The sequence below is a fragment of the Hyla sarda genome, chromosome 8 (assembly GCF_029499605.1).
Source record: "Hyla sarda isolate aHylSar1 chromosome 8, aHylSar1.hap1, whole genome shotgun sequence".
Classification (NCBI taxonomy): domain Eukaryota; kingdom Metazoa; phylum Chordata; class Amphibia; order Anura; family Hylidae; genus Hyla; species Hyla sarda.
In genome coordinates, this window is record NC_079196.1 from 89,359,233 (window position 1) to 89,485,179 (window position 125,947).

The 125,947-nt window shown below is 43.3% G+C and overlaps 2 protein-coding genes across 2 annotated transcripts; one reads left to right on the plus strand and one right to left on the minus strand.

The window, feature by feature from the left end:
- The first annotated feature begins 7,233 nt into the window (after positions 1-7,233).
- KANSL1L (KAT8 regulatory NSL complex subunit 1 like) lies at positions 7,234-111,835 on the plus strand. The gene is made up of 16 exons (XM_056535268.1): positions 7,234-7,580; positions 22,043-23,079; positions 42,560-42,695; positions 44,419-44,610; positions 52,715-52,833; positions 52,959-53,154; positions 54,324-54,489; positions 54,574-54,702; positions 57,099-57,191; positions 59,208-59,281; positions 59,412-59,566; positions 77,283-77,331; positions 81,230-81,339; positions 88,993-89,155; positions 90,913-91,137; positions 107,674-111,835. The coding sequence occupies exons 2-15, from the start codon at positions 22,076-22,078 to the stop codon at positions 91,078-91,080; spliced, it is 2,754 nt and encodes a 917-aa protein (XP_056391243.1). The 5' UTR covers positions 7,234-7,580; positions 22,043-22,075; the 3' UTR covers positions 91,081-91,137; positions 107,674-111,835.
- A 138-nt stretch (positions 111,836-111,973) lies between these two features.
- RPE (ribulose-5-phosphate-3-epimerase) lies at positions 111,974-121,597 on the minus strand. The gene is made up of 6 exons (XM_056535269.1): positions 121,408-121,597; positions 118,858-118,937; positions 116,164-116,303; positions 115,231-115,365; positions 113,410-113,496; positions 111,974-112,439 (listed from the first exon to the last, which is right to left on the minus strand). The coding sequence occupies exons 1-6, from the start codon at positions 121,527-121,529 to the stop codon at positions 112,317-112,319; spliced, it is 687 nt and encodes a 228-aa protein (XP_056391244.1). The 5' UTR covers positions 121,530-121,597; the 3' UTR covers positions 111,974-112,316.
- Between the last annotated feature and the right edge of the window lie 4,350 nt (positions 121,598-125,947).

Here is a 125,947-nt window from a genome sequence, read left to right on the forward strand (position 1 = left end):
TCTCAGACAGTCCTCTGGGAAGCCCACAAGTCTGTGGTACGAGAACACTGGGTGCACGGCTCAAGCGGGATGCTCTGACTTGCTCCTGGGAACTCATTCCTGGGATCTCTCGCCTTGAAGCTCTCTTACTTTCTGTCCCTTCTCTCCCTCTCCTACGGCGCTTGTTGGCTGCTCGGGCATCGTTGGGAGACCTGGCCTTACATAGAGTTGAGTGACAATTGCTGTTTGCTAAGCAAGGTTTTTATGAAAAGGGGAATAAAGCACATACCATGTTGGCCAGGCACTTGTCGCTCAATCCCCGCATGGTCGCTCAATCCCCCTCTGCCGTGAAGGATTCATCTGGTGTTCTTCATTATCACCCTGCTGATATATCACGCCTCTTTGTTGACTATTATACTAACCTGTACTCACTCCCTTCTCAACTCCTGTCTGATCCGGAGGAGCGACCAGTGGCTCTTGACTCTTGTCTCTCCAGATGCGGTCTCCCCACTCTGTCGAGGGCCGATCGGGAGGTCCTCAATGCACCCATTATGGGAAAGGGGCTCCTGTAGGTCCTCAAATCCCTACCTGCTGGTCGCTCCCCTGACCTGGATGGCTTCAGGTAACTATACTATAAGACTTTTTCCTCTGTCCTTGTACCTAAGCTTGTCCCTCTTTTCAACTCTTTCATGGGGGGGGGGGGGGGGGAGAGATCTCGCAGTCCTTTTTGCACTCTTTGATTACCTTGATACCTAAACCTGGCAAGGATCCCCATGATTGCTCTAGTTATCGACCTATTGCCCTTCTTAATTTGGATCTTAAACTGTTTTCAAAGGTGTTGGCGACTAGGCTTTGTGGCCTCTCTTATCCACAAGGATCAGGTGGGGTTTATCCCCTGCCGTCAGGGTGGGGACAACACCAGGAGGGTAATAGATCTTGTGGACTTGGTCAATCGGAGATCTGAACAGGCGTTACTCCTTAGCCTAGATGCCAAAAAGGCGTTTGATAGGCTGGGGTGGCCGTTTCTTTTTGCTACCCTTCAGAAATTTGGTATTACAGACAATTTCTTAAATGCACTTCGGGGACTTTACTTCTCTCCCACTGCCTCTCTCAACCTTCCTCATGCTCCCTCTCCAACTTTCGCCTTGTCCAATGGCACCCGTCAAGGCTGCCCGCTATCCCCTCTTGTGTTTGCTCTCTGTATAGAGCCTCTGGCTGCCATGATTAGGGGGAACCTAATTACTTTGCATGATAGGGAGTTCAATATATGCTTATTTGCTGATGATGTTCTTCTTACGCTTTCCCGCCCCTTGCTTTCTCTCCCTAATCTGTATAGAGCTTTGCATAACTATGGAGTGGTCTCCGGCTACAAGGTTAATCTATCTAAATCCGAGGCCCTTCCTCTTAATCTCCCTGTTTCTACCTCTACTCTCTTGCACTCCAACTATTCTTTTAAATGGTCCTCATTAGCTATCAAATACCTGGGGGTGCGTATTACTTCTTGTTATTCCTCCCTGTTCTCGGCTAACTACCTTCCGCTCTATCGGGAACTCTGTGCGCTTCTAGAGAAATGGAGAACTCAATACATCTACTTGTTTGTGCGTATTGCGGCGGTAAAAATGACGATCCTCAGGAAACTTCTCTATTTTTTCGAGACGTTACCGTTTCATGTACTGTTATCTGCCCTCCGTTCTCTCCATTCAGCCATTTTTCGTTTCATCTGGGATGGGAAGAGGCATCGCCTACCTATGTCTGTAATGATGGCTAGGAGGGCGTGGGGGGGCCTAGCGGTCCCGGATATAATCAAATACTATTGGGCTGCCCATCTGCGCCTTCTTGTGGCTTGGTGTACCTACCATGCATACAGCCACTGGGTGGAGTTGGAAAAACTGTTTCTCTCTCCCCACTACTGGGCCCCATGACCTTTACTAAATATGTGTGGGGCTACTGTTCTGTGAAGTTTCGACTGTCCTCCCCCCCCCCCCTCCCCCTGCGTTCCTTCCTTTATCATCCTGATTTTCCTTCTGCTCTATCCTCTGTTATGGTGCGGGAGTGGGGTTCTAGGGGGCTTTTCTGTTGGGCGAATGTGGTGGACCCTCTTTCCTATTCCCTTCTGCCCTTTGACCATCTGGTTTCCTGCTGGGATCTCCCCTCGTCTGAGTGCTTTCACTACCTGCAGTTACGGCACTACATGTCATCCCCTACTGGGTTCAAGAGACTGTGCCGTGGTGGGCCTCAGGCGAGGGGCCTCCTCTCTGATATCTACTCCTTGCATCTCCACCCTCCTGGTGGGTCCCCTCCCGATATATGGATCGTTGGGAGACCGTACTTAACACCACCATCACCCTTCCTCAATGGTGGGTTATCTGGGAGAGGGCCTCTAGGGCTTCGATCTGTACAGCTTATAAGGAAACCAAGTATAAATTAATAATGGGCTGGTATCACACCCCTGAACTGTTGAATAGGCTGAACCCAGATATCCCCCCACAGTGCTGGCATTGTGGGGTAGGACTGGGCACGCTATTCCATATATTCTGGTCTAGAGTCCAGAGGTTAATACGTGACGTTTTGGGTGTTCTGGTCTTCCTAGACCCCCGCATTTACCTTCTTCATCTCTCCTGCCCTTCCTTGTCTAAGAAACCCTTCAAACTCTTTCAGCATATTGTCTTAGCAGCCAAGACCCTCATAGCCAAATATTGGAAGAAAACTCCCCCTCCCCCTGATTCAGCCCTACTTGCCCGTATACGTGAAATCCGTTCTCTGGAATTTCTGACGGCTTCCCTTAATAATTCTGTTCCCTTGTTCCTTTCGGTATGGGAGCCCTGGGATCGCTTTACTTTTCTCATTCTTCACCCTACCTTATGTGGTTGTTGCATGTTGTCTTTGTGTGTCTCCTGTTAGTCCCCCCTCCCCCTTTTTGTTGTGGTTCTTGCAACCTCTGATAAGGATGTTGCTTGGTGACACGCTGGTACAGGCTGTTCTATGGCTATTACGGTGGTCCTAGGTGTTTCATAGTTTGGTACCGCTGGCCTTCCTCGATTTTTTGGACCTCTATGGCTTTACCTCGGCCGTACCTTGTAATATTCATTAATGACCTTGCAGAGGGGTTGAATAGTAAAGTAGCAATCTTTGCAGATGACACGAAACTCTGTAAAGCGGTAAACACTATCGAGGAGAGTGAACTGTTACAAATGGATATGGATAGGTTGGAGGTTTGAAAAATAAGGTGGGGAAGTGCCTAAAACTATTATTTATTGATATGCATTAAAATTCACCAAAAGAAAATAAATGTGTTTCCCAAATGATAATATAATCAATTTGCCACGTCTCACATATGATGACGTGATATGAGGTATCCACAGATTCTGTGGAACTCCCACAGCAAAAATGCTATTGCGCAATATATATCAATTATGTAGTATGTTCTCCATGTGATAATTAGCGTCACATGGTGTCTCTTATTTGGTACAAAAAGTATACCCAGCAGTATGGCGATGTTCACACTGCACTAATATCAATATATCCCAGAGCGTGTTTCTGTCCACCTGTGCGGTACCTGCACCCAGGGGACTTCCTCAGGGAATCCAAGAAGATATGTATAAACAGACTAGATGTCATAAATAGGGTATACCAATAATCATAATCACAATGATATATAACCCCTTAAGGACTCAGCCCATTTTGGCCTTAAGGACTTAATTTTTACGTTTATTATATCATAAAATGTATGGTGCAACCAAAAAACACTATTTTTGTGGGGAAATTAAAAAGAAAAACACAATTTTGCTAATTTTGGAAGGTTTCGTTTTCACGCCGTACAATTTACGGTAAAAATGACGTGTGTTCTTTATTCTGAGCGTCAATACGATTAAAATGATACCCATTATTACATACTTTTATATTATTGTTGTGCTTAAAAAAAATCACAAACTTTTTAACCAAATTAGTACATTTATAATCCCTTTATTTTGAAGACCTCTAACTTTTTTATTTTTCCGTATAAGCGGCGGTATGAGGGCTAATTTTTTGCGCCATGATCTGTACTTTTTTTTTGATACCACATTTGCATATAAAAAACTTTTAATAAATTTTTTATAATTTTTTATTTATAAAATGTATTAAAAAAGTAGCAATTTTGGACTTTTTTTTTTTTAACGTTCACGCCGTTCACCATACGGGATCATTAACATTTTATTTTAATAGTACGGACATTTACGCACGCGGCGATACCAAATATATCTATTAAATTTATTTTTTACGCTTCTTGGGGATAAAATAGGAAAAAACGGACGTTTTACTTTTTTATTGGGGGAGGGGATTTTTCACTTTTTTTTTACTTTTACATTTTTTTACATTTTTTTTTACACTTGAATAGTCCCCATAGGGGACTATTCATAGCAATACCATGATTGCTAATACTGATCTGTTCTATGTATAGGACATAGAACAGATCAGTGTTATCGGCTATCTTCTGTTCTGGTCTGCTCGATCTCAGACCAGAGCAGAAGACGCCAGGAGCCGGAAGGAGGAAGGTGAGGGGACCTCCATGCGGCGTTATGAATGATTGGATCCCCGCAGCAGCGCTGCGGGCGATCCGATCGTTCATTGAAATCGCGCACTGCCGCAGATGCCGGATTTGTATTGATCCCGGCACCTGAGGGGTTAATGGCGGACGCCCGCGAGATCGCGGGCGTCTGCCATTGCCGGCGGGTCCCTGGCTGCGATCAGCAGCCGGGATCAGCCGCGCATGACACGGGCATCGCTCCGATGCCCTTGGTTATGCACAGGACGTAAATGTACGTCCTGGTGCGTTAAGTACCACCGCACCAGGACGTACATTTATGTCCTGCGTCCTTAAGGGGATAATGCCACATTATCATGACATAATACATTTCAGCATATGAACAAAATTATTAATAATAAAAACACCCTAATACCACACAGTCCGCAGTCATCGGGTAGGCTCCAATATGCCTGGAGCGCTCACCCCTAAATACTGTATGGATAGGTGTACATGTCACCAGGATGATACACGTTCCTGCTGAGCATGCAATGGCAGGTCTCCGGGTCTGGTTTCCCCGCGTGGCGCCTGGTTGGAGGTTTGGGCTGGGAAGTGGCAGATGAGGTTCAACACTGATAAATGTAAGGTAATGCACATGGGGAAGAAAAATCCGGGCTGGGATTATGTATTAAATGGGAGAACACTTGGGACGACTGACGTGGAAAAGGACTTAGGAGTCTTAGTTAACAGTAAATTTAGCTGTGGTGACCAGTGTCGGGCAGCTGCTGCCAAGGCAAAAAAACATGGGGTCCATCAATAGGGGCATAGATGCCCACGACAAGGAAATAATTCTACCTCTGTACAAATCACTAGTCAGACCACACATAGAATACTGTGTACAGTACTGGGCACCAGTGTACAAGAAAGATATAGTGGAGCTGGAGAGGGTTCAAAGACGGGCAACCAGGGTAATACGGGGAATGGGAGGACTACAGTATCCAGAAAGATTAGCAGAATTAGGGTTATTTAGTTTAGAAAAAAAGAAGGCTTAGGGTCGACCTAATAACTATGCATAAATATATCAGGGGACAGTACAGAGATCTCTCCCATGATCTATTTATACCCAGGACTGTATCTATAACAAGGGGGCATCCTCTAAGTCTAGAGGAAAGAAGGTTTCAACACCAACACAGACGGGGGTTCTTTACTGTAAGAGCAGTGAGACTGTGGAATTCTCTCCCGGAGGAGGGGGTCATGGTGAACTCTGTAATAGAGTTCAAAAAGGGGCTGGATGCATTTTTGGAGACTAATAACATTGCTGGTTATGTATATTAGATTTTTAGGGACAGAAGGGATTTATTCTGATGCCATATTGGAGTCGGGAAGGAATTTTTACCTCTAGTATGAGGTTTTTTTTGCCTTTCTCTGGATCAACTCAACTCAGTAGGGACTCATTAGGGATAAAGGTTGAACTTGATGGACTCTGGTCTTTTTTCAACCTTATGAAATATGTTACTATGTTATTGTATTGTGATAATTACTAATGGGCCTAGGCCCCTGTGCTTTCTTTGTATTTGCCGGTTATGTTAGCCTGTGGTATTTGTGTTGACATTTCTTATTTCATGTCTTTGAATTTATGCATATGAAAAACCTTTAATAAACATTACAGTTTATAAAAAGAAAACATGTGTAAACATGTGTATCGCTTTAATCATATTGACCCACAGAATAAAGAAAAATTTCACAGCGTAAAAAAAAAAAACACTTTTTTTGGTTGGGATTTACATTTTATGGTAAAATAAAAGATGTCATTAAAAAGTACAATTGGTTGTGCAAAAAACAAGCCCTTATATTGGCCGGACTCTGACGATCAGCTATTTATCCCCTATCCTGTGGGGGGGGGGGGGGGGGATAAGCTAGTGTTGGCTGCAGTTCTCCTTGAGCGGAATTCCGCGGTGTGAACTTAACATTAGTGTGAATGGGTCTCGGTGAGACCCGTTCACACTGCGGAATTTCAGCAGTGGACAATTCCGCCGCTGAAACTGTTCCGCGCAAAGAAAGAACATGTTCATTCTTTGCGCGGATTCCACGAGCACTGCATAGCCGTCAATGGTGACGGCTCAGTGCTGCGCGGCCCTTGCGCCAAAGTATTTTCTGCGGCAGCCGCCAGATTCTCCGCTCGCTGAATTCAGATTAGATTAGGCTAGATTAGGCTAAGTTTCCTCTTGGTTTTTTCTCTGGCAGTTTTTGGAAAACTGTCACTGCAGCTTTTGAGCCAAAGTCAGAAGTGTATTCAAAAGGAATGGTAAATATAAAGGAAGGACTTACACTTCTCCTTCCTAATGGATCCACTTCTGACTTTGGCTCAAAAACTGCAGTGGCAGATATCCAAAAACTGGCAGAAAAAAAAGTGGAAACAGCCTTAAGGGGTTAAATATTATTATTATTATTTTATTGGAATTATCACCACATTTTTCATTACTCACTCCACACCACTTGATTATATTTTTCTCTGTGACACATGAATGATATTGTGGGATTGATAATAAGGGATGATTCCTGAAGTGACGTTTTTGTCGCTCTATTCCCACCATGATGATTATTCCCCTCAGCTCGTGTGTACAGACATGCACTGTGTGACAGGTCGGCGGTGCGGTGTTGTGTAAGCGCCACATGTCTCATTCATAATATTTACATCCGCGCCCGCCCGCCCGCACCACCTTCTCCCTCTCAGTCACTCAGCCCGCCCAAGCCGCTCCACAGACTGATTAACCCGTCACGAAAACACGCCCATCTCCGCTCCCATAGGACGAACGGCGATCTTCGCCTCCTTCCATTGGATCTCCGCTGACGTTTCTGCTAACTGATTTGCATAGTATCTCCTCATTGGTCAGAGATCTCGTCGCTCGGCAGTTGATTGGCTGAGTCGCTTGTGTAGCTCGTATTACTTTACTTGCAAGCCCGGGGCGGCAGTTGGGCAAGCTCTTCTGTGAGTAGAAGAAGCTGGTGATACTAGAAGGTGGTGTGGGCACGGACCGAGCCGCCAGCAGGGCACCGGCTGCCAATCCGACGATCACCGCGCACTATAGCCACAGAGGAGGTAAGGGGGCACTCATACTCCCACTCACATACTTTCGCCATCGCTAACCAGTGGGGGGGGAGGGGGTATTTACGCGCCGATCGAGCGAGAGATTCTCTGAACGACGAAGGTGCGGAGTTATCTGGCGGAAAAATTGTTACGCTGGGGCGGGGCTTGGCATAGGATCGTAGCCTTGAACCGCGATGTAGCGAAATACGTGAGCCATATGTTCCGCTGTCACGTGACTTACGTTCCGCATGGGAGAGGAACATCGCACCCCTTATAAAAGCCAGTTAAACCCTCCAAAAGCAAGTTTGGGATTTTAATAAATTATAAAAATAAACAGTGATGTTAAAAACTAGTTATGTAGCAGGGAGATAAGAGTAATTGTCCTTGGACAAGAGACAGCTGTGAGCCCAACCTAGACCCTCTAGAGCTGACTACATGTTTCGCTTAGACCCTCGCCCATCAGTGACCCATCATGGGTACAGAGAGGTGTATGGTACCACACAGAGACCTAGTACAGTGCCTGCAGCTAGTGGTCTGTATACAAATTCACAGCTGACCTGTAACTTATTGAGCTGTTTTTATGCTGGGACTGGCCCCTGAAATCTATGATAATGGGTCATGCGCATACACCTCTTGGTCACCGGGTGCACCGTCCTATATTGCTGAGACAGATGCTAATAAACCTTAGGTTTTGTACTTTTAGTGTCTATTCACACGTACAGTATTCTGCACAGATTTGATGCTCAGGATTTTCTGCTGCAGATTTCAATATGACTGAACACTGCTTGAAAATTTGCGCATCAAATCTGCGCAGAATACTGTACGTGTGAATAGACCCTTAATATATTCAAGCAAGCCCCTATACAACACACTTAAAAATAAAAAGTTATGGGTGTCTAAATAAGGCAAAGCATCAGAAGATGTATAGAGTTAAAAGGTTTGCTCCAAATAAATACTACATTAAATGAATAAAAACCCTGATTGCTTGCCTTTCTTTACAATTATTGTAACATTTTACAAAAAAAAACAATATTTGATATCATAATATTGTAATATAAATATTTATGTTTCATGTCAGACATAAACTGGACTATGAACAGCACTGCCAGCAGAAGCAAAGTAACTGAATCATTGACACCAGAAGAGACCCCAATAAAGAGCTACTCCCACCATTGGCATTTCTACTGCCTCACCTAGCTGGATGGATTAGGGGGTCCCCTTTGTTTGGCTGTCCCTTATGATCTTGTTGTGCAGTGAGTCTGACAGTATTAAAGCGTTACTGTCATTATTAAGAAAATGTAAACAAAATGCTTAAATCAGTGTAGTAATGTGCCATAAGACCTGCATGCATAATTATATGCATGTGTTAAAGGGGTACTCTGCCCCTGGACATCTTATGCCCTATCCTAACAATAGGGAGTAAGATGTCTGATTGCAGGAGTCACACCGCTGGGACCTCCGCAATCTCCCTGCAGCACCCGGCTGCCACACCGGAGGCTCGGGATGTTACTGCCATGCCCTTCGTGATGTCGCAGCCATGCCCCCTCAATGCAAGTCCATGGGAGGGGGCGTGGCCATTACACATTGCTAGTCATCAGGCACGGAGCGAAGTTCGCTTCATGCACCGGATGACTGTGGTGCTGCAGGAGAGATCGCGGGGGATACCAGCGGCGGACCCCCGCATTCTGACATCTTATCCCCTATCCTTTGGATAGGGGATGAGATGTCTAGGGACGGAGTACCCCTTTAATATGTAAAATATCTTTTGATCTACATATTACTATGATCAGTCCTTCTGCATTTCTCTGAGAGGCTGGGGGAGTTTCCCCTGGAGTATAATGAACTCCTCTCCTCCCCCCTCCCCTGTCATGAGGTCTACACAAACAATTTTACGTTTGCATAACTTCCTACCTAAATGCATGCTCTATATAACTCTAATGCAGCCTGGTGAAACTATATGGTTCAAGGACAGAAGAAAAACCTGCATTGTGTGCCAAAAAATTATGGGAGCTATAACATTGCAAAAAAAAAAAAAAAAAAAGTGAATAAAGATCATTTAACCCCTTCCCTAATAAAAGTTTGAATCACCCCCCTTTTCCCATTAAAGAAAACAAACAAAACCAGTGTAAATAAACATATGTGGTATAGCCGTGTGCGGAAATATCCGAATTATAAGAAGTATATAGTTAATTAAACTGCACGCTTAATGGCGTACGCGAAAAAAAAATTCCAGAGTCCAAATAGCGTATTTTTGGTCACTTTTTATATAATGAAAAAATGAATAAAAAGCGATCAAAAAGTCTGATCAATACAAAAATGGTACCGCTAAAAACTTCAGATAACGGCACAAAAAATGAGCCCTCATACTGCCCCGTACGCGGAAAAGTGAAAAAGTTATAGGGGTCAGAATATGTAGTCACAGTCTCACATGATCTGTCACATGATGTCATTATGAATTTAGCTTAGGCTTCTTCTGTCCCATTCTGGTACCATTAATGTTGATTCAAGGAGCAAACATTAAAAGTATAAAGAAACTGAAGTAAACGGATGTAAGTTGTCTGTTATTTTATTTTTGCATCCATTTACAGTTTTTCTGTTTTTTCTGGTTGTGTTCTGACCACAGGCTAGATTCTCTGCTCCGCAAAGTGTGATTTTCACTTAGCTGGTGGTCACAAGACAAACCTTTAACCCCTTAAGGACCAGGCCATTTTACACCTTAGGACCGGGGCGTTTTTTGAACATCTGACCACTGTCATTTTAAACATTAATAACTCTGGAATGCTTTTACCTATTATTCTGATTCCAAGATAGTTTTTTCGTGACATATTCTACTTTATGTTATTGGTAAAATTTTGTCGATACTTGCATCGTTTCTTAGTGAAAAATTCCAAAATTTGCTGAAAAAATTGAAAATTTTGCATTTTTCTAACTTTGAAGCTCTCTGCTTGTAAGGAAAATGGATATTCCAAATAAAAAAAAAATTTATTCACATATACAATATGTCTACTTTATGTTTGCATCATAAAATTGATGTGTTTTTACTTTTGGAAGACACCAGAGGGCTTCAAAGTTAAGCAGCAATTTTCCAATTTTTCACAAAATTTTCAAACTCACTATTTTTCAGGGACCAGTTCAGGTTTGAAGTGGATTTGCAGGGTCTTCATATTAGAAATACCCCACAAATGACCCCATTATAAAAACTGCACCCCCCCCAAAGTATTCAAAATGACATTCAGTCAGCGTTTTAACCCTTTAGGTGTTTCACAGGAATAGCAGCAAAGTGAAGGAGAAAATTCACCATCTTCATTTTTTACACTCGCATGTTCTTGTAGACCCAATTTTTGAATTTTTACAAGGGGTAAAAGGAGAAAATTTATACTTATATTTGTAGCCCAATTTCTCTCGAGTAAGGACATACCTCATATGTCCATGAAAAGTGTTCGGCGGGCGCAGTAGAGGGCTCAGAATCGAAGGAGCGACAAGGCGATTTTGGAGAGTATGTTTTTCTGAATTGGTTTTTGGGGGGCATGTTGCATTTAGGAAGCCCCTATGGTACCAGAACAGCAAAAAATCCCCACATGGCATACCATTTTGGAAACTAGACCCCTTGGGGAACGTCACAAGGGGTAAAGTGAACCTTAATACCCCACAGGTGTTTCACGACTTTTGCATATGTAAAAAAATATATATATTTTTTCACTAAAATGTGTTTCCCCCCAAATTTCACATTTTTGCAAGGGTTAATAGCAGAAAATACCCCCCAAAATTTGTAACCCCATCTCTTCTGAGTATGAAGGTACCCCATAAGTGGACCTGAAGTGCACTACGGGCGAACTACAATGCTCAGAAGAGAAGGAGTCATATTTGGCTTTTGGAGAGCAAATTTTAGTCAGCGGGCATGTCGCATTTAGGAAGCCCCTATGGTGCCACAACAGCAAAAAACCCTCACATGGCATACAATTTTGGAAACTAGACCCCTTGAGGAACGTAACAAGGAATAAAGTGAGCCTTAATACCCCACAGGGGTTTCACGACTTTTGCATATGTAAAAAAAAATATATATTTTTTCACTAAAATGTGTGTTTCCCCCCAAATTTCACATTTTTGCAAGGGTTAATAGCAGAAAATACCCCCCAAAATTTGTAACCCCATCTCTTCTGAGTATGAAGGTATGCCATAAGTGGACCTGAAGTGCACTACGGGCAAACTACAATGCTCAGAAGAGAAGGAGTCATATTTGGCTTTTGGAGAGCAAATTTTGCTCGGGGGGCATGTCGCATTTAGGAAGCCCCTATGGTGCCAGGACAGCAAAATAACCCCAACACTGCATACCATTTTGGAAACTAGACCCCTTGAGGAAGGTAACAAGGGGTACAGTGAGCATTTACCCCCCACTGGTGTCTGTCAGAACTTTGGAACAGTGGGCTGTACAAAATTTTTTTATTTGCACAGCCCACTGTTCCAAAGATCTGTCAGACACCAGTGGAGTGTAAATTCTCACTGCACCCCTCATTACATTCCGTGAGGGGTGTAGTTTCCGAAATGGGGTCACATGTGTTTTTTTTTTTTTTTTTTGCGTTTGTCAAAACCGCTGTAACAATCAGCCACCCCTGTGCAAATCACCTGAAATGTACATGGTGCACTCTCCCTTCTGGGCCTTGTTGTGCGCCCCCAGAGCACTTTGCGCCCACTTATGGGGTATCTCCGTAGTCGGGAGAAATTGCATTACAAATTTTGGGGGGCGTTTTTCCCTTTTACCTCTTGTCAAAATGTATAGGGCAACACCAGCGTGTTAGTGTAAAAAATTAATTTTTTTACACTAACATGATGTTGTAGACCCCAACTTCACCTTTTCATAAGGGGTTAAAGGAGAAAAAGCCCCCCAAAATTTGTAACACAATTTCTCCCGAGTACGGCGATACCCCATATGTGGCCCTAAACTGTTGCCTTGAAATACGACAGGGCTCCAAAGTGAGAGCGCCATGCGCATTTGAGGCCTGAATTAGGGATTTGCATAGGGGTGGACATAGGGGTATTCTACGCCAGTGATTCCCAAACAGGGTGCCTCCAGCTGTTGCAAAACTCCCAGCATGCTTGGACAGTCAACGGCTGTCCGGCAATACTGGGAGTTGTTGTTTTGCAACAGCTGGAGGCTCCATTTTGGAAACAGTGGCATACCGGACGTTTTTCATTTTTATTGGGGAGGGGGCTGTGTAGGGGTATGTGTATATGTAGTGTTTTTTTTACTTTTTATTTTATTTTGTGTTAGTGTAGTGTTTTTAGGGTACAGTCACACGGACGGGGGATTACAGCGAGTTCCTGCTGCGAGTTTGAGCTGCCGCACAAAATTTGCTGCATCGCAAACTTGCAGCCTGATACTCACTGTAAGCCCCCTGCCCATGTGAATGTACCCTGTACATTCACAGGGGGGAGGGGACCTCCAGCTGTTACAAAACTACAACTCCCAGCATGCAGAGTTTATCAGTGCATGCTGGTAGTTATAGTTTTGCAACAGCTGGAGGGACACGGTTGGGAAACACTGAGTTAGGAAACAGACAATGTTTCCCAACCAGTGTGCCTCCTGTTGTTGCAAAACCACAACTCCCAGCATTCTCAGGCATGCTGGGTGTAGTAGTTCGGCAACATCTTTAGAGCCAGATGTTGCCGAACTACAACTCCCAGCATGCTGGGAGTTGTAGTTTTGCAACATCTGGAGGACTAGTTTGCAGACCACTAATACAGTGGTTCCCAATCTGTGCCCTTCCAGATGTTGCAAAACTACAACTCCCAGTATGCCAAAACTGTCCAGGCATGCTGGGAGTTGTAGTTCTGCAACATCTGAAGGGCCAGATGTTACAGAACTACAACTCCCAGCATGCCTGGACAGTAAGGGCATGCTGAGGATATGTAGTTTTGCAACATCTGGAAGGGCACAGTGGTCTCCAAACTGTGGACCTCCAGATGTTGCAAAACTGCAACTCCCAGCATGCCCAGACGCCAAGGGCTGTCTGGGCATGCTGGGAGTTGTAGTATACAGGGTCCCATTACAGCAATGCATGTCGCTTTACGGCGACGTGCATTGCTGTAAAGGGCCCGACCACGGCTGAAGATCTACTCACCTGTCGCCGCCGCCGCTATCTTCCTCGCCGGGATCCGGGTCTTCAGGGACGAGGTAAGTACCGGGGCCGGTCCCCAGCACTCCCCCGTCCCCCGCCGCGTCCTCCGGTCTTCCTCCCGTCCTCTCCGGACTTTCAGGGGCCGGGCAGGACAGGAGGAAGTAACCGTCCCCCCTCCTGTGATTGGTCGGTTAACTAACCGACGGATCGCAGGGGATCGGAGGAGGTGGCCGGCTTGCCACCTCGCTCCTAGGCTCCAGCATGGTCCTGGCTGTCTGTGACAGCCGGGATCATGCGAAATTACCGGGCGGTCGGGTCCCAGAGACCCGATCAGCCCGGTATCGCCGCAGATCGCAAGGGCGATTTCCCTTGCGATTTCCCTTGGCCTACATGGCCCCCCTCGGCGTTTGCCCTGGATGCCTGCTGAAGGATTTCAGCAGGCATCCAGTTCCGATCTCTGCCCGGCGCGCGGCAGACATCGGAAATACAACAGTACGTTCTCTAACGTCCTTGGGCATTAAAGCCCAGGTAGTGGGGACGTTAGAGAACGTCCTATGTCCTTAACAGGTTAAAGGGAAATTGTCATCAGTTTCACCCGTATGAACCGGTTGATACAGGTGTGTAGTGTGGGTGACACTGATGATAACCATACTTACCTGTCCCCGTTCTGTAGTCCTGTTGGCCCGTGATCTTCCTTGTTCAGGCTGCAGGCTTGATGCGTGGGTGGCACTTCAGGAGCACCCTGACATCACTGCCACTGCTACTTCGCTGGGTCCTGCTGCTAAATCTCATCCATCCTTGCACTCACCTTTTTAAAATGATGTTTGGGTCCACTAATGGGCTGATGCACCGCTGCAGATGCCAGAATTTCAGTGCTATTCAAAGATACTGGCTGCACAATGTGTTTGGAAAGACTCCTCCCCTGCATGCAATGTGATTTCCTGGTTCAGATCTTTTTCTGAGCATGCTCAGATGTAGGGCTGGGCGGTATACCGGTTCATACCGAATACCGAAATGTTTGCGCTGCATGATATGAATTTTTCCCATACCGCAATACCGGTTGGGCCCCTCCCCCTTGGGAATGAATTATCAATCCAGCGCAGTGCTGACCCCACATCGGGGAACTAATCATATGTGACCCGCCAGGACTATTCTGCTCCCCCCCCCCGCCACCAAATCATGTTACCCGCCAGTGCTATTCTGCTCCCCCCCCCCCACCAAATCATGTTACCCGCCATCGCTGTTCTGCTCCCCCCCCCACCAAATCATGTTACCCTCCTGCGCTGTTCTGCTCCCCCCAATTAATCATCAGCCCAGCGGGGTACTACTCACATATGTCACCTGCAAGCACTGCCCTCCTCTGTGTTGGGGGCCGCCTGCGCTGGAACTCTATACTGTACGCCAGTGGTCTCCAACCTGCGGACCTCCAGATGTTGCAAAACTACAACTCCCAGCATGCCCGGACAGCCAACGGCTGTCCCGGCATGCTGGGAGTTGTAGTTTTGCAACAGCTGGAGGTCCGCAGGTTGGAGACCACTGCTGTACGCTGTATCCCTATGCCTGGGCTGCAAAAGATAAAGAAAATAAACTTTAACTTACCTACATTGGCCTTACGCTGGGGACGGGAACGTCGGACAGCCGTCAGCCTATCACCGTCCGCTGCGATGTCCCGCCCCGGCCTGTGATAGGCTGAGCCCACTGTCATGTAAGGAGCTCTGGCCGGCTTCTTACGTGACAGTGGGCTCAGCCTATCACTGGCCGGGGCGGGACATCGCTCCAGGCGGTGATAGGCTGACGGCTGCCCGACGTACCAGTTCCAAGGAACAGCGGGAGGCCGACGTAGATAAGTTAAAGTTTATTTTCTTTATCTTTTGTAGCCCGGGCATAGGGATACAGTGTACAGCAGAGGTCTCCAACCTCTCCAACGGCTGTCTGGGCATGCTGGGAGTTGTAGTTTTGCAATATATGGAGGTCCGCAGGTTGGAGACCACTGGCGTACAGTAGAGAGTTCCAGCGTGAGTTGTACCCCACGGGGCTGATAATTAATTGGGGGGGGGGAGCAGAACAGCGCTGGCAGGTAACATGATTTGGTGGGGGGGAGCAGAACAGCGCTGGAGGGTAACATGATTTGAGGGGGGGGTGAAAGAAGTACCGTTATATACTGTGGAACCGCCATAAGTTACAAAAATACCGCCCAGCTCTACCCTGATGTAATAATGGATTACAACGGTCATAGAAAATAACAGATGCAAATGGATGACATAAATGTGCATCAGTCATCCATAGACCTCAATGTTACATTTATTATATCCGTTTCTCTTCTGTTATGATTGACAGGAAAAAAAATAGTACATGCACCGTCTTTCTTTTGGAATAGAAACATAACAGGTGCAAACGGATGCTAAAGATTATAAAACAATCCCATTGACATCAATAGGGTCCTTTTAAATCCATTAGTAAAAAGTCAACATTGGATCTCACTAATGGGGACAACAGAACAGAGCCCAGACAGCAATGTGTTTGAGCCTTAAGCAAGCAGCCCGAAGTGCAAGGAGCTTTCAACCAGGTCAGAGACCGTGTGGTGGGGAAGTATAGCTTAGTGCTGGGGATAAAAATAACTCATACTTTAAACATACAACAGAGAATCAATCAATTCATTATAAGAAAATTGAGAGAATATAGAACAACTGCAAAGAAAATGTCATCTCTGTATGTGCTATGGAACCATAGCGGCATGCCTTCTCCCCATACAGCTTATCCTTATTGGTGTACAAGGCTCCATGCTGGGAGCTGAGCCCTGTACATTGATCGTGTGGGGCAAGGTGGAGAGGAGTAGTGCTGCTGCAGCCCGACACCACCCCATGACTGTTAAGCTGAATAAGAAAATAACTGTGTTATAAATTGACAAACAGCTATCACAGTAAGCAAAAACAAGTCTGGTACATCTACCTATGTTCTAACTGCTGGGGTCTGCAGCTCTGTACCTTGTAAGAAAAACATTTTTAGAGTTAAAGGGGTTATCAAGGAATAGAAAAACGGTGCTATTGTCTTTCAAAAACCACTTCCTGTCTGTCTCCGGGTTTGGTGTGGTTCTGCAGCTCAGTTCTATTGAAGTTAATGGAGCCAAGTTGTAATACCAATAAATTCCTATAGATCATCCAAAGATGAACCAAAAAATACCCATTCTTCCCATATACCCTAAGGACGTGAGTTAAAAGTGCAATCTTTATTGTATTGTACGCACACAATTTATATATTAAAATACTAGGAGCCACTGTAATCCACTTTCCTAATAAATGTCAAATGACCAACTGGTTCAGTATTGGATGTTGATTACACCAGATAAAGGTGCCTGCAGAACACCACTAAACTGGATACTTGGACAGATGGCTGCCTATATTAAAATCTTTCACACTGCCTCCCTCGACATGTTTCGCTGGACCACCAGCTTTATCAAGAGGTAAGCGGGCACCTCTTGATAAAGCTGGTGGTCCAGCGAAACATGTCGAGGGGGGCAGTGTGAAAGATTTTAATATAGGCAGCCATCTGTCCAAGTATCCAGTTTAGTGGTGTTCTGCAGGCACCTTTATCTGGTGTAATCAACATCCAATACTGAACCAGTTGGTCATTTCACATTTATTAGGAAAGTGGATTACAGTGGCTCCTAGTATTTTAATATATAAATTGTGTGCGTACAATACAATAAAGATTGCACTTTTAACTCACGTCCTTAGGGTATATGGGAAGAATGGGTATTTTTTGGTTCATCTTTGGATGATCTATAGGAATTTATTGGATATTTTGACCCTCCATATACCGGTCTCTCTCCTCCTTTTAAGTTGTAATACCACACACAACTTGGAGCTGTTTTTGAAAGAAATTAGCTCTGTTTTTCTATTCCTGGATAACCCCACATAGGACTTCCATAGAAATGGAAGAAACTTCTGTGGTCAGATAAGACTAAAAATGAAATTTTTCGGCTTAATGGAAACAGTATGTTTGGTGCAAACCCAAAAGTTTCCTCAACCCCAAGAACACCATTCCCTCAATAAAGCATAGTGACTGCAACATCATGCTGTGGAGATGATTTTTATTGGCAGGGACAGTAAAACCGGTTAGAATTGAATAAAAGATAAAAGGCCAATTCTTGAGAAAACCTTCTTCAGTTTCTAGCAGGCAATGGCCCAAAACATGCAGCTAAAGCAATACTGCAGTGGTTTTATGGGGAAAAAATGAAATGCCTTGGAATGGTCTAGTTAAAGTGCAGACATCAGCCAGACAAGTGTAAAGGAGGCGGAGCCAAGCTGCTCAAGTGCCATAGCCTGGCATGCCTCCTCGCCCACCCTCACCTTCAAGCTATTACTTTACTGATAAACAGATCTATGAATGTCAATCAAGGAGGGGCTGGGAGGTGAGGACAGGAGAAAAGCATGACAGGCTGTGGCACTTAAGGATCTTGGCCCTGACTCCTTGACACTTGGCTGAAAAATAAAAATGTAGTTTTATAAATTTAACAGCCATCATCAGCTCCAGGAAAGGTAACAGCTAACCAATGGTGTATGCAACTCTTAAAGGGGTACTCTGCCCCAGACATCTTATCCCCTTATAAGATGTCTGATCGCGGGGGTCCTGCTGCTGGGGATCCCCACAATCATTGCAGCGGCACCCCGACATCTTCACTACAGAGCAAACTGGCTCTGTGCGTGATGACAGGGTGATGATGCACGGCTCCGCCCCTGTGACATCACGCCCCGCCCCTTAAAACAATTTTATGGGAGGGGACGCTCATATAGTAACATATGGAGTCCCCATGGGTCTGTATACCCATTGTGATATCATGTTCTGTCATATGGAGTCTTTGCACATTACAGTTCCATTTGCATTTCCATTTAACCTATTTAATACTTTTTTAAATTGAATGTTTTTGGGTTACATTTTGAGAGTGGGGTCCTATATATAACACCTCTGGTATTACCGTATTTTTTGCCCTATAGGATGCACCGGCGTATAAAACGCACCCAATTTATAGGTGCAAAATCTAAAAAAATTAAGATTTTGAACCCAATAGTGGTCTTCAACCTGCGGACCTCCAGATGTTGCAAAATTACAATTCCCAGCATGCCTGGACAGCCGTTGGCTGTCCGGGCATGCTGGGAGTTGTAGTTTTGCAACATCGGGAGGTCCGCAGATTGAAGACCACTGCATAGGAGGTAATACTCACGTGTCCCCGCCGCTCCGGACCCGCTGCCCTGGATGTCGCTCCATCGCTGTCGCCGTGTCCCCGTCGCTCCGGAACGTCTCTGCTGCCGGCCGGGTATCCTTGTTCTCCGTCGCCGTCATCACGTCGTTACGCACGCCGACGCACGTACGCGACGACGTGATGACGAGGAAGGAGAGCGCCGGCCATACAGGGGATCCCTGAACGGAGAAGACACCGAGGAGGCAGGTAATGTCCCTTCCGGTGTCCTGTAAGCACTAACCCGGCTATTCAGTCGGGCTGTTCGGGACCGCTGCGGTGAAATCGCGGCGGTCCCGAACAGCCCGACTGAACAGCCGGGTTAGTGTCACTTTCCCTTCAGACGCGGCGGTCAGCTTTGATCGCCGCGTCTGAAGGGTTAATACAGGGCATCACCGCGATCGGTGATGTCCTGTATTAGCCGCGGGTCCCGGCCATTAGCCGCGGGTCCCAGACCACCGCGAAAGGGGTGTATTCGCCGTATAAGACGCACCGACTTTTTCCCTCCAGTTTTGGGGAAGAAAAAGTGCGTCTTATACGGCGAAAAATACGGTAATAGTGTTAGTTAAGGCATTCTCCATTTTTATATTTGGTGTGGGCTGAAGTTTACATTTAGGGTAGCTATACACATTAAATATCATTTACCCATTCAGAAGATTGCTCTCTCACTCTCTCTCAAGTACTCAATAAATAAGCTAGCTGGGATGTTCTCTTTTGTTTGTCTGGTTTTTGATAGGTGGAGGGTGCATACACTTCTAACACAAGAAACCCAATGTGCCCAATGTCTGTATGCTGTTGAGGGACAATTAGAAGGTCCTTTCATCCACCAAATCAACAGACCGTGTGTGGTATTGAGGCTGAACAACATTCACTTAAAGGGGTACTGCGATGAAAAACTATTTTTTTCAAATCAACTGGTGCCAGAAAGTTAAATAGATTTGTAAATTACTTCTATAAAAAAATCTTAATACTTCTAGTACTTATCAGCTGCTGTATAATACAGAGGAAGTTGAGTTGCTCTTTTCTGTCTGACCACAGTGCTCTCTGCTGGCACCTCTGTCCATGTCAGAAACTTTCCAGAGTAGGAGCAAATCCCCACAGTTCCTGACATGGACAGAGGTGTCAGAGAGCATTGTGGTCAGACAGAAAGGAAATTCAAAAATAAAAGAACTTCCTGTGGAGCATACGGCAGCTGATAAGTACTGGAAGGATTAAGATTTTAAATAGAAGTAATTTACAAATCTGTTTAACTTTCTGGCACCTGTTGATATGAAAAAAAAAATAGTTTTCCATCGGAGTACCCCTTTAAGAGAAGCTCAGTTGCAATACCAGGCACTGTTTCTGGGAGAAAACAGACATATTTTTCAGATTCCTCATGCCTTTTAAGAAGCACTGCAACAAAATGTTTTATCCCATGACAGTAAGTTACCTGATGTAAATAGCATTGCAAGTATTTCTTGTACCATCGTCTTCATTCTATTTCGGTGTTGTGTCATATTAGGCTGCTTTCACACTATAAAATTCATCCGTTTTAAAGATCCGTTTGATGTTCCGTTATGAAAACCCTGAAAATCGCCCATTAAACGTCCATTTGAAAATCCCATTATATTCTATGGGATTTTTACATTATCCGTTTTAATCCGTTATAGCCCGTTATTAATAACGGACGTTATTTTGTGACGGGAGAATGAACGGAAGAAATAGTGCATGAACTATTTCTCCCGTTACAATCTTCCGTCACATAATAACGTTCGTTATTAATAACGGGCTATAACGGGTTAAAACGGATAATGTAAAAATCCCATAGACTATAATGGGATTTTCTAACGGACGATTAATGGCCGATTTTCAGGGTTTTCATAACGGAACATCAAACAGATCTTTAAAACGGATGAATTTTATAGTGTGAAAGCAGCCTTACTTGACCAATCAGAAACCTCAACCACATCACTTCTGGTGATGCAGTCTCTGCTCTTCCTCCAACAAGAGAGTTACTACGCAGGTGCATGCACACCCCCATCTCCTCTCTGTTCTTGAAAAATGACATTACTTGCAGGCAGAAGCAATTGATAGCAAAGCCATTGCCCACCTAGTGCTGAACATACTTAGGGTTTGCAGTATATGGGGTTAGAGTTTAGACATTAGGGTTAGGTATAAGGGTTAGGGTAACCCCTAATCCTATAGACTGCATTTAGCACTAGGTGGGCAAGAGCAGAAGCAAAAAGAACAAATTTACCTACATACCTGTTTATATCATGTGGCATAACAACAAAAGGTAATAAAATATTTTTGGGATTGTAAGGAGTAATTTAGTTCTATGTCCAAAATGCCCATAGTTTGTAGTTGTATGGACTTTAAGGGGTACTCCACCCCTAGACATCTTATCCCCTATCCTAAGGATATTTTTGCTGCATCCGGCGTTCGTTTAGAGTGGCGGGTGCAGTGCCAGAGGCTCGTGACCTCACGACCACACCCGGCTATCACGTCCCCTCCCATAGACTTGCATTGAGGGGGCGTGTCTGTGACGTTATGAGCCTTCGCCACTTATCGCCAGTCATCCGGCACGGAGTGAAGTTCGCTCCGTGCACCAGATGTCTGGGGTGCCGCAGCCGAAATCATGGGGTCCCCAGTGGCAGTACCCCTACGATCAGATATCTTATCCCCTATGCTTTGGATAGGGGATAAGATGTCTAGGGGCAGAGTACCCCTTTAATCTATCAGACTCTGCATGCATGGATTCTGCACTGACCATATAGTTACAGCTGATGAGTTCGTGACCAAGTTAGAATAGGTTAGGGACTTTTAGGGCATCTAGTGCAAATGTTATTTATTAATCCTGGAGAATCCCTTTAACAATGATCTTCTGTTCCATAACTGCGTCTTTCGCCAGTAAATCCATGACCTTACTTTATCAGATCGGTTGTCACACTCTTGTTACCCCAGTGATTTTGAAGGAAACATTTCAGTGATGTTTATCTAACCATCCTGTTAATATTAAACTATGTCTGTATGTGGGATACACTGGTAAACTAATTCGGAGCAAGATAATGATAGGTTCTGAAGATTTGATTTGTCCATAGGGGTATCTTCTCATAAGTTGTTCTTGTTGTTTTATTTCATAGAGTCACTAAAATATACTCTGTCCACAAGGAAAGATGACTCCGGCTCTTACGGATACAATGACTCAAGAACCTGGAGTTCATTTCTCTCCTTCACTTGGAATTAAGTGCTTGAGTACAGATCTCAATGTGTGTGTGGATAATTCCAAGACCAGTTCCAAAGCCAGCAGCTCTAGTGTAGCCTATAGCGATCCTTCACTATGTCTCCAGGAAGACTTCTCTAGCATGAACCAAGATGAATCACTTTCTTCAGCACATTACCAAACAGTGTTTGTATTGACAACCACTTCTGATATGAACGTCGAGGATAATAGTAGCTTTCCATTGAAGACAGAGCAAGATTCCTATCGACAGAGGTTTCATGCACAGCATGAGGCCCATCCATTACTTATGGAAAAAAAAGTGAAGAGAGAACTTTTTCCAGGTACCGTCAGCAAAGTTCTAGCAGATGTAAACAAACTATGGGATATATCTGTGACTGAAGACGAAGGGGTACATAGACTGAATGGACGAATAGATGGGGAAAGTGTTGCTTTTGTATTTCCTAGTAACTGCTCTCTACCTGACTTGAAGTGTATATCACCTATGAAGGATAAACTACAAAAGATAACCAATAAGGAAACTGAGGCAAAGTTGTTGCATCAAAAATGTCGGAATCAGCAACAGGAACTCCTTAGTCATGCGCAAAGAGCCAAGAAGCGTTTGCAGTTGCTCTTGGCAAAATATACTGTGGATCATTGTAGCCAACAGATAAGTGGCTTAGTGAAACACAAGACTGAAGAGCTCAATGTACACAGCTGCTCTGATAGCCAGTCAGGTACAGGGCAACATACACATCCAGGTGTGGTGGAAGGACTGACCAAAAGTGCATACATTGACTTTAAACAGGGGGCCACCCAGGTCCCTCCCGCTTCTATCAGAAAGTTTTCTGTGCCAGCAAAAAGGATTCTTGGTTGTATTCAACAGGAATTGGATTCGGATGTAACTGAAAGCAGCTCTGATGAGGACTGGGATGAAAAGCCTAAGAATACTCAGAACTGGTAAGTGTTTGAAGCTTTAAGGGTAAATTCATACTACGGATGTGTCGCTGAATCTCCGCTTGCGGAATTCAGTGAGCAGAGTTTCAGCCCGGCGGCCGCGGTAGGACCGCGCAGCACTGCGCTGTCACAATTAACGGCTATGCTGTACTCGCGGAGTTCTGCACAAAGAATGAACATCTTCTTTCTTTGCGCGGAACAATTTCAGCGGCGGAGTTGTCCGCCGCTGAATTTCCGCAGTGTGAACTGGTCTTGCGGAAGACCCATTCACACTAATGCTAATGTTCACTGTGCGGAATTCCACTCGGGAATTCCGCAGTGTGAATATACCCTAAAACAACGCAAACATGATGAAAGTTACATTACAGTAAAGCATATGTCATATTCACAATAATTATGAGTCTTTTTTTGTGCTTTTCGTGTCTTTTCATTGTAAGCTCAACCGATTGTGATCCAGACTCCTGAGTTACATCTCAGTCGGCAATTCAGTTTAAGAATCCCTGATATTCAATTTGCAGCTTACTCCTAGATTCAGGTTCTTATGTGTATGTGTCCTCCTAGTAATGCACGCTGAATGTGAGGTTTGTATGTCAGGAGTCTATAGTTTGCCCTGGGAGCTCTGCTCTCTCTCTCTCTACAATTGTGCATACAGTGGGGCAAAAAAGTATTTAGTCAGCCGCCAATTGTGCAAGTCCTCCCACTTAAAAAGATGAGAGAGGCCTGTAATTTTCCTCATAGGTATACCTTAACTATGAGAAACATAATGAGAAAAAAATCCATAAAATCACATTGTCTGATGTTTAAAGAATTTATTGGCAAATTATGGTGGAAAATAAGTATTTGGTCAAAAACAAAAGTTCATCTCAATAATTTGCTATATATATGTTTTCTGTAAGTTTTCACAAGGTTTTCACACACTGTTGCTGGTATTTTGGCCCATTCCTCCATGCAGATCTCCTCTGGAGCAGTGATGTTTTGGGTCTTTCAACACCCTCCAAAGGTTTTCTATGGGGTTGAGATCTGGAGACTGGCTGGGCCACTCCAGGACCTTGAAATGCTTCTTACGAAGCATCTCCTTTGTTGCCCGGGTGGTGTGTTTGGGATCATTGTCATGCCAAAAGACCCAGCCACGTTTCATCTTCAATGCCTTTGCTGATGGAAGGAGGTTTTCACTCAAAATCTCACGATACATGGCCCCTTTTATTCTTTCCTTTACACGATCAGTCGTCCTGGTCCCTTAGCAGAAGAAAAGCCCTAATGCATGATGTTTCCACCCCCATGCTTCACAGTAGATATGATGTTCTTTGGATGCAATTCAGAATTCTTTCTTCTCCAACCACGACGAGTTGAGTTTTTACCAAAAAGTTCTACTTTGGTTTCATTTGACCATATGACATTCTCCCAATCCTCTTCTGGATCATCCAAATGCTCTCTAGCAAACTTCAGATGGGCCCAGACATGTGCTGCCTTAAGCAGGGGGACACATCTGGCACTGCATGATTTGAGTCACTGGCGGCATAGTGTGTTACTGATGGTAGCCTTTGTTACTTTGGTCCCAACTCTCTGCAGCTCATTCACTAGGTCCCCCGTGTGGTTCTGGGATTTTTGCTCACTGTTCTTGTGATAATTTTGACACCACGGGGTGAGATCTTGCATGGAGCCCCAGATCAAGGAAGATAATCAGTGGTCTTGTATGTCTTCCATTTTCTAATAATTGCTCCCACATTTGATTTCTTCACACCAAGCTGCTTGCCTATTGCAGATTCAGTCTTCCCAGCCTGGGGCAGGTCTACATTTTTGTTTCTGCTGTCCTTCGACAGCTCTTTGGTCTTGGCCATAGTGGAGTTTGGAGTGTGACTGTTTGTGGTAGTGGAGAGGTGTCTTTTATACTGATAACAAGTTCAAACAGGGGCCATTAATACAGGTAACGAGTGGAGGACAGAGGAGACTCTTAAAGAAGAAGTTACAGGTCTGTGAGAGCCAGAAATCTTGCTTGTTTGTAGGTAACCAAATACTTACTTTCCACCATAATGTGCAACTAAATTCTTTACAAATCAGACAATGTGATTTTATGGATTTTTTTTTTCTCATTATGTCTCTCATAGTTGAGGTATACATATGATGAAAATTACAGGCCTCTCTCTTTTCTTTTTATATTTTTAAGTGGGAGAACTTGCACAATTGGTGGCTGACTTTTGCCCCACTGTAGATTGTCCTGTGCAAATTGCCTTTTGGGTGCTTCCCTCCTTATCTACAGCCTGTGTTAGCTGCTTTTCATGTGTGCTTTTCCAACCTGTCACACTTTGAACAACCTCTTGCCCCTTCTTGCTGCTATCTCTGCAGAGAGAGCAGTCAGAAACTCACACAGCTCTCTTATGGATTTCCTCTACTTTGAGAGATAGCCAGAGCACTTTCACACTGCAAAATTTTCAAGAAATAGGTTTGCAGTTGACCCATTCACATTGTAGAAATTCTGATCTCCTTAGCTTTTGAATGAATTAACTTGATCTTGTTCTTTCGGACGAATTCCTTGCAGACAGCATGGACTTCAATGGTGATGGCATTGGTCTGTTCAGTCCTACAGCCAATGGATATTGGCAGCTCCCAACACAGACGGAATCTCCGCCTTGAATATCTTGCATTCACATCACAATTATGCTTCCCTTGAATGTATTGTTGAAATAGATGGCCCAAAGGTGTAGGAAATTGTTGTGCTAAAAAATCTAATCAGATGTGTCTGAAAATTAAATCTGTGAGACGTATGGTAGCATGTTTTCACACATTTTTGTCCATTTTATTTATATAACCTACTTATCTACTTCTGGGTGGTTGACAACCTGGGCACTGCTAACGTCACTGCTCTTCTCCTTCTGCTTACTGAAATCTTGTGCTGCCCAGAAGCTGCCCAAATATAGCACTGCCTCTGGCCCTGTACAGGATTCCAGTAAGCATTGGGAGAAAAGCGGTGACATTGCCAGTGCCCTTGGTGTCAATCATACTCGAGCAGGCTTGAATACATCAAGGACCTGCCATGACTACCTAAGGATGCCTCACACCCCGGGACTACTTGGGGCTCATTACCATACAGCGAGTTACATTTTTGGCATTTACAAGTCATTTTCAAGGATGCAATGCAGGAGATGTGGATATGGTGAGAAAATGTTTTTACCCTCTAAAACGTGTTGCCAACAGTTATATAGGGTAAAATCTGTTGACAGTTTCCCTTTAAAAACTATTTCAAAGGTTTTCATAGCCTTTAAAGCATTAGCAACTCTTAACCACTCTGCACCATAATAGTACATTATACTACATAGTACTTTACTATTATGGCACATTGATGTCATGGCACAGTTATTTATCTTTTGCATCGATTGTTGTAAAAAACTTTTTGTTCCCCAAAACTGGGGGGAAAAAGTCGGTGCGTCTTATACGGCGAATACACCCCTCTCGCGGCGGTCCCTGCGGCCATCAACGGTCGGGACCCGCGGCTAATACAGGACATCCCCGATCACGGTGATGCCCTGTATTAACCCTTCAGCCGCGGCGATCAAAGCTGACAGCCGCGTCTGAAGGGAAAGTGACACTAACCCGGCTGTTCAGTCGGGCTGTTTGGGACCGCCGCGGTGAAATCGCGGCGGTCCCAAACAGCCCGACTGAATAGCCGGGTTAGTGCTTACAGGACACCGGGAGGGACCTTACCTGCCTCCTCGGTGTCTTCTCTGTTCAGGGATCCCCTGTATGGCCGGCGCTCACCTTCCTCGTCATCACGTACGTGCGTCGGGGTGCATAATGACGTGATGGCGGCGACGGAGAGCAAGGATACCCGGCCGGCAGCAGAGACGTTCCGGAGCGACGGGGACATGGCGACAGAGATGGAGCGACATCCAGGGCAGCGGTGACGGGTCCGGAGCGGCAGGGACATGTGAGTATTACCTCCTATGCAGTGGTCTTCAATCTGCGGACCTCCAGATGTTGCAAAACTACAACTCCCAGCATGCCCGAACAGCCAACGCCTGTCCGGGCATGCTGGGAGTTGTAGTTTTGCAACATCTGGAGGTCCGCAGGTTGAAGACCACTATTGGGTTCAAAATCTTAATTTTTTTAGATTTTGCACCTATAAATTGGGTGCGTCTTATACGCCGGTGCGTCCTATAGGACGAAAAATACAGTATAAAACCGTGGAATTATTGTTTTTATTCCCAATTGAAGCAAAAATAAAGAAAAACAGTATCCCAAAATAGTATCAATAAAAACTACAACTTGCCCAGCAAACAGTAAGTCATCATACAGCTTGATGGTAAGCAAAAAGCTACAGCTCTGTTATACCATTTTATATTTCGGCTCTGTTAAATGGTGAAGTATTACCTTCACAACCCCAGACAACTGAAGCTGCATCACATTGCGGATCAGTGATTTATTAAAAGGAATGAACGTGCACAGTACATAATTACTTTTATTTATTCAGTGCCAGTTTACTGCTATTACAGGAATTGTGTCACTAGGACAGACCTTTTAAGACTGTAACCTTTAAGAGTCATTCCATACACTTGCTGCTCAGTCCCTATAAAAGCAACCTATACCAGATGCTTAAAATAGGGCGCCATTGCAGGAAGGAGTCACGATACAACCGTGTGGTTTCTTTTAATTGACCTATTGTGAGCAGCCTAAATGACTATTACATACACTTACTTGTTTCTCTAGGGCCATCTCAGTCAGTTATATGGCGGTTTAGTGTGAAGAAATCCCTATTGTTTTCCCCCAGTTGGTATTGTAAGGAGCCATCCTGTTAAAAGGGTTTTCCCCTAAAAAACATTATCTATTCATTAGATTGGTGATAAATATACGATCATTGTGGGCCATACCGCAGGTCACAGTGGAGAAGAGTTTGAATTGACCAGCGGTGTACCTTATCTAGTGAGCAGCGGTAGTACCAGCCACTATACATTGATCGCAAATGGAAAATAAAAAACTCTTCAAATGTTCACATCTGCACATGACACCCAATTACCATCCCATACATCTTAAAGGGAAACTGTCACCATGACAATGCAGACAACATGTTATAGAGCAGGAGGAGCTGAGCAGATTGATATATTGTTTTGTGGGAATAATTTATAATAATTTATTTATAAATACTGTATTCATGTAAGTCTCTGTTCATTCTGGCTAAGTAGTCACCTGGGCGGTCCTACTTAGTGATGGACAGCTATCTGTATAAATGTGCATGTAGAGAGCTGTCAATCACTGTGTAGGACCTCCCACTTGACAACTTAGCCCTGGATGAGCTGAGATTAAAGGGGTTATCCGCCATAAAGTGATTTTAGTAGTACGTACCTGCCAGAACTGGGTATTTCCTGTTGAATTTCGTTCTCTAAACTACACATTCCATAGTTTGTAGTATGAGGTCAATTTCCTCCCTCCCACAAATCAGCCACCCCACCCATTGAAACCTGTGATCCCTTGAATGCAATGCACCAGTGTTTCCTAATCAGGGTGCCTACAGCTGATGCAAAATTAACTCTCTCCCACCCATCGGTCGCTCCACTCATTGAAGCAGGACAGACTTCTTCTGATCACCTGACTAGTGATGTCATGTCTTAATGCACTACAACCTGGGAAATCCAGAGACCTGAGTCATTTTGTATGCTGTTAAAAATAAATATTGGGGCGCTAATCACAGAAGAATTGTGAGAAAACCGTCACACACAGGTACAGACACAATATTATAAACTACACTAACTTTACAGCCCCTGTAGCATAGTTAAATAAAAAGAGATCCTGGAATACCCCTTTAACATGAGTAAATGACAAATTATCCTGGAACTTTTACCCACAAAACTATACACAATCTTCTCTATACTATAACAAGCTGCCTACAGATTTTTAAAGAATATTTTCACTATCTCCAGTTTCTGAAACCTCCGGGTTTCCGGGACTGGGGACGTGACGTCACGCCACGCCCCCTCCATTCATGTCTATGGAAGACGGCCATCACGCCCCCTCCCATAGACATGAATGGAGGGGGCGTGGCGTGATGTCACGTCCCCAGTCCCAGACACCCGGAGGTTTCCGAAACTGGAGATTCAGCACCCGGGGGGGTGTCTCAGCAGCACGCCCCCCGCGGTCAGACATCTTATCCCCTAATCTACAGTGAAATGCCGATAGACTTCAGCTTGGAAGCCAGAACAAAAGTTAAAGGGGTACTCCGGTGAAAACCTTTTTTCTTTTAAATCAACTGGTGCCAGAAAGTTAAACATATTTGTAAATTACTTCTATTAAAAAATCTTAATCCTTCCAGTACTTATTAGCTGCTGAATGCTACAGAGGAAATTCCTTTCTTTTTGGAACACTGATGACATCACGAGCACAGTGCTCTCTGCTGACATCTCTGTCTATTTTAGCAACCGTGCATAGCGGATGTATGCTAAGGGCAGCATGGTGGCTTAGTGGTTAGCACTGCTGCCTTGCAGCGCTGGGGCCTTGGGTTCAAATCCCACTAAGGACAACAATAAATAAATAAAGACTTATTATTATAATAACGTCAGCAGAGAGCACTGTGCTTGTGATGTCATCAGAGAGCATTCTAAAAAGAAAATAATTTCCTCTGTAGTATTCAGCAGCTAATAAGTACAGGAAGGATTAAGATTTTTTAATAGAAGTAATTTATAAATCTGTTTAACTTTCCAGTGCCAGTTGATTTAAAAGAAAAAAGGTTTTCACCGGAGTACCTCTTTAATGTGTTTTGGTTACAGGTCATTTCTGATGTAAACAGTTACTCGGGATAAGCAATTCAATGTACTTGCTAGTGGATTCCATGTATAACTTGTGGGGGAAAAAAGAAAAGAAAAAAAAGCATTCTTGAAGATGAATTCATACAGTTTTCATTGATCTCAATTCAATATGCTGCCTCATGCGGTGGCTATCGGCTGCCAGAACCTTGGCATATAAAAAGACTGTGCAGGTGCACCAGAAAATTACAGTATATTGCTTCTATTCACCAGACCGAAACATCTTTTTGCAATTTATGTACATTTTAATCAGTTAATCGCAACGTTTTCTGTTTTTTACTGAACGGGGAAAACCTCACAACCTGTTTTATTTTTTGATATTCTGTAATGTTTTTTTTGTAATTGATTCTTTTTTTCTTTAATAAACACTCTCCAGGAACAATATATTCACACACATGAAATATATATGTTTTGTTCATTTCACAGCGTTTCCAAATATGTGTACTTTATCCAATGTCTGATGTTGTTGCGCAAACACCTTCTGTCAAACATTGATCTCTCGTGCACTAGTGTCATGTAGGCTATGTTGGATCAATGACTCTTTATGTGTTTCTGAGGCACAGAAAAACTTAGAAAGTGTAACACAAATACAAAGCAAATACAAAACATAAAATGCAATAAAAAATAAAAAAAGATTTGAATGGAGGCACGATTCAAACAAGCCTAAAATACCAGCACCACAATCACATAAGCCCAATAAAGTCCATATCCATAATATATATCCAAATAAATGGAGGTGCACGAAAAAAGTATGATAAACAAGAAATACTGAAATAACGAAAGATGAAATCCTGCACTCACCGTAGCAATATGATATAATATGGAATGTCTTGTGTTGGAGATAGCACGGGGGGCTCAGAGGCTACAACCGGTAGTTTCGTGCAACAGGTGCACTTCTTCCAGCCTCAGGCCGGAAGAAGTGCACCTGTTGCACGAAACTACTGGTTGTAGCCTCTGAGCCTCCCTTGCTATCTCCAGATCTCCAACACAAGACATTTCATATTATATCAACAAAACAGAAAATACAGAAGAGCCCTGCTACAAATGACTGATGGATATGTGTGACATAGGCAGCAGAGTTCTTCGGTGTGGTCTGTTTAGTATTTTCTTTGTATTTTTTGTTAATTTAGTTTTTTGTCAGAAATACATAAATTACCCTCCCCGGATATTTACTTCTCTTTTCCAATGTCATATGCAGACAGTGGCAAGAGGACAGACTTCACATGTTTGGGACATCCACTTTGCTGTGGACTACATCCCAGTACAGTGGTCTTCAAACTGTGGACCTCCAATAGATCAATGGCTGTGCAGTCATGCTGGGAGTTGTAGATTTGCAACACCTGGAGGTCCACAGTTTAGAGATCAAAGTCCTAGTAGAACAGAAAAAGGAAACATTGCCAGTGCAGATGTTTCAAAAATTTCAGATGTTTTGGAAGATTTCTTCTCTGAAGGAAAGTTGTTCTTTTAGAGATATTATGAAGACAGCCTCCTCCGCACTACACTTTAAGAGGTTTCGCAGGCACAATTTTTTTTTTAAATGCCTCCTAATGCAGTAAAAAAAAAAAAAAAAAAACTCATCTGCCATGCCGCCCAGTCATGATGCTCTTTGATTCTTCCTGCTTCCTATGACATTTCAATTTGGAAGGAAATGCCAGCCAATCACTGGCTAAATCTGTAAAGAGGAAAACACAGCGCCCCGTGGTGCAATAAAAGAGAGACCTGTATGGTATCGTAACTGCTATTATAGCTGCTCACCTGAGATAGATGTGTACCCACATACACAACAATGGTAAATGTGTAAAAGAGGGGTGTCCGCAGCAAACCGGCTCAATGCAATAGAGAAAGGAGTAGCTTTGTCAGGGACGCCGGCTTCACGTGGCGCAGGACACAAGATGCCGACAGGTAAGTAAAGGCAATAATGGTTTATTCTCCCAGAATGCAATGCATTTCACTGCTACGGCAGCTTCATCAGGCACTGTGAGCAAAGATTGGCTGAGCAGACACTTGACGTAGGAACAAAACATCACAAGAAGCAGAAAGAATTGGAGAGCAGCAAGGACAGGGCACTGGTAGTGGCGGAGGATTGGGTGGCTTTGAAAGGGGGAAGAAAAGCTCCCTTCATTGGTCTTACAAAAAAGGATGAACTGGTGTGTATGTGAGTTCTTCCAACATTATATTTCTTGTTTTAAAATAAAGTGTTTCTCTGTTTAAAACCCCTTTTAAGTTGAGTTTAAAGTGGGGAAAATGGATTATAAGGCTGTGAAAAACTTTCGCAAGGGCCAAATATTTTTTCAGAAACGTGTAAGCCCAGAGGACCAGGCTCCGTGTTTGTACACACATTTAATGGCTCTAATAAAGAATTTTCAGCAGGCTCAGCTATGGTTCTGGGTTTTAGCTCTGAGTACCTACAAAAGGTGATCCAAGATTTCATACCAACGACAAAGTGTCATGTAAAGAGTATGGGCCTTTGCATCGCAACTAAAGTCTACATGAGAGGGTCATGATGCACATAGGAAATGATGTCTAGCCTACCTGGTCTGATCCCACAGTAGAAGAGTCCCTGTTGTACACATTGCTAAAAAAAAATACTTTGGGATCGTCCAGGGAGCAGGAAATATATATACCTTTTCTGCTCCCTGGCACTTCACTTTGGCCCTACACTTATCTCAGATATATACCTTCCAAGGCAATATCACAATCATTGTCTGCGGGCAAAACTATGCCTGCATGTGATGTCCAATAGCGGCACAATGTTGTAGATGTCGTACTTTTGGGATGAGTGCAGGTAATACCTTTTCTGCTCCCCGGACAACCCCTTTTTTATGCACACTTTGAAAATGATCAGAATACACAGTATACCACATCTTCCTGCATATGGGGTTAGATAGCCAAAGACCATGGCATTCATGGCTACCACCGAATGTGTCTACAACGGTCACATTAGCTTTAGAATTGGATCATGGAGCAATGTTACAGCTGATCAGTTTAATAGCCTATTATAATGATCATATGCAGTTAACAAGTCATGTTACTGCTGTTACAGTGAATACCCAGTGAACTTTCCTTCTTCTAGGCATAGTTTATGCCCTCTGACTTGCCAAGATAAAATGTTATGTTGACTGTATTGCTGGATTTCTAAAGCAATCAGAGTATTGAAAGCCATTGGGAAAAAGAGTGTCCCTTATAATGACTAGATTATAACTAGAATTATAATGTGTGAATACATAGACTGCTGACGATTTGTAATATATACTCTTAAAGCACTGACAGCAGGTATAAGGAGGGATGAAGTGATGGTGAGGCTGTTTAATTTCTGTGCGAGTAGTTTTGTCCATCTGCTGCTCTGTGCTGTTTTCATCAAGCTGCTGTTGTTAAGCCGCTCTGTATGGAAAAGTATATGTTTTCTGTATGCTGCTATTATGTCCCCAGCTGTACAGTATTGGGGAAAACCTCAGTACTACTGAGTCATTCAAACAGGACCTGTTAACATTGGTTTCTCCTTGTGTTTATGGCGATTGAAAAACCAGGTATAGTTTTGTGTGTGAAGAAGATGTGAAAATGGTTGGGGTAAGATGCAATATTTTAGTTACTGCCAAACTGAGCTCAGTCCTCAGCCCTCCCTGTGAATCTGATCCTTTGGCAGTATGCTAATTCTAATGCTGTGTATCTCACCACCTGTTTACTCTCTTCTGGCATCATTTAATCCTACTGTATGGAGCAGCCGAGGACAACCAGCCAACACTGCCTTCTGGATGTAAGTCTAAGACTGGGTTCACATGTAGCATTTTGGATAGTATTCTGTCCTCATTTTGGTCAGTATTTTAAAGGAGTTTTATTCATGCTGCTATGTGTTCTGGAGATCATCAATGAGAATGTAAAAAACTAATTTTCTAAACGTTTGCTAATTTACTAAAAAGGAAAAACTAAAAGTTTGCATGGACATATATATACATATTTAGACCCTTTGCTGTGACACTTAAAATTAGTTCTTGGGTCTCTCACTTCTCTTGAACATCTATGAGATGTTTCTACACCAATAGTTTAGAGAAAGGGTTGTGTGGAGGCACAGATCTGGAGAAACCATTTTTGCTGAACTGAAAGTTCCCAAGAGCACAATGGCCTCCATAATTCTTAAATGAAAGAAGTTTAAAGGGGTTCTCCGGTGCTTACACATCTTATCCCCTATCCAAAGGATAGGGGATAAGATGCCTGATCGCAGGAGTCCCGCTGTTGGGGGCGCCCGTGATCTTGCACGCGGCACCCCATTTGTAATCAGTCCCCGGAGCGTGTTCGCTCCGGGTCTGATTATGGGCGACCTCCGGGCTGGCAGCGTGTGACGTCACGCTTCCGCCCCCGTGTGACGTCACGCTCTGCCCCTCAATGCAAGCCTACGGGAGGGGCGGCGAGACTCCCGCGATCAGGCATCTTATCCCCTATCCTTTGGATAGGGGATAAGATGTGTAAGCACCGGAGAACCCCTTTAAGCTGGCCACTGCACCAACCTAAATAATCAGACGAGAAGGGTTTTGGTAATAATGGTGGCCAAGAACTCAATGGCTGAGCTCCAAAGATCCTGTGTGCAGATGGGGGAAGCCTCCAGAAGGGTTAACCCTTTACTGCAGCACTCCACAATCTGGGCTTTATGGCAGAGCGGCCAGCAAAAGACACATACATGCCTGATAAGAGTTTGCAAAAAGCCCCTAACGGACTTTCAGTTTTAGCATCAATTCTAAGCATCATTTCTAGAGGAAACCAATTGCTGCTCATCACCTGCTCAATGACAGCAGTTGGGGCAGGGAGACTGGTCAAGTTTTAGAGAAAGCTTAATGGAACAAAGTACAGAGATATTCCTTATAAAAATGTGATCGAAAGTGCTCTTGACCTCAGGCTGGGCCGAAGGTTCACCTTCCAACAAGAAAATGTACGTCCATTATTACTGAGGGCTTTGCATTCTTCCACAAGACAATGGGAGAGATTCATCAAGACCTGTGCTGAGGAAATGTCTACCAGTTGCCTATAGCAACCAATCAGATCACTTCTTTTATTTTTCAGAGAACTTTTTAAAATATAAGGAAAGCAATCTGGTTGCTGTGGGCAACTGGTCGACTTTTACACTGCACACATTATGATGAATCTCCCCCAATGACCCTAAGCACACAGCAAAGGCAGCACAGGAGTGGCTTTGAACAACTCTGTGAATATCCTTGAGTGGCCCAGCCTGACTTGAACCCAATCGAACATCTCTGGAGATACCTAAAAATGGCTTCCACTGATGGTCCTCATCCATTCTGACAGAGGTTAAGAGGCTCTGCAGAGAAGAATGGCAGTAAATTCCCAAATCCAGTTGTGCAAACCTTATGACATCATCCCCAACTAGAGACTGTAATCGTTGCCAAAGGTGCTTTAACTAAGTCCTGAGTAAAGGGTCTGAATACTTATGTCAATGCATTATATTCGTTTAGCAAAGATTTTAAACATTCTGTTGTTACTTTTCTTTTTGTAGGGTATTGAGTGGAGACTGATGGGGAAAAAACATATTTTTCTTTATTTTAGCACAAGGCCACAACATAACAAAATGGGAATAAAATGAGAGGATCTGAAAACCTTTCAAATGCATTGCATTGTAGAATTCTGAAGGAGATAATACACTGCTCAAAAAATAAAGGGAACACTTAAACAACACAGTGTAACTTCAAGTCTATCACACTTCTGTGAAATCACACTGTCCACTCAGGAAGCAACACTGATTGACAATCAATTTCACATGCTGTTTTGCAAATGGAACAGACAACAGGTGGAAATTATAGGCAATTAACAAGACACCCCCAATAAAGTAGTGGTACTGCAAGTGGTGACCACAGACCACTTATCAGTTCCTATGCTTCCTGGCTGATGTTTTGGTCACTTTTGAATGCTGGTGCTTTCACTCTAGTAGTAGCATGAGAGAGACGGAGTCTATAACCCACACAAGTGGCTCAGGTAGTGCAGCTCATCCTGGATAGCATATCAATGCGAGCTTTGGCAAGAAGGTGTGCTGTGTCTGTCAGCATAGTGTCCAGAACATGGAGGCGCTACCGGCAGACAGGCTAGTACATCAGGAGACGTGGAGGAGGCCGTAGGAGGACTACAACCCAGCAGCAGGACCACTACCTCTGCCTTTGTGCAAAGAAGAGCACTGCCAGAGCCCTGCAAAATGACCTCCAGCAGGCCACAAATGTGCATGTGTCCACTCAGAAACAGACTCCATGAGGGTGGTATGAGGACCCGGGTTGCTTAGAGCCCAACACCGTGCAGGACGTTTGCCATTTGCACCCTATTCTCTTCACAGATGAAAGCAGGTTCACACTGAGCACATGTGACAGAGTCTGGAGATGCCGTGGAGAACATTCTGCTACCTGCAACATCCTCTAGCATGACTCGTTTGGTGGTGAGTCAGTAATGGTGTGGGGTGGCATTTCTTTGGGGGCCAGAGATAGCCTGACTGCCATTAGGTACCGAGATGAGATCCTCAGACCCCTTGTGAGACCATATGCTGGTGCGGTTGGCCCTGGGTTCCTCCTAATGCAAGACAATGCTAGACCTAACGCGGCTGGAGTGTGTCAGCAGTTCCTGCAAGAGGACGGCATTGATGCTATGGACTGGCCCGCCCTTTCCCCAGACCTGAATCCGATTGAGCACATCTGGGACATCATGTCTTGCTCCATCCACCAATGCCATGTTGCACCACAGACTGTCCAGGAGTTAGCACCACCTCATCAGGAGCATGCCCAGGCATTGTAGGGAGGTAATACGGGCACGTGGAGGCCACACACACTACTGAGCCTCATTTTGACTTGTTTTAAGGACATTACATCAAAGTTGGATCTGCCTGTAGTGTGGATTTCCACTTTGATTTTGAGTGTGACTCCATATCCAGACCTCCATGGGTTGATAAATTTGATTTCCATTGATTATTTTTGTGTGATTTTGTTGTCTGCGCATTCAACTATGTAAAGATGAAAGGATTTCATACGATTACCGGTAGTTCATTCATTCAGATCTAGGATGTGTTATCTTAGTGTTCCCTTTGTTTTTTTGAGCAGTGTAGTGTCTTCTCACAGAAATTCCCCTACCTTGTGGATTTGTCACTACATGTCAACCTATGTCAGTCTTGTCGAAAATCCACAGTATTTCGGCAACATATGAAGGCACCCATAGAGTACGCCCACACATTATTTTGGTCAGGATTTTGCTCAGTATCTTTAACGAAAACCAGGAGTGCAATCGACACAGTGAAGAACAAAATGAAATTATGTGTTTTTTCTGTTTCTGTTCCATTCCTGATTTTGGTTAAAATTACTGAGCAAAATCCTGACCAAAATACTGTGTGTGTGAACATAGTCTTTAAGGGGATTTCCAACTGGTAAAACAGTTTTTCATTAGTTTAAAAACCTGACTCAGTTACTCACTTGTGCCCCTGCAGTAAGCCTGCAACTTTTGAGTGTGTGATATGCTAACACATTGAAATCTCCACCCGCCCTGCTGCTATTCCCTACCTTAGTCTATAAATATTTAGAGAAGGTCTCTGATAGCCCACCTCACGAACCTCTTCCGAGATGAAAGGAAGGTTTGCGATGTTGGCAGCAATTCATCTGTCAAATCATCTATGGATATTTTTATACAGCAGACTTCTAAGCGTTGCCCAATAGTAAAGCAGAATCATGGGCACTATATTCACTTACAGTGCACCATCTGTTTGCAGACAGTTTTTCTGTTTTTTACCTTTTTCTAGCCATTAGGCTGGGTTAACACTGTGGAATCTCTGGGCAGAATTTCTGCCGGAGATCGACTGTGCAGACTGCACTGCTGTCCACATAGATGGCAATGCATTTCTGGGTGGATCTCTTGGAAGATCTGCTCATAAATGCATTGTCATCTATGGGGACGGCAATGCAGTCCGCATGGTCCTATGCCGCCAACTTGATCTCTAGCAGAAATTCTGCCCAGAGATTCCACAGTGTGAACCCAGCCTTACAGTAGTTTTAGGGTCTCCCAGAGTAGCAAATTCTCTATAGAGTGAATTTCTTGTTGAGCATTTAGCAGGATAGGCTGTAAAAGAATAACTTTTCTTCCTTTAGCCTGTTTTTCACCTCCACCACCCTCATGTATGACTGTATCTAGCTGTGATGGGTCTCACCCTCTACTAGGTGGCCTGCACTGTGTATAATTAGCTGATGGCAGGTTGCGGCCTGCATAAAGTCATGGCTTATTAAACAAAGTTCACTTAGCGAAGCAAGATCTACAGAGCAGACAGCCTTCTGCATGTCTGAGCTGCCTTGTGCTCAGATAAAATGTCTCCTATGTAATGATCTACTAGGCCTCTCAGCAGGAGACCTGGAAGACTGTTAATACTGTGTTAACCCTTTCCAGGGAGATTAAGACATTTGACACATATAAAGCAATTGGCTAGTATTTCAGAGAACATCAGACTGAAGAAAAAATATGTAGCGTTCAACTAGGGCAGTCATAGGTTGGCTGGTTGGTGCCCTGCACCGTTTCCTTTGAGGACGCACCCCTATTGTAATGTGCTATATAGTGCTGTACAAAACAGCATTGCTGCCAGATGTTTGCCTAAATAACACAGCTCAAAGTACTGGGGGATGTAGTACATCCTGTACAGTGATCTTTCTGTAGGTTTGGGCACTAAGTGTAAGATCAGGGGTGAGTGCTCCGGTTTCTTATCATAGACAGTAGTGACTGGTAATGTGGACTGTGTGACTGAACAGGTCGCAGAATCCTGAGACTGACCCTGGGCAGAGGACACCCATCTGTTATATTCAGGAGAAGCTTGTGATTTTTTTTTCCTGGATCCTAACAAGTTATGCCCTTTCTGATCCCCCTTCTGCCCCATTTCCCCCTGAATTTAGATTTTTTTTTGGCTTCATTCTCTTCCTTTTAACCTTCTAACGTTTTAGTCATATGAGGATTTATTTTTTGCGGGGCAAGTTGTATTTTTTACTGGTACCTGTGATTTTACCCTTCAATGTATCAAAGAGCCAGCAAGAAATTATTTATAGGGCAAAATTGAAAAAAAAAAATGCAATTGTACAATTATGTGAGGCAATCATTTTTCACTGGCTTCTTTGTACGGTAAAACTGACATTCTACACTTATCTACTGGTCAGTACAATTCCAGCCATACCAAACGTATAATAATTTTTGTTTTATTTTACTAAAAATACATAAAACTTTAGAAAAAAAATCCCTCATGTCACCATGTTCAGACCCCTATACATTTTTTTTTATTAAAAATTTACTTGTTGCCTGAGTCAGGGTTCCGTCTGGACCCAGTGATCAGAAACGTATCTCCCATGCTGTGGATAGGAGATAAGGTTTATTTTTCTGGGTACCCCTTTAATGCCTTTGTAAACATGTCATAGGATGATGTATTTTGCTTGCTATAAGACTCAGGCTGGAACTGTGTTCAACTATAAATTATATATAACAATGGACATTTTCTGTAAATAATATTTGTATAATCGTCACAGTCAGAGGTCAGACCTTAAAGGGTTTATCCAGCATAAGGTGATTTTAGTACGTACCTGGCAGACAGTAATGGACATGCTTACGAAGGATCTGCACTTGTCTTGGGGCTAAATGGCTATGCTGTGAGATTACCATAACACTGTGGCTAGCTGTTTGTGAACTAGTATTTCCTGTTTGACTTTTCTTTTTTTGACTACAAATCCCACAATTCCATCTTCCTCCCTCCCACACATCAGCAACCCCACCCATTGAAACATAAATGAGCTGCATCCATTCAAATCAGGGTGGTTTTCAATCAGGGTGCCTACAGCTGTTGCATTAGTTGCAGATTGATCCCTCCGCCTATTGAAGCAGACAGGCTCCCTGTCATCAGCTGACTAGTGAGTCAGGTCTCGGCCGCATTGCAAGCTGGGAAAAATCTCAGACAACAGTCATTTTGTATGCTGGTAAAAATAAATATTGGAGTGAAAATCCCAGAAGAATTGTGAGAAAACAGTCACACACAGGTACAGACACTATATTATGAACTACACCAACTTTACAGCCCCTGTAGCATAGTCAAATAAAAAAAAATCCTGGAATACCCCTTTAACAATTATACAAAGACAAGTTGTTCATAGATGCTGCTCAGCTTGCAGAGGAGGGATGTATTATTTGCAGAAAGTTCCTTTTCCTGTGGTTACCAGTAACTGACATATAGTTCGTCCTCTCACCTTAAAGGGGCACTCCGCCTCTAGACATCTTATCCCCTATCCTTTGGATAGAGGATAAGATGTCTAGGGGCGGAGCACCCCTTTAAAGAGGTTGATCTGCAGCTGCAGTGTATATTGCACCACTCGCTTGCTGTACACCATTGTAATACGGACTTGAGATGCTGCAGGGCATGTATATCAATCAGTTAATGGTAAAGCTCCCTCCTCACGGCAGCAGCCTCGTGCTTTATACTATCATAGAACACTAAATACTAAAACTACTGTTACATTGATCACTGACCTGCGCAGGTGTAAAAAGAACAACCTTATGTTGCTGACATGTGACTGAGCATAGATGCATGTAGACCGTAGGAGTAACGTAATTGGCCTCAGAGGTCATATTAGATGTGCTTACTAGTGCTTTTATTCCCAGCAGTGGGTTGGCTGTGTCAAGTGCCGTGCCATGGAAACGTGGAGATCTCTTTCAGTGCTCAATTAATGGCTCACCAATGCAGAGGGTTTATTATACTCTCACTGCAGGTTATTTGCTCTTATGACCCAAGATTCTAATGACTACCTGTATGTTTCAGACTATAAGACACATCTTTGGTTTAGACAGCTGAAAACAGGAAAACCAAATATTTCATACAACTCAAACTTCCCTAGGAGTCTACGGCAGTTGAGGGGTCACTGTCACTATGTTTGGTCTAGGGTTATATGTGGTTAATTTTTGGCATATGGCATTACTTTCCAATTGCCCTCACCCCCTTATTGGGCAAGGCATAAAAGTGTACAAGTTATTTGGCACACACAATTTTTTCCATGCGCCCAATGCATTCTTACGGTATACAACTGTCGCTCAGCTATTGCTACCACAAGCCCTATGTACACTTTATTTATATATTTATTTATTTATTCATTCATCTATGTATAGATTTATCTATTTTAATGGATGTTGCTGTTCAGAAAGTGCCCTTGGTTTTTCTCCTGACCTTTGAAAAAGCTTTTCTTGAAAATATCCAGAGGACTTTACAGCAGTTCCCTCTAGGTGTAAGACATGCATAGGGAGGTAAGAGTACGGTATTTATTGTGTAAGAGGTTTAGGTTCCAGTGTGGGGCCACCCTTCTAAGTGTATAACAGGGGTGTCTTTGATTAAATCCTACTTATAGTATCCATTCAATTATTAAATACATACTACAACATATCTGTCAAATTGCAGCTAGTTTTTTTGTTTATTTACTAATAATCTGTGGTGCTTATTATGTTTTATGGGTTTTAAAGGACAACTGCAGCTATAACAACTTATTCCCTATCCACAGGATAGGGGATAAGTGTTTGATCCGGACCCTCCACGAACTCCCAAACGAGCCCCGGCATTGCCTCTCTGTGCGAGCAGCTAATGCATGTAGCGTCGACCTCACTGAGGACGATGGTACGCCCCCTCCCCATACAGTTCTATGGGAGAGGCGGGGAGGTACAAATATGTAATATGTACAAATATTTGAAGTATATTTACTTTGATCTTACTAGTGCTTAGTGGCATTACTGGTTATATTACTCTGTACATAATTTATCAACAGAGCAAGTGCTAGTAAGTCAGATAACTTATGGTTGCTTTCCAGTGTATATTACCTATACTTTATGAATGGAGAGCGGAGAGGACTTATGGCAGTGGTGTTCAACTAACAGCCATTGAGTGTACACTATGTTACCCCAGCTCCTCTCTTCCTTCTGTGAACAATTCACCGCACTCTATCTATATGTCCTACTTCCATACCTTTGGGCATTGTATCTACACAGCAACAGAGAGTGCCTATAGATGTGTACTGCACTACTTCCAGAGTCTCTGATCTCAAGGATTCTTGGGAATAATAATCATATTCTGGTCTCTTTCCCATTTTGCACATTTATGACATATCAATAAAAGCTAATGAGAAGCCCATACAGTGATACAGAGAGCAAGAATCTTTTTTTCCCTTGTTTTCAGAAGGGAAATGGTAACAACACATGCCAAAACTTGGGAAAAAAATTAAGAATGCTTACTCCATGTCTCTATAATGGAGAGTGAGTTTTTATGTGTGTCTAGCTCTCTTCTACAGTTAGATCAGTGTTTCTCAAACGCGGTCCTCAAATCCCCCCGACAGGTCATGTTTTCAAGATTTCCTTAGTCTTTTACAGGTGATATGACTTTGGTGATTCCTGATTCACTGACCATAATTACATAATCTGTGAAAGACTAAGGAAATCCTGAAAACATAACCTGTTGGGGGGTCTTGAGGACCGCTAGAGGCTGGGACAGTGAATGTAATGTACAGTCCTCATATATAGCCAAGCTCCAAATGGAGGCCCCGATATTGTAGTAGGTGAACCATCAGTGCTGGTATACTTGTTTATAGTCTAGTAGGACGGATGGATAGACTTTAACAGCAGACTTAGAAAACTTTTATCTCTTTACAACCAATTGATTTTGTTCACAGTGCTGCTGAATGGAACTGGCTTTCAGAAAGAGCAAATGCTGGGAGTCGCTGGACCTGGCTTCAGGCTCAGATTGCAGAGTTGGAATACAAAATTCATCAGCTGGTGGATCTGCATAGTCAACTGCGCAGCAAAAAGGTATCCACTGTTTATTTCTGAAAATGATTATTCCTTATAGAAGGTTGATAACAGAAATATTCCGGCCTAGATCTGAGGGTGGCTAGTGCCCACTGGATCAGTGGGTACTTGGACTGTGCGGACATTATCGTCCCCATTGACAGCAGTGTATTTTGCGCAGATTCCGCTAAACAATGAAGAAGAAAAAATTTTTGGAGGCAGAATTTCAGTTAGGCTAAGTTTCCACTTGTTTTTTTTTTTTCTGGCAGTTTTGGGATATCTGCCACTGCAGTTTTTGAGCCAAAGCCAGAAGTGTATTCAAAAGGAATAGGACATATAAAGGAAGAACTGCCAGAAAAAAAAACAAGTGGAAACTTAGCCTTACAGAAGCTCTGTTGCTGAAGTGTGCATTGTGCAGCAGAATCCCATTGAGAGCAGTAGGATTCTGCAGGACCAGAATTTCAAAGTGGAATTCTGCTTGGAAATTCCATAGTGTAAGCCCAGCCTTATGGTTGTATTAGAGCATTGTACAAACTAGTAATTCCCTATTTTTTTTTTTTTTATTCCCTATTTTTTTTATTTTTTATAAATTAAAGTTCCTATGCTTGACTTGCAGATACATTGGATTACACAGGTAACATGTTTAGTTTGTTGATGGTTCAATGGACCAAATAAAGCCAAGCGCTGCATTTACAGCATGTTCCCTTTTCCATACCTGTTAGGAAATCCATCCCTTTACTTGGAAGCCATCAGGTTTATAAAAGGGGCAAATGCCGAATTTAAACACTTCATTTATAGCTTGAGGTGCCATGTATATACTGATCTTCATAATATTTTAGTATAGTACAGCCATCAGTTGTCTGGTGGTATGACATATGGCTTTTTAAAGGGGCTATCCAGTCAAAGACATCTGATTGCGGGGGGCCTGCCGCTGGGAACCCAGTTTTGCGATCTCCGTGCAGCACCCGCATTCTATGCAGGGCTGCGTCTCCAGTCTCAGAAACCTCTTTCTTTCCGGGACTGGAAATGTGACCTAATGCCACACCCCCCCGGGACATCACACCATGCCCCCTCCTTTCATATCTATGGGAGGGTGCGTGACGGCCCTCACGTCCCCTCCCATAGACATGAAAGGAGTGGGCGAGGCGTTACGTCATATCTCCAGTCCAAGAAAGAAAGAGCTTTCCGAGACTGGGGGCGCAGCACCGCATGGAATGCTGGTGCTGCACAGAGTCCCAGCGGCGGACCCCCGCGATCAGACATCTTATGCCCTATCCTTTGGATAGGGATAAGATGTATTTATCCGGATAACCCCTTTAAAGCATAGAGGTGCTGAAGGATGGGAGTGCAAAAAGCAATGCAAGTAGAGTGAGAATTGGTCTGAAATGTTGACATTTTTTGCCATTATTTTGGAAAAAAATTAGTTTATATTGTAACATTTTTTCATTTCTAAAACACTTTGCACTTTAAGTCGAAATGTTAGGCATTTCTAAGTTCAGATAGACTTTGTGACATATATTGCTTGTCTCAATAGTCGTCTAACACTTCATATTTCTAGCATTGTCATGGGTTACCTAATCTGCAGCCTGCAGACACGCTAGGCCTGTATATAATTATTTTACACACTAAATTATAGCCTATCACTCCACATCCAAAAATGCCTCTGACCGTGGGTGGCCTCTTTAGGAACAATCAAGCTAAATGTTCCCCTCGCTTATCCGGGCAGGTTTTTTCTGTATCCTAGGGAACACTGGTGTTTAAGGAATGTTCAAATTGCATTCGCGGGGAAGAGACACATCTGCCATATCCAGGCACTTCATTACAGCCTGCAGAGACGCTGGCAACACCCCCAGAGGAAACAAATCTGCCTCCAGCAATGGATTTAGAAATGTCTCCAAGCAGCCCGACCTTGCTCCTCAGAAACATAGAGAAACAGGTAATAAAGTACAGAAGCCATGGTGCTTCGCTGTGCCGCATAATTGTAATGCAGAGGACCGTGAAGGTATTTCTTCTTACTAGCAAGCACGGAAAACAGCATTAACCTCATGAGAAATCTGTATTCTGGATTTATAATTAACTTGAAGTAGCTGCACCCACTCTAGTATTTGGTATTTTTTTTTTTGCCTGACCACAGATTTACAGTATGGGCTATAGTAATATTGCCGTGAAATATAATTTATCCCTGTAAATGGTCTGTACTGAAGACTTTTCACTGGTCAGAAACTAATGGAAACTATTGATTTAAAGACAACCTATCACCTCACTGTTTTTCTGGAAATTCTTTCCGTAGCCTCATTATGTTGTTTATTTTTTTTCTTTAATAAAAATTTATATTTCATAATGTTTCATGCTCAGCAGTACACTGATAGAGCTGGTATGGTAGGGAGGGGTCTGGGAGCTACCAAGAGGGATCTGATCGGTGAATATGTCATCCTGTAGGTAAACCATAAGTGAGATTTATTACCCACAATGCGACGCGTTTCACGGACTGGCTGCTTCCTCAGGCAGGATGATGCCTGAGGAAGCAGCCAGTCCGCAAAATGCGTCACATTGTGGGTAATAAATCTCACTTACCTTTTACCTGGTCCCAGCCCCTGATTTATTCCGCTGTTTGTTTGGAGGAAGGATCATTGTTGTATGCTGTTTATCCTAGCGTGAAGTGGCTGCAGAGACTGATAATGGGGTTGCGAATGTCAAACTATCAGTCTCTGCAGCCACTTCACGCTAGGATAAACAGCATACAACAGCGATCCTTCCTCTAAACAAACAGCGGAATAAATCAGGCGCTGGGACCAGGTAAAAGGTAAGTGAGATTTATTTCCCACAATGCGACGCGTTTTACGGACTGGCCGCTTCCTCAGGCAGGATGATGCCTGAGGAAGCAGCCAGTCCACAAAACGCGTCACATTGTGGGTAATAAATCTCACTTACCTTTTATCTGGTCCCAGTGCCTGATTTATTCCGCTGTTTGTTTGGAGGAAGGATCGTTGTATGCTGTTTATCCTAGCGTGAAGTGGCTGCAGAGACCGATAGTTTGACATTCGCAACCCCATTGTTATACTTGGTCAACAGTACAACCACCTATGGTAAGCGCAGTTCACATATAGCGTTACCACTGTGTTGAGGGTATTACACCCCGGAGCACATGCTGTTCTTTTTATCTTTCTAGTTCTGTAGGTAAACCTTGACAGACCACTTTATGAGTCACAAAAAGCCATGTAATTTTCTAGTGGTTTAAATGGTGGTCACATGACCCAGGTGAAGTAATGAAACAGATGGCACAAAAGAAAACAAACATTCAACATGTTCTATCTTGGATTCTGTATGTATTACATCTGCACTCCTCAGCAATTGCTTTTTCAGCATTGTGTGTTCTGTTTGGTTAATGAAACCTTGTATACTTGAAATGCAGAACAAGATAATGTATTAAGGTATATATATGTAGTAAGGTATATATATATATATATATATATATATATATATATATATATTACACTTAAAAAAGTGTAGATTTAAAAATGTGAGAAATAGTGTCTTATACTGTTTGTTATCTTCACTTGCAAGCTGCACACACCATTCACTTCAATATGGGGCAGAAGATTTGACTTACTACAGCCCTTTACTTACTCCCTGCTGATATCTGCTGCAGGAGCAGATAAAGAAAGAGAATTATACAGTGATCCCTCAACATACGATGGTAATCCGTTCCAAACAGACCATCGTTTGTTGAGACCATCGCATGTTGAGGGATCTGTGCAATGTAAAGTATAGGACAGTGGCCTACAACCTGCGGACCTCCGGATGTTGCAAAACTACAACTCCCAGCATGCCCGGACAGCCAACGGCTGTCCGGGCATGCTGGGAGTTGTAGTTTTGCAACATCCGGAGGTCCGCAGGTTGTAGACCACTGTTAGAGGAAGTTTTACTCACCTGTCCCCGCCGCTCCAGACCATCACTGCTCGTCACCGCTGCCCGGGATGTCGCCGTCCATCGCTGTCGCCGCGTCCCCGGGGTGTCCCGGACACTCCCGCAAGGCCTCTGCTTCCTCGGCATCCTCGCTCTCCGTCGCCGCCATCACGTCGCTACACACGATGCTCCTATTGGATGACGGGACCGCGTGCGCGGTGACGTGATGACGTCGATGGAGAGCGCCGACGATGCAGGGGATCCTGAAGAGGACGCGCCGGAGCCCCGAGGACAGGTAAGTGAACGTCACCGGAGCTCACGGGGCACCGTAGACGGCTATCCGGTGGCAGCTGAAGCAGTCTGCGCTGCCGGATAGCCGTTTATGCGATGGCCCCGACATAAAAAAGCATTGTATGTTGATGCTGCCTTCAACATGCGATGGCCTCTGAGAGGCCATCGCATGTTGAAATTATCGTATGTCGGGGCCATCGTAGGTCGGGGGGTCACTGTATAGCTAAAAAAGTATCTTAGTAACTAAAATGTATCTTACTCAACCAGGGACTTAGATGTTGTCCCTAGACCACAGCACCTAGTCTATTCTGTGCAAATGGAGTAAAGTGGCAAGTGCAATGTAAAAACTAGAAGGCTTGTGGACACAATGGCCCTCATTTACTTAGAAAATCGGGTTGTAAGTCTTTCTTGCTTTCTTACCCGACTGCTTTTTTCCCCTGGTATTTATTATTATGTCGCATCCTGTTTGTCGCACTGGGTTTTGTTGGTTTTGGTTTCCAACTTCTCTGAGTTGTCGGGAAAAAATCCACAACAATTCAACAAATTCGGGTTGGAAACCTTTATAAATACGTGGGAAAGCTCAGAAATGTCGGGTAACGCCCCTTTTTCGGGTTTGGGAGAATCCACATCGGGTCCATCGGGAAAAAATGTTGCATCGTGTCGCAGACTGGCGCACAATGTCTGCGACATGGCGCAGACAAAGATGCGCCAAAAAATCCAGACAAAACAAGTCGGGTTTAGAATAGTAAATGAGGGCCAATGTCCGTGATCGGGCTGCAATTTTGCTGTATCTGTAACATGACAGACAAAGATAACAGATTCCTGTTTAGAACAATAAGAAAAGCCAGACAAAATTTTGCTTTAAAGGGGAACTCTGGAGGAAAAAATAAATTTCAGTTCAACTGGTGCCAGAAAGTTAAACAGATTTGTAAATTATGTCTATTTAAAAATGTTAATCCTTCCAGTACTTATTAGATGTTGTATGCTCCACAGGTGTGGAGTTCAATGTAGTTTTCAGTCTGACCACAGTGCTCTCTGCTGCCACCTCTGTCTGTGTCAGGAACTGTCCAAGCAGGAGCAAATCCCCATAGCAAACCTCTCTTCCTCCAGACAGTTCCTAACACTGACAGAGGTGGCAGCAGAGAGCCCTGTGGTCAGACTGGAAATAACTGCACAACTTCCATAGGAGCAAACAGCAGCTGATAAGTATTGGAAGTCTTAAAGGGATAAACACTTTCGCAATGCCTCTGGTGTTCCACTCTAGTCCCCCAGAGGGTTTGGAGTTCCATAGTTTCCTTTTTATCCCCAGCTAACATATGACACCCCTGAAACAAAAGCAAGTGGAAAATAACCTAAGGCTAAAGGGCTTCTTGTTAAAATGATTTAGGGAAAACGCATGTGACCTGCACTTTTATGTTGGAGAACAGTTGGGTGTAGAGATGAGCGAACTTACAGTAAATTCGATTCGTCACGAACTTCTCGGCTCGGCAGTTGATGACTTATCCTGCATAAATTAGTTCAGCCTTCAGGTGCTCCGGTGGGCTGGAAAAGGTGGATACAGTCCTAGGAAAGAGTCTCCTAGGAATGTATCCACCTTTTCCAGCCCACGGGAGCACCTGAAAGCTGAACTAATTTAGGCATGATAAGTCATCAACTGCCGAGCCGAGAAGTTCGTGACGAATCGAATTTACTGTAAGTTCGCTCATCTCTAGTTGGGTGCATTTCTTTAGCCATAGACAATAAAAAAAAGTTGGACGTGAATCAATTAATTTACTGAATGAATGAATCAATTAATTAATTTACCCATACCCCTTCCCTTCACCTCCTTGGTTGAACTTGATGGACATTTTTTTTTTTTTTAACCGTACCTTGTCATTTTGACTTGAATGTGATTTTAAGTCACCTTGTAGCCCTAGCGAAAGCCACATCAAGAAGCCTGTCTCCTGTGGAAGCTTCTGGTGTTCATTATAATCTGTGACACATATAATGCTCCATTTTACTTAAAGTGGTACTCTGCGTTTGTTCAAAATGCTGAGCAGCGGAGTACCCCTTTAAATGGCTTTTCCCTGGCAGTATGGGTTGTTCAGATGAATGTATCCCAATACCAGCCCTCCCTGCAGCCAGCTTTACCCCAGAGAAAGTGCAAGCTAAAAAGAGGTGTCCAAAATGGATATAACAATTCCATATTTTTAATATCTACAACTGCATCACCAAGAACTCAGCAGATTCCTTTCATTTTTCTCTTATGATGTCAACAGAAAATCAGCACTGACATGTAGATAGCAGCCATTTCTTTTCGTGCTGGTAGATGCAGGTCCTCAGTTTGCCTTTTTTGGCATCATTGCAGTAGAGGAGGCCTTGTGGCTCCCTGTTCACTCCTCCTATAGGAAAAGAGAGGTTGGGATTCAAGGAATCTCTGATCCCAGCCATTTAACTCTTTTACTTCTGCAGTCAGGGACTCCCTCCTTTGATTGGGTTTCCTAGCAACTAGATGAGCAACTGGGGAAACCCACCACTGTCAGCCCTGGGGACCTAGAAAGGACCCCAGAGATTGTATGTTCAGGAAGCCTGCTATACGAGTTAACTAATTGTTTCTGTCACAGCAGCCTATGTCATAGCAACACAGATCAAAATGTATTAGTATACAGTGATCCCTCAACTTACAATGGCCTCAACATACAATAGTTTCAACATACAATGGTCTTTTCTGGACCATTGTAACTTAAAATCAGACTCAACATACAATGCTACAGACAGTCCAGATCTGTGAAACGTGTCAATGGCTGGAAGAACCAACCAATCAGAATGGATATTCACTGATAAAACCCCTGTATTAGTAGTGCACTGTATTACTGAAGTGCATGCACTGACTTCCTGTCTGGTAGCGCCCCCTACAGTACAGGGAGGTATTACATGTTCAGTACTACTCTTAACCTATGTCACAGTTAGCTGCTCCTTTGGACACCAAGTAAAGGCGGCTCCATTTTACTTTTTTAGGAAATTACATGTACTGTACAGGACCCTGAAGAAACGCCTGTCCTCTACATAGACCAGTGTTTCCCAACCAGGGCGCCTTCAGCTGTTGCAAAACTACAACTCCCAGCATGCCCGGACAGCCGAAGGCTGTCCGGGTATGCTGGGAGTTGTAGTTTTGCAACAGCTGGAGGCACCCTGGTTGGGAAACACTGACACAGACAGTGAGTTACAGCTCCCAGCAGCTCTTTCTTACTTTTATATGTAAGGATTTGCTTTATCTGTATTAGTTATCTATTTATTTTTCTTTAATTCTCACTTATTCCTATTTTTGGATGACATTTTGATGGCTTCAGAACCAATTACCAGGTTTCCATAGAGTTATGGACTCAACATACAATGGTTTCAACATACAATGGTCGTCCTGGAACCAATTAATATTGTAACTTGAGGGATCACTGTATAGGAGTTGCTAATACATTGTAAGTTAAAACAAGAAAAGGGTGCAAAACTGTACTTTAAAAAGGGGCACTCTCAATTTTCTTAAATCAACTGGTGCCAGAAAGCTAACAGATTTGTAAACTTTTTAAATTTTCTAGTACTTTTCAGCTGCTGTATGCTCCACAGGAAGTTCTTTTCTTTTTGAATTTCCTTTATGCCTGACCACAGTCCTCTCTGCAGACACCCTGGTCCATTTTAGGAACTGTCCAGAGTAGGAACAAATCCCCATAGCAAACATCTCCTGCTCTGGACAGTTCCTGACTTGGACAGAGGTGTCAGCAGAGAGCACTGTGGTCAGACAGAAAGGAAATTCAAAAAGAAAAGAACTTCCTGTGGAGCATACATAAGCTTATAAGTACTGGAAGGATTAAGATTTTTTAATAGAAGTAATTTACAAATCTGTTTAACTTTCTGTCATCAGTTGATTTAAAAAAATATGTTTTCCAGTGAAGTACTCCTTTAAGTGGGATAACAGAAAGAAAAAGGAATACAAAAGTCTACAAAAATAAAAGTGAGTAGTATTAAAATATTTTACTGTGTATACATACCTCCATACATTGTGATATCCCGAAGAATTAAGTTAAATGGGTACTGTCATTACCAAAAACTTTTATTATGTTGTGGAGACATATCAAAAATTTTGATCGGTCAGGGTCTGAGTGTGCAGATCCTGACTGATCGCCAGAATGATCCAGGAGAAGTGTGCGCTTAGCTAATAAAAACTTTTGACATGTCCCTAGTAAACAGTGTAAATAAAAAAAAGTCTAAAACTTTCTATAATAAAAAAGTTATATAAATTTACACAGTCATTTATCTATATCCCCAAACTGCACTATAAAAAAATGTTTTATAGTATGTTTAATTTTTTTGCAGAATTTGAAGGGGTTATCCACCATAAGGTGATTTTAATATGTGCCAGACATAATGGACATGTCTAAGAAGGATCTGAGCTTGTCTTGGGGCTAAATGGCTATTTTGTGAGATTGCTATAAAGTTGAGGCTATATTTTTGTGAACTGGATATTTCCTGTTGGAGTTTGTTCCATTAAACTACAAATCCCATGATTCCTTGTTTGTAAGTGTGAGGTCACTTTTCTTCCTCCCACACATCAGCCACCCCACCCATTGAAACACATCTGTGATCTTTTCAATGCAACAGACTAGGGCTGGGCGGTATACCGGTTCACACCGAATACCGACATTTTTGTGCTGCACGATATGAATTTTAACCCATACCGCAATACCGACTGGGCCCCTCCCCCTCGGGAATGAATGAATCAGCCAAGCGCTGCGCTGTCCCCACATCGGGGAACTAATCCTATGTGACCTGCGAGCGCTGTTCTGCCCCCCCCCCCCCTCCAATTAATTATTAGCTCAGTCCTGTTTGTTTTGGCCGCCTGCGCTGACACTCTATACCAGTGGTCTCCAACCTGCGGACCTCCAGATGTTGCAAAACTACAACTCCCAGCATGCCCGGACAGCCAACGGCTGTCCGGGCATGCTGGTAGTTGTAGTTTTGCAACATCTGGAGGTCCGCGGGTTGGAGACCACTGCTCTATACTGTGCAGTATCCCTATGCCCGGGCTGCAAAAACTCACCTTAAACTCACCTCCTGTTGGTCAGGTACCAGCCTTACTTGTTTCCTGGGGACGGGAACGTCAGACAGCCGTCAGTCTATCACCGGCCGCAGCGATGTTCCACCTCGACCGGTGATAGGCTGAGCCCACTGTCATGTAAGAAGCCGGCTTCTTACATGACAGTGGGCTCAACCTATCACCAGCCGAGGCAGAACATCGCTGAGGCCGGTGATAGGCTGACAGCTCTCTGACGTTCCCGTCCCCAGCGTAAGGCCGACGTAGATGCGTTAAAGTTTATTTTGTTTACCTTTTGCAGCCCGGGCAAAGGGATACCGCACAGTATAGAGCGCCAGGGCCGCAACAAACAGGACGAGGAGGGCAGCGCTTGCGGGGGACATGTGAGTATTTCCCCCTATGGGGATGTGGGCTGATAATTAATATGGAACCACCAAAAGTTTAAAAAATATCGTGATACACACATTTGGTCATACCGCCTAGCCCTACAACAGACCAGTTTTTCTGACCAGCGTGCCTCCAGCTGTTGCGAAAACAGAATGATCTCCCTCCCACCCAGCGGTCACTCCACCCATTGAAGCAAAGACAGGCTCCCTCTGATCACCTGAACAGTGATGTAATGTCTCAAGCTGCACAGCAACCTGCTGTATTGTGTTGCGGGACCATGTGATGTGAATAGGGGTTGAGAATAGTCTGCTCAGTGATCAAGGAGTGTGACTGTTGTACTTTATTGCAATAACATGAGGAGGTATAACACGTCTATTGTCTTGTTTTTTAGAGCGCTAAACTGACTGAGATGGTTAGCAGTCTTATTACTGCCATTCCTAATAATCTGTCTCCTACTAAACCTGTGAAACATTTGCCAATTGGAAAGATGTCTGCTAGAGCTTCTAAGGGGTAAGGCTTAGTGATTCCAACACCAATATATGGCAAAGATGGCTACTCTCCAAGAGCAGTAACAAGCCTAAACGTTGAAAAAACTCTTGCTTTCAGTCATGGCTCAACAATTTGCTTCCTTTTAGACCATCAAGGCTGCTAAAGCCAGGAGCTCCCACCATGAATGGATTCTGCAAGCAGCAGCCAGTAAAAAAAAGGAAGCGGATCCATGCCAAAGCCTCCATTACACCTGCGGGCAGCTCAGCGCGAACAAGACCTCTGCTGTTATTTCACAAGAGGAACCTCTATAGAATGTTTCCAGGCTACACACCTTTGCAATTGGTAAGGCTCACAAAATTAATCTGAAGACCCCTAATATAAACTGTAAGTTCTTAAATTCATGGTATAAGCGGAAGGTAGTAATCTTTTAACATATTGTTCCTTATGTAATTATAAGACACTTGGCTATTTTCTTGCTGTTAAAATGCTCAACCTTTGTATGTTTTTAGTGTGATTGAAAAAACAGCCACTAGGTGTATTTGTTCTGTTCCCTGAGTTTGGTAGGAAACCAAACTCAGGAAGAGCGTGGGGGGCATGGCGAGGCATAGCTCTCACAGGCTTCAGTGACATTGTGCCTGCTGGGGAACGCCCACTTTCTCCTGCCGATAGCTCACACAAGGGGAAAGGTATGAAAGAGCTTTTTAAAGGATAAGTCTCATGCCCAAAATTACAGAAAACCCCTATCCGCCACGCCCCTCCATATATCCCTATGGGAGAGCAGTTCGTCAATCTTCAGCTCTTCCATATAGATTTATGTAGGGGGCGTGGCGGCCCCCACTTCGGGCGGGGGTTGTGACTCACCGCTCTGTGCAGATAGGGGATAAGTTGTTCTGTAATTTTGGGCGTGAGACTTGTCCTTTAGGGACAGGAGAGGTGTTAGGAGTAGTTAAGGAATATAATCTGAGTTAGTTTGATGACAAGTGCTCTTAAATCCTGTCAAGCATTGGCTTGAAGTGAAGCTACCTCCAAAAAGCTGCCTTCTATATCCTTCTTTCTGGTATAGGTAGAAGACCTTTTAGGCTACAGCACTTATGCTTACAATATTTGCATATTCAATTTACACTGGCTTCTTGCTCTGGTTCATAGAAGGAAGTCCCCAGTGGGTGACCCCCTTCTGTAATTTGCTTATATCTTAAATAAGTATTTTATTATTTAAAAGTGCCGGGAGACTGATTGTTGGTACTCACTTACCATCGATCCCCTTCTAATGCCAGTCGCTGCTGGTGCTGAGTGCTTCCTGCACATAGGAAATGCTCTGCCAGTCACAGGCTGAGGCAGGTCACCACTTTGTGATAGAAAATGGCAGCTTAGCCAAGCAGGAAGCACATGGTTTTATATCCATCTTGCTGTGAAAAGATTAGAACACCTTTTTTACATAAAAGTTTATAGTTTCGTTTATAGGGTCCTATGTTGTTTTACCTTTTACAATGCTTGTATTGTAATTTCTGCAGGCTTTGCACTCTCATCAATCATTATATGAAATAAATGAATCGTGGCAAACCTCAAGCTATGGCTCTACTCGGCTCAACTGTGAAAATCTTCAGAAACCTGTGTTAGTAAAACGAAATGTCTGTGAGATAGACTCCGGCTTCCACCCTGTCTTGTCACTACCTTCCGGTAAGATTCAATGCTGATTTAGATTCCACTGTTACGTAGATGGTTCATTCTTCCCTTGTGTGACATTACTGATTTGTAACCTAGACCTTCCATTACATCTGCACCTTGAGAGTTTGCTGAAGTACAAGATTGACAGTAATAATACGTCGAATAGCAGATTGTTCAACCCTGATGATGACGATGAAGATGGTGCTGATGAAAATATCTCTCATGGTATGTCTGTAGATTTGTGTTTACATTTGAAATGTTTATTTACAGGTTGTCTGTTTACAAAACATTGGATATATCCACACACTGTAATCCTATTATATACCGTAAATACTTGAGTATAAGCCGAGTTTTTCAGCACGATTTTTCGTGCTGAAAACGCCCCCTCGGCTTATACTCGAGTGAACTCTCCGCCTGTCAATCCCTTCTCAGTGGTCTTCAACCTGCGGACCTCCAGGTGTTGCAAAACTACAACTCCCAGCATGCCCGGACAGCCATCGGCTGTCCGGGCATGCTGGGAGTTGTAGTTTTGAAACATTTGGAGGTCCGCAGGTGGAAGACCACTGCGGCCTTCGTCATCATCCAGACCCCCCCCCCCTTTAGTTTTCTACTCACCTCCCCTCGGTGGGAAGGAAGGGTGAGCTGGTCTGGGCCATCTATGCTGCAGGGACGGTCTGGTGGGGAGAGTTAGTCATTCCGGGCTGTCCATTTTCACCGGGAGGCCCTCTTCTCTGCTTCGGGCCCGGCCCCGGACTAGTGACGATCCCTTGACGACAACGCACAGGGACGTCCGTGCGCAGCAGACGTACCTGCGCATAAACGTCCCTGTGCGTCATAGAGCGGAGAAGAGGGCCTATCGTTGAAAATGGACAGCCCGGAACGACTAACCCTCCCCACCGGACGGTCCCTGCAGCATAGATGTCCCTGACCAGCTCACCCTTCCTTCCCACCGAGGGGAGATGAGAAGAAAACTAAAGGGGGGTCTGGATGATGACGAAGGCCGCAGTGGTCTTCAGCCTGCGGACCTCCGGATGTTTAAAAACTACAACTCCGAGCATGCCCGGACAGCCGATGGCTGTCCTGGCATGCTGGGAGTTGTAGTTTTGCAACATCTGGAGGTCTGCAGGTTGAAGACCACTGAATTGAAGGGATTGACAGACGGTGATGATGAAGGGGGGGGGAATGATGACGGGGGTCTGGATGATGACAGGGGGGAATGATGACAGGGTGATGATGAAGGGGTGATGATGACGGGGGTGAAAATGACAGGGTGATAATGACGGGGATGATGATGAGGGGGTGTTAATGACGGGGGTCTGGATGATGACAGGGGGGGATGATGACATGGGGGGATGATGTATTTCCCACCCTAGGCTTATATTCGAGTCAATAACTTTTCCTGGGTTTTTGGGGTGAAATTAGGGGCCTCGGCTTATATTCGGGTCGGCATATACTCGAGTATATACGGTAGTACATTTGGATGTTTCGCCCAATGGTTGTTTTTGGCCATTCTGTGGATTTGTCCATCACTGGCCTCAGTAGTGAGGCTAGTATTTTCTGCAGCTACTTTGTCACCATTATTAAAAAAGACTTTTGACACGAGACAACCCTTTTGAGGGTTGTAGCACTTAGTGCTTTCTTATGATTGAGGTATTTTGATGGTATTAATTGCTTTTTTACATATATAATCCCCTTATAAGGAACATGTTTAAGAAAGTTAAGTAAACAGACTGTGGCATATACAGTACATTCTATAGGGTTATTGAGTTACTGAAAGATTAGGATGTTTCATTGGACTTACATTTTTGGTCACTCTGTACTGTAAGGGTAAAGACACATGAAGTGGTGGCCACATGTGGCTGAAACAGTGTTACATGATGTGTGCATGGACCGCACCAATGAGCTGATGGCTGTGGTGGCTTAAAACTAAAGAGAGTTGCCACGAAGAGACAACCTATTTAAGCAAACCTTACTAGCATAACCAGGATTGCAGGCCAAGGACTTCAACTTTTCTGGATAACTCCACATAACAGTGCAAAAATGCACCTCTTATTGGGGGACATTTATCATTGTATGTACACTGGTTTTCTGTTCTATTATGTTGCGCTTTTTTTCCACATTTGAGCATTTCTATTTGTTTTCGATGTTATTGTGGTTGGTGGATACTTTTTTGCAGTGGATAGTGGAGTTGTGCACTAATTTTGCACACAGCAGCATTATTTTGCGCAACCCTACACCACCAATCAGGACACGCAGAAATGTGTCAGATGATAGACTACTTTGAGGTGCCTTGTGGGGTTTTCTAAGTTTGCGCAAAAATTTTCTTCTGCCATGCGCACGTATGACAAATTTAGCAAAGTGCAAAGCATAAACCAGTAGAAACTGTAAAAAAAAGTCCACCGCACGCCAACCCCATTGGGTCTACTTCTGGAAAAGATTCAGAGATTATATACATTCTGTTCCTTAAGAGAACAGAAAAAAACATAAAAGAATGTTAGCCGAAATGAATGTGAAACCTTTAACTGAATTTTATGCTGGTGCAGATCAGTTCATTAAATGTTATGTCATATTAATTATATTTGCTTGTTTTTTTCTAATTGTATTCCTGGGTCTGCTTCTAGTACCTGGCAAGATTTGTCCATCAAGCACTGGGTCACAAGTGGTATTCAAAACACCTAGCCAGGAAAGAGGACATGGGAATGCAACTGAAGCTGGTAAAGCTAAAAATATGGATTCAATCTTTGGTGCTCAAAAATCTAAATAGTCATTTTATTTTTGTAAAAAATTTGCTTCTAAGGCCTGATGATGCTTCTTTGGATCAAAACATATAGGCAGGCACTTGTCTAATTGTTCTTAATAATGCTCATATGCTTCAGTCATTATAGGTAGTGTGCATTTATATACAGGATGCATGTTAGAATTGATACTAGATACATGTCTCCTGTAGGCCTCGTACCCATTAGAAAAGAGAGTGTTATGCAAAAAAAGGAATGTGCACCCAGACAATAATAAAAAATAAAAAAACATAAAAAAAAACATTGTTATTGCTCACTTAACACACAATCTTATTTGACCCCACAATTTTCATCATTCCAAAACATTACATATAAAATGCATCACTCAACAATGGACCCGGACCCAGTATAGATATCTCCCTTCCCACAAAAGAAGAAGCCAGCAAATGGATAGTGCTCTAACCAAACCTCTCCTTCTTTTCAGATGAAATACACCTTTAATTATGTCGTACCCCTATTTAAACACACATACTACAGAAATCAGTACCCCCTGAGGAAGACACACAGTTTGTGGCGAAACTGCGTGGGATACTTATTTTGTTATCTAGCTTGTCAGTTTCTTCTTCCACTAACTTGATAATGTTATTTTAGTTTCCCTGGTTTAGGATACTTGTCTGTCCACTCAGTTATGTGATTAGAATTTTCACTTTGATATACGTATGTAATTTTACACTTTTCACGTTGTATTCATTGTTTTAATCTAAAATCCCTCTTTTATCATTGGTACTTACAGAATAAGTGATTTTTGATATGTTTGTTTATCAGTTATATGTATTGTGTACGTTTCCATGTTTATGGCTACTGATACATTATAAATTATTAACCTGTTAAGTACGCAGGGCGTATCCATACGCCTCCGTTTTAAAGTCCTTAAGGACGCAGGGCGTATGGATACGCCCGTGGGAATTATGGTCCCCGCCGCTAGCCGGTTGGGGACCGGATCGGGATGCCTGCTGAAATCATTCAGCAGGCACCCCGGCACATCGCCCAGGGGGGTCCTGAGACCCCCGCATGTCGGCGATCGGAGAAAATCGCATGTCAATTCAGACATGCGATTTTCTCCAATTCCGGGCTGATTGGGTCTCTGGTGACCCGATCACCCGGAAAATAGGGATGATCGGAGTTGTCAGTGACAGCTCCGATCATCCTGAGGGATAGGAGTGAGGTCGCAGATTTAGCAATTTTCATGACATTTTAGAAAATTGCTGCTCTACTTTTAAGCCCTCTCATTTTTTCAAAAAGTTAAAATATGTCCATTTTATGATGCCAACATAAAGTGGACATATTGTATTTGTGAATTAAAATACAATTTATTTGGAATATCCATTTTCCTTACAAGTAGAGAGCTTCAAAGTTAGAAAAATGCAAAATTTTCATGAAATTTTGGGATTTTTCACCAAGAAAGGATGCAAGTAACGCCGAAAATTTATCACCAAAATAAAGTAGAATATGTCAGGAAAAAACAATCTCAGAATCAGAATATTCGGTAAAAGCGTTTTAGGGTTCTCAACGCTTAAAGTGACGGTGGACAGAATTGCGAAAAAGGGCTCAGTCCTTAAGGTGAAAAAGGGCTCAGTCCTTAAGGGGTTAAATAAGACCTTATAATGGGTTTTGAAAAAACTGTTTGGATCCTTTGTTGAGTAGTGTTCCTGAGTGGTGTTTACACCCCACTATGACTAGATTACATGTTTTTAAGTGTTCTTGGCCGCTTGTTATGTGAAGAATAAAATAAAATATATATATATATATATATTTGAATTTCTTTTCTTACAATCTTTTCTTTTATATTTTGTTATACATATTATGTTACACCTGCTCTTCCTAATTCATATATATTTAGCAGTGGCTCTCTATGTTTAGATGCATTACTCCTAGAATTCATACCTTATAAAGAGCTACATACATTTAATTGATTGTTTCTCTTTTTGATGTCAGATATTCGCCTGAATTATGCAACCCCATCTGATGATCTCAGCGTGACACCCACTTCTCAGAAAACCCCTGTACAGGTATTTTAGAAGATACTTTTGAGAAAAATATTAGATTTTGCCTTCTCATGTACGAATGTATTTTTATATACTGAAAGGTAAAATGTATTACCTATTTTTAATTATTTATTTATTTTTGTATGTGATTAAGTTACAGTTACGGGACCCCAGTATTTTGCTAAGTGCAGCAAGACGAAGAGTGAGGAGTGAAAGCTCATATGACATCGATAACATAGTTATTCCCATGAACCTGGTTGCACCATCTAAATTAGAGAAATTACAGTACAAAGAAATTCTCACCCCAAGGTAATTTTTGGCAGACTGCTTTGCTCACATTAAAAGCTATTTTTGTTAAGCATCATGTACATTAAATTGGGGATTAGCGTGATAAAGATTCTCATTTCAGTGATAATACATTCCATAAATGCATCTTATGATTTAGTGATAATATGTTCTATAGATGCATCTTATGATTAAATGGGTACTCCAGTGAAAAACTTTTTTTTTTTAAATCAACTGGTGCCAGAAAGTTAAACAGATTTGTAAATTACTTCTATTAAAAAATCTTAATCCTTCCTGTACTTATTAGCTGCTGAATACTACAGCGGGAATTCTTTTCTTTTTGAAACACAGAGCTGTCTGCTGACATCATGAGCACAGTGCTCTCTGCTGACATCTCTGTCCATTTTAGGTACTGTCCAGTACTAGGAGAAAATCCCCATAGCAAACATATGCTGCCCTGGACACTTCCTAAAATGGACAGAGATGTCAGCAGAGAGCACTGTGCTCATGATGTCAGCAGAGAGCTCTGTGTTTCAAAAAGAAAAGAATTCCCGCTGTAGTATTCAGCAGCTAATAAGTACAGGAAGGATTAAGATTTTTTAATAGAAGTAATTTACAAATCTGTTTAACTTTCTGGCACCAGTTGATTTAAAAAAAAAAAAGTTTTCACTGGAGTACCCCTTTAAGTGATTCCCAAGAGGTGTATACTACAATTCAAGGTACACAATACTAAACAGCACAGATGACAAAAACACCACCGTACTGCAGATCCTAATGCATGTGTATACAGTATTCTGATAAGTAAATACACCCCTAACATTTTTGTAAAAATTTTATTATATCTTTTAATGTTACAACACTGAAGAAATGAAGGATTCTGCAAAGTAACAAAATGAGAGGGACATGCGCTCTTCGTATAGTACCTAGCGGACAGGAGGCAAGCAAAAAATAGCGAGCTCCTTACCAAATGGTGTTGCCCTGTGGGTGCAACACCTGGACATGTATATAGCAGGCACGATCAGCCGCCAACAGGTCCATGTGGATCCTTCTTGGAGTCATGTCACAAGCAATGTAGAAAAGCATGAACCAGTGCAGGAAAAAAAGACTGATGTCAGGCGCTTTTCCTGATTTGCCTGACAAAGAATCCTGTACGGATTTGAAACAGGTTGCCAATAAACAGTAATATTAATCTACTATTGAACTTTATTCATTGTGTGGAAGCACCTGACATCAGTCTTTTTTTCTTGCACTGGTTCGGGCTTTTCTACAACACTGAAGAAATGGCTCTCTGCTACAATGTAAATTACACAGCCTATATAACAGTGTTTAATGTTGTGTCCCCTCAAAATAACTCAATACACAGCCATTAATGTCTAAAGTGAGTACACCCCTTAGTTGAAATGTCCACATTAGGCCCAAAGTGTCAATATTTTGTGTGGCCACCATTATTTTCCAACATTGCCTTAAGCCTCCTGGGCATGGAGTCCACCAGAGCTTCACAGGTTGTCACTAGAGTCCTTTTTTGGTACTCCATGATAAAATCAGAGAGCTGGTGAATGTTAGAGACCTTGAGCTCACCCACCTCCAGCTTGAAGATGCCTCACAGATTCTCAACAGGGTTTAGGTCTGGAGACATGCTTGGCCAGTCCATCATCTTTACCTTCAGCTTCTTTAGCAAGGCAATGGTCATCTTGGGGGGTGTTTGGGGTTGTTAGTATGTTGGAATACTGCCTTTCGGCCCAATCTCCGAAGAGAGGGTATCATGCTCTGCTTCAGTATGTCACAGTATATGTTGGCATTCATGATTCTCTCAATAAACTGTAGCTCCCCAGTACCAGCAGCTCTCATGCAGTCCCAGACCACCACCATGCTTGACTGGAGGCACACTTGTCTTTGTACTCCTCACCTGGTTGCCACCTTACATGCTTGACATGATCTGAACCCAATAGGTTCATCTTTTTCTCATTGCATCACAGTACATGGTTCCAGTAATCCATGTCCTTAGTCTGCTTGTCTTCAGTAAACAGTTTGAGGGCTTTCTTGTGCTTCATCTTTAGAAGAGGCTTCCTTCTGGGACAACAGCCATGCAGACAATTTGATGCAGTGTGGAGTGCGTATGGTCTGAGCACTCACAGGCTAGCCCCACCCCCACCCCTTAAACCTCTGCAGCAATGCTGTCAACAGCCAAATGTCCATTTCCCAAAGACAACCTATGGATACAACACTGAGCATGTGCACTCAACTTCTTTGGTCAAACATGGCGAGGCCTGTTCTGAGTGGAACCTGTCCAGGGAAACTGCCTAGTGCCGTTGTCCTCAAATAAGACAGGTGTATGTTGTAACAGGAAAGAGTATTGCTGCTTACCTGGTGGTGTTGAATTAAGAGCCCAACACCTTGTAGCGCTTTATGACTGTTAGCCGGGGCTGCCACGACCCGAGTGCGTAGTTCCAAATGCACACCGATTGCAGATATCCACTAAATCCTCCAAAGAAGATTAACCCTTTCAGGACTGAGCATTTTTCCGTTTTTGCACTTTAGCTTTTTCCTCCTTACCTTTTAAAAATCACAACCCTTTCAATTTTGCACCTACAGATCCATATGATGGCTTGTTTTTTGCGCCACCAAATGTACTTTCTAATGACATCAGTTATTTTACCCAAAAATCTACGGTGAAACAAAAAAAAAAAAAATATTTTTCTGGGACAAAATGGAAAATGAACAAAACTTTTTGAGGCTTCCATTTCTACGCAGTACATTTGGTAAAAATGACAGCTTATTTTTATTCTGCAGGTTAATACAATTAAATTGATACCCAACTTATATAGGTTTGATTTTGTTTTACTACTGGTAAAAATCATAAATACATGCACGAAAATTAATATGTTTAAAAATGTCCTCTTCTGACCCGATAACTTTTATTTTTCCAGCGGTATGAGGGCTCATTGTTTGTGCCATGATCTGAAGTTTTTATCGGTACCATTTTTGACCAAAAATACATTCTTTTGGACTTTTGAATTTTTTTACATGTACTCCTTTGACCGGGCAGTTTAATTAACAGTATATTTTATAGTTCGGACATTTACGCATGCAGCAATACCACAGTTATATTTATTTTTATTTACATAGATGTTTTTTTTATGGGAAAAGGGGGGTGATTAAAACTTCTATTAGAGAAGGGATTAAATCACGTTTATTAACATTTTTAATTTTTTTTTTTTACACTCTTATAGCCTCCCATAGGGCACTATAACATGCAGTACATTGATTGCATACACTGATCAATGCTATGCCATAGCATTGCATTGATCGGTGTTTCCGACGCTTGATTGCTCCAGCCTGGATTTCAGGCACGGAGCAATCAATTGCCGACCGAACGCCAAGGAGGAAGGTAGGGACCCTCCTTGAAAACTGGGCCCATAATTATGAACTTTTGTTGCAAAGTTTTAGACATTAATGGCTTTTTGTTGAGTTATTTTGAGGGGACACAACATTAAACCCTGTGATACAGGCTGTGCACTCACTACTTTACATTGTAGCAGAGGGTCATTTCTTCAGTGAAAAGATATAATATAGTTAGTGTCACATGAAAATATTTACAAAAATGTAAGGGGTGTACTAACTTATGTGACATACTGTAGAGCATATGTCAACTGTATGTTTACGGCATAAGAAAAAAAGGATCTCACATACCTGAAGTTGGTTCTTCCTTTTCCATTTATTCTTAGTAGTAGTAGTGTAGAGGGGATACGGTTCATCAAACCGCCCACTGTAATTAAAAGTGACAGGTACCACACCCCCTTTTCTAGCAGAGCCTCTCTAGGCCACGCCCCTTCCCTGCATAGCTTCGCCCCCCCATTTTCTCTCACATTCACTCACATAGTCTCCTAAACTAAGCGCTGCGGAATCTGTAGGCGCTATATAAATAAATAAAATAAATAAAAGTGTGGGGGGGGGGGCCCGTGTAATATGTGGACATGTCCGGCAGCAGACTAAAATGCTTCTACGGCCGCTGTTCTTAGTCGCAGTTATATAATGATCTTTTTATAGTTTCTTAGAGTATAGTAGAAAAATGTAAGGATATTGGGAGATTTATCAAACACTGTCCAGAGGAAAAGTTGCTGAGTTGTCCATAGCAACCAATCAGATCTCTTCTGTCATTTTTACAGTATACAATGAATACTTGATGCTATACTACGCGCCTTGTGCTATAATTTACAAACATCTGGTCAGCATTTAGCTCTCTGTCATTTCTTACCATACATTTTACAATATGGCCCATTCCTAAAACTAGATAAAAAGTAAAAGGAGGTAAACGTAGTATTTATACTATAGAGCCCTACACTCCTAATTGATAAAGAGATTTGCGGCGCGTTGCATCTCTTGGTTTCTATAATACATTTAGCTGTATAAATTCCCCTGTACTGTGTTTCTTTATCCCTGTAAATAAATTTATGATATTAATGTCATTTTACTCTACATTGTACTCGCGACTTATGAATATTATTCAATGACTGTTTCAATATTTAAAATCCAACCAGGCACTTATCTTTCATAAAACATATTTTGATATATGTTTCAATAACTATATAAAATGTATTTAACCCTATAAATGTAGAAACGCTTTATTCTATGAAATGTGTTTGAATATATGATTTGTTCTATTAATAAAGCTTTATAAAACCATCATCCATAAAATGAATACAACCTCCTAATATTGTGTCCCATCATCCATAACATCAATACCAACCTCTAATATTGTGTCCCAGCAGCCATAACATTAATACAACTCTCTAATATTGTGTCCCATGAGACATAACATTAACCCCATAAGGACCAAGGGGGACATGTATCATTATTTGTGTATGGTAGAAGCATTTTACCCCTTTTCCCAAATTCTAAAGTGCAAAAGCGCTAAATTTATCAATCAAGCGCAATGAGCTTCATTAATTGCGCATAAATATAGTAATCTCCTCAATCCACTCTTTGGAAAATAGAATCGATGATTTAGAGCATCTTGCTACGTTAAGTCCAAGATGGCTTATATTTGCGCAAAAAAAACAGCTCTTGCGGCAAAATTTTTGGTGTAAAGGAAAAGTACGCAGTTAATAAATCCATGTGTGCTATAGATGTCACTCCAAGGTACCCCGATTCAGGCACATCTGGAGGACATGCTCTACCAAAACGTGCGCAAAAAAATGCGCAAAAAAAGGGCTTGCGCAAAATTTTGCGCAAAAAAAATACACACAGAACAGGGGTAAAATCTTTGATACATGTCCCCCCAAGTGTGTATAGGTACGCCTGTTACGCCGAGCGCTCCGGGTCCCCGCTCCTCCCCGGAGCGCTCGCAACATCCTCGCAATCGCAGCGCCCCGGTCAGACCTGCTGACCGGGTGCGCTGCGATACCTCTCCCAGCCGGGATGCGATTCGCGATGCGGGTGGCGCCCGCTCGCGATGCGCACCCCGGCTCCCGTACCTGATTCGCTCTCCGTCGGTCCTGTCCCGGCGCGCGCGGCCCCGCTCATTAGGGCGCGCGCGCGCCGGGTCTCTACGATTTAAAGGGCCACTGCGCCGCTGATTGGCGCAGTTGGCTTAATTAGTTCATTCACCTGTGCACTTCCCTATTTAACCTCACTTCCCCTGCACTCCCTTGCCGGATCTTGTTGCCATTGTGCCAGTGAAAGCGTTTCCCAGTGTGTTCCTAGCCTGTGTTCCAGACCTCCTGCCGTTGCCCCTGACTACGATCCTTGCTGCCTGCCCCGACCTTCTGCTACGTCCGACCTTGCTCTTGTCTACTCCCTTGTACCGCGCCTATCTTCAGCAGTCAGAGAGGTTGAGCCGTTGCTAGTGGATACGACCTGGTTGCTACCGCCGCTGCAAGACCATCCCGCTTTGCGGCGGGCTCTGGTGAAAACCAGTAGCAGCTTAGAACCGGTCCACTAGCACGGTCCACGCCAATCCCTCTCTGGCACAGAGGATCCACCTCCTGCCAGCCGAATCGTGACAACGCCCTTGGACCCTGGTACTTAAGGACCAAGGGCGTACCTCTACGTCCTGGTCCCATTAATGGGGTTTAAACCGTTAGTTAGTTAGTACGGTCGAAAAAAGACATATGTCCATCAAGTTCAACCAGGGAATTGAAGGGTAGGGGTGTGGCGCGATATTGGGGAAGGGATGGGATTTTATATTTCTTCATAAGCATTAATGTTATTTTGTTCCAGGAATGTATCTAACCCTGTTTTAAAGCTGTAAATTTTTCCTGCTGTGACCAGTTCCTGAGGTAGACTGTTCCATAAGTTCACAGTTCTCATGGTAAAGAAGGCGTGTCGCCCCTTGAGACTAAACTTTTTCTTCTCCAGACGGAGGGAGTGCCCCCTCGTCCTTTGGGGGGGGGTTTAACCTGGAACAGTTTTTCTCCATATTTTTTGTATGGGCCATTAATATACTTATATACGTTTATCATATCCCCCCTTAAACGTCTCTTCTCAAGACTAAACAATTGTAACTCCTTTAATCGCTCCTCATAGCTAAGATGTTCCATGCCCCATATTAGTTTAGTCGCGCGTCTCTGCACCCTTTCCAGCTCCACAGTGTCCCTTTTATGGACAGGTGACCAAAACTGAACAGCATATTCCAGGTGAGGTCGTACCAATGCTTTATAAAGGGGGAGTATTTTGTCCCCGTCCCTCGAGTCCATGCCTCTTTTGATATATGACAATATCCTGCCGGCTTTGGAAGCAGCAGCCTGACATTGCATGCTATTCTGTAGTCTGTGATCTACAAGTACACCCAGATCCTTCTCTACCAGTGACTCTGCCAGTTTAATCCCCCCTAAGACATACGACGCATGCAGGTTATTAGTACCCAGATGCATAACTTTACATTTATCCACATTGAACCTCATTTGCCAAGTGGGTGCCCAGACACTTAGTCTATCCAAGTCATCCTGTAACCTATACACCTCCTCTATAGACTGTACAGTGCTACAAAGCTTGGTGTCATCTGCAAAGATAGAAACAGAGCTGTTAATACCATCCTCTATATCATTGATAAATAAATTAAACAACAGCGGGCCCAGTACAGAACCTTGGGGTACACCACTAATTACCGGGGACCAATCAGAGTACGAATCATTGACCACCACTCTCTGGGTACGATCCATGAGCCAGTGTTCAATCCAGTTACAAACTAAAATTTCCAAACCCAAAGACCTTAACTTACCTGTCAGACTTCTATGAGGGACAGTATCAAACGCTTTAGCAAAATCCAGAAACACTATATCCACAGCCATTCCTCTGTCAAGGCTTCTACTCACCTCTTCATAAAAGCAAATTAGATTGGTTTGACAACTTCTATCCTTAGTAAACCCATGCTGGTTATCACTTATAATACAATTATCCCTATGTATTCCTGTATGTAATACCTTATAAGTCCTTCAAACAATTTACCCACAATGCACGTTAAAGTTACCGGTCTATAGTTTCCTGGGGAAGACCTAGAGCCCTTCTTGAAGATTGGCACCACATTCGCCTTGCGCCAGTCCCTTGGCACAATACCAGACACCAGAGAATCTCTAAATATCATGAACAGGGGTACAGATATTACTGAACTTACCTCTCTAAGAACTCTTGGGTGCAATCCATCTGGCCCTGGACATTTATATTACTTAACTTACCTTGTACCATCTCTACATTAAGCCAGTTCAGTACATTACATGATGTGTTACCAGCATTGACCTGGCCAATGTCAGCTCCTCCTTCTTCCTTAGTATATACAGAACTAAAGAACCCATTCAGTAGCTCCGCCTTCTCTTTATCGCCTGTGACAACCTCCCCATTATCATTATTAAGGGGTCCTACATGCTCTGTCCTTGTTTTTTTGCATTTATATATCTAAAAAAATATTTAGGATTAGTTTTGCTTTCTTTGGCCACCTGTCTCTCATTTTGAATTTTTGCAGTTTTTATTACATTTTTACTGATTTTATTAAGCTCTTTGTACTGTTTAAATGTTATAGCTGACCCATCAAATTTGTATTTTTTGAAGGCTATTTTTGTTGTTGTTTATTGCTCTTTTAACATCATTTGTCAGCCATGTAGGATTTAGTTTTAATCATTTATATTTGTTCCCCTTTGGTATATATTTAGCTGTATAGCTATTTAGAGTTGATTTAAAGATGTCCCATTTACCTTCTGTATCAGTATTTCACAAAACTTCCCCCCAGTCTATGTCCTGTAGTGCAGCTCTCAGCCCAGGGAAATTTGCCTTTTTAAAATTATATGTTTTTGCCTTCCCCGCCTGTCTTTGTTTTCTACATTTTAAGTGAAAAATAACTATATTGTGGTCGCTATTACCAAGGTTTTCCCGCACAGTTACATTACCAACCAGCTCTGTGTTGTTGGAAATGATCAGATCCAACAAGGCATCACTTCTTGTTGGGTCCTCCACAAACTGGCCCATAAAATTATCCTGCAATAAATTTAGGAATTGTCACCCCTTTGTAGTTTTAGCCAACCCCTCACCCCAATCTATATCTGGATAGTTAAAATCTAACCAGCGGACAGCGGCAGCCGGGATACACGGCTAATTCTGTGATCAAAGTTGATCGCAGGGTCTAAAAAGAAAGTGAAAGTTTTCCGACAGCTCAGCGGAGCTGATCGGGTCTATCGAGACATAATTGCGATGTCCCGATCAGTGTAACGGACGATGAGAGGGTCCTCACCTGCCTCTTCGTCGTCCGTTCGGCAATCTGCTGCTCCTAGCCTGCGCAGCAGGCTAGAGCAGCAGTTCGCCGGTTACACTGATCAGTGCTTTGCTATAGCAGAGCACTGTGGGGCCTTAAAAAAAAAAGTTTAGAAAAGGGAATTAACCCCTTCCCTAATAAAAGTTCAAATGACCCCCCTTTTACCATTTTTTATATGAAGTAATGTAAAAAAACAAAAAATAATCATATGTGGTACCACCACGTGCGTAAATGTCCGAACAATTAAAATATAAAGCAGCTAAACCGCACGGTCGATGGCGTACATGTAAAAAAATATGAAAGTCCAAAATTGCACATTTTTAGTCACTTCATATACCATTAAAGTATTAATAAAAAGTCCCATCAAAACAAAAATAATACCGATAAAAATTACAGACCACGGTGCAAAAAATGAGCCCTCATATAACCCTGATCAGGTGTCATTTTTACCGGAAATTGCACTGTGTAGAAATGAAAAACCCCAAAAGTTACAAATTGGCGTTTTCACCCCACAAATATATATTTTTTTGGTTTTGCGGTAGATTTTGTTAGTAAATGATTGATGTCATTACAAAGTACAATTGGTGGTGCAAAAAACAAGCCCTTATATGGGTCTGTAGGTGCAAAATTGAAAGCTTTATGATTTTTAGAAAAAAAAAATGGCCTGGTCCTTTAGGGCAAAATGGGCTTAGTCCTAATAACACTGCCTAATATCTTGACTCTAGGTTGAACTCGATGTACCCTCGTCCTTACAAACTGTTACTATGTATCCTTTAAGTTCATAACTTCCAGTTACAGTTATTTTACACCCCCTCTATAACTGCTTTAGGTACTGTATACATGACAAAGATTCCAAAAAATATTTCTCCCAATAATATACATCGCAACCAGGTATTGTTCCATATGTAAGTAAAAGAAATATATCCAAGCTGTATAAACAGTTTTCCAGCAGAAGCACATTTTTCTGTACAGAAGCCACACAGTCCACTTGGGAGAAGTGCTTTTCTTACTATTATGATTTAAGAGCAGTACCCATATGTGTTACGTTTTTCTATTACACCCTTAAAAACTGTGCAAAAGCAGCTTACATAGCCATATCCCAGAACAGCTGTAGAAACAAAGCGTTTTCCAACAGTCAATCCCCCTATATCTCACATTAGACACTCCTACAAGTAACATAGCTGTGTATGTAGGGGCTATATCAATGAATATAGACGCCACTATGTAAGGGGCCTTGAATTATTTTGGAGGGGACTCTAACAGAGATCATTGATAGTATCATACATTGAATACCATTAATACCACTGCCTAATATTGTGTTTCATGAGCCACAACATTAATTACCCCTCCTAACATTGTGCTTCATCAGCCATAACATTAATACCGTCTCCTAATATTGTGTCCCATGAGCCATAATATTAATACCACATTTTAATATTGTGTTCCATGACCCGTAAAATTAATAGCACTGCTTAATATTGTGTCCCATGAGCTATCATATTAATACCACTGCATAATATTGTATCCCATGAGCTATAATATTAATACAACGGCCTAATAAAATGTCCCATCAGCCATAACATTTATACCACTGCCTAATATTTTGTCTCTAGGTTGAACTTGACGGCCTCTTGTCTTTTTTTTTCAACCATACAAACGGTTACTATGTGGCCCTTTGGAGCATTCTGGGATTTTGTTTTCTTTCTTTGTAAACCATGATATTCTCAAGTTCACAACTTACAGTTACAGTTATTTTACACCGCTCTATAAGTGCTTTAGGGACTGTATACATGACAAAGATTCAGGAAAATATTACCCCTAATAATACAGCGCAACCAGGTATTGTTCCAAATGTAAGTAAAAGAAATGTATCCAATCATAATAATATTACTGACATATAAACTAAAAGAAAATACTATATTGATGATGTTATATAATTATAATACATAAGTAATTTCAGTTATTATAATCAGTAACAGTAATAATAACAGGACATGTATGAGCACATAGTAAATAGTAGAAGTATTTTAGGATTCTGGGTCAAAGTATTTACCGTATTTATCGGGGTATACCACGCACCGGCCTATAACACGCACCCTCATTTTACCAAAAGTTTTTTACCCAAATATCCATGATAAAATGAGGGTGCGTGTGTGCGCGTGTATACCCCGATATACCCCCAGGAAAGGCAGGGGGAGAGAGGCCGTCGCTGCCCGCTTCTCTCCCCCTGCCTTTCCTGGGGTCTAGAGCGCTGCTGTCGGCCCTTTTCACCCCCTGGTTATCGGCGCCGCTGCCCGTTCTGTCCCCCTGACTATCGGTGCCGGCGCCAATAGCCAGGGGGAGAGAAGCGGCGCCGACAGCCAGGGGGAGAGAAGGCGCCGCTGCCCCGTTGCCTCCCCCCATCCCCGGTGGCATAATTACCTGAGTCGGGTCCGCGCTGCTCCAGGCCTCCGTCGTGCGTCCCCAGCGTCGTTGCTATGCACGGCGCGGCGCTCTGACGTCATGCGCCGCGCCGTTCAGCGCATAGCAATGACGCCGGGGACGCACTACGGAGGCCTGGAGCAGCGCGGACCCGACTCAGGTAATTATGCCACCGGGGATGGGGGGAGGCAACGGGGCAGCGGCGCCTTCTCTCCCCCTGGCTGTCGGCGCCGCTTCTCTCTCCCTGGCTATCGGCGCCGGCACCGATAGTCAGGGGGACAGAACGGCGCCGATAACCAGGGGGTGAAAAGGGCCGACAGCAGCGCTCTAGACCCCAGGAAAGGCAGGGGGAGAGAAGCGGGCAGCGACGGCCTCTCTCCCCCTGCCTTTCCTGGGGGTGTATCGGCGTATAACACGCACACAGACTTTAGGCTAAAAATTTTAGCCTAAAAAGTGCGTGTTATATGCCGATAAATACGGTACATGAACAGAGTCCCATTCATTTACTGGTAATATAAATCTTAATATTATACAATAAAAGCGTTGCTAGAGAAAACAAGTAAGTAACATAGACAAAAAAAATCTGAGGCCTAGATCTCATCTCTAAGAATTATACAAGCTCATATTCTATAATGAAGTCACTAATTGCTTGGAAGTGCTGAAAAGTATGGTTTATTCTTAGGCTCCCGGTAACATGTAATGTTCTGATGAACTGTAAGGTTCCACTTGTTCAATGTAGCTATCTATGTCAGGCGGGGACAATTCAAACATACAAGGCCTGAGAGCTTATGTTTTAGTGGTAGAACAAGTTAGCTACAGTGCTTGTCATTTTACTGCTGTAGTTTTAAACTCCAATTTAATTTCTAAAATAAACATCACACACATTTGCAGGGATTTACAAATGAGTCTGTTATTTTGAGAACTTTGTGTTTTGTTTGCTTTATTTTTAAATTACAGTCACGATAATTTCACTACTAATTTTGGCAAAAATAATGACCAAAATACCAAGAATATTCCTAGGTGCCATTTGAAATTTGTCCCTAACTAACTGATAGGAGAACAATACGAGAACAAAAAGGAATAAATTAAAACTGAAAAATGCACACAACAATCCATTAGATCTTTGAGGCCTTATGGTATATTCACACATGTAGATATAATCTGATAATCCATCAATACAGCTGAATAGTTTGTTTATACTATACGTGTATGGATTTAGCCATCACAGAGACAAAGTCCTGCAACACATGTCAAATTTGCGATGTTTGGACATACCCAAAGGTAAAAAAGTGTACAATTTATAGTTACATTTATTATGAACCCACTCCATAAGTGTTTCAGGTGCTATATACATAACCAAGATTCATGAAAATATTGTGCTAACCAAGTAATATCCAGGAAAAACTGGCACTGTGCCTATTGTAAGTAAAATAAATGTGTCCAATCGTAGAAGGTTTAGTAACATATAAACTGAGAGGAAAACTGTCACTAAACCCCCCCATCCCCCCCCCCCCCCCAGCACTAACCAGAGGTACTGGCTGGTATTGCGGGGGACGCTGATCAATATGATGCCTACCATGCCCGGATCCGTCCCGACGTTATCTTCTTTTTTCAATATATGCAAATGATCTTCTAACTGCCACGGGCGGGGTTACTGCCTTCATCTGGCACTGTGACATCAGCGCCGCTTGTCCGCAGCACTGCTCAGCTTATGCATATTCATGCCCTCCCTCCACATCTCCCTCTCCTCCTCGCTCTGTATGTGACTCCACTGCACATGTGCCGGCTTCCTGCACCTTTACTTACTACACCCTTACTGCTGCTCCGCTGAAATGAAGCTGCGCTGAAGCCGCTTTCGGGTGTACACAGGAGGCCGGCACATGCGGCACACCCCTATGACATCATCACAAGGTGACCGTGATCCTGTTCCAATACTATAGTCCCTAACAAGTTGTGCCAATCGGATTGCGATATCTCTAACTGCTTCCTAGGTCCTGGTCCCTATTAATCCAATGGTATTATGTTTATATACTTACGTCAGTGCTAATCGTCCATGGTGTGAGCTGATGTAATCAATTTGCGCTCGTTCCAGCACCTCTCACTTATTATCATCCGCTGCACATGTCAAATAAAGCGTACGGAGAACTTAACTTCTCCCATATCTTATGTCGTCTGCGCATGCGTCAGCACTTTAGGTTGGAATACTTTAATAGATAATCCACTATTAGCGTTTCCCCCTAATAGGAACAGTGGAGTTGTGCATTTTTGGGAGTGCATAAAAAGTGGCTATTGTGGGACGAGGATTAATAAAATCATAATGAGATTGACATGGCCTTCAGCTCAGAGATAGGAGGGAAGTTGATAAAGTTCTTGGATTTGACAAGATGCATAGACAGACAAAATCATATTCTGGAGGATATCTATTGTAAACCCCCCCTCTACAAATTCACTTCTGCACTGGGAGAGTTGGCATCCGGGATCTCTTAAAAAGAGTATCCCGGTGGGCCAATACCTCAGGGCAAGGAGGAATTGTTCGGATGAGTCAAACTTTTTACGGAAAAGCATCATAGTTTCAGACAAAGAGGCTACTCTCGGAAACATTTGAAGTGAGCTTAACAACAGGCTTGTGGATCAGAGAGGAACACTCTATTAACTACATCACAAGAAATAGAGACAACTAAGAAGGTCAGATGTATTGGCTTTTACGATGGCGACACAAATCAAGTAATGGCAATACTACGTAGACCTTGGCACCTTCTAACAAGGGATCAAGATTTGGCACCAGTAATTGGCATGTCATCAAGTATAACTTTCAGGAAAGGACCGAGTCTTAAACACCAGCTGGTACACAGCCATTTACTAACAGCACGAGGAGAGAAGAGTTGGTTAAATGGGCACTGTCACATGCAAAAACTTTTGATATGTTGTAAAGCATGCAAAACCAATAGGTTTTGCAATTGCTTTCATTAGAAAATGTTAAGTATTTCATACCAAAAAAGCCAGTCAAACAACTTCCCCCCCTGTCTGCTTGGACACATACTAGTCCTGCTGTGTCCATGCCTCATCACCTACGTCATGGACACACTTCCTTGATTGACAGCTGTCAGCGTAGGGCTCACAGCTGAAGGAACCCATTCTCCATTGGTGAGAACGGTTTAAACCCTGTTAATGGGACCAGGGCGTACAGGTACGCCCTTGGTCCTTAAGTACCTGGGTCCGAGGGTTTACCTGTACGCCTTTGGTCCTTAAGGGGTTAATGTTATGGCTCATGGGACACAATATTAGAGAGTTGTATTAATGTTATGGCTGCTGGGACACAATATTAGAGGTTGGTATTGATGTTATGGATGATGGGACACAATATTAGGAGGTTGTATTCATTTTATGGATGATGGTTTTATAAAGCTTTATTAATAGAACAAATCATATATTCAAACACATTTCATAGAATAAAGCGTTTCTACATTTATAGGGTTAAATACATTTTATATAGTTATTGAAACATATATCAAAATATTTTTTATAAAAGATAAGTGCCTGGTTGGATGCATTTTAGACATTGAAACAGTCATTGAATAATATTCATAAGACGCGAGTACAATGTAGAGTAAAATGACATTAACCCCTTAAGGACTCAGCCCATTTTGGCCTTAAGGACTCAGACAATTTAATTTTTACGTTTTCATTTTTTCCTCCTCGCCTTCTAAAAATCATAACTCTTTTATATTTTCATCCACAGACTAGTATGAGGGCTTGTTTTTTGCGCGACCAGTTGTCCTTTGTAATGACATCACTCATTATATCATAAAATGTATGGCGCAACCAAAAAACACTATTTTTGTGGGGAAATTAAAACGAAAAACGCAATTTTGCTAATTTTGGAAGGTTTTGTTTTCACGCCGTACAATTTATGGTAAAAATGACATGTGTTCTTTATTCTGAGGGTCAATACGATTAAAATGATACCCATTATTATATACTTTTATATTATTGTTGTGCTTAAAAAAAATCACAAACTTTTTAACCAAATTAGTACGTTTATAATCCCTTTATTTTGACTTTTTTATTTTTCCGTATAAGCGGCGGTATGAGGGCTCATTTTTTGCGCCATGATCTGTACTTTTTTTTGATACCACATTTGCATATAAAAACTTTTAATACATTTTTTATAATTTTTTTTTTAATAAAATGTATTAAAAAAGTAGGAATTTTGGACTTTTTTTTATTTTTTTTCGTTCACGCCGTTCACCGTACGGGATCATTAACATTTTATTTTAATAGTTCGGACATTTACGCACGCGGCGATACCAAATATGTCTATAAAAATGTTTTTTACGCTTTTTGGGGGTAAAATAGGAAAAAACGGACGTTTTACTTTTTTATTGGGGGAGGGGATTTTTCACTTTTTTTTTACTTTTACTTTTACATTTTTTTACATTTTTTTTTACACTTGAATAGTCCCCATAGGGGACTATTCATAGCAATACCATGATTGCTAATACTGATCTGTTCTATGTATAGGACATAGAACAGATCAGTATTATCGGTCATCTCCTGCTCTGGTCTGTTCGATCACAGACCAGAGCAGGAGATGCCGGGAGCCGCACGGAGGAAGGAGAGGGGACCTCCGTGCGGCGTTATGAATGATCGGATCCCCGCAGCAGCGCTGCGGGCGATCCGATCGTTCATTTAAATCGCGAACCGCCGCAGATGCCGGGATCTGTATTGATCCCGGCACCTGAGGGGTTAATGGCGGACGCCCGCGAGATCGCGGGCGTCGGCCATTGCCGGCGGGTCCCTGGCTGCGATCAGCAGCCGGGATCAGCCGCGCATGACACGGGCATCGCTCCGATGCCCGCGGTTATGCTTAGGACGTAAATGTACGTCCTGGTGCGTTAAGTACCACCTCACCAGGACGTACATTTACGTCCTGCGTCCTTAAGGGGTTAATATCATAAATTTATTTACAGGGATAAAGAAACGCAGTACAGGGGAATTTATACAGCTAAATGTATTATAGAAACCAAGAGATGCAACGCGCCGCAAATCTCTTTATCAATTAGGAGTGTAGGGCTCTATAGTATAAATACTACGTTTACCTCCTTTTACTTTTCATCTCGTTTTAGGAATGGGGCATATTGTAAAATGTATGGTAAGAAATGACAGAGAGCTAAATGCTGACCAGATGTTTGTAAATTATAGCACAAGGCGCGTAGTATAGCATCAAGTATTCATTGTATACTGTAAAAATGACAGAAGATCTGATTGGTTGCTATGGAAACTCAGCAACTTTTCCTCTGGACGGTGTTTGATAAATCTCCCAATATCCTTACATTTTTCTACTATACTCTCAGAAACTATAAAAAGATCGGGGGAGATTTATCAAAACCTGTCCAGAGGAAAAAATTGCCCAGTTGCCCATAGCAACCAATCAGATCACTTCTTTCATTTTTAACAAGGCCTGTGCAAAATGAAAGAAGCAATCTGATTGGTTGCTATGGGCAACTTTTCCTTTGCACAGGTTTTGATAAATCCCCCACATCATTATTATGGACATTTATCAACGGGTTTAGTCAGGTTTTCTTTACTATAATTGTCGCAAAATTGTCGCAACTGCGACTACGCGATTTTTCGTGCGACATTTTGACTGGAAAGCGAGAAAAGCAAGTTTTCCAAAAATTAACTATCTAGTAATAATTTTAAAATGGACTAAGGGTAGTCAGGTGTTTATTAACTGCGACAGTCGCAACTGCGCAAAAAGGGTTAAAAAATGACTAAATTTACTCCAGCTCAAAATGGAGCAGAAAAAGCTACTACCAAAGTAAAAAAGGAAAAATTCCTTACGTGAAAGAAAATTATCAACAGGCTGAAACCAGTTGATAAATAGGTCACACATAAGCAAAAAAAAAGTAAGGAAAAAATTACTAAAAAAAAGAATACATAAGCAAACATTGATAAATGTCCCTCTATATAACTGCAACTAAGAACAGCGGCCGTAGAAGCATTTTATAGTCCACATATTACACTATAAACATTCACTTCCGTCTAGGAGACTATGTGAGTGAATGTGAGAGAAAAGGCGGGGGGAGCTATGCAGGGAAGGGGGCGTGGCCTAGAGAGGCTCTGCTAGAAAAGGGGCGTGGCACCTGTCAATTTTAATTACAGTGGGCGGTTTGACGAAAGGTATCCCCTCCACACTACTCTTAGTGTCGTCAATACAACGCTGTTTCTCATTGCAGCCTTTTTACACATAGTTGTAGCCTGGAGTTAACTCTTACATGGCCGCTGTTTATGGCTTACGGGTATGCCCGAAATATAGCACCAGACTAAACTATGACCTGTAAGGAAGAACTAACTTCAGGTCTGTAAGTTCCTCTTCAAATCCTGCCTGTCTTTTTTTCTCCGCTAAAATCATGAAAAATAATGGGACCCTGACCGACCTAAGTAAATGGACCTGTGGGGTTTTGTTGATGTCCGCTGTCACAACCTTCGTCCCAGCCCTGTTATCAGTTGTTGTAACAGCTCCACAATGCTGATGTTAACCTAGCCTTACTTTTAAATACTCTGTTTCACTTGCAGTTGGAAAGTAGTTGCACTTGAACCACTGAAGTCTCCTTCATATAAAGAGGTTAGTTTTGTTTTATCTTTTAACACCTACGTTTTTTTTTTTTTTTACACAAAAGGACACCAACACAAAGCATGGTCTTTCCCTGCAATATCAGTGTAATGTGGCATCAGGAGGTCTGCTGTATGCCAACCAGCACTTTAATAGTCTATCTATTCTTGGTTGCTTGCTTGAAATAGTTAATTGTTAATAGTGATATCAGCAGTAAAGATCTGTTTTCTAGTCCGGAAATATTGCTGTAATGTGGCCCCCAGGCCTGAGAAAATGATTTCCTCATTTACCGTATTTTTCGGCATATAAGACGCACCCAATTTTAAATGAGGAAAATCTAGAATACAATGTAAAGTATAGGTCACAGTGATCTTCAACCAGCGGACCTCCAGATGTTGCAAAACTACAACTCCCAGCTTGCCCGGACAGCCAACTGCTGTCCGGGCATGCCAGGAGTTGTAGTTTTGCAACATATGGAGGTCCGCAGGTTGAAGACCACTGGTATAGGAGGTGATACTCATGTGTCCCCGCTGCTCCGGACCCGTCACCGCTGCCCTGGATGTGGCCCTCCACCGCTGTCGCCGTGTCACCGGGGTGTCCCCGTTGCTCCGGAACGTCTCTACTGCCGGGTATCCTCGCTCTCCGTCACGGCCATCACGTCGCTACGCACGCCACTCCTATTGGATGACGGGGCGGCGTGTGCGATGACGTGATGACGAGGAAGGAGAGCGCCGGCCATGCAGGGGATCCCGGCACGGAGCAGACACCGAGGAGGCAGGTAAGGTCCCTCCCGGTGCAACCGGGTTAGTGTCACTTTCGCTTTAGACGCGGCGGTCAGCTTTGATCGCCGCTTCTGAATGGTTAATACAGGGCATCACCGCGATCGGTGATGTCCTGTATTAGCCACGGGTCCTGGCCATTGATGGCCCGCAGGGACCGCCGCGATAGGTGTGTATTCGCCGTATAAAACACACCAACTTTTCCCCCCCAGTGTTGGGGAAGAAAAAGTCCGTCTTACACGGCGAAAAATACGGTAAGTACTCCTTCACTCTTTTAGTATTTTAAAAATGCAAACTGTGGGGAGGGAGGGTTACCTTTAAGTATATGTGAAGCCCATATAACCCTTATACTTAAAAAGAATAAAGATCGTGGGGAGAGTCATATAGACCCTTCCTAGAGTCATATCGTCCTTCTGAGTACTGGCACAAAAATCTTTGCTAAAGTTTTGGCCCTTATATTGAAGTCAACTATGACACTTCTGGTTGGCAAGGAACAAATTGGCTTGATGCCGAAAAAATCTGTGTTTGAAAATATTCACCAGGTGTTTGAGTGTATTCAGACTGGAGAAGAGGGGTGACGTGCCATCCAGTCAGATGCGGCTAAAGCCTTCGACAGGGTTTAGTGGCCTTTCCTCTGGAAAATTTTTAATAGAATGAGAGTTGGGCCAAAATGTATTAATATGGTTAAAACTTTCTATTTTCAACCTGTGGCAGGGGTTCGTATTAATGGAGATTTAGACGAAATTTTCAACTAGACAAAGGAACAAGACAGGGATGCCCCCTGTCCCCCCTTTTTTTTTTGTGGAGGCTCTGGTACGTTTGCTAAAAGATACAGTTCCCTATGAGGGAATCCGCAGTGAGATCTTGTATCAATCATGACAGCGATTAAAGGGGTACTCCTGTGGAAAACTTCTTTTTTTAAATCAACTTGTGCCAGAAAGTTAAACAGATTATTAATTTACTTCTATTAAAATATCTTAATCCTTCCAGTACATATTAGCGGCTGTATACTACAGAGGGAATTCTTTTCTTTTTGGATTTCTAATCTGTTTGTCCACAGTGCTCTCTGCTGACACCTCTGTCGGTGTCAGGAACTGTCCAGAGCAGGAGAAAATCCCCATAGTAAACATATGCTGCTCTGGACAGTTCCTAAAATGGACAGAGGTGTCAGTAGAGAGCACTGTGGTCAGACAGGAAAGAAATCCAAAAAGAAAAATATTTCCTCTGTAGTATACAGAAGATTTTTTTATAGAAGTAATTTACAAATCTGTTTAACTTTCTGGCACCAGTTGATTAAAAAAAAAATATATATATATATGTTTTTCACTGTAGTACCCCTTTAAGTTTAGCAGAGTATTGGGTATGCTAATTAACTGGAATAAATCAAATTTACTTCCTCTTAAAAAGGAAATAATGGAAAGTTGTGGCCCCCTTAAGATATTGAAAAAAATCAGACAGTATAGATTACTTGGGTGTGAAGATATCTCTCAGTTATAGATCACTACCAACTTAAAGTGGTACTCTGGCCCTAAAACATCTTATCCCCTATCCAAAGGACAGGGGATAAGATGTCTGACTGTGGGGGTCCCGCCGCTGGGGACCCCGCAATCTTGCATTCGGCACCCACCTCTTTGAGCTGCACGGCTGACCCCCCCGCGGTCAGCCATCTTATCCCCTATCCTTTGGATAGGGGATAAGATGTCTTAGGGCCGGAGTACCCCTTTAAACAATAATTATTTGACGGAATTTTTTTAAATTGATGGATATTTGACATGGATGAAATGGGGTTTGACACAAGTCGCACAGTTTTTTCAAGATGGACAGTTTTTGAATTTGATACACTTAAGAGAATGTATGGGTTAACGGATAGCTGTCGTTTTCAATGTTATCAAGTTCAGCACGCATTTAATGCCACTATTAATAAAGATAGGTTAGTAGTAAAGTAACATTATTTGTTTGAAACACTTAAGGGGAAAAGGATTAGAACTCAATCTTTTTTTTTTAATAAAATTATCTATGACACTGTCTCTAGAAGAATTGAGTTTCTGTGTAGGAGGAAATGGGAAAGGGAAATTGGTGAAATATTGGAATCTGAATGGAGTATTTAAAAAAAAAAAAAAGCCCAGAAATTATTTCATTTAATAAGAACCATAAATCTATGCGTTTTGAGTGTTTTTTCTTCTCTTCGTCCTGTGGAGAAGGGGGGGGGGGGGTTAATAAGGATAATAGGTAATATTAACGTTAGGAGACTTAGGTGGTATGTATGACTTTCTTCTCTGTGTATATATCTAGTTTTTATTGGAATATTGGAATTTCACATATGTCTTTATTACATAAATAAACCAAAAGCAAGGGCACAATAATGTAGACGATTGATGAACAATGTCTCAAGTGTCATATAAGAGTACACATATATTAACCAAAGAGATAACACTGAGGCCAAAGGTGAAATACTAAAAGTGTATAAACTTTATTAGGTGAAGACAAATGATAAAATCAAGTAAAATGGAACAACTGCAGATAGACTACTAAGGCATCTGAACAAGGGCTAAGGAAAGAATTGGACTGCAACACATTAGCAGATAAATTACCAAAGTAACACCAAACCTGCTGTATACATACATAAAAAAGTATAACTGTATAAAAACATACTAGCAGCAAAGTACCTGTATATGTAAATGTATACACCTGGGACTAAATAATATTGCACATTGCCCAAATGAAAGATATCCACATGAGTAGAAATTACGTATGCAGTTGTGGTAGTGGGAAAATGGGTGGAGCGGAAGAGAGGCCACAGGAAACGGGAATGAACGACTGCTGCAGTACACAGCATACACCACAGTCCTGTAAACACGGCTCACAAATTCCAGACCCCCATTACCCATCACAAGTGCATACTGCGAACATCTTACCCTCGTTCGGAATGCCACCCCAACAACGTTGTTTCGCAACAAGCTTCCCTGAATATTGAGTTGGCGGATGAATGTGAACTGTATTCTTCAAATGAATGTGATCAGTCCTACAATCAGTTTTCCGTGCTTTGCTACAAAACCAATGGGAAAAGCCACTGGATATATACGTGAAGGGGGCCTAAAAAATTTTTCACCACATTCATTACTGTTTTTCAGCTCGAAGATGTATCAGACGAGGCTTTTTTATTCCGTCATCAGAAATGTGAGCAAACAGAAAGAGCTCGCTGGTCATTTTGGGAACAGAGCAAGTGGCCGAAAAGGAGCAGGTTAGTCCTCTGTAAAAAGTGTTAAAAAAACATAAGTGATAAGATTTATTGGTGTTTACATTTTTTTCTCCTCGCATTTTAAAATCCATAAACTTTTAAACTTCTACAGTTTTCTCACCTACATACCCATATAAGGGCTTCTTGTACTTTGTAAAGACATCAATCATTTCACCACAAAATCTACAGTGAAGCCAAAAAAAAATAAAAAAAAATTAACTGGGGTAAAAATTAAAAACAAAAATCTGCTATTATACAACTTTAAGGGGGTTTTTAACCCCTTCCCGCTATTGGACGTATGCATACGTCCAGGCGAATTACACGTTCGCGCAAATGGACGTATGCATACGTTCAAGCGATCTCCTGCTCTGCCGCGGGCAGCGCAGGAGATCGCGGGTGGGACTCAACTGTCAATCACAGCCGGAGTCCCACCGCAGCTGTCGGGGCCACGATCGCGCCGGTCCCGGCAGCATTAACCCCATAGATGCCGTGATCAGTTCTGATCACGGCATCTATGGTGTTTGCAGGGGGAGCGCTCTCCCCCTGCCCATCAACGGCGGCGCCGCGATAAAATAAGGGGGATCGAGGGTGTCCAAGACACCCTCGATCCCCCTTGAAGAGATAGGAGTGAGGTGGCAGGGTTGCCACCCCTCCTATCCCTGCTATTGATCGGCCGAGCGACCGACCAATAGCAGACTGGGGGCAGGGGGGTTAAAGTTCGGTTCCCCCCGCTATGCCCACCCATCGGTGTCCGGGCACAGCGGGGGGAACCGTGTAGTAGCGGCGGCGGCAGCGGCGATCACTTACCCGGCGGCGGCTGTGATCACGGCGGCGGTGGAGGTGAGTATGACGCCGCGTGTCCAGGAGTCTGTTGCCTAGCAACATCTGCAGGGCGACAGTTTAGAGAGTGGTCTCTAAACTGTCGCCCTCCAGATGTTGCAAAACTACAACTCCCACCATGCCTTGACAGCTGTTTACTGTGTTGGCATGCTGGGAGTTGTAGTTTTGCAAGATTTAGAGGGGTTCAGGCTAGAGATCACTGACAGTGGTCTCTAAACTGTAGCCCTCCAGATGTTACAAAACTACAACTCCCAGCATGCCCAGACAGCAGTTTGCTGTCTTAGCATGCTGAGATTTGTAGTTTTGCAACATCTGGAGGGCCACAGTTTAGAGACCACTGTCAGTGATCTCGATAGTGAACCCCTCTAAATCTTGCAAAACTACAACTCCTAGCATTCAGGAACAGCAAATGGCTGTCTCGGCATGCTGGGAGTTGTACTTGAGTGCCTCCAGCTGTTGCATAACTACATCTCCCAGCATTCCCTTTGGCAATCAGTACATGCTGAGAGTTGTAGTTCTGCAACAGCTGGAGGCACACTGGTTGGGAAATACAGAGTTAGGTAATAGGTTCTATTACCTAACTCAGTATTTTCCAACCAGTGTGCCTCCAGCTGTTGCAAAACTACAACTCCCAGCATGCACGTTCTGTCAGTGCATGCTGTGAGTTGTAGTTTTGCCCCCCCCCCCTCCCATGTGAATGTACAGGTTACATTCACACTGGCGGCGGATTACAGTGAGTTCCCTGCTTCAAGTTTGAGCTGCAGCAGCCGCAGCTGAAACTCCTAGCGGGAGACTCAGTGTAATCCGCCGTCAGTGTGAATGTAACCTAAATACACTACACTACACTAACATAAAATAAAGAGTAAAACACTACATATACACACGTACACTGCCCCCCCCCCCCCCCACCACCCCTTCCCCCCCAATAAAAATGAAAAACGTATCCTACAGCAGTGTTTCCAAAACGGAGCCTCCAGCTGTTGCAAAACAAAAACTCCCAGCATTTCCGGACAGCCATTGACTGTCCAAGCATGCTGGGAGTTTAGCAACAGCTGGAGGCACCCTGTTTGAGAATCACTGGTGTAGAATACCCCTATGTCCACCCCTATGCAAATCCCTAATTTAGGCCTCAAATGCACATGGCGCTCTCACTTTGGAGCCCTGTCGTATTTCAAGGCAACAGTTTAGGGCCACATATGGGGTATCGCCGTACTCGGGAGAAATTGCCTAACAAATTTTGGGGGGCTTTTTCTCCTTTTACCCCTTATGAAAAGGTAAAGTTGGGGTCTACACCAGCATGTTAGTGTTAAAAAAAAAACATTTTTGTACACTAACATACTGGTGTTGCCCCATACTTTATTTCACAAGCGGTAAAAGAAAAAAAGCCTCCAAAATTTGTAACGCAATTTCTCCTGAGGACGGAGATACCCCATATGTGGGCGCAAAGTGTTCTGGGGATGCACAACAAGGCTCAGAAGGGAGAGTGCACCATGTAAATTTGAGGTCTAAATTGGTGATTTGCACAGGGGTGGCTGATTTTACAGCGGTTCTGACATAAGTGCAAAACAATAAATACCCACATGTGACCCCATTTTGGAAACTACACCCCTCACGGAATGTAACAAGGGGTACAGTGAGCATTTACACCCCACAGGTGTCTGACAGATCTTTGAAACAGGGGTCTGTGAAAATGAAAAATAAAATTTTTAATTTGCACATCCCACTGTTCCAAAGATCCGTCAAATGCCAGTGGGGTGTAAATTCTCCCTGCACACCTTATTACCTTCCGTGAGGGGTGTAGTTTTAAAAATGGGGTCACATGTGAGGGGTCCACTGTTCTGGCACCACGGGGGGGCTTTGGAAAGGCACATGGCCAAATTCTCTCTCCAAAAGCTCAATGATGCTCCTTCTCTTCTGAGCATTGTAGTTTGCCCCCAGTGCACTTCACGTCCACTTATTGGGTATTTCCATACTCAGAAGAGATGGGGTTACAAATTTTGGGGGGTATTTTCTGCTATTATCCCTTGTAAAAATGTAAAATTTGGGGGAAAACAAGCATTTTAGTGTAAAAAAAATTTTTTTTTTTTACATATGCAAAAGTCGTGAAACACCTGTGGGGTATTAAGGTTCACTTTACCCCTTGTTACGTTCCCCAAGGGGTCTAGTTTCCAAAATGGTATGCCATGTGGTTTTTTTTTTCTGTCCTGGCACCATAGGTGCTTCCTAAATGCGGCATGCCCCCAGAGCAAAATTTGCTTCCAAAAAGCCAAATGTTACTCCTTCTCTTCTGAGACCTGTAGTGCGCCAGCAGAGCACTTTTCATCCCCATATTGGGTGTTTTCTGAATCGGGAGAAATTGGGCTTCAAATTTTGGGGGGTATTTTTTGCTATTACCTTTTTTAAAAATGTAAAATTTTTGCTAAACCAAGCATTTTTGGTAAAAAAAAAAAATTTTTTTTTACATATGCAAAAGTCGTGAAACACCTGTGGGGTATTAAGGTTCACTTAACCCCTTGTTACGTTCCCCCGAGGGGTCTAGTTTCCAAAATGGTATGCCATGTTGTTGTTTTTTTTTGCTGTCCTGGCACCATAGGGGCTTCCTAAATGCGACATGCCCCCCGAGCAAAATTTGCTCTCAAAAAGCCAAATATGACTCCTTCTCTTCTGAGCATTGTAGTTCGCCCGTAATGCACTTCAGGTCAACTTATGGGGTACCTCCATACTCAGAAGAGATGGGGTTACAAATTTTGGGGGGTATTTTCTGCTATTAACCCTTGCAAAAAAAAGTGAAATTTGGGGGGAAACACACATTTTAGTGAATTTTTTTTTATTTTTTTTTTACATATGCAAAAGTCATGAAACACCTGTGGGGTATTAAGGCTCACTTAATTCCTTGTTACGTTCCTCAACTGGTCTAGTTTCCAAAATGGTATGCCATGTTTTTTTTTATTTGCTGTTTTGGCACCATAGGGGCTTCCTAAATGCAACATGCCCCCAAAAAACCATTTCAGAAAAACGTACTCTCCAAAATCCCCTTGTCGCTCCTTCGCTTCTGAGCCCTCTACTGCGCCCGCCGAACAATTTACATAGACATATGAGGTATGTGCTTACTCGAGAGAAATTGGGCTACAAATTCAAGTATAAATTTTATCCTTTTACCCCTTGTAAAAATTCAAAAATTGGGTCTACAAGAACATGCAAGTGTAAAAAATGAAGATTTTGAATTTTCTCCTTCACTTTGCTGCTTTTCCTGTGAAACACCTAAAGGGTTAAAACACTTACTGAATGTCATTTTGAATACTTTGGGGGGTGCAGTTTTTGTAATGGGGTCATTTATGGGGTATTTCTAATATGAAGACCCTTCAAATCCACTTCAAACCTGAACTGGTCCATGAAAAATAGCGAGTTTGAAAATTTTGTGAAAAATTGTAAAATTGCTGCTGAACTTTGAAGCCCTCTGGTGTCTTCCAAAAGTAAACACTTGTCAATTTTATGATGAAAATATAAAGTAGACATATTGTATATGTGAATCCAAAAAAAAAATATTTGAAATATCCATTTTCCTTACAAGCAGAGAGCTTCAAAGTTAGAAAAATGCTAAATTTTCAATTTTTTCATCAAATTTTGGGATTTTTCACCAAGAAAGGATGCAAGTTACCACAAAAATTTACCACTATGTTAAAGTAGAATGTGTCACGAAAAAACAATCTCGGAATCAGATTGATAAGTAAAAGCATTCCAGAGTTATTAATGTTTAAAGTGACAGTGGTCAGATGTGCAAAAAAGGGCTGCGTCCTAGAGGTGAAAATGGGCTGTGTCCTTAAGGGGTTAAAGGGGTACTCCAGTGAAAACCTTTTTTTTTTTTTTTTTTTTTATCAACTGGTGCCAGAAAGTTAAACAGATTTGTAAATGACTTCTATTAAAAAATATGAATCCTTCCTGTACTTATTAGCTGCTGAATACTACAGAGGAAATTCTTTTCTTTTTGAAACACAGAACTGTCTGCTGACATCACGAGCACAGTGCTCTCTGCTGACATCTCTGTCCATTTTAGGAACTGTCCAGAACAGCATATTTTTGCTATGGGGATTTCCTTTTACTCTGGACAGTTCCTAAAATGGGCAGAGATGTCAGCAGAGAGCACTGTGCTCGTGATTCAGCAGACAGCTCTGTGTTTCCAACGGAAAAGAATTTCCTCTGTAGTATTCAGCAGCTAATAAGTACAGGAAGAATTAAGATTTTTTAATAGAAGTAATTTACAAATCTGTTTAACTTTCTGGCACCAGTTGATTTAAAAAAAAAAAAAATTTCACCGGAGTACCCCTTTAATTTCTACGTAGTGCACTTTACAGTTAAAGTGTTAAATGTTATCTTTATTCTGTAGGTCCATACAATTACACCAATACCCCATTAATATAGGTTTTATTTTATTTTTCTACTTAAAAAAATTTACATTTTTTATTTTTTTTGTAAGAAAATGAATTTGGTTAAAATTATGTATGAGGGCTCATATTTTGCACCATGATCTGTAGTTTTTATAAGTACCATTTTTGTTTTGATGGGACTTTTGCTTACTTTATAATAATTTTCTTCTGGGGGGAGGGGGGTATTCACATCTATTACACAATTTTTTAAAATTATTTATTACAGTTCTTTTTTTATTACAATCGTTAGATTGCAAACACTGTTCAATGCTGTGCTATAGCAGAGCATTTACAAGTGTTATCAGTGCTCTGCTTCTCCAGCTTGTCAAAGCAGACTGGATAAACGGAATGAAGATCGGACGAGGCAGTTAGGGAACTTCATGTCAGCTGAACGGGACCCCACGATTGCACTGCAGTGGTCCCGATCAGCTTTAGTAAAGGACAGGGCTTTAAATCCAGCGATTGACTCTGATTGCAGGAGCAGGAGCCTTGCAGCAGCAAACAGGGAGGGAAAGGTTTATAAAAAAAAATTTAAAAAAAATATCATATGCCATACTTGTTATAAATGCTTAAACATTTGTATTGGCCACATTATAAAAACAAAGCAGACAGTGTGGGAACATGTTTAGGATAAGTCATGACTTGGTAATCTATGTGTTTATATATATATATATATATATATATATATATATAAACTTAATGGCCCTTATTTACTAAGAGTGGAGTGTAGTTTTCTTTGTGGGTTTTAATTCTCTACAATTTTTTTCCACGGTATTTACTAAGCTTTTCCTACATTTTGCAGCTTTTTTTTACACATCCAAAACATGTCGGCTTTACAATAGTAAATCAGGGCCAATGGCCCACATTTATCATTGCAGTGCAAGTGAAGCATTTTTTTACACCTTTTTTTTTGTGTGCTGATGTGTAGGAGCACCAAATTTATTAAAAGGTGAGCTTTGATAAATTTTGTGCAGCTCCACATTTTCTGAAATTTCTGTCTACACATACACCAAAAAGCTACACCATGTCTGGGCTGGTGTAGTTTTAGAGAGTTTTCAGTGGCTTTGCGCCTTTTTTTGCTCCTTTTTACAAAAAGGCGCAATGATAAATCCCTTCGATATCATGTCTATTGCCAAAATCTGTGGATTGCAACTCAAAATCAGCAGAAATGTGTAAACAAAAAGGCGCAAAAAACCCTGCTTGCGCCTTTTGTGCCCCTTTTTTAGACACAAAAAACAGTCTAAAGACATTGATAAATGTGGGCCAATGTGTGTATGTTCCAGCATCGTTTCGAAACCGCTAAAGATATTAACATGAAACTTGGCACACATGTTACTTTTATGTCAACAACAAACATAGAATAGGTAAATTAACCCTTATCCCACCCCATTTGCGAGTGCCTGGGTTTTTGTTTAAAGTCCCAAAAAAGTCTATGGGAAATATATGTTACTGCATAACTTCCAAACAGATGGAGAAATTTCGATAATACTCAGTCACATGTTACTTATATGTCCACCAAAAATATAGCATAGTTAATTTAACCCTAACCTACCCTCACTTGCGAGGGTCGTGATTTTTATTTAAAGTCCAAAGCAAATCTATGGGAAATGAATGTTCCAGCATTACTTCCGTACGGCTGGAGATATTTCGATAATACTTGGTCACATGTTACTTATATGTCAAATAAAAATATATAATAGTTAAATTAACCCCAACCTACCCCCATATGTGAAGGATGGGGTTTTTGTCTTAAGTCCCATGCATGTATATAGGACTTCTGGTGCCTTACTCCACAAGGTTACTAACCTTCAGCGTTGTCCCTTTAAGTAAGAATGTTGAGACTAGAATGCCCAGACTACTTCATAATCTGTAGGTCCCCCTTTCTTACACAGACTGTTCCTCAAGTCACTCTCTTTTCTCACAGACTTCTTTACGTTCCCCTCTTTTTCACAGGCTGCTCCATATGTCCCCCCTCTTTTATACACAACATCTCCTATGTCACTTATTTTCTGCAAGTCCTCTGTATGGCCACCCTTTTTTGTATGGTAATAGATATCAAAACAATGCAGGGTCATGGGGGATAAGCTTATATATCTCTCAAACAGGGGATTTTCAGTAATGCGTGTAGATTTGAAATAAATATGTTTAATTTCACATAATTCTGAACGCTGAGGCAGTGGAGTAACCCTTTTAAGCTGCCCAGACACTCTGCTAAAATGGAAGAATAACTGCATCTCCTGCTGGTGGTTGATGGAACTACAAACATCATGAAATTCCCTTCACTGTTCAGAACTATGGCTATTTTTTTTACAATATCATTCAGTGATTTATCAATGTATGCAGTGTCCTTGTTGTTAGAACACAATTATTAACGTTCATTTTTACTTTTTAGATCTTCAAGCCATAGCTCAGGTCAATGTCCAGAAAATATGTTTTTATCCACTGAAGATATCTGTAGTCCGAATTCCATGTCACCAGATTCTTGGAACACATCACCCCCTAGTGGTTGTGCTTCACAAAACCTACAGTCTGCAGCTGACTGCCAGCAAGGGAAGGTAAAGGTTTAAATCTCCTAATGCGACTGACTTGGTGGGTTACTGTCACTTAGAAAAACATTTGTCATGATTAGGAGAATGAGCCAGGAGACATGCACGGCATAGCTGGTCACTCCCCGGCCAGTTCTTTGTCTCACTGCTTCACTATAAGTCTAGATAAGTGACAGTGCCCACTTAGATGTATATCTGTACTATCTGCTACATACAGCTCTTCCGGGATGTAGATTTTTAACAAAAGTCCTCTCCTGCTCCCCTCCTGAACAATCTATTTAAAGCAGGGGTCTCAAATTCCCAGCTGCAAATGGCCCGCGGAATGAAATTTTGCGGGCCACACCAGGGATCTGGAATTTGTATCGCCTGACGCCTAGGACATGCAGTTCCAGGCGCCAGGCAGGTGATTTCTTCAGGCATTTAGCCCTGCATCTGGCAAACAGGGCTAAATGCCTGAAGACTTCACACACTTCGGCAAACACTGCTACGTGGGACCCGGTGCACATATGACAGGGCAACCAGTCTTGCCCCGTCACTAAACTGCTACTTACATCTGCCTGCGGGGACTTCCTGGTGGAGGTGCGCACGGGGAGTGATGTCATTGCAAGCGCTGCGCAGGGATGCCGACGTCCACCAGGAAGTCCCCGCGGGCAGATGTAAGTAGCGCTGTCCAGGTGGGAAATCTGTGTATGGCTACCTAATGTGGGGAAACTGTGCTAAGGCTGCCTAATGTGGGGAAACTGTGCTAAGGTTACCTGATGTTGGGAAACTGTGCTAAGGCTACCTAATGTGGGGAAACTGTGCTACCTAATTTAGGGAAACTGCTACCTTCCTAATGTAGGGAAACTGCTGCCTACCTAATGCTCCCCAAGCAGTAGCACCCCCAGCATCCGTCAGCTCATGCTATTACCACAGGGGGTAGGGAGAATGGGGGGTGTTGCTGGTGGATGATGGGGGTGCTACTGCTGGTGAGGGGGGGTGTTGCTGGGGGATGATGAGGGGCGCATCATGGGAGCATTATATGTGAGCGGTGCATGCGACCCAGCCTCACCCAGACGCTACCTCCAGTGGCCCCCAGATAATTTGAGACACCTTATTTAAAGCATTTAACTGCTCGTTAGCCACACATCTCCCTGTGTAATAAGGGCATATGCAGCCAACAAATGATGATGGGCCACATGGACGATCCAGCGATTGTCTGTGTAGCCCTCACCAATCAGTGTAGCCCTCACCCACCCTGACCAATCAAAACTTTTGACATGTCTCCTTTTTTTAAAATAAAGTGGCAATGACACTTTAAGTTCACAAAAACAGAGATCAAACCAGCACAACAACCTACTAAAAAAAACACAAAAAGAAGGTTGCAGCAGACCAAAAATTGAGGCTCTTAGCACACTCAAAGAGGTGGGTGCTGAATGCAAGATTGCGGGGGTCCCCAGCAGCAGGACCCCTGCGGTCAGACATCTTATCCCCTATCCTTTGGATAGGGGATAAGATGTCTTAGGGCCAGAGTACCCCTTTAAAGGAGTTATCTAGCCTTGCGATTTTGATGACTTGTCCTGAGGGGAGATGGCCCTAAAGCCCCTATTGACTTTAGGGGAGTTTCAGTGCTGAACCTTGCTGAAAAGAAGTAGCATTGTCACTGGGAGTAGGGCTTAGAGCTGTAAAATCAGCTTGTTTTCCATGTCCAAAACAGAGTGTCTAAGGTCCATGTCACTGTACCTGCACCAAAATGATGACAGTCGTGTCATGTCTTTGTCTTCCAGACAGATCAATGGGAGCGTAGAATATTTCCTCTAACAGAAGAAGCTGCCAAGGATCCAAATAAAACAACTAAACCGTCATCTTACCCCTGCGCAGTACAGCCTACCCCAGCCCATGAGGACAAAGGAGCGAAACGCCTCCATTCCAGCTATGACAAAGAGTATAGGTGATGGAGCACTCTCCACTAATACTCACCGGCTAGCCTGGTGCTTCGGAAGATAAACAAGGTAAATACAAAATAATCATAGTACTCACTATAGATTATGTATCAGAATATCTGATAACTTAATAGTAAGGTTTACATTTTGAAACGTTCGTTTTTGAAAACGCCAATTTCTGGAATTATTACTGATTGATGTTATATGTCAGAAGCCTACAGCTTCTCTGCCTCACTATGTCGAAACAACACTTTTTGATCCATGTTCTAATATACTAAAGAACGGTTCTAGGAAGCAAGGCATTAGGGAACTATATATTTAGGTAGAATAAACACAATTATAAGAATCAGTTTTGCTAGTAAACTTTATTTTACACTTCATCCAGAACACTCCATCCAGTACTGACAATTTAGCTTAAAGTGTCCATCATGTCAAAAATGTTTTGATGTGTCACAGAGACATGTCAAATGGTTGGGGACTCTAAGACCCTCACTGATGAGTAGAACAAGCTGGGAGAAGTGCCCAATCCTGCTTCACTGGATGACCCCATAGACTTATAATAGGGCTGTCCTGTGAAGCAGGGTGTAGATCGCGGCAAGCTTCTCCCAGCTCGTTCTCACCAGTGGGGGTCTCGGCAGTCCCTGACCAATTCAAACTTTTGACATGTCTTTGTGAATTGACAGGTACACTTTAAGGCCTCCTTCACCCACAATTTTTGCAGTGTTTTTAAATGCTTGTAAAAAGTGACATTTACTACAAACATTTTCCGTGGCATTTTTTTGTTATTTAGACAAACCTATAGACCAGACTATGGGAGAAAAGAGTGATATCCATAACATGCTGCATTGTTAAAATACTACAAACCGCAACACTTTTAAAATTTCACTTTTAAAAAGGCTTTATAAGGGTAGTCAAGAAGGCTTTATAAGGAGGTAGTCAAGAGACTAAAGTGTCTGATTGCAGGGGGTCACGCCATGATGTTCTGTACGGGGCCCCTTCTACTTTACCATCCTCAGCACTCCGACCCCCCATGCCAAGGACAGGCAAATAGAGCCCCATGCGGGAGATTGCAGGGAGGCCCAGGGGTCAAACCCCCTATGATCAGACACTTATCCCATATCGTGTGGATAGGGGATAACAGTCTGATAAATTTAGTTCCCCGGACTACCCCTTTAACACCATGAATAATGCTTCAAAACGTAGCACATACGCTGCACTGATTATATGTATGGAAATCTGCCAGTAAAATCCACAACAACATCATCAGCATCAAATACTCAGCGTTAGATGAGGATTTTATGCAGAGAAACTTGCAGATTACACACTGGATTTAACCTGCGTATTTCCTTGCATGAAAGTTGTAGCCAAGTAAAGAAAAAACAGGCATGGTCGCACATCCACAACATGCACCTTGATCTAAGGATTCCCAGCTAAATTTATTAAACTAGCAGGTGGTAAGTGTACTTTATGATCATGAAGTGCAAGCCCGTTAGCAATGTCACGGCCACCTGTAAGTAGCGAGTCCCTAACATCCCTAGCATAAAATGGTGCCACACTGAGCGGCCACCACCGCCGCCGCAACACCAGTGTCCACAGGGGAACGACCCACTGGCAGAGCAGCCCAAATGCCACCCCACAGACACGGCGCTGTGGCAGCAATGGACACCCCACCCATGTGAACAGGTCACAAAGCTCACTTACCATGTGCTCCCAGTAAAAGACTGGGAAACTGCCAGAAAAAATAGGGCCCTGTGCAGCTTCCTGCCAATTTATATAGGCCTGGGCTGAGGGGGAGGGGCAGAGTGCGGACCAAGTAAAAACTAAAAAAGAGGGGGATAGAAAACACAATGTGAATTCAAGTAAAGACAAAAATAGACATGGTTGCACATCCAAAATATGCACCTTGATCTAATGCTTCTCAGCAAAATGTATTAAACTAGCAGGTGGTAAGTGTACTTTATGATCATGAAGTGCAAGCCCGCTAGCCATGTCACGGCCACCTGTAAGTAGCGAGTCCCTAACATCCCTAGCATAAAATGGTGCCACACTGAGCGGCCACCACCGCCGCTGCAACACCAGTGTCCACAGGGGGAACGACCCACTGGCAGAGTAGCCCAAATGCCGCCCAAACCAGTCCCTGGACCACGTTTCCCCACAGACACGGTGCTGTGGCAGCAATGGACACCCCACCCGTGTGAACAGGTCACAAAGCTCACTTACCATGTGCTCCCAGTAAAAGACTGGGAGACTGCCTGAAAAAATAGGGCCCTGTGCAGCTTCCTGCCAATTTATATAGGCCTGGGCTGAGGGGGAGGGGCAGAGTGCGGACCAAGTAAAAACTAAAAAAGAGGGGGATAGAAAACACAATGTGAATTCAAGTAAAGACAAAAATAGACATGGTTGCACATCCAAAATATGCACCTTGATATAATGCTTCTGAGCAAAATGTATTAAACTAGCAGGCGGTAAGTGTACTTTATGATCATGAAGTGCAAGCCCGCTAGCCATGTCACGGCCACCTGTAAGTAGCGGGTCCGCTCAGTGCGGTGCCATTTTATGCTAGGGATGTTAGGGACTCTACTTACAGGTGGCCGTGACGTGGCTAGCGGGCTTGCACTTCATGATCATAAAGTACACTAACCACCTGCTAGTTTAATACATTTTGCTGAGAAGCCTTAGATCAAGGTGCATGTTGTGGATGTGCAACCATGTCTGTTTTTTTTTCTACTTGAATTCATAAAAGTTGTAGCCATATACGCTACATTTACACTACACCTACCAGAAAGTTTTTTTTTTTTTTTTTTTTTTTTTTTTTTTACAGTGGACAATTCTTATCCATATACTTTTATTAAGGTTTACGGATGTCAGTGTGGGGGACCATGTATTTGGGCCCCAACACTCCATAAAGTTGCCTATACAGCATAGCTGTTAACACATTTGTTTGGTTGACAGCTATTCTTCCTGCTCCTTGAGCGGTGACACCTCTTGCACTAGCTTATATAGTAATCTAACATGGCCAAACATTCTTTCCACCTGATATCTGTCTATGTCAGGATACCTCCATACACAAGATAGTCATCTCATCCTGCTAACAGTGGCAGGTCCATCCAGATTTCCTCTAATGTGTGTGGGCATGTTTAGCCATAGTGGATCTTTTTTATTAGAATGTTTAAGTGTATTGGAAAGTGTAACCTCAATGTTGTTGCCGTGGCTGGATACACTTTTAAAACATGGAAGGATCTAAAGAAGTTCTAATTGCATTGTAGATGCGGTTGCAATAACAGGTAACAGCCTGTTACTGGTTATTGCACCAGCATCTACACCACGTTATTTGTATGAATGCAGCTAGGAAATAAAAATATTAAATTAAAGGGATTGTCTCATTTAATATTTCTATTACAATACTCCCCAGAATGCTGGAATTAAAACAATAAACCTTGACTTACCTACTGCAGCCGCTGGAATTGCCATCCTGTCCTCCGGTACAGTCTTCTTCCTGCTTCTGGGGGACAACATGTAACCTTTCCGCTCAGCTTAGCGTCAGCCACAGCGATTTCCCACATCGGCCACTTATAGGCTGAGCAGTATTGTGATGTGTTGAGCCTGGCCCAATACATCACACTGCTTCTCAGCCTATAACTGGCCAAGGGGAGACCCCCAGAAGCAGTAAGAAGACCACACCGGAGGACAGGATGGAAATTCCAGGGGCTGGGTGCCCGGAGGTAGGCAAGGCAAGGTTTATTGTTTAAATGCCTGTGAGTGCCGCTTTTGCACTTTTTCTTGGGTAGAGTTTGCAAGTTGCTGTTTGTCTAAAAGCTGAGCACCTCATAGGGATCATTCACACTGTGGTATTTTAAGGTGGAATCTGCCAGGAATTGGAGATTTTCCTACCTTTAGTGATGGAAAATATGGACGGACATTATGCTAAACTCTTCTTTTCTACTTAGCCATAGCAGCTAGGGTTAATAACAGGTATACAGAAGAAAAAACAGGTAATACAGGTAATATGCAAATAAGGTATGCAGATCAGCCAATCAGCATCTAGTACCAAGGTGATATAAGGAGAGTGCAGGTAACATACTTCCTGTTCTTTGATGCATATTAAAATACATATAAACAAGTCTGATAATAAGTCTCAACATAGAATGTCAAAAATAAGAACATTAAAGATAATAATCAAAGATCTTGAAAGATGAAGTCTTTAATATGGAACGATAAATTCCAGGTATAGTAGGAGAACATTTGTAGTTTTGGAATGGAAGGTAACTCAAAGTCCCGAAGAAGAAATCTTCTGTATTGAGGAATCAGGCTGGAAGAAATAAGAATTTATAATAATAATATAGGGTAGGGATAATGTTAGTCTCCTGTCCTTAACCCCTTAAGGACACATGGCGTACCTGTACGCCCTGAGTCCGCTCCCTTTCTATAACGCGGGGCCACGGCGTAGCCCCGCGTCATAGCGGGTCGGGCCCGGCCTCTAACAACGGCCAGGACCTGTGGCTAATGGCACACGGCACTGATCGCAGTGCGCACACGCTATTAACCCTTTACACACGGTTCAAAGTTGATCGCCGCGTCTAAAGTGAATCTAAACTACCCTTTTACCCACAGTGAAATCGCGGCATATAAACATATACATATAAACATATACATATAAAGTACATTCTTCAAACAACTACCATGGAAACATGAGGTTCGGGTCTAAAATAAAAGGATTTGAAAGTGGATTCTGAGGACCAATTGCCAGCTTTCATAATATCTGACAAAGATCCTCCTACTTGACAGTTTTATGGACATAGCACCTCTAGTAGAATGTGCTCCAAATATTGAGATGTCAATTAAAGCTAAAGACATGGGGGGACATTTTTCAAAACCTGTCCAGAGGTAAAGTTGCTGAGTTTCCCATAAAAAACAGCTTGCTTCTTTCATTTTTCACAGGCTTAATCAAAAATGAAAGAAGCGATCTGATTGGTTGTTTTGGGCAACTCAGCAACTTTTCCATCTAGCTAAGGATGGTAGAAGAAACTGGAGGAAAAGGGTTACAAAAATTAAGTATTTGAGTCACAGATGCATGTACGGGATGCAAATCCTGTTGCAAGCACCAACTAGAGCAAAGTTTCCAGGCAGATCTGTAAGCAGATCTGGTACCTGGGGCCCAAGCCTCTGAGAGAATATCTCTAGTCGATTGAGAAAACGCTGAATATGGTCCTGTTGACCCGAAATGAACCAAGCTACTAGAGTCAATAGATTCAATGTAACAAGAGGATGAGGATTCCCGAGGGGATCTTGAAGGATTAGTGGATGAGATTGTAGAATTCGAGGGAAATCTATCAACATTCCTAATATCTGGGGAAACCAAGATTGTGTTGGCCACTATGGAGTTATCAACATCATCGTCGATTTCTGAGATTTTACTAGGAGGAGAATTCTCGAAATCAGAGAAAGTGAAGGAAACGCATTAAGAGTTTCCAAGGGCCAGAGATGTAGAAGGGCATCTATGGCTTACGCTTCTGGATCAGGTCTACAACTGAAGAATCAGTTTGTCTGACGATTCAGTCGGGAAGAAAATAGGTCTAAATGAAGTGCACCCCAAAGGGAGTTGATGCAAAGGAAAATATTGGGATCCAAATTCCAATTGCTGGAATCTATTAGAAAGCGTGAATTCCAATCCGCTATGGTATTGGAAAGACCTGGAAGATATTTCACTTTCAGAATGATATCTCTGTCCGAACAGAAATGTCAGAAGTCTTTTTGCAATATTGGCTAAAAGTTCCGATTTGGTACCGCCCAAACGATTGATGTATTGTACAGCTGATATGTTGTCCATTCTCAAAAGAATGCAACAATGCGATCTGTTTCTCACAAAACTCTTGAGGGCAAAAAATCCTGCAAGGAGTTCTAAACAGTTCATATGAAGGAGAGACTCTTCTTGCAACCATTTCCTTCTGGTTGAAGAGGAGCTGCATCTGACTCCCCAACCCAGAAGACTGGCATCCGATTCTATGATCAAATCTGGAATCGAGTTGAAGATAGTCTTCCCGTTCCAGGATTGAATGCGTTGTTACCACCAGAGAAGTTTCTCTCTGGTGTGGGAAGTTAGGGTTATTTTGTCTGAATAACCTACACCTTCTCTTAGATGTTGAGTCTTGAGTCTTTGAAGAGCCCTGTAATGTAAAGGGGCTGGAAATATCACTTAAATGGATGAAGAGAGAAGACCCACAACTCGAGCAATGGCCCTCAAAGAAACCATGTTCCTGTTCAAGATGATTCGTATTTCTCTGTGAATTGCCTTCAATCTTCTGGAAGGATGACTGAGAAGTAGAGTGAGAGGTAGAGTTTGTGCCATAATAAGGATGTCGTCAAGATAAATTATCAGACAAACACCTTGATACCAGCTCTCAATAATGCCACCACCGGTTTGAGGAGTTTTGTAAAACACCATGGGGCTGATGAAAGAACAAATGGTAGGCTAACAAATTGCCATTTCTGACCCTTCCATAAAAATTGAAGATAAGGTTGAGAAAGTTAGTGCATGGGCACCGTGAGGTAGGCATCTTATAGATCTATTTTGGCTAACCAATCCTTTGGTAGCAGATCCTTTAATAGGTGAATACCCTCCATTTTGAAGTGATGGTAACAAACAAAATTGTTGAGGGTCTTTAGATTTATAACAGGACTGTGTGCCCTGTCTTTCTTTTTCACAAGAAAAGGGTTGCTGATATAACCCTGGGTGTCTAGAGAGACCTTAATTATTGCGCCTTTGGCACTCCGTTCTTTGATTTCCAAATGTATGAGCTCTAGCTCTGAATTTGAGAATCTTATAGGATGAGGAGGATGAGTCTGGATAGGATTGTGAATAAAGTCTATTTGAAAGACCAACACTGTATTCAAAATCCAAGCATCTGAAGTAATCATAGCCCAATTTTTGAAAAAATTAGCTATCCTGCCTCCTAAGGGTATGTGAGAAAAAGATGGAAGATGTGGACTTACCTGTTGGAGGTCTGGATCTGATGTAGCCATGATGTCCTCTCGCCCTCCAAGGTCTTCCTCTAGTGGGGAAGAAAGGCGTAGGTTGGAAGGAGGTGGAAGGGACTGGGAACCTATCATTGCGAGAAGAATATTGACTCTCTTGTGAGTGGTGGCTGGGAAACTTCGTTTCCCAGCCCTGTGAAAAACACGTGGGTTAAAAATCTTACATAGGGACGTCTGCGCCTTATCTAAAGACGAGAAGAGGCCCACGTACTTGTTAATTTATTTTATAAAACTGTCTCCAAAATAGATTCCATCAGTTGGGGAACTGGCTTCTGAAGAAGCAAGGTGAATCAATTGGGGGTCAAGCTTCATAAGAAGCATTTTTTTGCATTATGCATTAATGCTTCCAAACAAACAGATGGCCCTTTGGGCCCATCCCTTTAAAGCATTGATGTCCACAGGTATATCAGAGGATATTGCCACCTCTGAAAGATCCAGTATTCTGGTCAAAGGACCCAATAGATCCAGGAATCTGTCCTGGATAGTTCTAAATGAACGATCCACCCCTTTTTTGGATTCTTTCCCGACTTATTAAAATTTTTTACAAGAGTGGGATCGATGTCTGTGGTGTTAGCGAGCTTGTGAGGCAGGGTAGGTCTAGGGCATTCGGCCCATAGTTTACTTCTTGTGGCTCTATCAAGAGGCTTTTGAAGCCAAAGGCTTAAATACTTGGCTACTAAGGGGTGCGGTAGCCACTCCCCTGATCTGAAGTGCTTAATGTATCCTGGATCGAAAAATGGTTGTCCAGCATTATCCAGAATGACCAATTTTTGGTCTTCTGTATCCAAAACTACCTTGTCATCACCAGAATGTCCTCGTAATCAGAACTGTCTCCTTGGTCTGAAAAATCTGCTTCCTCAGAGGAAGACTGGTTAGGAGATTCATTGTATGAGTCTGGTTTTGTCCAGTGGGAGACTGACAGCTCGTTTGTTTGTATACTCCTCACGGGCAGAGGGTAAGGGATGCACATTGGAAGCATCAACAACAGTGCTTTTAGAAAAAGCTTTATTTATCCTGGTCCTCAATCTTTTTGTGGTGTTTTTCAGCAGCACCAGTAGATAGGTGACTTTTTTGGGAGGCTTTCCCTGATATCTTAAATCCTTCCACCATTTTGGAAGTGGATTCCTCCGCCGACCATAATTGGTCAGGAGTAGAAGGACCATGTTTAGGAGACTTAGAGGTGGAGCTACGAGACATGGCTAAAGCCACTGATTTCACTATGACGTCAGGGATACTAGACATTGCGGTACGTACCGCTGATTGAACAGACCACTCTCTCCAAAGGAAACAGCAGCAATCGCCAGGTCCAGTATAGTAGCAAACTGATATTTATTGCATCAATAACAGCAACGTTTCGGCTAAAAGTGAGCCTTTCTCAAGCATGAGAGAGTGTGAAGTGTACCCGTCTTTGGCGTTCGGGTGGATTACGGGCACATCCCCAGTGGTCATCCAGTGCTGGCTCCCTTTGTGTTTCTGATTGAACAGACCATTGATTAGAGAATATTCTCCTCATCAACAAACTCAGATTGTTGAGTTTCAGTCATTTTTGTGGTGTCTTTGTTGGCCATTGTATAGGAGTTGATGTGTATGTATGTATGTATGTATATATATATATATATATATATATATATATCTACATGTATAAAAAAAAGTTATATATATATATATATTTAAATATATATTTTGTATATATCAAATGATAAAGTAAGAATAAAAAAAAAAAAAAATATATATATATATATATATATATATACATAATTTAGGAATAAATAATGTAAATAGGTAGCAATAAATTAATTTAATAAATTAATGTATAAAATGTAAATATTAAATATTAAATATGGGGAGTATGTAATAAATAGGATAAGAGGCTAATTATGAATCAATTGCCTGAAAATAAGAGGAAAGGAAGGTACTAGGATAGATTGAAGATATAAGGTATATCTGAAATTAAAAAAAACACAGGAGATCATGAGAACATTATTCACAGAAGCCACAGGATTGCGCTGTAAGATAAGGAATGGGGAAATAAGGACCTGAGAAAAACAAATGAACAGAGCAGTCAAAATGCCGGGAATCGCTCTGACAGGATCTGCACTGAGGGGAAGCTCTGACAGTAGTGACAATGAACGGGATTGTGAAGTAATTTGAATGTGCGCCAACAGCTGATCGTCAGTAGTGACGCGAGATCCGGCAATGTTTGGGGTCGGCAAGTAACGTGAATAGAGCGTGAGACAGAGACGCAGCAGGGAAATAAAGACTATGATCACCAAAACGGCAAAAAAGACCGTAAAAAAAATGGTGAAGATGAAATAAGAGAAGGAATATATTAAGACATTATGTAAAATATAAATCAGAAGAAATTAGGATAATAAGTAAAGGGGACAAAAGACAGGTATTATGTGTGTATATGTATGTATATGTAAATATATATATATATATATATATGTATTTACACATATATACCAGAATTATTACAGTAATAATGACAAATGAATTATATATTTTTTTCAATTTAAAGATTTATTGAAATTTTCAAAATGTAAGAGTACAACATGTAATAGGAACATGTAATAAGAACAAGTAGTAAGGACATGTAATAAGAACTTTACTGGTCGCATCTAATTCAACATCACATAGTATCACATAGATGTAACAGTTTCGCAATATGTCAAAGGTACGGCTTGATAGCAACTCAAAATGTAAAACAGCGTCCGTTCGTTAGCCTAACATAGCTGGCATAAGTCATATGAATATGGACAACCACAATGCGTGTATAAAGAACAACTACAAGCGACCATGTCAAGTAAGACAATACGTGGAGTAGGAAGAGAATGGGAGCTGCAAGCAGGAGAAGAGAAGAGGGAGAGGTAAGAGCAGAACAAGTACTGAAGAAGGGAAGAGAGGAGAAGAGGGTCCAGTGTAGAAAGAGGAAGCAGGCTATGGGGGGAGGACAGTTACCTCGTAGATCGGACGATCTCCAGCATCTCCTGAGCAAACCACACACACAAGGCAAACACTGGCAGGGAATTATAGATGGGGGATGTCAATGTAGTGTAGTTAGGTACAGGGAAACATGCGTGTATCACCCAATGTTCGTTGGGCATGAATGGGACAGGTGTAGGGATATAAAATCAGGTGAGTTTTGGAAAGTTAACCAGGGGCTCCAAATCAATGTGTACTTTGCCAACTGTTTTCGGGAATCAGCAGTGAGTTCCTCCATTCTGTGGATATGAGTAACTTCCTTCAACGAGGACAAGATTGTAGGGGAGGCCGATGTTTTCCACAGACGTGGTATGACCGTCCTTGCGGCAAGTAAGAGATGGAGTATTAGTCTGGCAGTGTGTCTGGGGATCGAGGCAGGCAGGATAGAAAGAAGTGTTATTTCTGGAGTTGGTTGAAAGCGTATAGATGTGACATGATGGATGGTGTGTAGGACCTTCGACCAAAAGTCAGACAGCAAGGGACAGGTAAGCCACACATGTAACATCGTACCCCTATCCACAAGGCAACGCCAAGACCTATCAGTGACTTCCGGATAGTAGGAAGCTAGCAATGAGGGGACTCTGCACCAGCGTGTAAGAACTTTATAATTGGTTTCCTTTGCCTTGTAAGATAGAGATGCTCTATGACAGTGTTGCATCGCCTTATTCCAGTCGTCTGCAGGGATCTGTCGCCCTATTTCCTTCTCCCATTTATCTATGAATTGGGAGAGGCAAGGTAGTTGCTTCCTCTAGTAACATAGTATAGATGCAGCTGATCGCACGTGGCGGACGAGTTGGCTCTACACACAAGGTTTCAAATTTGGTCAAAGGGCGATCAAAATGTAGCCTGTTCCTCGCCGTCTGGTAGAAGTGTTGCAATTGTGCATAATGGAGGAGTTGTATTACCGTCAGTGGGTCGTTCGTCACAATGGACGATATCGGTTTCAGCGTGGAATGTTCCACCAGGGTGGGGAAGATTATTCCGGTTTCCCGGCGGAAAGATAGGAAGGAGTGTGCTGAGTAAGCTGGTAAGAATTCAGGATTGTTAAACAGTGGGGTGAGAGGACCATCAACGGGAAACAGTTTAGACTTTGATAGGTATAGTTTACGTGTTCGGCTGATCGAGCTAAGTGACGGTGGTAGATCTTCTGGGTTCATAAGCTGTTTGAGAGCACTAGAGCACCAGAGCGATGCCCTCAGGTCTCCTTTCATGTAAATTTCCTCTAGGGTCACCCACTGTTTGTTGTCTTTAGGGCAACAGCAATCTAGCACTCTTTTTTCCCCCGGATAAGGACATGCCTTGCCAGTCGCGGCCTACTCCTCGCCCAGACAAAGTCTGCCAGAAATGCCGTTACCTCTCCGAAGAAGGCCCTAGGGAGGTGGAGGGGAATACAGGAGAAAAGATAGAGCATGTTCATTTTCACGATATTTACTCTCCCCAACCAGGAGAAATCCTTTCCCCCCCCCATCTCGTCAGGTCCCCCCTCAGATAGGCCAGCAGGGGAGGGAAGTTCAGCTTATATGTGTCAGATAGTTTTGACGGTACCCGTAACCCTAGATATTTGAGGGAAGAGGGTTGCCATTTGAAGGGGTAGGTATCTGTGAGCTGTTTCACCATCGCGGGAGGGAGAGTTAGATTCAGTGCCTCACATTTGGAGGGGTTGAGTTTATAATTACTGAACTTAGAAAAGTTATGTATCGTGGTGAGTAGTGAGGGCAGGGAAATTAAGGGTTGTGACAGAAATAGGAGGAGGTCATCCGCGAAAGCTGCACATTTGCTGTGGCGCGCACCAATGTCCAGTCTGCCTATATCCGTATTTTGACGTATGTCTACCAAAAGGTGTTCCATACATAGAATATACAATAAAGGCGACAAAGGACAACCTTGGCGCGTCCCATTGCAGATGTCAAACGGTTTGGACAGGCACCCATTGATTCTGATTTGTGCCTGGGGATGGGTATAGAGGGCCATAATGCGGGAGATCATATTAGTGCCCAAACCTATTTGTGACAGAGTCGTCGACATGAATCTCCAATCCACCCGGTCGAAAGCCTTCTCTGCGTCCAGGGAGAGGAGGAAGAGAGGAGAGCGTTTCTTATGTGCGTAATGGATAGTGGAGAACGTACGCAGGGTATTATCTCTGGCCTCTCTCCCCCTGACAAAACCGACCTGGTCCAGGTGGACTAGAGATGGCATGTGGTCCGACAATCTGTTCGCTATTTACTTAGCGAATAATTTTGCATCGGTATTAATAAGTGAGATGGGGCGATAATTGGAACAAAGCAATGGGTCTAGGTAAGATGTTCACTACGGACCTTAATCAGGTCCCTCATTACGCTATCCTGTTGGGAGAGTTGTGTTTCCAGTCTATGTAACGAATCGTGCAGTTGGACATATTTTGCTGATGCCTCCCTCTTCAGGCGAGTCCCATGTTTTTCCAGAACGCCTCTAAGGACACACTTTAGTGTCTCCCACCTCACCATACGAGAAGTGTCATCATTAATGTGGTCCGAGACAAAGTGTCCAATCGAGCTTTTCAGTTCCTGCAGGCACACTGAGTCCTTCAATAATGACTCGTTAAGCCGCCAGGAAGTCTTGGGCCTCGATAGTGAGGGGAGCTCCAGCGAACAAGCTACCGGGGCATGATCAGATAGGATGCAGAGACCTATGGATGTTTGTAGGATAGAAGGGAGAAGAGCGTGTGTGCAGAAGATATAGTCAAGAAGGCTGTAAGTTTGCCTGGGATGAGAGAAAAACGTGTAATCCTTGACACCCGCCAGGTGTCACAGAGCTGCATGGAATGTAGCTTATTGCGCAAAGCTCTCAATTTACTATGTGGGACAACAGAGGAGCCCGCGGACGTATCCATCCCAGGAAACAAGGATACAATGAAATCTCCACTCAGTAAGACGGGACTCGTGGCAAACTCAGACAACGCTGTCAGGGTTTTGAGCAGAAATGGCACCTGTTACCTATTCGGGGCATAGATGGAGGCAATGGTAAGCGAGTGATTTGCTATCTCGCAATTAGCGAATAGAAACCTGCCGTTGGGGTCTTTAGATGGAGAGACTATTTTTACTGGGGTGGACTTATGGAAAGCCAGCGTCACCCCCTTTGACCTAGACTCCGGGTTTGTGCTATGGAGCCAGGACGTATAGTATTTAGAGGAGATTTTGGGGACGTGATCCGCTTTAAAGTGAGTTTCTTGTAGGGCGATGATATGTGCTCTCTGTTTGTGTAAGGAATATAACAATTTGTTATGTTTTTCGGGAGTGTTGAATCTCTGTGTGTTTAGAGTGATCAATTTTATGTGAGCTGCCATAGTGTGTGTAAGGGGATGAAAACAACTTACCAGTCAGGAGCAGGGATGCTGGAGGGCCCGATCCAGAGGATATTCGGTAATCAGAGGGAAGTAGCCTACAAGGGAAGCAAAAGAATGTGGGGATTAGTAGGATAGAGACAAAGGACAGTAAGGAAAGACCCCCCAAGGAGCGGGGGCTAGGGTGCTATAAAGAAAGGTCATAAGGACCAAAAGCTGGATAGGGACCTGAATAAGGTTTTTTTCGCTGGGGGGCTGGCACCCCAATAGTCAGGATTATCACTATCATTGTCAGCAGCAGAGTCCTGTGACCTCTCATTGGAGTCTGAGTCCATAGCATTAGACCAGTCTGTCACATCCAACGGGGGTGGGCCAGGTACCACTGGATCGGAGGGGTTAACATGGGATACAGCATGGGTGCATGGATCAGGGGAGGCACCGCCATTGACTGTACGTTTCTGGTCATGGACCTCTCTAGGCCTCTTCTCAGTGGGTGTAGTAGTCCCAGCAAGCATTTTTGAGTCCAGAGGCAGTATATCAGCCTGTCCCCTCTCTCCATTAAGGCTGTGCCGTCACATGTGTAGGGGCGACAGTATTGTAAGAGGTGGTTGCTGTGATCAGGGTAGCCTGGCCGCCAGGCAAGTGTGGAGGCGACTGTGGGGCATAAGGGGCCCCAGGATCAGTAGGGGGTACCTGTCAGATTTGTTTCCAGTCCATGCGTGGTCAGTGGTGGCAGTGCTGAGGGCTGCAACATGTCCTCAGAGGGTCCTCTACTCCCGTCGGCAGGGTGGACTGGTGGGGAGGAGGCCCCACTCTGAGCTGCGGCTCCGTGCTTCTGTACGGACGAGCGCACGGCCTTTATCTCCACCGGCGCTCGGGAGCTGGTGATGTCACGCTGCATCTGGAGCTGACAGTCGGGATCGGTGGCTGTCCGGGGACTCCATTCGGCTCTGGCAGGTAAGTCCGGTCTCCGCTCCTCAGACAGCGATGTCGGCGTTGCCGCTGCCGCCCCTCTCTGGTGCGTGTCCTTCTGCGCAGTCAGTAATGGCGGGCGGGAGGCTGCAGTGTCAGGTCGCAGCTTCTCAGGCAGCCCCGGTCCGGCAGTAAAGAAGGCAGCGATGAAGCCCTGTTGTTCCACAAGTTTTGGGGCACGCTTAGATTTATTTTTGCTCTGATGTCTGCCTCCCATAGTCCATTAATCTTGCCTAAATAGCGTGAGTCCAGCGGGAGCTCTCACCGTGTGCTGCTCTCCATCAGCGCACCAAGCCACGCCCCCCGACAAATGAATTATTTTATTAATATATATATATACAAATGAATAGGGGAAATAAAACATTATTTCACAGAGCAATTGAGGAAAAGTATGTTACCTGCACTCTACTTATATCACCTTGGTACTAGATGCTGATTGGCTGATCTGCATACCTTATTTGCATATTACCTGTTTTTTCTTTCTGTGTACCTGTTATTAACCCTTGCTGCTATGGCTAAGTAGTAAAGAAGAGTTTAGCATAATGTTCCTCTCCGTCGTGTAATAAAATTCTGCTTGCATCACGCTCCCATTGACATCAATGGGCATTCCTCTGCAGATTTCATATCCGGCAGAAGATTGAAAATGTTCTATCTTCCACCAGTAAGACCCTGTTATACAATGGGACTTTCAATTTTGCCACTGAAAATATGCACGGATTCAGCTTTTTTTTTTGGTCAATTTACCAACGAACAGAAAGGACACTGATCCACAGGAATTCAAGGAGGACTTCTTCCTTGCTGAAATCTGTAATGTGAACAAGCTTTTACTCGTCTGATATCCCAGGGTTCCTGATCAGAAACTGAAGCTGCATCTGGTCAAGCAGTGATGACTGATGAACTGATCACTGGCATTTCAGCAGCCAGACCCACAGTGTTATCTCAAATTTAGAGAAGAGCATCTGTTTTGTGGTAACAGAAGGCAGAGAAGCCGACTACCGTCTAGGGCTGGGCGGTATGGCCAAATATGTGTATCGCAGTACTTTTGTAACTTATGGCAGTTCCACGGTATATAATGGTATCCCCCCCCCCCCCAAATTAATTATTAGCCCAGCGCTGCGCTGTCCCCATCGGGGTACCACTCACGTCACCCGAAAGCGCTGCTCTCCTCATCCTCCTGTTTGTTGACCGCTGACACTCTATACTATATCCCTATGCCCGGGCTGCAAAAGGTAAACAAAAATAAACTTAAACGCATGTTCCTACGTCGGCCTTACGCTCTTCCTGGGGACGTGAACATCGGACAGCCGTCAGCCTATCACCGGCCGCAGCAATGTTCCGCCTCGGCCAGTGATAGGCTGAGCCCACTGTCATGTAAGAAGCCGGCTTCTTACATGACATTGGGCTCAACCTATCACCGGCCGAGACGGAACATCGCTGCGGCTGGTGATAGGCTGACAGCTTTCTGATGTTCCATTCCCTAGGAAGCTGGTCCGGACCGACGGGGAAGGTGAGTTAAAGTTTATTTTGTTAACCTTTTGCAGCCCGGGCATAGGGATACAGTATAGAGCAGCGGTCTTTAACCTGCGGACCTCCAGATGTTGCAAAACTACAACTCCCAGCATGCCCGGACAGCCGTAGGCTGCTGGAAGTTGTAGTTTTGCAACATTTGGAGGTTGAAGACCACTGGTATAAAGTGTCAGCGCCGGCGGCTGCAATGAACAGGAGGACGAGGAGGGCAGCGCTTGCGAGTGACATATGTGAGTAGTACCCCGATGGGGACAGCGCAGTGCTGGGCTAATAATTAATTGGGGGGGGGGGGGGGGGGGCAGAACAGGGCTTGCGGGTCACATATGATTAGTACCTGATGGGGACAGCAAAGCGCTGATAATTCATTCATTCCCGAGGAGGAGGGGCCAAACCGGTATTGCGGTATGGGTTAAAATTCATATCATGCGGCACAAAAATTTCGGTATTCAGTATGAACCGGTATACCGCCCAGCCCTACTACCATCTACATACCAGTATGGGTGCTATAAATAGAAATGCTATACATGAAAATGAGGATGCCTATCCTATAAGTGAATCACAGAAAACAATCTCTTCTAGAGAAAAATAGGTACCACTTGTAGTTAAATGTGCACATGGTGTTTTCTATGTCTGTAAATACCTTTCTCAATCGTGGGGTTGTTGATTTTTTGGCATCTTTATTAAAAGTAATATTTTAAATATGTACCCCTCTGCCTATCCTATCCCCTGAAGAGCTGTAACTCACTTCACTCCACTTCTGTCTTTTAAAGGTGCTGCCGAGGACACTGAAATCCTGCAGATCATTCGGCCAGTCAGCATTAGAGCATTGTAACGGGCACTGCTCCAGCGTTATGGTTGTTCAGATTTTGTTTTCTTTCTCATATGTAGCTGCATTCGTGCTACCTGAAGAGAACTTGAGCACTTGTTTAATGTTATCAGACTGCATGATAATTTCCATATTTAAAAGGAATCTTTTAGTGCTTGGATGTGACCTAGACTGTCAACAGTGTTCAGTAGCCTTGTACAATATAGTGAATAATACTGCCTCGGACTGGCACGCCTCACCAACTTACCGTGCATGCACTGCCCTTTGAATCAACAGTGCAGGTGCAAGACTTGGATGCAGGGCTCAGTAGAGGACCAAGCCAAACATAAATGGAGGAGGGAAGGAGCGGTGAGGTGTGCCAGACCAGGACACTGATGCAGCTGGTGAACACCTCTTTGACTCTTAATAGAAGATCTAAAGAGCAGTTTTCTCAGTTTTGATAACACAGATAGCTACACCAGGTATTATTCATTCATTGTACAAGCAGCTACATAACACTTTCAATTAGAACATCCTTCCAATATTTTGGCAGTACTAGGCTATTGGACTAGTCTTCAGAAAGACTTTAAGGCTACATTCACACAAGCAGAACCACAGCGTATTTTACGCTGCAGATCTGCCACTGAAGGACCCCTGCATGGTGGCTTTACATATGCCTGCTTGGAGTGGCAATACGCTGCTACAAGCAGACACACTGCGATGTGTGAGTTGCCGCACATGCGCTGTGTACTCTGCATGCGTGCTGCGACTCGCACATCGTAGCAGCTAACTTCCACTCCGAGCAGCCACCATGCAGCGGTCCTTTAGCAGCAGATCTGCAGTGTAAAACACGCTGTGGGTCCGCTCGTGTGAACATTCCCAAAGGCTGGATTTTAGAATTCAAAGGGGTGGTGTTGCAGTTGTTTAGCCATAGCAGAGCATTCAATAGATTACTAAGTTAGAAACCTGTCTCCTTGTCACAGTTTCACTTTAAGTTTACTTACCAGCCTTAAAGGGGAGCTTAGGCACTTAAAACTCATTCCCTATTCTGTGAATAGGGAATAAGTGTCTGATCGTGGGGTCCGACTGCTGAGACCCCCCGCGATCACTTATCCCCTATCCTGTGGATAGGGGATCATTTGCTCAGTACCGAAATTCCCCTTCAAGTCAAACCTGCCAATGTACAAAAACAACCTATGGAGTGTGCGGTTATCCATGTAATTTATCATGGTTATTTGTTTAATGCTGCTCCAGTATATGCTTAATTTCCTACACTCATCTCTTGGCAATAGTTATATTTTCTGTTGACCGTTCACAACTGATTAGGGGCTTATCTATGAGTTAACCCCAGTTTACATGCCTCTATTTGCAATAGCACATGATGATTTACTAGAATTGGCAATGTGGAGTGCTGAAGGCATTATACTACCATTACGCAGTTAAATGGGCACTGTCAAATTCAAAAACTTTTTATATGTTGTACATCTTGGCAAAACATTGGGGGGGAGATTTATCAAAACCTATCCATAGAAAAAAAATTGAGTTGCCCAATAGCAACCAATCAGATCTCTTCTTTCATTTTTCCGAGGCCTTTTCAAAAATGAAAGAAGAGATCTGATTGGTTGCTATGGGCAACTCAGCAACTATTCCTCTGGACAGGTTTTGATGAATCTCCCACATTAACCTTTCTAATATACTTCGTAAGAAAATGTTTTTTTCCCTTTTTATAGAAATAATGGCTTATAAAATCATGGCTTTGTCCAAGCTGAAGCACAGACATGGATAAAGACATGATATCTATAAAAAGAAATAACATTTTCTTATGAAGTCTATTAGAAAGGTTAATGTTATGCCAAGATGTACAACATCTAAAGTTTTTGTATCTGACAGTGCCCATTTAAGAAAAGGTTAGGGTCTTGCCTGAAGAGACTTTTAAAGAGGTTATCCAGCATTAGAAATAAACTGCTGATTTCTTCCAAAAACAGCACCACGTCTGTCTCCAGGTTGGGTGTGGTTTTGCAGCTCAGTTCCATTGAAGTGAATGGAGCCAAGTTGTAATACTGTACAACCTGTAGACAGGTGCGATGCTGTTTTAAGAAGAAATTAGCTCTGTTTTTTTTATTTCTAAATAACCCCTCTAAAGAGAACCTGTGACAAGTATTGTTAGTAGATCAGTGTGTCTTCAGCTGTGGCGAAACAACAACTCCCAGCGTGCCTAGAATGCCAAAGGCTGTCCGGGAATGTTGGGAGTTATACTTTTGGAACAGCTGGAGACACACAGTTTGGAAAACACTGTAGAAGATAATACTTGTATTCCCCATAAAATAATTTCCAGCATCTTTTCTTATAGCTCTGTATTATGCCATTCCTATTATTCTGTTACTGTATTAATATATTAAAGTGGGCATTACGATTAGACATTGTCAATGGGGTGGGTCCCTACTTAAAATGACTCTGGCCATACAGCACTGATCTTGTCACTGTGTGTACAGACCAACCTCATTGACCTGGGAATGGTTACACACCAATGTATTCATACTTTCCAATGAGGAAATAATAAAAGGACAATACAATGCAGAGTACTGAGGGAAAAAAGGCTTCAGCATCAGTTGTAGTAGATACTTGCATTTCCCAGAAGTGATGGGTCTGCTTCTTCTCATCCATTTTCTAACCCATTACCTTCTGTTCAGACTGTATTTTTTTAAATAAAGTTATTGCATTGGCTGACTCTCTTCATAGTCTTTTTTGTAATTTTAGAGACAAAGCTGTTGTAGTTTACATAATTTGGCTGACAGGTGCCATAGTTTGGAACAGTATTACCCAAACGTATCTGGAAAGGGAACCCTGGCAGCTAACAGCTATCAAGGTCACAGTAATGTCTTTCATTAACAGCAATAGGATTCAGAGTTCAGTCATTCTGTGTAATGGCAATGGTGAAAGATGAAGCGAACTGGCAAAATCGGAACTTTCGACAACACGCGGTAAACCGGTTTACTGGGAATCTACTTGAGATACTGCGTGATTCTAAGGATTCACTGTAGCTACCAATACAGTACAAGCTTACTGTGTGCGATAACCACGATGCATAGAATCACGTCATTAAGCTGGATAGGGGAGATTCATATATGGATCCATTTTCTTTTATAATAGGGAATCCACCAGTTATCACCAAAAGACTTTGGCTCCTCTCTAGTTCCAGTTGCTTGGAGAAGATGAGAGTTCCATTTCCAAATGTCCAGGCACAGAGAAGCACAACTGTATGAAGTCCAGCAAGATTCTATTAATAAATAGGGAACCTGCCTGCACAGCATAGAGATGTATTTTTCCCACAAACGACTGGATTGCAAGATTTAATGGGCACTGTCATTTGGAAAAACCTTTGACATATCCTAGTGACACGGCAAATTTTGTTTGGCCGGGGTCTGTGTGTTTAGACCTCAGCCAAATAAGGAAAACAAGCCGGGAGAAGTTTTTGCTCAGCACATTCTCTCCTGGCTCTGTGTCACGTGATCAAAACAAACCGAGTGTCTCGATCATGTGACAGATCAGCCAGATGAGTACACAGCAGCGCACACTGCTCCTGGTTCTGTAGAGGTCTAAACACTCAGACCCCTGCCGATAAAATTTTTTTTACATGTTGCTATGTCAAGAGTTTTGCAAGTTGACAGGTACCATTATAGGGACACTTTAAATGGAAGGAATTATGTTTCGCAAACATCACAATAAAATTAATCCAGAAAAGCCTAAAGAAATCAGAATTAAATTGGCAATGCAGTCATTTCTTCAGATCATCTACACAAACACTTAAAGGGGTATTCCACCCCTACACATTCTATCACCAGGATAGGGGGATGTCTGATCACGGGTCCAGCCGCTAGGGACCCCTGCGATCTTGGCTGCAGCACCCAACATGCATGGAGCAAACTTTGCTCCATGCCGGATGACTGGGGATGCGGGGCGGATAGGGGGTGTGGCAGTGACATCACGAGTGGAGCGTGGCTATGAGGTTACAAGCCTCCGGCACCGCACCCGACGCTCTAAACGACTGCCGGGTGCAGCAGGGAGATCATAGGGGTTCCCAGTGGCAGGACACCCGCAATCAGACATCTTATCCTCTTTAAGGCCATATCTGCCTTATTCTGACTCCTGGTGTCTGTGTTATTTTTAATATATATATATATATATATTTTGTTTTTTTAACTACCACTGCTGCAGGAATGATATTTATACATGATGAAGAATATACAGAAAAGCATTTATGGTTTAAAAAAAAAAATCCCCATGTGAATGAACACGTGTAATTACATTTCGTAGATGCATCATGTGGAGCACATCTTTACACTTTTGCTAACAGGCTTAGTTCCACATTATGTTTGAGGAGGAAAGAATACATGTCTCCCAAAAGAAAACAAATATCTGAAACAAACAAATCATAATGCGTATGAAAGGGAAAAGAAATAGTCTTTTTTGTCTTCTTGGAAAAGAGAATTGCTTCAGGGGGGCAGAACTGCACCACCCTAGTCTATGTCCCAGGCCTGCTCTCTGCATCTGGAAAGGCTTCATAGTGGTCTGGTTAGAACCAGCGGATACTCGCAGCCTTTACTGGATTCACCGATCCAGGGAGCGCTTCTGAACAGCTTCACAGCAGGCATTGCGGAGAAGATTGATAACAGACCGGGGGTCATCACTTTTCATAATGGCACTTCCAGACACTATCATGTTAGCACCAGCCTGTAAAATACAGTGTATTTTTCGCATTTAGATAAAACCAAATAAAAATCTGCTAGTGTGCAGCATGCACGCCTCCTGCCCTCTCTACTAGATTTCCAGCACTGAGCCTTGTACATCAATCATGCAGAGCAGGGAGGAGGCATCACCACACCCAGAATTACAGTAAAAGGTGACACATGTAAACAGAGGATCCACCAGTCACTATAGGTCATGGTCACTGCTCCTGTCCTCCCCCTCCCTGCACAGATCACACAGCATGTCTAGAAAACTCTTATTTCCTATGGTCCTATAATAATGTACAAAAAAAAAAAGTAAAGAAAAAAAAAAGCTAGGAGACACATTCCCTTTAAGGGTATGTTCACACATGCGCAGACTTGATGCACAGGATTTCCTGCTGCAGATTTCAATGTAAACTAAATGACTGAGCACATGAGCACAGCTTCTAATTTGCAGTTAAAATCCTGCGCATCAGATCTACGCAGGATCCTGTATGTGTGAATGTACCCTAAAGGCGATCTGAAGGCCTAGAAACTTATCCCCTATCCTGTGGAAAGGGGATAAGTGTATGATTGCGGGGGGCCCGAATGCTGGGACCCCCTGCGATCTCCTGTACGGGGCCCCAGGTCTAGGATGACTCTCCCATGCAGGAGGAGTGTTAGCCGCAGCATGACACCACAGCCAATACGCCCCCTTCATGTATCTTTATGGGGGAGGCGGAGATGCAGTGTTCATGCAACCCCCCCTCTCCCATAGAGCTGTATGGCGGGGGCGTGTCGTCGACATTAGCCATGCAGAGCTGCGGCAATGCTGGTCCCCATACGGGAGATCGCGGGGTCCCAGTGGTCGGACCCCCAGCGATCAGACACTTATCCCCTACGTGTCTAAGACTACAGTACTCCTTAAAACACCTACATTTATGAGTTCCTCTGTTACAGCTTCTTCCTAGAGGATTTCAACAAATAATGCTCACCTCTGCACAACGGTGAATATTATCTGGTCCAACACCACCATCCACCTCTATGTCCAGGGATGGAAACTGTGATCTTAACCACTGCACCTACAAATGAAAAAGATACCTATGAGCTGTAGTAAAACACAAGCAGAGAACCTACCTTATTACAGGTATAATATGGCACTAAGAAGAACCTGCTATCTTTTTATTGATTGTTGCATAGTACGGCCTTGTTTGCACTGCCGCTGTGCTCCGGTAATATGAGCTCTGTTGTCAGGATGGGAGTTGCGTTGAGAAAAAAAAAAACTGTTCATGTCCTATTTTATTTCTCCACTCGACCCCTGTCAAATACCAGACCCCTGACAGACTCAATTGAAGTCAAGGGATCCGTTCAAACCTAGCGTTGTCAGCTATGCTCCAACCTGTTCAGGATCCGTTCAGCGCCCAAAAAAAAAAAAAAAAAAAAAAAAGCCAAACAGACCCTGAATGGGTCAGAGCACAATGGCAGTGTAACCTAGCCTAAGGTGTATAATAATGAATAGTGGGTTTTAATTAAAGTTTTAGATTATCCAATCTAAGGTTAAACTTTATCACAGTGACTAAGGCTGCATTCACACCTCATTTTCACTCTACAGATGCTGAATCCGGCCGGGGGAGGGGAAAACCGGGCGCTACCGTACCCCAGCCGGACCAGCACTAAAATCCATTTACTTTAATGAGCCGACCAGAGTCAAACGGTGACTCCAGTCGGCTCATTTTTGACCCGTATCTGGTTTTGTGACCGGACCTATAAAAACTGTAGTATACTACGGTTTTAGGTTCGGTCACAATACCGGAAATCGGTCAAAAATGAGCCGACTGGAGTCACCGTTTAACTCCATGCTGGGAGTTATAGTTTTGCAACATTTTGGAGGTCATTGCTTTAACAAAATACATATGGAGAGATTTATCAAAACTTGTGCAAAGGAAACGTTGACCGGTTGCCCATAGCGACCAGACTGCTTCTTTTATATTTCAGAGGCCTTTTTCAAAATCAAAGAAGCAATCTGACTGGTTGCTATGGGCAACTGGTCAATTGTTTTCCCTGCACAAGTTTTGATAAGTCTCCCCAATAGGCCCTGATTGATCAAAATTTGTGAAAAAAACTGGAGAAATTTTGTCCAATCACAGCTCAGCTTTCCTATCCTAACATGCTGAGGTAAAGTGAAAGCTACGGTGTGATTGGTTGCTAGGGCAAAATCTTTCCAGTTTTTCCTCTTACACATTTTGATAAAATCGGGGCCATTGGGTTCATAACTGAAAATACAGCTGTTTTCCCAATGAATGTCACCAGGACGGAAAAAAACGCTAGTTTTATAGGTAGGAATTTACTAAGGGTGGTGTAGGTAATCGAATGTCAATTTGTGAGGTGGTAATGTGTATATGCTCAATTTTTTACATGGTTGCATGATAAATATGGGGCTGGTACACCAACTGTTCAACCAGTTGTGCCAAAATGTGCAACTTTTTACTAATGCTAAAGGTCTAGGCTGGTGTAGATTTGCGACAAATTTAGCACTCTGACATTGTACATGATTCATTCATGACCACTGCATGAAGTTAAGACTATGGCAGAGCGAACGCAAACCGCACAATGAAGTCTCTAAAGAGCAACGGCTACAAATCGTTCAACAAGTCAGCTCCACAAAACAGGGTAAAACCCATAAAAAAATTCCCCAATTGTGACAGAAATACCGTCCTGCATAAAGTATAACAGAAGAATTTCTTATAGTCCAATATTCTCACTGTGCATGAAATCTTCCGACAAACAGCTGGCACTACCAACACTTAGTCACTTACCTTTGGCATCATGTCTTCCATGAACTTCTGTCCTCCAAAACCCGGCTCCACAGTCATAACCAGAGCCATATCAATTTGAGATGCCCATGGTGCAAGGTATTCCACTGTAGTGTTTGGTTTAATGCCCACACCCACCTATAAAGAGGAGTATGGTTAGGACCAAAGTTGCACCTCTGAAACTCAAAACTCATTATACCCTCTCCAAAAGAAAAATATTGTGGGTGGATCCATCCCTAGATTTAGTTACAAAACCCTAAGAGAGAGATTTACCCAAATGGTGCACAGACTTGATAAATTCTGCACAATCATAAAAACCAGTGAGCGGCAGAGCGAGGTTTAAGCCTTGGGCTCTGGCATCTGGCACATTTTTACATGTCCTGTTAGGTAGTGTAGGTTTGTGGAGAAAAAAAAAAAAAAAAAAAAATTATGTAAAAGCGTCCATGTTTGACAAATTTTATACAAAGAATTTTTTTGGTTCATGTTTTGCATGTCTTGCAGTGGCGGTTGCCATTGGTTTCTACATGTGGGTGGTTATACCATCTTGTGTAGGTGTGGCCTTGACGTCACGTCCACCTGTCAGTACAGGTGTGCCGTTACGATATATATATCAGAAGAAAGAGGAGTCCAGCGTCCAAAAACTCGGAGGATAATATTTATTCACCAGATGGTCATAACAGGAACACAGGGTGTGTGTGTGTATATATATATATATATCTTAATCTAATTTGCGCAAATAATAAATACAGCTCCACTGCAAAAAGTGGTGTACGGGGCACCAAACAGTAGACAACTTTGAAAGATGTTCTACAGAAAATTGCACAAAAAATGCAATTGTACAAAATTAGAACATTAAAGTGGTGTACAGCCAATGATCAGTGTCCCCCAAGATGTTTACACAAATCTGTAAGTACCATTGCCTCTTCCTGCACTCACCTTCATGCCACTTTCTCGGATCATTTTAATCAAGGCTCCGGGGTTTTCTGTGGCTTCCAGATGGAACGTGTACTGGTTGGCACCAGCAGCTGCCATAGGTTTAACCCACTGTTCCGGTACAGCAACCATCATGTGCATGTCTTCAAGCAGGAGGAAAAAAGGAAAAGTAGAAAGTGTAAGGAGTTTGGTTTTCCCTCCCGCTGTAGCTGTCTATGATACAGGTCCCTAGATATGAACCGTTACAATATGAAACAGTGCTTGAAGTTTTGTTTAGAGTTATTTGGTTGGGTTATTCCATGATGATGCTCTACACAGTTGGAATTGTCTGTCTTTGTGATCCTGTGTGATTGTAATTTCTTTTCTATACTGTTATTTGGTCCTGCAGATGTCCACTCTGTGGAGCTATTGTATATGCCATTATTCAAACTTCAATAAAACGAGTTTAAAAAAAAAAAAAAAAAAAAAATGTAAGGAGAAAAAACATAAAAGGCTATAAAATAGGCCAAGACGAGCGCTGGGTGCAGGACCTGCCCGTTCAGCCAATTACTGGTTGCCATGGGACACAGATGTGACCCGTGATTAGCTGAGCCGGCAAGTCCTGTTCTAAGCACTCCTCATGGAAGCAGAAAGTAGAGAGATCGGGGGACCTGTCGAAAGGGAGCTGCAAGGCACAAGGGTAAGTATGTGACATGGGTGGGGGGGGGGGGGAGAATGTGACGGGGGGGAGGGAGAGAACGTGACAAGGGGGGAGGGAGAGAAGGGGGGGAGGGAGAGAACGTGACAAGGGGGGGAGGGAGAGAACGTGACAAGGGGGGGAGGGAGAGAACGTGACAAGGGGGGGAGGGAGAGAACGTGACAAGGGGGGGAGGGAGAGAACGTGACAAGGGGGGGAGGGAGAGAACGTGACAAGGGGGGGAGGGAGAGAACGTGACAAGGGGGGGAGGGAGAGAACGTGACAAGGGGGGGAGGGAGAGAACGTGACAAGGGGGGGAGGGAGAGAACGTGACAAGGGGGGGAGGGAGAGAACGTGACAAGGGGGGGAGGGAGAGAACGTGACAAGGGGGGGAGGGAGAGAACGTGACAAGGGGGGGAGGGAGAGAACGTGACAAGGGGGGGAGGGAGAGAACGTGACAGGGGGGGAGGGAGAGAACGTGACAGGGGGGGAGGGAGAGAACGTGACAGGGGGGGAGGGAGAGAACGTGACAGGGGGGGAGGGAGAGAACGTGACAGGGGGGGAGGGAGAGAACGTGACAGGGGGGGAGGGAGAGAACGTGACAGGGGGGGAGGGAGAGAACGTGACAGGGGGGGAGGGAGAGAACGTGACAGGGGGGGAGGGAGAGAACGTGACAGGGGGGGAGGGAGAGAACGTGACAGGGGGGGAGGGAGAGAACGTGACAGGGGGGGAGGGAGAGAACGTGACAGGGGGGGAGGGAGAGAACGTGACAGGGGGGGAGGGAGAGAACGTGACAGGGGGGGAGGGAGAGAACGTGACAGGGGGGAGGGAGAGAACGTGACGGGGGGAGGGAGAGAACGTGACAGGGGGGGAGGGAGAGAACGTGACAGGGGGGGAGGGAGAGAACGTGACGGGGGGGAGGGAGAGAACGTGACAGGGGGGAGGGAGAGAACGTGACAGGGGGGGAGGGAGAGAACGTGACAGGGGGGGAGGGAGAGAACGTGACAGGGGGGGAGGGAGAGAACGTGACAGGGGGGAGGGAGAGAACGTGACAGGGGGGAGGGAGAGAACGTGACAGGGGGGAGGGAGAGAACGTGACAGGGGGGAGGGAGAGAACGTGACAGGGGGGGAGGGAGAGAACGTGACAAGGGGGAGGGAGAGAACGTGACAAGGGGGAGGGAGAGAACGTGACAAGGGGGAGGGAGAGAACGTGACAAGGGGGAGGGAGAGAACGTGACAAGGGGGGAGGGAGAGAACGTGACAAGGGGGGAGGGAGAGAACGTGACAAGGGGGGAGGGAGAGAACGTGACAAGGGGGGAGGGAGAAGGGAGAGAACGTGACAGGGGGGAAGATTGTGACAAAGGGGGGGAAGGAAAGGAGAATATGACAAGGGGGGGGGGGGGAGTAGAATGTGACAAGGGGGGGAGAAGAATGTGATATAGAGGGAAGATGTGATGGGAGAAGATGTGAACATGAGTGGAGAATGTGACAGGGGAGATAGAAATTAAATGGGGAGATGTGAAATGGGCGGCGGGCATAAAACGGGTGGATAGATGTAAAATGGAGATTGGACATGAAACGGCGGGATTTCACCATTTATTTATTATATTGCATCGCATATCGAAATCGCAATATTTAGGCCCATAATCGCAATCGCATTTTCCCCACATTGTGCAGCCCTAATTCAGAACACAAGTCCAGACACCTAAACTGAAAGGATCCTAAATACATAGTTGTGTTCCGCTTGTGTTAGGGTGTGCAAGTGCTGCCTAGGGAAACACGAACAGTCGGATAGTGATCAGTTGTCTCTGGGCCAGAGAATTTTACAAAAATATGAGAAAAATAGCACCAGATAAAAGAATAGTAGAAGTGTGGTACAAGACAAATGGACAGAATACGTCTTGGTTATGGGATGGTAGTCCTGTAGCTTTGCTCACTTTGTGGAACTGCCTCAAAACAGATATGGCCGTACTAGACCTGCATTTAAACTACTCATGATGGAGAACCTAGACAATTGTTACCAAAAAATGGGTCATTTCCAAGTTGCTTCCGGAGGCACTCCACCACAGGATGCCCAAATGTGATATTGGGAACAAAATGCCTGCAAGAAAAATAAGACACAAATCAGACACTGCAGAGAGCAACACGAGTGACAGACAGGGAAACACTGCTACAGAACTAAAAGGAGCAAAGCACGGTACAGACTAGGGGAGAACTCCGGGGGCCAGCATCTTTAGTTTTTGTTCCAGTAGAAGGGACCTGTCAATTTTAGGTAAATTCTAAAGCAGTGTTTTCCAACCAGGGTGCCTCCAGCTGTTGCAAAACTACAACTCCCAGCATGCCTGGACAGCCGAAGGCTGTCCAGGCATGCTGGGAGTTGTAGTTTTGCAACAGCTGGAGGCACCCTGGTTGGAAAACACTGATCTAAAGTATCAGCTTGAAACAGATTGGTAAAAGGATCGTTCACACAGCCGGCATTCTGCGCTAAAGGGGTACTCCTGTGGAATTTTTTTTTTTTTTTTTTTTTTAAGTCAACTGGTGCCAGAAAGTTAAACAGATTTGTAAATTACTTCTATTAAAAATCTTAATCCTTCCAATACATTTTATAGGCTGTATACTACAGAGGAAATGCTTTTCCTTTTGGATTTCTCTAATGTCATGACCACAGTGCTCTCTGCTGACCTCTGCTGTCCATTTTAGGAACTGTCCAGAGCAGCATATGTTTGCTATGGGGATTTTCTCCTGCTCTGGACAGTTCCAAAAATGGAAAGCAGAGGTCAGCAGAGAGCACGGTGGTCATGACATTAGAGAAATCCAAAAAGAAAAGCATTTGTTTTGTAGTATATAGCCCAAAAAAGTACTGTAAGGATTAAGATTTTTTTTAATAGAAGTAATTAGCAAATCTGTTTATCTTCCTGGCACCTTTTGATTTAATAAAAAAAAAAAAAAATAATAAAAAAGTTTTCCACGGGAGTACCCTTTTAACCCCTTAAGGACGGAGGACGTAAATGTACATCCTGGTGATGCAGTATTTAACGCACCAGGACGTACATTAACGTCCTAAGCATAACCGCGAGCATCAGAGCGATGCCCGGATCATGCGCGGCAGGTCCCGGCTGTTGATCGCAGCCAGGGACCCGCCGGTAATGGCGGACATCCGTGATCCTGCGGATGTCCGCCATTAACTCCTCAGATGCCGTGATCAATACAGATCATGGCATCTGCAGCATCGCGGACACTAAAATGGATTATCGGATCGCCCGCAGCCATGCCGCGGCGATCCGATCCTCCAGCACGGCAGACGGAGGTCCCCTCACCTGCCTCCGCTGCCTTCCCGGCGACTTCTGCTCTGATCTGCCTTCCCGCAGAACTGAGCATAAGATGACCGATAACTCTGATCAGTGCTATGTCCTATACATAGCACTGAACAGTATAAGCAATCGAGTTATTGCTATAAATAGTCCCCTATGGGGACTATTAAAGTGTAAAAATAAAAGTAAAAGTGAAAAACCCCTCCCCCAATAAAAACGTATATTGTCCCATTTTCCCTATTTCACCCCCCAAAAAATTTAAAAAAAATATTTTATATACATGTTTGGTATCGCCACGTGCGCAAATATCTGAACTATTAAAATAAAATGTTAATGATACCGTACAGTGAACGGCGTGAACATTTAAAAAAAAAAAAGGCCATAATAGCTGCTTTTTTATAACATTTTATTTGAAAAAAATTAATAAAAAATGGATCATTTTATATAAGCAAATATGGTATCATTAAAAAGTACAGATCATGGCGCAAAAAATGAGCCCTCATACGGAAAAATTAAAAAGTTATAGGTCTTCAAAATAGGGGGATTTTAAACGTACTAATTTGGTTAAAAAGTTTGCGATTTTTTTTAAGTGCAACAGTAATAGAAAAGTATGTTATCATGGGTATCATTTTAATCGTATTGACCCAGAGAATAAAGAACACATCATTTTTACTGTAAATTGTACGGCATCCTCTGTCCACTTTATGGTTTTATTTGCAGACATTATGGGGGGAAAAAAAAAAAAAAGTTGCTGACTTCTTTAACTCCTGTTAAATGCTGCCCACCAGACAGACCCGATTCAAGTCAAAGGGATCTGTCTGGACCTTGCGGTGTCTGTTGTGCTCCCACCCATTGACTCAAAAAAAAAAAAAAAAAAAAAAAAAAAAAGCGCCTAAGCACAACGGCAGTGTGAACTGTGCCCAAGAATAACCGCACGCCTGACACCAATCCACAATACAACAACCTACTTTATGTGATAGCAGCATAATATAGTGACCATAGAGATGAATGACACTGCGCCACCTAGTGGTCTCCAACAGCATCACACTGCCATGGAAAATAAGAGCACATGGAGCCAGGCATAGAATCATATAGAACCATAGATTTTTATCAGGGAAGGAGATAATCGCTCTGGGCGGAGGGCTGAGGACCCTGCTGTATGGAAACCTCCAAATCCAGAGCTTTAGAACATGTTGTGACAAATGTCGCATGGAAAATCGCAAGTCAATAGGTTACCCCATTCCCCAGCAGCGCCCTCACCCGTCCATGACATCTAGGTGCAGGTAGTCCGCCCCGGATTGCAGCATGCGCTCACATTCCGCCCCCAGACGGGACAGGTCGCTGTTCAGGATGGACGGACCGATCTTGCAGCCGGACGACATGATGATAGTGAGCCTACTACCGCAAGAACAACCCGACCTCACGTGCTCCTGGCGGCCGCAAGGCACTGTGGGAGCTGTAGTCCGTAGCGGCCTGCGTCGCGTGGACGGAGCGTGAGGCTGGGAACTACATTTCCCGTGATGCCCAAGTCTCGTGTCAGAGGCTGTGGCTTCTTGTGTGGTGTGAATGAATGGAGAATGTGACCAATAGGCATAAGCTTTTTATAACAGACGTTTCTCAATCAGTGTGCCTCCAGCTATTGCAATACTACAACTCCCAGCATGCCCGGACAGCCGAAGGCTGTCCGGGCATGCTGGGAGTTGTAGTTTTGCAACAGCTGGAGACACTCTGATAGGAAAACACTGTAATGAATACTTATTATACAGCCCTGCTGTGCTCCTCATGTCTGTGGGAGAGTCATATAGTCAGACATGGCAGGTCGAGATGAGCGAACTTACAGTAAATTCGATTCGTCACGAACTTCTCGGCTCGGCAGTTGATGATTTATCCTGCATAAATTAGTTCAGCTTTCAGGTGCTCCGGTGGGCTGGAAAAGGTGGATACAGTCCTAGGTGACTCTTTCCTAGGACTGTATCCACCTTTTCAGTCCACCGGAGCACCTGAAGGCTGAAATAATTTACACAGGATAAGTTATCAACTGCCGAGCCGAGAAGTTCGTGACAAATCGAATGTACTGTAAGTTCGCTCATCTCTAATGGCAGGTGTTGAATCCTCACAGCTGCCATAGTCTAGGCCTGCGCTGCGGCCTCTACATGGTACATGAATTGTCTAAGGCTACGTTCACACTGAGCAAATTCAGCAAAGAAAATGTGACAAACAGGACTTCAGGCGCATTCAGCATGTTCAGTCCTCCACCGGAATCCAATTCCTTATCATAAGCTCCATCACGGAACTTTTAGGGTATGTTCACACTACGTAATTCCCGCAGAATTCCGTGAGCAGAATGACGCGAACGGAATTATGTGCTGTGAATATAACCATCAGTGTGAATGGGTCTTCCGCCAGACGCGTTCACACTGCGGAATCTCAGCCGCTGAAATTGTTCCGCACAGGGAAAGAACATGTTCATTCTTTGCGTGGAAGTCTGCGAACACTGCATAGCCGTCAATGGTGATGGCACAGTGCCGCCCGGTCCTACCGCCGAAGTATTGCAGCGGCGGCCGCCAGAATGGAATCTCCGCTCGCGGAATTCTGCGAGCGGAGATTTCGTTCATTATCCGTAGTGTGAACATACCCTTATTTTGTGCACAGCGCTGAGGAATACCTGTTGTAGTCAGTAGGACTGTAAGGCAAGGTGGAATCTGCGAGGAGTTCTTTGTGGACATTCCCGGCTTGCAATTCCGTAGTGTGAATGAGCCCTTACATAGCAGCCAATGTAGGTGAACGCATGCACATTGTAGCCTAGGGGTCTATTCACACATCAGGTATGCGCAGGATTTGAAGCTGTGTTCAGTCATTTAGTTTTCATTGAAATCTGCAGCAAATAATCCTGTATGTGTGAATAGACCATAAAAGTGTTTGCAAACCAACAATCCATAACTCCCAACTTTTGCTGAGGGTTAAAGGGGTTCTCCGGTGCTTACACATCTTATCCCTTATCCAAATGATAGGGGATAAGATGCCTGATCGAGGGAGTCCCGATGTTGGGGACCCCCAGGATCTTGCACGCGGCACCCAGTTTGTAATCAGTCCCCGAAGCGTGTTCGACCCCGGTCTGATTACGGTTGACTGCAGGGCCGGCGGCGTGTGACGTCACGCCGCCTCCCGTAGGCTTTCATTGAGGGTCGGAGCGTGACATCACACGGGGGCGGAGCGTGACATCACACGGGGGCGGAGGCGTGACGTCACACGCCGCCGGCCCTGCGGTCGACCGTAATCAGACCCGGAGCGTGTTCGTAATCAGACCCGGAGCGAACACGCTCCGGGGACTGATTACAAACGGGGTGCCGCGCGCAAGATCCCGGGGGTCCCCAACAGCGGGACTCCCGCGATCAGGCATCTTATCTCCTATCCTTTGGATAGGGGATAAGATGTGTAAGCACCGGAGAACCCCTTTAAGAGGGACACCCCTAACCACACCCATGGACACACACCCGAACCACGCCCTCAGTCACACCCGAACTGCACCTGCAGAATGGGAATACGTCTTAAAGGAGTAGTGCAGAAAAAAATAACATATCAGGTGATTGACAACAACCCCCATCATTACCAATACAGAACATATAAGAGATTACATACAGTTATATCAGGTGACTGACCACAACCCCCATCATTATCACTACAGACCATATAAGAGATTACATACAGTTATATCAGGTGACTGACCACAACCCCCATCATTACCACTACAGACCATATAAGAGATTACATACAGTTATATTAGGGGACTGACAACAACCCCCATCATTACCAATACAGACCATATAAGAGATTACATACAGTTATATCAGGTGACTAACAACAACCCCCATCATTACTACTACAGACCATATAAGAGATTACATACAGTTATATCAGGTGACTGACAACAACCCCCATCATTACCAATACAGACCATATAAGAGATTACATACAATTATATCAGGTGACTGACCACAACCCCCATCATTACCACTACAGACCATATAAGAGATTACATACAGTTATATCAGGGGACTGACAACAACCCCCATCATTACCAATACAGACCATATAAGAGATTACATACAGTTATATCAGGTGACTGACAACAACCCCCATCATTACCAATACAGACCATATAAGAGATTATACATAGTTATATCAGGTGACTAACAACAACCCCCATCATTACCAATACAGAACATATAAGAGATTACATACAGATATATCAGGTGACTAACAACAACCCCCATCATTACCAATACAGATCATATAAGAGATTACATACAGTTATATCAGGTGACTAACAACAACCCCCATCATTACTACTACAGACCATATAAGAGATTACATACAGTTATATCAGGTGACTGACAACAACCCCCATCATTACCAATACAGACCATATAAGAGATTACATACAGTTATATCAGGTGACTGACAACAACCCCCATCATTATCACTACAGGCCATATAAGAGATTACATACAGTTATATCAGGTGACTAACAACAACCCCCATCATTATCACTACAGACCATATAAGAGATTACATACAGTTATATCAGGTGACTAACAACAACCCCCATCATTACCACTACAGACCATATAAAAGATTACATACAGTTATATCAGGTGACTGACAACAACCCCCATCATTACCACTACAGACCATATAAGAGATTACATACAGTTATATCAGGTGACTGACAACAACCCCCATCATTACACTACAGACCATATAAGAGATTACATACAGTTATATCAGGTGACTGACAACAACCCCCATCATTATCACTAGAGACCATATAAGAGATTACATAAAGTTATCAGGTGACTGACAACAACCCCCATCATTACCACTACAGACCATATAAGAGATTACATACAGTTATATCAGGTGACTGACAACAACCCCCATCATTACCACTACAGACCATATAAGAGATTACATACAGTTATATCAGGTGACTGACAACAACCCCCATCATTACCACTACAGACCGTATAAGTGATTACATACAGTTATATCAGGTGACTGACAACAACCCCCATCATTATCACTACAGACCATATAAGAGATTACATACAGTTATATCAGGTGACTGACAACAACCCCCATCATCACCACTACAGACCATATAAGAGATTACATACAGTTATATCAGGTGACTGACAACAACCCCCATCATTATCACTATAGATCATATAAGAGATTACATACAGTTATATCAGGTGACTGACAACAACCCCCATCATTATCACTACAGACCATATAAGAGATTACATACAGTTATATCAAGTGACTGACAACAACCCCCATCATTATCACTATAGACCAACCTTTTTATCGCCGCGGACCGGTAAATGTTTGTTAATTTTTCCGTGGCCCGCTTGTTAATTAAGTAGGTCTCCTTTGTTAAATAGTTAAACATCGGTAGCCCCCCACTTCAGGAAGGTATTTCCCTTTATCAGGTAGGCAGGTAGGGTTCCCCTAGTAAATAATGTCCCAGATAGATATGTGCCCCCAGTTGATAGAAAGGGTGGGCTCCCCCAGTAGGTGGACCTTTGTCCACCTACTGGGGGAGCCCTCCCTTTCTATCAACTATAGATATGGCCCCCATCAGGTAGGGCTCCCCCATATGAAGACAGGCCTTCAGATAGATATGACCCCCATCAGGTAGGGCTCCCCAGTAGGTAGACATGCCCCCTGATAAATATGATCCCCATCACTGATGGGGGTCATATCTATCTGGGGGCATGTCTACCTACTGGGGAGC

Excerpts from the sequence above, each read along its gene's own strand:
- KANSL1L (XM_056535268.1), top strand. The coding sequence starts at position 22,076 with ATGACTCCGGCTCTTACGGATACAATGACTCAAGAACCTGGAGTTCAT. Across the intron at positions 44,611-52,714 it reads TCAGAAACATAGAGAAACAG|AGCGCTAAACTGACTGAGAT; the intron begins GTAATAAAGTAC and ends CTTGTTTTTTAG. Across the intron at positions 89,156-90,912 it reads CTGACTGCCAGCAAGGGAAG|ACAGATCAATGGGAGCGTAG; the intron begins GTAAAGGTTTAA and ends TTTGTCTTCCAG.
- RPE (XM_056535269.1), bottom strand. The coding sequence starts at position 121,529 with ATGTCGTCCGGCTGCAAGATCGGTCCGTCCATCCTGAACAGCGACCTG. Across the intron at positions 116,304-118,857 it reads TGGAAATGACCCATTTTTTG|ACATGCACATGATGGTTGCT; the intron begins GTAACAATTGTC and ends TCCTGCTTGAAG. Across the intron at positions 115,366-116,163 it reads TCCGAGAAAGTGGCATGAAG|GTGGGTGTGGGCATTAAACC; the intron begins GTGAGTGCAGGA and ends TCCTCTTTATAG.